Source organism: Thunnus maccoyii, chromosome 6, assembly GCF_910596095.1.
Source record: "Thunnus maccoyii chromosome 6, fThuMac1.1, whole genome shotgun sequence".
Classification (NCBI taxonomy): Eukaryota; Metazoa; Chordata; class Actinopteri; order Scombriformes; family Scombridae; genus Thunnus; species Thunnus maccoyii.
The window spans coordinates 21,513,258-21,657,436 of NC_056538.1; the positions used below are offsets into that span (position 1 = coordinate 21,513,258).

The window sequence follows — 144,179 nt, forward strand, 5'->3', positions numbered from 1 at the left end:
CAAAAATTATAGTGTACAGCATGTATTTGAAAATAGCAAAAACATAGACCTGTTTTGTGCTTGAGGAGCACCAATTTGCAAAAACATTGTTCCATCCTTTAACCTGTTCAGTTTATGCATGTTGCTGCTGTCTGTGTGGCTGTTTGTCTGTCTGTGTTTTAGACCAGCGTAGACTTGCAGCAGAGCCAGACAGCATAAAAAGGGAAGGTCGCTGGAATCAAAGTACTCCAAAGCTCCCACGCTTCTCCTCTAGTCAGGCTTTCTCTCTCGGATTAGACAGATCACATAAAACCATTTACCTCGGTGTCTCTGCACACCGGGGTAAACAATGAAACATGGTGTTTTCTTTAGAAATGTGGGGAGAGACACATTGTAAACCCCTGTGGCATAAATCCTCCACCCCCACTACATCTTGTGCCACAATGTCTGCTAACTGTCTAATGCGGTAACATGGATGAGGGCACAGCTGGAAGAGAAATGGGAAGAGACTTATAAAGAGAGGGGAGGTGAAGGACACAAGGCAGTTGGAAGCTGGTTAAATGGGACTGTTTTTGACTGTATTTGATGTTTTTCAGCCAAACGGTAACAAGCAGAGGGATGAAGTAAGAGACAGACACACAGGGACAGGGAGGGGAGGTTAAGAATAAAGAGATGGGCACAGGAACAAAAGCAACGGCATTTAATATGAAACAGAATTTCGGAGGTAGCCTACTAGCTTAGTCACCATGACAACAACACACTTAAACCAGCATTTAATTGGTGCTGTTTGCACTTGTCTGTTGTATCTCCATCCACTCCCTCTCTGTACAATATATAATTACACAGTGATTTGTGGGTATCATGTACCAGCACAAACCTGCCTACAATATGGTATATATTATTGTCTTTGGTTTGTAATGTAATACTGTAATATTGATTAATTTACTGAGACTTTCACATCAGATTAAACTCACCAAAATGATAACTAGCCCTTTATTGCAAAGGTCAGGGACATAGTGCCATGTACAATACAGTACACACTGAGTTACATATTTCCTTGACCAGAGAGAGTTAAAGGATTTGAGAATGCAAGGTGAGAGATTTTTGAAAGCAATTACAGTCTGTAGATGACTCAGTAGATGATAGGTGATATAATTCAGTTGCAAGCTCCTTGAAAAGACAAATAAGGCAGCTTGTCAGTAAAGATACTAAGGTTTTATAAGGATAGGGAGAGTATATGTTTGCACTAGCTTGTGCTTGCATGCATGAGTGTCTTATGTTCACCTCACATCCTATTTAACTCCTAAAAGCTGCTGTTAAAGTTTAGCGCTCTGCTTATTTTCTAGCAAATTTGAGTTCAGTGAAGACTTTGTTTGAATGTTTGGCCTACAGGCAACCTTTGCTTAGAGTTTCCTGTCTCTTGCGTCATACACATGCAATTTGCATATACTAGCAACAAGCAATTAAGATCTAAGCAATCAGGGAAGATTCTCTTGCAGGGTTTGCTTGTAGAGAAGGTGGTACGATGCACAGGTCTGGCTCGAGGCTTGTGCACAAAGTCCAACTCAGGCAAGCTTTAAACAGAAGAGGATGTTTTTGGTTTTTGACATTTTGCTTCAAGCATGTCTAGTCTTCAACCTCCGTCTAATCATCCTTTCTTCAGATTTCAGTGTCAGTATTTGGTGTAATAACTATTCCCAGGCATGCACACTCCAAAACATTTGGGAAAACCGAGGAGGAAAATTTAAGAGCAAGCTTCAGGCGATGGTACTGAGCTTGGCAAACAGCAATTTACTGTTTCTTAAGGTGCAACGTTCTGAATGTGTCTCTCAGGCTCCCCATGGGTTATTTGTCTATTTTCAGAGAACTGTAGGCGGTAAAGAGCAAGTATTCAAGCCAGGACAAGATGGAGATATTCTCTTAAGAATGTAACAGCTGCAGTGACAGAAAGGTACAAGCAGGATAGGACAATGAACGGCTAAGAATCACATTTTGACTGGACGGATAGAGTCAGCGGATAGATTGGTAGCTAATGTCTCTTATATAGCTTATATTCAATTGATAAATAAGTTCCGATATTAAATCCTCTGATGTTCTGACAGATAAAACAATATTATGCGTGTATTTTTGATTATATTGATAAGTTTTGTGTGCAGGTGAAAACCTAATTTTCCAATAGCATGGAGCTCAGCGGAGAAATGAGGAAAAATGAGGAGAAAGTTGCAACCGTTTATCAAAAACATACAGTAGGTGTTTTGATGTAAAAACACCCAGACTCAGCTGTGCATTCCTGTGAAGTGAATTCATTCCCCATGCCTCCTGGGGCACACACACACACACACGCACACACTGCACTGTTTTGTTGCTGTGTCTGAGCCTGCAGTTGATAAGATAGGGTTGGGTTACACGGCTTGCAGGCAGATACTATTGTAGCCGTTGACAGGAAACTGAAACGAGGTGGGATGGTGCGGCTCCAAAACCGCATGCCTGTTTGTGTCAATGTGTGTATGGTGCTTGTTTGAACGTTTGACCTCTCCCCTCCTGTCAAACATTGGCCAAATGGTTCCCCAAGTTCACTCTTGTCCCTTGATGAATGCTTCTTCTCACTCGTGCACTGAGTAGGCTTCTTGTGCTCTGTGTGAACGAGCGTGTTTGCCCCCAAAAAAAGAGTAAAGAGAGAAGAACCATACTGTAGTTCAGTCTGCATTCTGCCATTTGGCCACCAGACGGGACAGTGGGGCGACTGTACTAGCTGGCACTATTGTATTCTGGTGAATAAGGGCCCTGTCATGGACCCACAAACACACTGACCTAACTCTCTTTTCTAAGTCACAGGGTTCAAGTGCTGTGTTGTGTATTATTAATAATATAGGCACATGTGATTTTCAGATATTTCACATGTGAAACGTATAATTTAAGAAATAACATTTAGCATATTTTAAATCTGCTAAATTTGCATACAGGCACATGTCCTTTTTGGAAAAATGTGAATTGGGGCTTTCTTTGTGACAATTGCACTCAGTTTATTAGGTACCCTGTGCTAAAACTAATGCAGTCTAATGCAACAGCCCAGCAATAAATCCCACCGTCATGAAGATTTTAATCTTCACTTTTTTGTTGAAACTGTTTCAGAGGTGTGTTGATTAAACTTTATGGTCATTTTGTGGTGCTGTTGAATTTTATTGTGTTATACTGACAGGTGTTTATCTTTATAGATATAACATTATATAACATTATTATAATGTAACATTAGTTTTACTTACCTGTACCTAATAAAATTGCAACTGACAGTGTTATATAAATAGAGCACCCTAGGCTCTGGGGAATTATAATGAGTATTTTTTCATTATTTTATTATATAAAAATGATTGAGAAAATATCCAGCAGATTAATCTATAATGAATAATAGTTGCAGCCCTAGCAACCAGGACTGAAAAATGTGTGATAATCAAGTCCATAAAGTCCTCCTGTGAGACACAGAATTGCATTTCCTTTCTGTGGTAGCGAAAACAGCACATAAAATGAAATCATTTGTCTTATAATATGGCATGAATTCAAAGGTTTTGATCTGTGCTAACTGGAGGTTTCTCAGATATCCACTGTTAAAATATACAATGATTCGCAGTGAATAAAATCATCTTAAGCATGTGAATGTCAGAAGAACTGAGGAGAAGCCAGGTGTTTTTCAAAATATCCCAGAAATTTATAGCATAACATCAAATAATAGAGTGAAAATTAACCCCACCTTTGTCATGGTGTTATGACTAATCAGATTTAGACAAACCAAGTGCGGGACATTGGATACACTTAGAAACAAAGTTCTACTCTTTCTGCAGTCTTGACAAACCATGGAATGACACTGCCTAAAATGTTCAATCTAAAAGATATGAAGTTGCTAAGACTGATCCATGGTAGCTGTCAGATGAAGAACTGGGTGATTTGAATCCATCACCACCTGCATTTCAGGGGCATCAGTGGGCAAAATGGACCCTGCAGCCTGTTTTTTATACAGTTTTCTAATTCAGTTTGAGATGCGAAAGGGTGTCATGGTGAAGTGTTCCATTAGTCTGTCGGGGTCACAGTCAAATAGCTCGTCTAGGAGAGGAGGCTCTCCTCCAATGTGCCATCCTTAGAGAGAGAGAGAGATAAAGGAGGGGTTAGCTGAGTGTGGATAGATGACTCACAGTGTGTAGGAGCAGGAAAATAGATTAGAGTCCTCTGAACCCTCAGGCTTTTTATTTTATCTCCTGTTGCAAAAGAATGAAAGAAAAATACAAAAATAAGGATGAGGAAGACTGTTGCTTAGAGCACGTTAACATGACAGCAGAAAGCCATCTATCTATCTATCTATCTATCTATCTATCTATCTATCTATCTATCTATCTATCTATCTAGACTAAATATTTATTTTCTGGTTGCATTCCTCTGTCTCTCCGCTTCTGCGCGGGCGTGTAAAGTGTCAGTTAACAGAGCTGTTACATTGTTCTGAGATGAAGTGGAGGCATTTGTACAACTCATTATATGACTGACATAAAGCGAGATGAGGCATATGCAAGCACTTGGACAAATGGTATGATAAATATGATCATCAGTGATATTTTCATATAAATAAATGTTGGTTATGTTACTGTCAGATATAAAATAATGGTTTAAACAAAGGGGCGCTCCACTGATTTTACATGTCGAAGTCAATTTACCAGTTGCTGGGAGTACTGTTCAGCCTGTGAAAACAGTTGTATAATGTCTCCTGTGGCTCTGGAGGAGCTTATCAAGTGACATCAACTGGTTATATCTGCTTGTACTTGGAGACTACATATCTTAAGAAAGCCTGTTTCAAACTGGCAATGTGGAGTTCGAAAGATGTGGGCGTACCCTGCATCATCATATATTGGAAGTTAGAAGTTACAAATATTATGGACTATAAATGCATGAATATCTTGATGTATCGATTTTGACCATTCCACATCCAAGTCCAGTAACTTTATGGAAGTGCAGTGCTACTGTAAATTCAAGGATTACTATTTCAATTCTTGAAAGCTTTTAGATATCCTAACCTTTATGTTTAACATTGGTAGAGCTCCCCTTTAATCCTTGTCTTGCAACTCCCCCAGTGTTGTGGAAATGTAATTCTAATGGGATGGAGTACTCCTTTAACAGCACTCATCATGAAGGGCTTCTCCATGAAAATTTCTCTTGTAAAATGCATATGAAGTGATCATCTTGTGTGTGTGACTGCCCTATGTTTAGCATAAACAGAAGTAGAATTCCGTAGTTAACATGAGAGGTGATAGCCACCTTGGCTGAACAAACCAAAACCAATTGGCTGTGTGTTTTAGAGAACATATTTCCCCAGAAGAAGAGTCATATACTGTAGGGGACTGGTGTCAGTTGCACACTTGATTCCAAAGCATAATACAAAAACACTATAACTGTGTTTGACATCACTTCCTATTTGCTACCTAGTGCACTATATTTACTTTATGCCATTTTATTTTAGTCTCAGACTTCTCAGTTTCAATTTTATGCTCTACATAGCGCCCTCGAAAATGCCAACAATGAAATGAAAAATGTTTCTTTTAATACTCCAATAATATTTCAATGATCTAGCTTTGATAGGTACAAAAATTACAGTCATGCAACACTACACCTGTCTTTTGACCAAGAAGTTGCAAAAACAAAAAGAAATTCAGAATCCTATGGAGTACCGCTTTAATGGTTAAGACATGAGCTCACTTCTTTCAGCGATGAGCTCATGCTGCAGTGTCTTTGTTCAGTCATGGCCAAGATTGCTTCTTTTGAAAACCTCATTCTACCTGTTCCTCACCGTGCTGATTTAAAATTTTCGACCGTTCACCAATCTCACAGACATCCCTCTATTGCATTAGTCACACTGCAGTGGAGGGCGTAAATTTGTTAGTAATGTCAGTCTGTATGCCCTGGTGATATCATTGTTTTTGTGGAGGCAAGCCATCTTAAATCATTTAGCTATTGTAGATGTCTTCAGCACCCTGCAGACTTTGATTATGTGACAGTGACTTCATACAGTTTCAGAGTGTGTGCTGTGTCAATGCATCCCGCAGGGTATTTCCAGAAAATCACATTTGCAGAAGGACAGAGAAAATTTCCGCTGCGTTGCTTTTATAATGTGTCACAAGTGCTGGGAAGCACTAACATGGTGGTGAGTGTCATGTCTCTCCCCGAGCTGTTGTTTATGTGCATTTTTTTGTCACAAGGTTTATGTGCGTATATGTGACAAAACATGCATGAACTTTTGGCAGAAAAAACAAATAGAGACAGGAATTTAGCCTGAGAGGAAGATGATGTGAATAGATGAGAGAGGGAAGGGATGCTGCCAAATTTGTCAGCAGCAGACGTGGCATGTTGGACAGAACTGTCATTCAGCAGTATTCTGGGCCGCTCAGGAACACGGGATCTACGACGAGCTGAGAGGTGTGGGAGGGAAGACTGACAAGAGACAGAGAGGAAGGATCTATTCAGAGAGCCTCTCTGTGTTATGACTGACTGACAGGACAGTGAGATGTTTGAGATGGATGTATATTCGAGTGATTTAGAGGGATGGCAGTTTTGAGCGTGTTGTGTACTCATGTCAAGCGGATGAGAGTTGTCAAACTGGATGATTTTTTTTTTTTACCTCTCAATGAGAATGTGTGCACTGTGGTAGGACTGAAAAGAGCAATTTTGCCTCTCGACAAACAGCAGCACACATTCACAGCTTTTTCAACTGCAGCCACTTCTGTGAGTTCATATTGTTCTAGTGGCATGCATCAATAATAATCAACTTCAATTGACTTTGACTCACGACCTTGTCACTGAGCAGAAGAGAGAGAAAGAGGAAAAGAAGAAATACGGAGGAAAAAAACATGTAACTGCTATGAAGATGGCTGAGGAAACTGGGGTGGAAGAGGACTGAAATAGCCTTTGGCGCAGTATGACTAAGACTTTAATTGCAGAGGGACAGAGATGTGGCCCTTTACTGTGTGTGTATGTGTATGTGTGTTGTGTGCAAACTGTAGCTGTTTCCTTGTTTATGTCCAATACAAAGATAAAACTTATCATGCAGTTTTGAGAAAATTAGTTTAATGACTGTTTCCTCCCTGATTTACCTGTCAGCTGGTTCAAAGCTTGCGTTGGTGTGCTTTGTGAGAAACAGATTTTTGTTCACATCCTCTGAGGATAAATTGCTGTTGTTGTTTGTCAGCCTACCGTCCAAACACACACTTTACATTACACCTATGTTCCTGCTTCCTCTGTCTCTTTCACACTTTCTCCCAACACAAATAACATTTTTCTGGTGTGATTAGCACCAACACAGCGTCTTCCTATCTCCCTCCTTGCATCTCATGTCCTCTTTGCTTTGCTACATGAGACTTTCATCTACCAGATGATTCAAACTGAAGCTGCAGGGTAAATGGTAAGTCTGTTGTTGCATCCTGTGTGTGTACATGTGTATGTGTGTGTGTGTGTGTGAGTGAAAAGACAGAGAGGTGTGATCCTTGGGACTTGTGTGTTGGCTGTAGTGAATCCCAAGGGCACAATCCCTAAAGCGAAATATTGCTAATGGGTCTCAGTTGTTACAGCTATTTGCCTAAAATACAATCATGAATCAGTAGCTGCAGGGAGAACTCTGCTGAGGATTCATCAGTTAATCAGTTTTCACACTGAACCAATAAAAGAATACTTCACTTTACAGTTTTGGTGAAGCTCTATCACCTCAGTCCCTCCAGCAGAGTGAGGAAAATGCAGTAGGAAGTGAATGGGATTGTCAGCCACTCACACACAGACACACATTCACAATTTCTTTCCCACAGTGACACTCAACTGCAGACTCCACTCCATAGTTATCAGGGGGGAAGTGATGCTATCACCTCTTCCTGCTGGAGTGTTGGGTTTGTTTGGTGTGTCCGTATGTAGTGTATATATATATAGTATGTGTGTTCATGTGCTTATATGGGTGTGTCTCAGTGTGACATTTGAATGAAATCGTCTTTATTGTATATTGATGTAAATCAAGTTAAATCAATCAATCATTTGTGACATATTCGATCCAAGGGTTGGCTTTCATGGTCGTCCAACTGTTTCTCTTCTCAGCCTTTCTCTTGAGTTGTTCATATCTTCTTTCTCCACTCCATCTCTTTATGTCATCAAGCTACATTATGTGTTGTCTTCCCACTCCTTGTTTCCCTTCAATCATTCCTTCCAAAACCCTCCTCATCAACCTCCCACTGGACCCTCTCAGAATGTGCCCTGCAAACTCAAACCTTCTCTCTGCAATCTTCTTCATAAAATACCTGTTTTCTACAAGTTCCAGAAACTTATCATTTGAAATAAATCTTCTCCGGCTGGTCTTGAACATCCTCCTCCACCATATCTCAGATGCATTTATCCTTCTTTTTGCTTCCTCTGTCAATGTCCATGTCTCTGATCCATATGTAAGAACAGAAAAGTTATAGGTTTTGATGAACTTTTTCTTTACTGTGATGCTGATGTTGCCTCTCCAAAGTTCTTTATTCTCCAAGAAAGCTATTTTTGATTGTCCAATTCTGCATTTAATTTCCTCCAGAGATCTTCCATCTTCATACATCCAACTTCCCAAGTATTTGTATTTGTGAACTTGCTCTGATTCGGAATCCTCCAGTTTAATTTTGATCTTCTCAATTTTCCCACAATCATTGATTTGGTCTTTTTGCTGTTCAATGCCATTCCGTATCTCTTGCAAGCCTGATTCACAGCTTCTAACATTTCTTAGAGTTCCTGCTCATCTTCTGCCAGAAGAACTGTGTCATCAGCATACCTGGTGTGTGTCAAGCTCTCCCCGTTTATCTTTATCCCTCTCTTCTCTTGTAGTGCTTCTTTGATCATCCTATCTGTGTACAAATTAAAGAGAATTGGAGATAAGATGCATCCTTGTCTTATACCTCTCAAGATGTCTACTTCTGTTTCTCCATTTTCTGTAATGACAGCTGCTTTCTGGTTCCAATATAGATTTTCTATTACTCTTATTTCATGTGCCAGAATTCCTTCTTCTTTCAGTATCTCAATTAGTTGCTCATGGTTTACCCGATCGAAAGCCTTTTGATAGTCTAAGAATACCATGTCAACTTTTTTGTTCTTTTGTATCATCCTCTCTCCACTTGTTCTTAGTATGAAGATGCCATTTCTTGTTCCTTTTCCTTTTCTATAGCTCAGCTGGCATCAATGATCTTGATTATTCTGCTCTTGATTATAAGAGCAGAACAACCAACAGAAGTGAATATATATGGATTGATGCACAAAGGATAGATGGTAACTTCCCTCCTTTATCAGTTCTTAAAAAAAACATATATTCTCTTAATCCACGAATGAATGAACTCGGTAAAGGGAAGGGTTTCCAAGAACACATACAATCAAAAGTATGAAGTAAAACTTACTGCAATAGTAAGTAATATAACAAGACTAAGATTCTACAGCCATGCTAGTGACTCTGAGGCTGTACAGGCATAGCTGTGGTTTTAGCTGAATGCTAACTTGAACATGCTAACATGCTCACAATTACAATGCTAACATGCTTATGTGTACACACTACGTTGGATGGTTGGGAAGGATTAGAAAGATTTAGGAAGGTTGTATGATAACCTGAGTTGGTTGGTTTTCAGGCACTTCTGTATTTTCAAGTACCAAGTTGGATATATTGGAGCTTTCAGAAAAATTCCAGTTGCTTAGTCGTAATTACGACTTGAAGGTTGACATGAACACTCATGTTCATGGTAACTCTAATAGGACCTGAACATGGCATTAGCAAGTATAATGTTTACCATGTTCATCATCTTATATTAGCATGTTTGCGTGCTAACATTTGATATTTAGCACTTAATGTGGATATGAAGCAGTCAATGAAGTTAACATGATTAACTAAATGGATTTCCACTCTAATCAACAATTATATAACAAACATGATAAATATAAACATATAACCTAAAATAAAAAAGAAACCCTGTTATATCTTTTGTGGCAAGGGCACCACCATCTTGCAGTACTATAACCTGTGATATCACAGGGTTGGTTGGACTGGCTCAGTTCAACAGATACTACAGTAGAGACAGTGCATGATGGAGACTGAGGAGCCACAGGAACGAGGAAGACAAAAAGGAGGCCACTATTGTATTGCTTCTGGATGTACAAAGTTTTATTGGGTTAAAGCCAAGGAAAAAACAGTCCATAGTTCATAAACTGCTGCTGAAATGGAAAACACTACTGTTGAGTACTGAAGAGAGGGAGAGAGCCCTCCGATGGGCACTGACTCCAGGATTTGCAGTGAACATTTTTTGGAGGAAGATTACATAGAGAGGAAGACCTTTGAGTCGGGCAAGCTAGTGGTTCACCAGACCAACAGACTAAAGGCTGAAGTTGCTCCGTTTTCAATTTCACCGCCTATAATGTGTGCCCTACTGACCGCCCAACATACTCTGACAATAGTGGTACAGAGTCATTGAATACATCTCTCACTCCAAACAGTAGCATTCATGAACAGCTGTTGCCCCTTCCCCCCGACACACAGTCCAAACACACAATCAAACACATGTCCCCAAGCCTAAAAATTTCCAAAGCATTTCTGCAGCACAGGATTTATCTGATGGGGGTTTGGATATACAATAGAGCAGCCAAGAGCAGAAATTCAGTTTGAGGTGGCAAGGTGACCAAAATGGACCACAACCATTATAAACATCCAGGCCTGAAAGTATTCATCTAAAACTCATATTATTCCACAACAAACATCATTTGATTCCTCAGCCAGAGAGGGTCACAGCTGATGCAAACCTCCAAAGAAATATTTCTTACAGTGGCTCCACATTTTCCATAGCACTCAGTCAGGCTCACACTTTACACTTTAGAAACTCCAGACTTTAGACTTTAGATAATCCCCAGACGTTATCCCCAGTTCCATTATCTTCCTCACCATCGCCCAACTGCCGAAAAAGTTTAAAAACAAATTTTAAAAACTATCATAGCCATCCCAAACTAATGTAAGGCACAATAATTTGCTTTGACAAAGTAAGATATTGTTCCAAAAGTAAATTATTATGTAAGTATCTACATCAGAGATATACTTTCATGTTATTTTCCAGCCAGATCACTAAGGTCCTCCACCGCTTCTCTTTTAAATGTTCTTTATGTGTCCCATAAAAGTAGGTGAGGGTGCCTTCTATTTTTATTCCCCTAAACTGTGAAACACACTGCATCTGGATATTAGAATGGCAAGCTCTCTGTATTTTTAAAAGGATTTTAAGACCTATCTTTTTAATTTGGCTTTTAATTTGTAGTAATGTTATAGCCTTAGTTTTTAAGTTTTAATCATTGGTTTTATATATTTTTTCCTGGTATTTATTTTATTTTATTAATCTTCATTTGTGTATTTTTAACATTTTATTATTTTATTATCGTCATTTTTAATCTTGCAAATTTTCATTTATTGTTATTTATTTTTGTCTTTACTTTTTTTGTCTGTGTTGTTTTAATCTTGCTATGTGCAGCACTTTGGGCTGCATATTTGTATGAAAGGTGCTAAGTAAAGACCAGAATAGAAACTAATAAAAACATACAATGTGATTTCAAATGGAGCACAGAAATGCTTCACTGTCTCCATTCACCAACGGAACCAACCAACCATGTTACGTAGACAATTATGTCACTCCAAAATGGTGGCTCGCTAGCTAGATAGCTGGGTAGAAATTATGAAGATAAAGGTGTCATATCTGTGGTTTTAGCAACTTTTTAAAATCTGCTTTTAGGCAAGGTGTTTTTCTAATGCATTTGGGCACAATCAGTGCCAAAACACACATGTTTCATATCCCCTTTAACACAAAGAAAAACCGAAGCTCATTAGTTTTGCAGGTATTTGGTCATAACCAAAGTATTGGATAATTGAAATATTGACCTGATTATGGTGCTAGAGTAAAAGTTAAGGAATCACCAAAGTTTTTATAATTTATCTTGTATGGGACACGAGTATATGTATGACATTTCACGATAATCAATCCAATAGTTGTCAAGACATTTCACTCAAAGCTGCAAATGTTGACCTCATGGTGGCACTAGGGGAAAAGTCAAGAGATAACCAAAGTCATTAGGCTTCATCCTCAGGGCACCATGAACATCTGTACCAACTGTAATGGCATTCCATCTAATAGTTAGATATTTAAGTCTGGACCAAAGTAGTGGACTAATTGACTGACATTTCCATCCCTAGATCATCCAACAGATACTCATTGACTGACTGAATCTCACAGCTTACTGATGACGCCGTAGGCCCACAAACACACCTGGTGGCAGGGCTCTTATCTTCTGTTCTCACACCAGCTTATCCTTCTGTAAAATTTGGCCAGAGTCGCCCCGGGGTTCTGTGGTTCTGTCTTCTCCAGGTTTGGAGAAGGTTTGGGTCACTGCATCATGCAAGGGGAGATTTCAGTTTTATTTAATTAAAGGGTTCGTTAAGCAGCTTTGAGAAGAGTAATTAGTTGACTTGATGGGTTCACTGGAGCGGAGGGGGGAGGATGGAGGGGGGTCATGAGGAGTGGACTGGGGGGTTCAGGATGATTCAGCAGCAGCAGGAGGAGGGGTGACAGAGTGGTAGGGAGGCACATGGTGCGAAGACAACAGAAGGCCCTCTAAAAGAGAAGCTGGGGCAAGATGGCTTGCAGGGGACCAGACTGCACACTTCATGGACAGAACTGAAATCAAATCTTCTTAATGCATTTTTGTGTGTCGATTAAGGTATGGACATATTTATTTATTGCAATATGTTATGTCCTGTGTAGTGTGTTTCTGTGCCCTTTGTTCCTCATTCCAGGGAGTTTAACTTTACATCTAGAACCATTTAGCACAGAAATATGTCTCATTTCTCCTGCATGGAATTTTTTTTATTGTTTCTGCGAATTAAAATTGCTCAAAAATAATATTTCTATTTGACTCTGTGAGTACTGATGTTTATGCATCTGGGGTTATTGAGTTATTTTCTTTAGATTCCATAGAGTCCCATTATCATTTTTACTTTCAAAAGATATTTCAAATTGCAAAATCCATGGCAACATAATAAGCTCCAAAGGGACTTAATACCACTTTCAGATTATAATTCATGAAATACAGTGCAGTCAATGGACGAGTGCATCATTTGTATTTCTATCTTGTTCAGTTTTACAGCAAGTGCTTGGTTTTGTCTCATTTCTTTTGTTGATCACAGGGACAGAGCTGATCAGTAAGTGTAGTGCATTGATTTTAGGAGGAGAGAAATACATAGGGGAGCTCCAGTGTGGATAATTGTGTGTACCGAATGCCTTACACATGTTACACTAGGACTTACATGGGCTGAAAAATGCAAAATGTTTGAAGTTTTTTCCAAATGGTGAAAACATATTTGTTATTTTATCCTACGGTATGCTGAGACAGGAATATATTCTGAGAAATGGCTCATTCAAAAGGGAAAAATAACAAGTTTGAAACATCATAAAATGTGAATTTAAGGATCTGCATGTGTGTTTCTGTCACTAACGTCTCCTTCTCTTTTCTCCCTCTGAATATGCCCTCTACTGGTTTAAATGGGTAGTATATCAGTTGGATGGGTAATATTTCTTAACCATCCTGCACAACTATTAGAAAATCTGATCCAAACAAAAAGCTGCCATAACAGGCCTGTGACAACCATGCTCACTTTGGTCCTTACACTTACACCGCCATGAATCTAAAGCTCATGTGAATTATCTCTAAACAATCGCAGCCGCCACCTCCAGCTTTGATCTAATTCTGTTTTCTCGATGCATGCCCAGTAGTGCATGTCTCAATGCCATATCTACTGAAACATGCCACACATGATGACATCATCATCCTGGGGCAAAGCGCCAATGAGAACCCACGGGGGGGAGTCAATCACGGGTCATTGCAATAATGTCAACCAATCAGCGCAAGCAGAAAAGGGACGTAACCATGGTGATTAGCCTGGGTTCAAATAGTGTATGTGTGGCAGATGCCCCCTGTGTTGGCTCCATATACACTTGTTCATACATAGACTGGCCCGCTGCATTAATCCTATACTGTGAGTGTGTGCATGAAGGAACATAGAACTCTTATCAGCATGGGACACTGAGGTGAACTCACTCACACCACCACATACGCAATAATTAGCTGTCCTAGTTCTGTAACACATAATGTGATCCATGCATGTGTCAGCTATGCCTTTTCTCCAGCTTCTAATGTATTTTCTGTTTAGTAAACAGCTTTTTTTTTTTTTTCTCAGCCGTTGTAACTTAGCTATGGTAATTACGGTCGTTAGGTCTCTTCTGCATTGTTCTCCGAGTGGATGGATGAGGAGACGTGTGGGTGGCAGTGAAGGGTGAGGGGAGGGGAGGCAAGGACACCGAGCAAACGGCAGTGCTGAGTAGGAGAAGTACAATGGGCTGTGAGTCAGAGGAAAAATAGGAGAGAGGAGCGAGAGAGAGGTTTGCTGAGAAAAGGTCAGTGTGTGGAGGGCTTTTTTTACAGTAAAATGCCTGAAGACTGAAAACGCACAGGAATGTTGTACTCATGCTATCTCTCTGTTTTAAGGCTTTAATGTTCATAGCTGATTAGGTGGGACACGAGCAGGTGACTCATGATGCACAGAGGAGAGGAGCTCAACATGAAAATGTAATAAATGACTGTTTCTATATCCAGAATACGTTTAAATAGCTTGTGTTTGACATGTAATAGGTATTTTAATGCAAAGTGTTTCTCTTCACAGTTTGCTCCGACAAAACTTTTTGACTTCTTGTCCTTCCTGCTTCTTCATTCACTAATTTTTAGTGTTTTTTTAGTGTTCATCATGATCAGGAATCATCTGACCCCTGCATTCCCAACTCCTGAGACTGCACACACCATTGTTATCCCATTGTCTGTGACTGAATTATCTCAATTATATGCTACACTACTTTGCACACCCAGCACCAAAACAGACACCACAGTCATCCAAGCTATTCACAGCTTGGACTTCTTTCCCATTACCTCTTCTCTCCTTTTATCAAGCACAGGCAGTCCAGCACCATATCTGTTTACAGTCCAGGTCATACACCCTCATGATTAGATACATCTGCCTTTATCTAGAGCTTTGCTAATGTATTTTGCATGAATTTTTTTGGTCTCTATACTGTACTTTCTAGGAGGAAAGACAGTTCAGTCTTAAGTGTTGAGATATTTAATCATGCACATAGTTCCAGTTTAATTTGTCCAAGTTCTTGAGATAAACATCTCTGAGATTTCTGCCTCCACCTTTATATGGTGATGAATGCAATCTAAATTGTGGTTCTCACAGTATTGGAAAATTATATTTTCAACAAAAATTCAAAAAAATTCAACAGTGTACCTGTTACTCTGGATGATCCACAAACCTCATTTGTGGACAGTTGCCATCTGAACTATTTTTTAAATCAAAGAAATACTCCTTATGAAACTTGTTGAAAGTGTGTTCTTCAGATTATAGAGGACACCATTACTGCTGTTAATTTTTATATTTTTTAAATACTGTGAGCACTGCAAATGTAATTCCAATCACTCTCATTCTACTGGGGAAGAAGCAGAAACAAATATCTAGATACTTCCCTGGATACCACCAGAGGTTAGTGAGAAAATGTATGTAATTTGAGTGAAATGACCCTTTAACAGTCCTTAAACAAGTGAAACCTCCCACTTGGACTGAAACAAATGCACCTGTTCACACTGAGTACTGTGTCTTCACTCAAGATACAAGTTTACAGTACTTTCATTGAAAACAAGTAACCTTAACTGAAGGTATTTCAAACTTTCAACTGATTTTTCCTTGTATCTAAAATAAGATTTCAAAACTTTAGACTTGCAGCAAACCACCACAGGGATGTCTTTATAGCAGAGTGTGACAATGTTTAATCCAAATGCACACAACAGCAGCGAACACTAAAACAAAAGAAGGAAGACTTGGTATAATATACTTCCTGTAATATACACTACATTTATAGCATAAACCATATTAAAGCATTTGGCATGAGAGTTTCTTCCTTTTTTTTTTTTTTTTTTTTTTAAACTTTTTTGAACATTTAGATGTTAATTTGTTTCTTTCAGTGGGGATCTGAATCAGGATCTGCTGCTATCTGACTTGATTATTTGCAGCACATTATGAGAGGAATATTATATCTTCTGGGATGAACTAAGTGGCTGTGGGCAGTGGAGTAGAGCTGTCTTAGAAAGGAAACCAACCTTAAGGGAACACTGGACTGCATTTTCATTAAAGTTTATTCATGTAAGGTCAGCAGGGCAGCTAGTTTATAGTCCACCTGCAGCCAATAGCTGAGATGAATCAATTGAGCTTTGAAAATAAACTATAGACCCCTTGAATTAGTATGAAGAATGCCAGGGATCACAATGCAAGCTTATCCTCTCTCTTCTCTGTGTGTTTTTCTCCAGAAATATCACTTCACCAGATAAACTGGTTCACCTGCCTTGGCCGCAGAGGTTTAACTCTATGGGAATATGTCTGCTTTCAGAGCAGCTCATCCCGTCAGCAAATGTTTGCTTTAACTAAAAATCCAAATCCATGACAGTGTAGAAAGTGATGCCATTAAAGCCCATATGTCAATAATTCTCCCTCCAACTACCCTCCACAAACTCTACCTCAGTCACTTACCTGTTTGATGAGGACATTTTGGTTCTTAAGTACAAATAATAAGTTTAAAACACAAAATACAGTCAGCAATCAGATATTCCCCTATGGATTTTCTAAAATCTTGGTTTCTGGTCTATTTATATCAATCTCATCAGTTTTTTTTCCATGATATACCATTGGGATGTCAAGTCGTCACTTCTGCTACCTTGAACTTAACTTTGCCGGTCTAAATTGTTTTGGAGCAGTCTTTGTTCAGGCAGGCAAAAGTCAGTACAGGCAGACAAACCCAGTGCTCATGTCTTATCAATCTTTGATGTGTGGCAGAATAAAGACAGATAAAGATATCTAGAGAACCTGGAGGGATAAGTTCAGTCTATAAGAGCTTATAGCCTGCCTCCTCTGTAGCAGGGATTTAAAGTTTTTCTTGTTCTAAAACTCCAAACAAGAAGAAACCCATGATTGCTCCGTACATTCTCTACCTTTTGTCCCTCTCTTCCTTTTTTTTTTGTTCTACTCCACTGGTCCGTTGAGAGAGTTTGTTTTTTGTTGCCTCACAAAGAGCCAGAGTTAGTGTCAGTAACAGAAAAGCTTGGAGATTCATTGTCTCCTCATCAGGGCGGATGCTTGTGGTCACAGGGGGCTTAATTCTGGGCCTTCCAGACGGAGGTGACTGTCTTGTCTGAGGGCAGTTTTTAAACCAAACAACATGAGGAAACATATAGCTCTTTTAAACAATACAACAGGATAGACTGCTGCACTTCCTCTATAGAACATAATGAGGATAGTGATATACAATACAATACAATACAAACAACTTTATTAATCCCGCTAGGGGCAATTTGCTTGGAGCAGCTTGTTCTACAAAAAAAACAGTAACATACAAAAAAAACAAATAAAATACACAATATACAGCAAAAAAATGAATATATAGGCTATATATAAAAAAAAGCCCACCAGGGAGCTAAATGTGGAATGAATCTATGAATAATATTGATAAATAGACTTGATATACACAATAGAAAGATCCGATAAAACATTCACCAACAATGACAATGGTAAAAAAAAATCTACAGAGCATTTAGTAGTCAAATTGCAATGAACAATTTAGAATAGCGGTTAGTTTTACAAGCAGGTAAAACATAACGACACCCTGATGGTAACAGAGAAAATTCACTAGCAAGAACATTTCCAGAAGAAGCCAAAATACTCGCTGCATTCTGGAGGATTTGTTGGCTGCAAAAAGAATTCAGATCTCTTTGTTTCACTCCAGTGGTCTTTGAAAAACAACGCTGTTGTTAAAATCTTTCTTTCTGTTTCTGTCTTTTACTGTGAGGCTGTGAAACCAGCAGATAAAAGAAAAAATCAGGAGACTCTCAATAAAACATTGATTAAAAACGACAGAGGATGACGGCTCTGACAGAAAAGGAATTTGATGATATTGTAATTATGATAATGATGTTCATTTGAATTATCATAATGATAATTATGATAATGATGGTCATTTGACTTTTCTTGATAAATGCATTGGTGTTAATGCTGCAAGTGGTTTAATATTGCTGTAAACATGTGTGGGATTAGTTTGGTAAGTGTTTGATAAGTGATATACATCAAGAAGGAAGAAGACCATGTTTGTAATATATTTACAAGTGAAAGAAACACAGAATAAATTAATGATGACGCACATTAAAAAGTCTATTCCTAACCGGTGTTTTATTCACCCTCCCCATTACATATGTACATACAGTATATATTTTTTGTCTGTCCATGTCATTGTGTCTGTAATGTATGTTTGTGCTGCGGATGACATTTGTTTAGTCCTATAAACTTTACTCAGCTGATCCTCCTACTTAAAACACCTTGTCCGCCTGCTGTCTGCCTAAAAAGCGTGGTGCTACAGTACTCACCACAATATTTCATTTCTGTTTCTATAACAACTGGATGTCTCACAATTACTCTGCAACATGTCAGGCTGATGAAAATGGAAATAATGAAGCTATATTAGTGTCTGTTTTTGGACTGCAATCATAGAAAACAACTGTATAATTTGCACTTCAGTTGAACATAATACCAAATTTGTAGGATGATTTTCCCAAAGCCATCATCAATACTTTCATATAACCAGTAGTGATGGTATGTTGGTAATCATAGCAATCACGCCCCTCAGTGGTCAAATAAGTGAAATACTGGCGCACGAAGGCCACATGGTGGCGCACCATCCATACGACATGTATCACACACACACACACACACACACACACACACACACACACACACACACACACACTACATTACAGCCTTCAGTCAGATACAGTAAGCACCCGTAAAATCCATTGTAAACATCCAGTTTTGAGTTTTCGTGTGGGTGGTTAATCTGAGTCATATGTTTTGGATATTGAAACAAGGTTATTATATAATTTAATGAGAACATTTTGTCACACATGGTATTTCACAATCTTAAATTTTCAGTGATGCATGAAATTACCGATGCCACAAGTTGCACAACACAGATTCTTATTGGAGTAGGAATGAAAAAACTATAAATCCCTCAAGATCCAACACCTACTCAACATTTTTTAGAAGCATCAACAAATGTCACTGTAAAACAGTTTAAACAGACAAGTGAGATATATGGATACCATTCCATAGGAGCTTAAAGTATTAGGAAGGATGTCGAATGTAAAAGACATGACTGGACACACCAAAAGCCTGTGTAGAAATAGGCTATTTTGGGAATATAGTTGGAAGTGCGATAATTTCCTGCCAATTCACTCTAACTTACATGCAGCACACTCACATGTACCGCACGGCATTTTGTGAAATCAGTAACTATATTTGCTTTTTAGTTTATGGTGTGTGCCTGTTGCAATTGCACCACAAAAACACACGATGGCGAACAACAGCAACAGGTCCATTTAGAAGCCTAATATTAATGCTGTATTTATGCAAATGAGAGTACAGCATACTTTATGTAGGAATGTTTTAAATTTTCAATTTCTGGCGGCATACAGTAAAAAGCGTAAACTCCCTATGGCAAATAATAATATGATATTATAAGACAATTTGTAGATCTCACGTCATCCAGGACAGGAACAGTCAAAATGAACCTCATGTGCAACCTGTGAAATCCAGTTGGGTCGCTTGGACTCTTTGTCCTGTGTTGTTTCCCTCTCCTTTCTGCTCCTGCTCCCCTCCTCCTCCCTCCTGCTCATAGAAACTCCTCAGCTCAGTCAGCAGTGCTTCAGACGCGCTCACTGGCGCACACACGGGTTTCCTGTCGGGCACAGTTTACTCTGCGGCTCCAACTCTGGCTTCACAAAATTTATTTGGCTTCGATACCATGCTGGATTAAGCTCATTAACTTTTGTTGAAGTTTATTTTCCAACGGCGCAGGTATAATGACCGCATTCTGCAACAGATCGACTGATTAGAGGTAAGTTCAAAACAGCTAAAAACAAGTTTCTTCTTCAGTTAAAAACAAGTTTCTTCTTCAGCTGAATCATAAACTATTTTCTCTGTTGTGAAGAAAGTTAGAACTAATTGTGAAGGCTAGTGAATTTGCATGGACACAAAGAGACATCAAAGAAAAAATGATTCATTTAAAAACAATACTGCTGTGGCAGTGGACCCATTGTTTCCCTTTTGGAATATTTCAGTGATTAGTCAATACAACTATCTTGTCAGCTTTGTGCTTGTAATTAGGGCATTTCACCGCACTGAACATACACAAAAGGATTATCAGCTGTTTTCACTGTTCTGTGTAAATGAGCAACTTTTCCTCCTTATGTGTTTAGTCTTTCTTAAATTTAGCTGCCAATTTCTGCACCAAATCCCTGTTAATGAGTAAACTTTGGGAATTTGGATACAGCACTGAGCTCTGTGATACTGATTGGTACTTCTCTCGCTCTCTGTTTACCCATAGGGGTGAGATCAGTTTTCAGCAGGGCAGCAGTGTTTGCACTGTGACTTGTAGGTTGTGACACAGATAGTGAAGAGGACACAGACACTTGAGGACCATGGATTTTGGCAATGATGTGGATCTGTCCAACAATAACATCACTCCTTTGTGGAAACGCCGCACAGACTCAAACAAACCCAAATCACGACCCCTCAGCTACCACACAAATGGGGTCATGACAACGGACTTCCCCGTGGAGGACAATAAGGGCTCTTTTACCTTGAGCCAACCTGCTGAAAGACTGGTGGTCACACCTCCGTGTTCGGGCAAGAACACTGCGGTGTTAAAACATGTTTTACACAAACCATCTAGGAAATCCCGAGTTGTTCGAAGCATCAGCATTGGGCACCTCTCCAATGGACGCTTCTCCCTGCCCAAATTTAGGTCTGAAGACAAATCAGCCTCACTGGACAACAGAGTGTGTAATGGTGAATGTGACAGGGGTAAAACCAGTAATGGAGTGACAGTTTGGCCTGACAAGTGTGCCCAGGATCCCCAAAAAGTCATGTCCAGTCCCTTCAGTCTGAGCTTGCAGAAAGACAAGATAGCTTTGGGGTCATCCACACCTGAAGCTGCTTCTCTTCACAATTCCTCTCCTGTTCTGTGTCCTCCACACACCCCAAATAACAACAGCTATAACAACAGCCACCATGAACTATCCTCCCTTTCATCTACATCCAGCCCGTCTCCCCCTGCCCGCCGTACCCCTACCCCCTCCCATAGCTCCACCTCAAGCATCCCCTCCCTCTCATCCCTCACCTCCTCAGACCCCCCGACCCCGCGCTCCCCGTCGCCAGCAGACAGTAGGCAGACTCTCGTCAGACAGTCCTCATCCTCGTCTGCCTCCTCACAAGAAACCAGGCATGCCTCTTCCCCCTCCTCCATGTCCTGCACCTCACCCTCACCCTCTCTTTCCCCATCAATCTCTCCCTCTCCTTCCATCGTCCTCAGCACCCACAGCCCGGCTGCCCTGAAGATGGGCACCAATCAACTTATTCCCAAGGGCTTAGCGTCAGATATTCGGCAGAGCAAGGCACCTACTTCTGGGCCACAAGGTCATGGTTTGGCAGGGTTGCTGGGGCTCGATACTTCCAAGCGAGCATTGAAAACTCTTAGCATGGTGGACACAGGAAGCTACTTTGGTACTGGAGGGGGGCATGGGGAGGGGACTGATGCGGAAAGTGAGAGCCCAGGGACACTAAGGAGAGGACTGAGGAGTACATCCTATAGGAGGGCTGTTGTGAGCGGAGTGGATATTGAGGTCCCATCCATATGTCCCGAGGCTCACCAGCTGTCCCAGCCTGTCATCAAAGGACTAGAAGGGAATAATCTGGATTCACCAGATAGCCCAGGCAGTTCTGGGACTGCAAAGCCTGCCAGCCCTAGCACACCCAAACTCTCCAGCCCTGGGACACCCAGACTCTCCAGCCCTGGAACACCCAGACTCTCCAGCCCTGGAACACCCAAACTCTCCAGCCCTGGAACACCCAAACTCTCCAGCCCTGGAACACCCAAACTCTCCAGCCCTGGGACACCCAAACTTTCCAGCCCTAGGACAGAAAAACCAGCAAGCCCTCAGACAGAAAAGCCTACCAACACTGGGAAAAACAAGGTGGGTAAACCTGCTGTGCTCAAAAGATCCTCTCAAGAAACAAACACTGGTCCTCTAGTGTTATAAATACAATTTAAACAATTAAAAAATGACCAGTTTCAGCCTGAACCCTAACGTGTAAAGGTGTTTGCTTTGTTTTGTACATGTTTGTGTGGACTTGCCAATTGACTTGAGGATTCATCTGAAGACCAAATCCCTAGTTAATTAACGCCTGTTGTTGAACTCGGCAACAAATGTGAATGGACGGCACTGTAAATATTTGTGAATTTAGGCATTACATTTTCTTTTTCTTTGCTGTATCAGAGTTAGATTTTTCAACTCACTTATTCATAATCCATCAAATGGGTTTATATTTAATCATGTGTGTGCACAAAGATTGCTTCGACATGGATTTTCGGCATGGGAGGGGGTTAAAGTTCACATTGTAAAGTTAAAACACAGGCGGAGTATTGTGGAACAAACTTCACAGCAGCAGGAGTAAGGACAAGACCTTACTAGGAAACAATTAATGTGGTTGTTGGGAGACATTATGTAATGCGACTCCATGCCTACACACACTCACACAAACACACAATGGCTCTGAAATTAGACAGGAGTCAGTGAAGGAGGTCACCAGAAAGGGCAGGGATAGGTCATGGACAGGTGACAGAGGCACACACGCCTGTTTCATTTGAAGTGTGTGTATGTGTGTGTCTGCCTGTCCCTCAGGGTTTGTCATTACAAGTCATTATATTTGTGATGTTTTTTTTTTTTTTCAGAGTCCAGATAAGAAAAATGTTTTGACCACCCAGCGAACCTTTGACAGTGAGGGTGAGAAAAACCTTTCTGTATTATTTTTATCACACTTATCCCTTCATTTTACTCTTTAAGTGGTCTCTGTCTCTTTCTCAAACACTGTTTCTTCTTTTTTGCCTATAAAAACTTCAGAATTATGAATCTATTTGTCAAAAAACTGTGTGTTTCAGAGGAGGAGCTGTACCAGAACTACCAGGAGAAGGCCTTACATAATGATTCAGATGAGGATGCTGATTCCAGAGAACCCAAACCTGATAACGGCATCGTGGTGCAGTACAGACCCATACGCACCTCCTGGAGCCAGCTTAGTGTGGTGTGTGTTCAGACATTACACACACACACACACACACACACACAGTGATATCTTTCTCTGCTCCCTCTCTACATCCAGTACACAGACAAATATACAATAAACTCTGCTGTGGAGGTTTGGAATGCTAGTGCTCTAAAGAATGCTGTCATATCCAGTTTGGCTGCAGTCCATACCCATCCTCCCTCTGTTTCTGCCTTCCTCTGCCCCTCACTCTGTTTAGCAGGGAGTACAGGAGCATTTCGTCAAAGACAGGGGTGGCCAGGGAGGCAGACAGTCAGCTAGACCTGCAGGAAGTCTTGGAAGCACTGCTGGGCCTTATGCCAGTGTGTTGGCAAACTTCACAGATTTGTCAGCCTTAAAATATGCTTAAAATGCTGCCTCCAGAGAGAAGTGCAGTGGCTCTGCATTACATAATAGGGATTGGATGGAGGGATAGAGGGATATAGAGGAAGGGAATGAGCTAACTTAGTTTTCTACTTAGGCATTCCCATCTGTTTGTTTACTTGTCGAGGAGGGAAAGCGAAGGAGCAAAAACAGGCGAGAGGATAGATGGAGGCAATCAGGATTGATTCTTAAATTGCTGGGCAGAGAATGATATGCACACAGACTCTAATAAACTGGAAATTAGATTGAACCTGGAGAACATTCAAAGTGTTTCTTTTATCCTTTTTGTTATTGGGTGTGTCAGCAAAACACAGAGCTGAATTGAGCAAGAATTTGACAGTCAGGCTGACCAGGACAATCCCAGAGTTGGCTCCCTTTTTCTCAATTGTGACTGTTTTGCCAGACAGTACACAATGTAACACTGCAGGATTCATCTGTAACTTTCAAATTACGGATGAAGTGATGGCATGATGCTGTCAATGTCCTGGTCTGACAGTAAATAAACATAGTTCCAGTGAAGCCAAAAACCAGATATGCAAGTTGTCATAATGTTAGTCCAAATTTCATCTCACAGCTCCTCCCTTTTACTGCAGTCCCTGTAGCACCTTGCGTCTTTTAGGATTTGGTGTCAAGCTACATCTCAAAGTCCTCATATTTCCAGGAATTATTGCCTGTAGTTTCAAAAAGTGGAGCTACTGAACTTCCTCACATGGTGCTAAAGTTTGCCTGAAGTTTTGTTTGTTTTGTTGTGCTTAAAACAAGGAAACAAGAACCCAAGCTTAAAAAAAGGAATGGATAAATTGCTATTGAATAACGATACTTAAGTGATTGTGTTTCAGTTACACCCAGTGATACTGCAAGGCAGGGTAAAGTTCAGTTGGCTGCTCTAACAATAAAAACAGTCTTTTAGTGATAGCTGATCTTGCTGATATCGTGGATAAATGGTTTGGAAAAAGGGAAAGTAGGAGCAAGAAATAATCAAACAGATTTATGTGTGAGAGGAATGGAAAGGATGAACCACAAGAGATGTTTGGTCTGCTGCAGGTTTGTTTGTTCTCGGTGTTTGACAAGGGCTGCAGGGCTGATACTAGAGAGAAGGAAGGCTCCTTCAGGAGCAGTATCACTTCTCTGTGTCTTTATACCAAAACAGGGTGAGAAGGAAGTGGAAGTAGGGAAAGATGATCTTCTCCCTGCATGTATGATCTGAATGTGCCCCAGGTCAAATTAGTTATATTTTGTGAAACATAAGATGGAGGCATACTTCTTATTCAACCGTACCTTCACTCTGTCAAAGCCAAAGCCTGATTAATTTAATAGCACTCCACACCCAGTCAATTCCAGAAAATTGCTTTGTTTCAATTGTCAAACATCTCCGGATGAAATCAGACCAGCCACATACATACCAACACGAGCATACACTTTCTGTATGCTTTCAGCCAAATTACACTTTCACAGTGAGCACAAGAGCTGCCAATTTTACCTTTAGAGTTCTGTGGATAAGTTCCAATTTCTACTCTCGCCATGTGCCTCTTTATTCAATGAGGGTCTTTCTTTTCCTGTTTTCTACAACTTCATTGGCCTCCTATTCAGTGTGGTATGCAAAGTGCTCCTGTCATTGTGTGTCAGCACAACAGTCGTCACAAACACACACACACACACACCCACCCGTGCTATAAATGCAAATGGCCCCTGACCTGAGAAAACCTAAAAGTAGTCAAACAAGTGTGACGTTTCATTTGAAATCTTTTTGTAAGGACTCTTAAAATCGTGCTTTTCAAACTTTTTTTTTCACAAATTGTTTTTTTTCTGTTTAGGTAAAGAAAAGTGGCCTGTCTAACCGGATGAGTCAGGAAGAACGCAAAAGACAGGAGGTATGAATTATATGTTACGCTTAATTTGGTTCACAGCGGTTTGGCCCTCATGAGTATAATCAAATTTTGGGACACATAGATGCTATGTTAAGAGTTACCAAGCTTTGGGGGAGTATAGCTGTCCATTTGGTTTCTGTAAACTCCACTAGACCAATAAAAAACCCATTAAAGGAGTACAGCAGGAAACATGCTTTACAGTCGATTTTATCTTAAAAGTAAATGCACCGTAAAGGGGAGGAGAAGCACAATTATTCACCTGCGTCATATTAAGAATGAAGAGACTGATGACGAGAATCTCTAAATTGATTGACAGGTTTATGTAACTTTCTGTATTGTATTATTTAATAGCGTTCCAAAAATAGTAGAGAACAGGCAGCAGAGAGTGAGTCAGAACCCAGTGGGGTAACTTAATAACACAAAGTCACAAATTGACTGAACGAATTGTAGATTGTAAACAAAACACAAACATGAAGAATCCCCTCATTTCTATCCCCTACATCTTCACTCTCTTCTTTTCTCCTGTCTCTCTCTCTCTCTCTCGCCCTTCATTAGGCCATATTTGAGGTGATTTCTTCAGAGCACTCCTACCTCCACAGTCTGGAGATCCTGATTCGCATGTTCAAGAACTCGGCAGAGCTCAGCGAGGCTATGACCAAGACTGAACACCACCACCTTTTCTCAAACATCACTGATGTCTGTGAGGCTAGCAAAAAGTAAGTGTGACATTATGGTATTATAGTTTGTTTATAGGACTTTTTTTGGTGTTAGCAGAATGGTAAAAAGAGCTTGCTTTTGCATGCTGGTTGGTATTTTGAGACTTGGCCTACATGTTCCCCAATAATGTGTCAGTGTTTGTGGTATTTGGTTTTAGCTAATGAGGTGGATAATTCCTCACTTAACTGCACTTAACAGTTGGTAGACCGCACTCCTTCCATGTGAGGTGTATCTGTAAACAGCCTTTACTCATTCTTTCAGCCTGACGTTCTACCCTCAGTCAGAGTTGTTTGGATTGCGGGAAGGCAGCTGTTTTCTGGTTGTATGTGTGGTCACGTGTCAATTGACAGAAAACAGAACCTGGGAAGAAGCGATGGGCAATGAAAGAACAAAAGAACAATTTAGCCTGATTACAGTTGCATTGTCAACGTGAACATTCCTCACTGCCTGAGAGAACTCAACGGCAGGCTGGATGTGTCTGTATTGTTTGTTTTTTATAAGTGTCTTGACGTAAATGTGATTGTCTCTATGACCCCTCCGAGTTTTTGTGTCCATCATGATTTATTGTGTATGCATGTGGACTGTTTAATGACATTCATGACCAGGTAACTATGAACTTTTAAGAATCATTTCAACTGATGGAAACTCTGATGCATGCATTAAAGGCCTTGCCAGTTGAGACTGGTTGAAACTGTGCTGCCTCAGTGATTACTGTGTTGGACCAGGCTCCATTATTTCTACAAATAATTGACAGGAGAAATTTCTGACCTTAGTATGCTCTTTCTCTGGTTTAACTATTATATCATGTTTTTTGTTTAATGATATTACTATTCATTATGATAATGGCCTCTGGTGAAACTATGATGTAATTGAGAATATTCTCAGGTTCTTCTTAAAGGTCAGTTTTCATTATGATAATGGCCTCAGGTCCTGCTCTGAAATCACTGTTTACTGTGGCTTTCAGTCTCATGTCCTTCTGTGAAATTGTCGCTTCTATAAGACTCCACAGTTAGTCCAAGGTTCACATTCTTTTCACACTTTCACCCTCCCATAGCTCCAGTTTGGCTGAACCTACTCTGCCAACAAGTTGTTACCAATTTTTTGGGGTTATTCTGAAAGAAAAACAGAGTTGATATTACAACCAAGACAGAGTAACATTTTGATATACAATAGATAATTGTGAGGTGCAGCAGTGTAGCCAAGTTGAATCCAGTGAGTGGTCTGAATATATTAACCCTGCTCTCTTATTTTAAAATGTGGCCCCTTAATCAAGGGGTGTGCTGGAAACTCGAAGTTCAATAAATCTAAGCATGAAATGAGGTTAAACTAGCCTTTGTCTTTCTGTTGCCAAGGGTTTAAGTTTACACAGGGCTAAAAAATGTAAGAATGAAAAGAATTTTTAAGACCATTTAAAGAGATTTCATTTTATCATTGCTGTCCCAGAGAAGATGTGTGTGTGTGTGTGTGTGTGTGTGTGTGTGTGTGTGTGTGTGTGTGTGTGTGTGTGTGTGTGTGTGTGTGTGTGTGTGTGTGTGTGTGTGTGTGTGTGTGTGTGTGTGTGTGTGTGTGTGTGTGTGTGTGCATACATGCAGAGCTTTCACAGCTTCCCTTGTGCAACTGTTCATGACATTTGCTCAAGGATTCCATGTCAGGATGGCAGCCCCGTTGTTGACCCCCCTTGATTTCACCCCTTGTATACAGTATGTGATGTGACATCTATATGACTTAACTCCATTAACAGGAGGGAAATTTTACTCCTCATTTTCATAGCTTATTAGCTAGATGTGGATTGACAAATTGTAGATTGTGTCTACACATTCATTTCACGGCTTATTTCCACTTTGCTTGAATGTGGCTATGTGTAAATTCCTCCCTGTGTTCAGACATGCTGTAGCCCCTCTTTCTACTCATTCCTATTCACAGGCCACACACATTAATACAATACTTTCCCCTCTCCATCTAAATACTTAGCCCCGCATAGCTCCAGGGAGGAGAGTGGACGACAGAGAGATGTAGGGAAAGCAGATCGTAGGATATATAAAATGGCCTGTAGCTCTGGTTAAACAAGATGTTTTACTTGAAACAGATAGTCAAGCTTTGAGTTTACCCTCTTCAGGAAAATAGCAGAAATATCACTACACCTGCAGGCTTCTGTGTTTGATAGTGAGTGGGAGGTCTGCTGAGTATTTCACATGCAGGTATGTTACTGATTGTATTTCACTAGCAGCCTCAGGATATGACATACCTCATTTACTACCATAACATACATTATAACTGCAACAACACACTGTAATTGAGAGGTATACTGCAACACAGAGTGCATATCCCTGAAGGAGCATGCATTTTGTTTTTTACAACCCTGTCACCCCTGATTTAACTCCTCTCCCTCGACCTCCTCCCATGATAGCATGCTGTTATCGGGGTCAGCGAGTTTTCCCCCAGGAGGGAGCACAGCCTGTACTTGAGCATCCTTGACCTGTTAAAGCCCCGAATTAGGATATAGACCAGAGGACAGGGCAACATGTGTGTGTGTGTTTTCTGTTATCCTGCGCGCTCATGTCCTCACTAGGAGGGTTACAGTTCAGAGATCACTGGGTCAGGTATGGACACAAAAAGCATTGTTTCCCATAGATAGTCACAGCACAGTGTGTGTGTGTGCAGTGTAGGGCGGGGTGGGGTGGTTTTGGGGGTACTAGAGGTGCTTTTGCAGATCAGCTCAAACTCCATCCAATCGGTCAAGGTCAGCGTCCTGTGTCTGTGTGACACCTTCCTGTTTGTCACCTTGGATCACACACGCAAAAACACTTACTCGCTTGAAGTTGGCCATGTGGCGTGCCGTTAACCCAGCCATCTGGTGGTGCTCAGGAAGAGGAAAACCCTCTGTGTTATGGTTAATGGTAGGCTATGTCTATTTTAAGAGGCGTGGAATTCCTCTTTTGTGATCTTACAGCGGCTTTAGAAGAAAGGTGTTGGCAGCGCTTCCTTCCCTGCTGACTCGGTATATGTCATTGTATCCTATATTCTCCCCGGTGTGGGTTGACTCATGATTTGATGTGTCTGACTAAAGCTGTTGCCATGAATGGCATGAATCGCTTGACATGCTAACCCTTATTCATTTACTGCCACTCCTGTGTTTAGGTTTTTTAAGGAACTGGAGGAAAAACACCAACAGAACATTGTGATCGACGACATCAGCGACATCTTTTGCAAGCATGCGCAGTCCAACTTTGATCCTTATGTCACATACTGCTCCAATGAGGTGTACCAGCAGAGAACCCTGCAGAGGCTTGTGTGAGTGACTTCTCAAACACGCACAAACAGATGTTCTTATCATATCTTTTCTGGATTTGATCCAACATGACTGTTCTGACACTTTGAACAAGGGAGTTTGCTCTTCCTCCCGCTCATTTTTTCTTCTTTCTTTCTGTGTATCATCAAGTTACTCCTCTCTCCAATTGCCCATGCCCCCTCTCTCTTCTCGCCTTGCAGGTCCAAGAATCCAGCATTCAAGGAGGTGCTGACCAGAATAGAGGGCCACCCAGACTGCAGGAACCTCCCCATGATCTCCTTCCTCATCCTGCCTATGCAGAGGATCACTCGCCTGCCCCTGCTTATGGATGTGAGCGCATTTAAGTCATACAGTAGCATGAGCTTTAGAATAACAAGACTTTGACTCTTGCACAATAGTTTGTTTATTCATACTGGCCTAACTAACTATACACAGGGCGTGTTCTCTTTCTGCCTTTCAGCTTACTAACCTCAGAGATGTTGGTGTGACCTTACATCATTCCTTCATTTTCTTAACTGATTTAACTTCTCTTTCTTCCTTTTTAATGGTTTTTCTCCTTTAGTTTCATGCTTCTTTTGGCACCACATTATTCTGTCCCCACTGTGCCTCCCTCTCTTCCTCTCTCTTGCTCTACTTTCATCCCCCTCTCTCTCCCATCTTCCGTGTCTCTCAAGGGACTCTGGGGTTTATGCTTGTACACTTGGAGGCTTTTGGATCCTGAGAAAGTTTGGTTTCAATTCATTTCTTCCCACAGCTTCCTTTTAGGCATAAATATTGTATTAGGCTTTTCTAGAGTGTAGTGTAGTTTGAATTGACGCCTGCATCGGTGCAATGAATTGTTGTGGGTCTTTGTGCATTAATACATTTTAAGTGGGTTGTTTTTTTTTTAAGATATAAATCAGTGTGACTGATTTGTGCCCTGACCTCGTCTTTTGCAGACAATTTGTCAGAAGACACCGAAAGACTCTGCACAATATGAAGAATGTAAGAAGGCTTTACAAGCAGTCAGCAAGGTCAGTGGATTTACGGAGTTACAATGTCATATGTTGGTGAGGTATTTGGGCCAAAAACAGCTGATTTCTTGCCTCTCTTGTTCTTGTTAAATTTGAGCGAATCAATCACTGACAGTATCTGTGTGTGTATGTGTGTGTTTGAGCAGGTGGTAAGAAAGTGTAATGAAGGAGCTCGCACAATGGAGAGAACAGAGATGATGTACACTATCAACTCTCAGCTGGACTTCAAGATCAAGGTATGGATGACATGAAATACATCAAAGTGATACACACTTGCGTTCTGGTTATATGTTTTTAATAAAACATACATCTGGTTAAAAACTGAACATGTAAGTAACAACCATGTAAAGCATGACCTAATGCAGTCATGCAATGACATGTTCACACATGCAGATGCTGTAATACAACATAGTGTACACACCACCGAGTATCTGTACACATAATGCACACAAAGCTTGGCAGGCTTAAGTGTTTCTTAGTGTGGGAAATAGCTGTTGGTACATTTGGGATTAACAGATGTCTTCCAAACATATTCTCTTGTCTGCATAGCCAGCTGTTCACACATGCGCACACACACACACAATTGTGATTTTAGCATTTATTGACAGCACCAACATTACAGACATTTCAAAATGCTTTACTTTAATCAATGTTTTCTTTCTTTTTGTGTCCCTCCAGCCTTTCCCCCTGGTCTCATCATCCAGGTGGATGGTGAAGAGAGGGGAGCTGACAGCCTTTGTGGAGGACAACGGTATCTTCCTCAAGCGGACGTCACGGCAACAGGTCTATTTCTTCCTCTTCAACGACGTCCTCATTGTCACTAGAAAGAAGAGGTAAGCCTATCCAAAATTTCAGCAAACTGTCGGACAGGGCAGGCAGACTATGTTTTGATTTAGCTGATGTGAGTGTGGCCTTGGGGTGCAGGCTTTGAACATAACTCACCTGTTCTGACATGTTGAGGGTTAAAGTGCAACCATGAGCCCTTAGTTTTCAATGTATGTGAGTGTATGAACCGCAAAGGCCAAGATCCTAAGAATAGGGTGAGTGATATCATCTTCTCTATTTGAACTTGTCTTGGGATATGAGCCTGTTCAGTTGAAAAACAATTGAAATATTAGAAATGAAATCAATAGAAACAAGGCTCACAGTAACCGTGTGAGGTCATTATCAGCAGGGCTGATAAGATTTTAGAAAGCTGAGAGGGACCGGCACCCGCAGATACACTGTGCAATCAGACTGATCTCCCACAATGCCCTCCCTCAGCTTCCACCCTGCCCCACCCTCTGGGTGTGTTTATTAAGCTGAACAGGTGCAGTTACCTGAACCTGCTGCGACTTGGCATTATGAATCTGAGCCTGTTTTTCTGAATGTTGTCAAGGTTTCAACATGTCCCAGTGCCATGAATCATCGAAAGCTAGCAGAACCGCTCATTGTCAACCCTGTCAGTGGGTCGCCTTTGCACCCCCGCCCCCCTTCACCCTCCCCTGTTTCCTCTAGTTTTAGGCAACAGCATGAAGCAAGCCATAAAGAGGACTTCCTTGAAATGATGTGGTTTTCATTTATGTGTGTTTAGTGTGAATGTGCACATACAACTGTGTCTATTTTTTCCAAAAAAATCTCTTCCCGTTCATCTCCCACTCTGTCTGGAACTGATTGTCCCATGACTCGCAGACTCAGAATTCCTAAGAATCATGAAAAAAAAGAAAGAAAAGAAACATTCCATAAGATATTTTTCTGGGAATCTGATCCGGGACAGCAGACTCCAGCAGTGTGTGGTGTCAGGCCTGTGTTTGGAAGAGTGATTTGGGAAAGGGAGTTCTACGGAATCAGAGTGTGTATCCATGCGTGTGTTTGAATGAGAGAAGCTGTTATAATATTGGTTTGTACTGCGGGGAGTGCTGGAGCACTGCTGTGGCACGCTACTCTACTGCACTCCATCTGCAGTAATCAAAACAAAAACACACCAGGGGTACACAGGGCTAGCCAGGCACCGCCAGGTCACCAACCTCCTAGACATAATGGTATAATAGCTCTTACCCTTGTCATTATGACTGGGATAGTGTGGGGTAGATGGCGTACAATCACCACGCTTTGTTGCCAAATGCAATAATCTTGTGGGTCTGAATCCCTTCAGTTTCTTTTTGTCTCATTTTTCATTAACGTCAAGGAATACATTCAAAACCAGAAGGAAGGGGTGAAAAGGTCAAAGAAACAGCACTTACGCAGAGGAGGAAAAAACATACCTATGACCTTAGAATATTTTCTGTTTTATAGGCCTATATTTCACAAATGTGTATGCTATTGTGGATCCTACAAGGTTAGTAGGCTGTCTGTGGTTGGGGTTCAATAGCATTTCATTGAATCTGAATCTAGTATTGTATCTGCGCATCTAATCTGAATTTTTTACAATCCAACTCAGAAAAAGTTGGGATTGTATGGAAAATACAAATAAAAAAAGAAAGCAGTGATTTCTAAATTTACTTTGACTTGTTTTTCATTGCAGACAGTATGAACACAAAATATTCCATGTTTTGTCTGGTCAACTTCATTTCATGTGTAAATGTATATCCATTCCTGCCATTCAGGCCTGCAACACATTCCAAAAAAAATTGGGACGGGGGTAGTTTGGGACTAGTGATGGGGTAAAATAATTAAATAACTATGGGATTTGAAACAGGTGATGTCAACTGGTGATTGTAATCATGATTTGGTACAAAAGCAGCATCCAGGAAAGGCCTAGTCCTTTAGGAGCAAAGATGGGCCGAGGATCGCCAGTTTGCCAACATATGCTTGAGAAAATTATTGAAATGTTTAAAAACAATGTTCCTCAAAGAAAGGTAGGAATGAATTTGGATATTTCAACTTCTATGGTGTATAACATAATTAAAAGATTCAAGGAAATCTGGAGGAATTTCAGTGCGTAAAGGGCAAGGACACAAGCCTAAGCTGAATAACCATGATCTCCGATCCCTCAGATGGCACTGCATCAAGAACTGTCATTCATCTATAAACAATATAACCACATGGGCTCAGGATTACTTTGGCAAACCTTTATCAATCACTACAATATGTAGTTACATCCACAAATGCCAGTTAAAACTTTACTTTGCCAAAAGGAAGCCTTATGTTAACCGTGTCCATTGACTTCTCTGGGCTCAGAGGCATCTGAGATGGACCATCACACAGTGGAAACGTGTATTGTGGTCAGACGAATCAGTGTTTCAGAACTTTTTTGGAAGAAATGGACGCCATGTGCTCTGTACCGAAGAAGAAAAGGACCATCCACATCCAGACTATTACCAGCAACAAGTCCAAAAGCCAGGGTCTGTCATGGTATGGGGTTGAGTCAGTGCCCTTGGCGAAGGTAACTTACACTTCTGTGATGGCACCATTAATGCTGGAAGTACATAGAGACTTTGGAGCCTTCAAGACGACATCTTTTCCAGGGACACCCATGCATATTTCAACAAGACAATGCAGAACCACATTCTGCAAATTACAAAGGCATGGCTGCGGAAGAAGCGGGTGCGGGTGCTGGACTGGCCTGCCTGCAGTCGGGAACTCTCCCCAATAGAGAATGTGTGGCACATTTTGAAACGCAAAATGTGACAACGAAGATCTTATACCATTGCACACCTTAAGACTTGCAGGAAGAATGGGACAAAATTACACCTGAAACGCTTCAGTATTTAGTGTCTTCAGTCCCTTAATGTCTTTCAAGTGTTGTGAAAAGGATTGGCAACGTCACAAAGTGGTAAATGCTTTACTGTCCCAACTTTTTTTGAAATATGATGTAAGAATCAAAATTGAAATAAGTGTTTATTTTGAAAAAACAATCAAATTGATGAGGTAAAACATCAAATAATGTGCTGTTGTATTGTTTTCAATGTAATACAGGTCAAAGATGATTTACAAATCACTGTTTTCAGTTTTAATTTTAATTTAACATATCGTCCCAACTTTTTCTGATTTGGGGTTGTTTATTGATTGACAGAAAATTAAACGGCAACTATTTTGATAATCATTTAAGTCATTTTTAAGCAAAAATGCCAAACATTCACTGGTCTCAGCTTCTCAAATATGAATATTTGCTGTTGGTAAATTGAATATCTTTGGATTTGGACTGTTGGTCAGACAAAACAAGACATTTGAAGATGTCCCCTTGGACTCTGGGAAACTGTGATGACATTTAATAGACTGGGTAACTAATCAAGTATTCAAGAAAAAAATCATCAGATTAATTGACATGGAAAATAATAAAAAGTTTGACATTCAAAGGTCTAAACCTCAGTTTTTGTCAGTACATTGCCCTTTGCTAATTATAAAGAGGAGAGAAGATAAATTATTCAATAAGAGATTTGTTAGACCCTGAGGATAACAAATTTGCTTATTTTGTTAACTTTGAACTAGATCCAAAATGGAGCTGGTTATTGGAAACTAAACCCATGTCAGACTGTGCTATTGTCACGCAGTGGGAAAGTGTTGAGCTGCTGCACTCTGGTTCACAGGAACACTTACATAACACTCCACAGTCCACACCAGCTGGCTCCTCTCTCATCTTCACCCCCCCCACCCCCCCTCCCTCTTTTTCCTGTGTGATGCTGGGCATCATCTAAACATTCAGTATTGTTGAGGTTTTCATCTCTGTCTTCTCTCTTTGTTTTTTTCTCCCTGTGCTTTCCCTTTTCTTTTTGGTAGTCATATCTCAGCGGGTTTTTTGTCAGTCATTGTGTATGCGTGCAAGTCTATAATTCTAACACTTTTTTTCCTCCCTCTGTTTGTTTGACTATGCCACAGTCTCAACACTTTGCACCAGGACATTTTTCTCTAACCCTGTGTGTGCGCATGTCTTGACTCCATGCTTGACTTGGAGTCCTATCTCGGTATCTTCTAATCTGATGATTTGTGTTAGTTCTGCCTGCGTGCTGTAGAACTGGTTGTACACTGGTTGGATGGCAGCTGGCACAGATGTGATGACGTGTGGTAGATGCCTGTGCTATCTCTAACAGCGGTGTTATTTTCATTCCAGACAGTTTGTGTGTTTGTTTCAGTGTAAGAAGCTGGTGATCAGGCCTCACTAGATGGGGTTTCTTTCAGCCATTATTTCAGTTTTTAATGGCTGTCTCCCATATTCTGACATAGGACATACCAGCTATTTCCTACTTTCACTCCTCTATTTAATAATAATCCAACACTGTATACTCATCCACTTATATATGCAAGAACTCACCCCACAAGCATGCAGATTCCACACCCATCCCATCTCATTCCCCAGTGTCATGTAAATGGCATTCCAGGCATTTTACCTGTAGGGCTGTCAGGAACAAAATTCGGCAAGCATTCTTGTGGTACAAATAGACTTCAAGACTTTTACTCCCATGTAAGCTTTGCTCAGGAACTGTGATAAATCTATAGTTTAGTAAAGCTGATTGAAAATAAGTTAAAGGAGTAGTTCGACATTTGGGAAAATACACTTTTTTGTCGAGAATTAGATGAGAAGATCTATACTTTGCTTCTGCGTTCAATATGAAGCTGGAGTCAGCAGATGGTTAGCTTGTAGCTTAGCATGAAGACTGAAAACAGGGTGAAACGGCTAGCCTGGCTCTGTCCCAAGGTATATCTCTCCATTTCAGTTGTACAAAAACCATAGTACAAAAATGACACTTTGTGGTTTTAAAGGGGGACACTAGAGCCTGTCTAGTTGTTTGCACCCGTTTCCACATTTTAGGCTAAGCTAAACTAACCGGTTCCTGGCTCCACCTTCATATTTGATGCAGAGAGCAGTTTGTGGTTACAATTGGATGCAGCTTTAGCACATACCGTTTCACTTTCTTGCATTTTCTATTTGTTTCAGTCTGCTCTTTCTTTCCTCTCAACTCCCTCAGCCTTTATCTGTACTTTCTGTCTCCTCCATCAAGTCTAATTGGTTGTGGCCAATAGGCTTAACTTGATTGATTGGTGGACAATAGGTGGCTGATGGGTAACAGTTGAACCTTGTTGAGAACCTCCCAACCGTGACTGGATTCTTCAACTAGTCATGACCCCAAAGTCCAGAGTCTGTGTGTGTGAGTGAAAGGAAGAGACAGTAAGACATGGACAGTTACACTGTTCTCTCTTGTTTGTTTAAGTGCTACCTTTGTCCCTGCTTGTGTGTGTGTGTACAGCATGTATGCGTATTCTAATGGACATGTTGGCTTACAAGAAGCTAGTTCCAGTAGCTTCTCAGCTTGGCTGCTGTTTCAGTTTCAGGCTGATAAAACACATGTGGGCAGGACTTAAGCTTCTGTTCTTCGGAGCACTATGAAAACACACACACATTCCTTTTCTCCTAGTTTATGCTGCATTAAAAGTCCCATGTTTCACAATTGGCTCCAGATGTTTCTAACTAACTGTGTGTACTGTTAGGCATGGATGGGGTCATGCTCAGGTAAAGGTACTCATGGGAAATGTAGGCATGTACTAAAGAAACCAGGTGGCAGCATGTGATTTAGCATAAGGCTATGTAGACAGCTTAATGTTTTTGACTTTTGACTGGCACAGAGTCTGAGACATAATGTGACAGCTGATTTATTAATTCAGGTGAATTTGATTAAGCACATGATCTTTAGCCTCTCAGGGGTTTAAGTGCTGAGGGACCAAGAAACTAGAGCTCTCCTGAAAACAGTAACTTTAAATTTGTGAGTGAGTGGATGGATGGATGGTGTAGTGTGTACAAAATAACAAGCATATGTATTTCATATTCAGTTTCAACTTTGGCAAATTTTCCAAATAAATATTTGAGGATTTGTTCTGAATTAATTAGCAATAAGAAAAAAAATCCTGAGACACATGACCAATAATTAATGTTGTCATGGCAGATATGAGTTTCTTTAAACATTTTAATCATCATATAAACATTTTGATTGAATATAATACTATGCAAACAACAACATAGTATATTTTTATTAAAGCCCCAGTTGTTTAGTGGTGTGCCATGTCCATGTCAGCGCAGTAACAGGAATGCAGACTGTAGTTGGGTTGGATGGATGCATTACACCAGTTGTTGATTGGGGCTTTCTACAAACCATAACTATTACAACCACAAATAAACCATTACAGTGCTTAAAAATGGGTAAACCTTTGATTAAATCATTCTGTTTGTAAAACTGTTTGGACAAAGGTTTCTGAATTTGAATCCACAGTTATTTTATGTCTGAATAAAAACCTGCCTAATATTTGGACCAGACTTACAGAATATTTATACTTGAAATTACAATGTTAAAAGACATAGTCTAGTTTGTTTTTTTTCCATCTGTGTTGGCTGGTGGTACAGTTCGAGGAGCAGTGTTTTTGTTCATTTGACTGCCACATTCAGTTTTCCACTGAAGCGACAGTATGAGTGTTTGTGTAGAGATAACATTCAGTCTGTATCTTACAGCATACAGTAACTACACAGATGTAGCTATACAGCTCTGTATGCGTGTGTTGCAATAGGAGAACTGTTATTTTCTCTCAATATGTATCTGAATGCTCTTGCAGTTAATGTCACCTTAGGATGTGAAAATATTTTTTCTTCCCTAATTAAACCACAACAAAGATTCACTTGTCTCATATCAGGGCCTCCATCACCAAAAATGTCCATGACAATAAATCTGACTTGATTTGAATTGGTCGAAGGCCATTAATTATGAGCAGTGATGCCATCTTAAACACATGAGGTGAATTTTCATGAAAGTTTTCTCTCCCTGTGTGTCTTTCAGTGAGGAGAGTTACTCTGTGATAGACTACGCTCTCAGGGACCAGATCTGGGTGGGTTCCTGCCAGCCCGAGGATCTCAACCTGTCACCGGTCAGAAGCACCACCAGCATGCTGAGCTCACGGCAGACCGGCGCCAACCATCTCTTCCGACTGCGTTTCCGTAGCAACCACTCTGGTGAAAAGGTGACCATGATCCTGGGGACAGAGTTGCTGTGAGTACTTTATTCTGTAACCTTTTGTCCCTCCTATAGGTACTTTTTATGTTTCACTTACATTATAGTTACAGATTTATGAGATCTGCTGTGAAGTATCAGGTTAATCATTTCTTCCTCCTACACAACCTTTATCTTTTTACATACATATTTATAGGCAAGGGCACTCATAACATATGTTTCCAGTCCAGCAATGTCCTTTCTAGTCTAATAGAAGACAGCAGAGTGAGTCTCAGTATTTCTGTCTGATTGCTTGTCTCTGTAAGAAATAGCTCAGGTCTCTCTCTGTTCCCTGAAACAGATTCCTACTCCCTTATCTTCCCTGTATGCGCTCTAATATGCTTTCTAACATGAAGTAAGAAAATCCCTTTACCCCACTTTCCTTAGCTCTTATTTCTTTGTCTCATTACAGGTCACAGGGATATGTTGTTACATCTATTCTCAAAGAATGGCCTTAGTCTCACCGCTTGTTTTTAATGTCACCTAGGAAATGCAGTTTATTAGTCCGTTGTACAGTCATTGCGTCTGCAGTCTTACTGTAATGTAGATCGACTGTTCCAGAGATGATTGTTTTGTTGACTGAGCGTCTTCCAACCCAGTGATCTATTCTGAGGAAAGCAACTTCCTTTGTTTGAAGTCAAACTGGTTGTAAATATAATATGATGCATGTGCAGCGTAAATGATTACTCACACATCAGACCTATAAATAGAGTCAGATGTTTTGAAGTTTCTTGATTCTGATTCATGCCTTTGGCTATGTTGGTAAAGCTCAAACCAAACCTCCAATCCAATCTCTCGTTGTACGGTAAATAGACTGAAAAGCTGTGTTGTTTAGATAGATTATATAACCCACACAAACAAAGAGGACCTGTCATATATTGGGCTACATAGAGGGTTTATTTGTTCTGGTTAGCAATTGTTAATGAACTTGTGCACACACATACACAAATATGTACACACTGCTTTCACTGTAATTATTTGCTGTGGTTCAAGGCTTTGTTATGGAGTATTTTCATATGCAGAGAGCCTGTTCCTCCTCATTCCTCTGTAGTTTTAGATCCTCCCTTTGCATTCTCATTACAGAAGCTGCGGTTTTCAACTTCACTGTACAAAACACAGAATAAATGGCTCTTAAGTCCTTTCTATCTTTTTTCTAGTCTTCCTAGGAAAAGCCCAATGATTCTTAAGTACATACTGTTATTTTGCCACACATCACTAGGGGTGTAATGATTTAATCCCGAAGAGTTTCAGCTTTCATTTTACTTAAAAAATTATTAGAGCTTTACAATGTAAATTCTTAATACAGGGGAGTCAGTCAATGATAATTAAACGTGTTAACCTTAGGTACTTTTTTAAAGAATAATAGTTATTTTCAAAGCAGAACAAAGTAAACCACATAACCGCTGAACAGGAACAGAAATATATCAGTGACGAGTAGCATCAGTAGCCTTTTAATGAAATGAAACACCTTAATGTGGTAACTTAAAAAACTGATGCAGGTTTCAAACTTCAAATCCAGACAAGATACTCTTACACATCACCTACCTTTCTAGCCTATATGATCCATTTTTAGCCCCACATAAAAGGTTGCATGTCTATAAGTTGCAAACAATAGTTGAAGCATCTTTTTTTTTCATCTCAAACTGTGAATATCTTTTAGAGGCCTGAATATGGAAAATCATATAGAATTTCACAAGAAAAAAGCAAAGATGAGAGAAAAGTCAGTCCTTAGATTCATGCTTTGACCCTTGTTGGGGGTCCTGGCTCCCAGTTTGGTAAACGCTCACTTGCTGTACATCTTTTATTCACAATTGTGTGGGTTTGCCCCATAGCTATTAAAAAAAATAATAGTTTTTTGATAGCTAAAGTAATAAGACCACTGACATTGGTTTAGCTATTGACAAAGTGACTGAGGTAATAGTGTTAAGTGTGACTGCACTGGGCCTGTGTAGGAGGTGTTCAGAGTGACATGACTTCAAAGTGCTGCCTGCTGAGCCTTTAGTTTTGTCCATGTATACATGAGGGAGTCTCTTCTAACCGCCCCTTCTGTCTAGTGTGTGTGTGTGTTGTTCTGGAAAGCCCCTAGACTCCCTCCTTTGATAGCTTGGGTTTGGGGCCCTCGGCTGAGATGTAATGATGTGTGTGTGTGTGTGTGTGTGTGTGTGTGTGTGTAGTGCTCCACTCACTGTAGTACTGAATGAGCTGAGGAGAGGACACTCTGGCAACTGTCCATTGTTACAGTAGTTGCTAGGCATTGTTTGAGCAGTTGCCTAGCAGCGGCCCATTGTTAATCCGGCTGTTTCCCACGACTATCCCTCCCCCTCCGCCCGTTACTTCACTCTCCCGGACCCTTCTTCATAATGCCGCGTCTCATCTTTTAGATGGCAGCCAGTGTCTGCTCTTTGTTTTCAATGACCAGAGAATAACTTCCTCTTCCTCCGTCCATTCATCCCAATTTAGTGATCTAAACCAACATGAGACATGGAACTGGTGATACATTAGCCAGCCTAGTTTGGCCCTCTATAAAAGTTAACTGAAGTAGAGCGGACAAATAAGGAGTATTTAGGCTTTCTCAGAAATTGCTAAAAGGGTGGAAAGTAAGCTGCAAGTAATGGTTTTCATTATTAATTAAACTACTGATTATATTTGATTACTTAATTGTGATGTAAAATCCCAGAGCCCCAGGTGCTGTCTTCAGATTGCTTCTTTTGATGGAACAGTCCATTAGTATTGTTTTCATTATCGACCAATCTGTTGATTATTTTTTTCCATTAATCAATTAATTGTTTAGTAAAAAAAAAAAAAGCCAGAAAATTGTGAGAAATGCCCATCAGTTTTCCAGAGATATTTGAGATTCTTACAAAGATAGAAAACAGAGAAAGTGAATCCTCACATTTATGAAGCTGGAATCAGCAAATGTTTGACTTTTTCACTTGATAAATGACTTAAACAATTAATCGATCACAATCACTGATTCATTTTCTGTTGAGGAACTAATCAGTTAATTAACCAATCATTTTATCAGAGTTGGTGATTAGTAGTGGTGTAGTAACTAAGAAATGTGTTTACTATGATTACCATGTGTTGTTTTCTGACATATTGTGTATTACTACAAAACATAAAGTTAGAATTTCATCAAACAAGGTGATATGTTACACACTTCATATGAAGATACTCATACAGTGTGGGAATGGACACGGGATAGGAAAGGAGAGTCAGCTGATTTCTTTTTGCCGTCAAACCTCAGAAAGCGAAGATGTATGCCTACTTCGTACATGATTTCCCTGTAAATAAGTACGGGAGCAGCATGTGCATCAGTGGTCCTGGTGAATAATATACTCTACCAGAAAAAAAAAACTGGATGTATTGCACACACTTGCCTATATTGTCCTCTATACCACTGAATTTAAGAGCAGCTCAAGTTGGGTTCCAACGTGAAATTCCACACATTCTGTAAGAAGGCGGGTCTGTGTTTTTTTTTTTTGTGGAAATGAAACTGTAGAAATGGGCTTTTTCTCATGGTGGTCAGTGTGGATGTGTCTGCTTTCAGTTCCATTTGTTCTCTACCTGCTGACCCTTTAAACTGGTGGTTTACCTGTGCCTATGTGCCACTGTGTTGAGCCCTGAGAAATAAACAGCTATAGTAGACTGATCTTTGACCGAAGCAGTGACATGATAAGTCAGGAATTCAGACAGACAACTGGATTGGGGTTGGCACAAGGACGCCTGTGTGACTGGTGTCTCTCTCTTCTTTTTCTGTGTCTGTCTTCTTACTTTTCTGTGTATCCTTTTGTTTGGCGCGCGCATGTCAGCACGTCTTCCCCATGACCCTGATGTTGTGTCCTGTCCAGCGAGTCAGTGAATAGTGCTTCTCTATTAGTGGAACAGAGCGCCTACAGAAGTCTGCAGCAAAACAGTTCTGTTAGTCAGATATGCAGCTATAACACAAAGCAGCACTGGTTACGTAACTGGCCCAAATGGAGGAGGGAGCCTGTACCTCTGCTGCACACTTTGGCATTGCGTCTGACATTTTTTCACTCTGTCTGCTTTCGTTTATCTGATTGTTTTTTATTCTCTTACTAGTTCTGCTTTTGTTTATAAGATAACGGGAAGCTTGCTGATGGGAATCGTTCCCTCTGCCTGGGAGTTTCCCTGACTGGAGTAGGAATTGTACCCGAATACTACTCTGACCTGTGATTAAGTGAAAACAAGGGAGGGATTCGGTTTAGCGTAAACAAACTGATAGGAGGGAACAGACAGTTTGGAGGAAAGGAGGGGATGAAACTGAAAAAGATGAAAAACAGTGATCTGGTGATGATTTTAAGTTGGCATAGGAGGGAAGGTTAGAAAAAGGCTGTCATCGCTCTTTATCTGTGTGTGTGAGAGAAGCTTTACAGTGCAGCGAGGCCTCTCTTCTTTTCAGAGGTGAAACAAGAACCTCTGACAATGGATTTATGATGCTTAGCATTCACTTGCTCTTCGGGATGAATGGTTAAAGGCAGAAAGAGCTTTACTATCATGGGCAGACTGATCCTGCACAGGCTTGTAGTCCTCTATAGGGTAAGGGGGTGAGCACCTGCCGTTTGTGCATACGCAGTACTCACATGCTTCGTTGTAAACACATTCTCGCAGTTTGAAGGCTGTTTTTTTTTTTTTAACCTGAACTTCTTTTGGTATGTGCCTTCCATTCCACAGATAACCATTAAGTGCTTCTCAAACACATGCGGTCGCCTGTTTTTGTGAGCTTGATAAATGGAATGACTGTGCATTCATAGTTTCGATAAAGTATTTCAGCTGTTTTTAGAGTAAGAGGGCGAGCTGTCATGATGGTGTGTTTTGCATTTGCGCATGTGTGTCCAGCTGTTAAGAGCAGCGACTATCAGCTGCCTTTCCCACAGAGCAGCTCAGATGATTGCAAAACTTAAAACACTCAACACAGATAAGTAGCCTATCAGAGAGCATTATTTCTCCTACATTTGTCTATTTCTTCACTTGATTATCATTTATCGTATATAAGTTTATTTTCATAGATGTCCAGTCTCTTAGTGACCACACTTTCAGCCTGTAAGGTGGGCAGAAAGCTTGGATTCATCAGCGGTAACAGTTAGAGCTGCAACGAATAGTCGATTAATTGTTTAGTTACCAACTATTAAATTAATCGCCAACTATTTTGATAGTCAATTAATCATTTGGAGTCATTCTTAAAGAAAAAAAAAGTCAATTCTCTGATTCCAGCTTTTCAAATGTGAATATTTTCTGATTTATTTAGTCTTCTATGAATATCCTTGGATTGCAGACTGTTGCTCAGGACAAAAGTAGACATTTGAGGACATCACCTTGGGCTTTGGGATCAGTTATTGACATTTTTCACCATTTTCTGGCATTTTATAGACAGAGCAACTTATCGATCAATCGAGAAAATAATCAACAGATTAATCGATAATGAAAGTAATTGTTAGTTGTAGCCCTAGTCACAGTTGCGGGTGCATCCCCAAACTGATCAGTGACTTTATCTGTTTCATGCAAAATGTTGTGATAGAGTACGACCTCCTGGCAGACTTTATTATAGAGACTGAAAATGTATGTTTTTAATTAAAATAAACAGTGGTGGCATGTAAATAAGTACCTTACTCAAGTTAAGTTTTCAGGATATTTGCACTTTACTTGAGTGTTTCCATTTTATGCTACTTTGTACTTCTACTCCATTATATTTTAGGGGTAAATATTGTACTTGTTACTCTACTACATTTATGTAACAGCTATAGTTTGGTCTCATCTTGATCTGGAGCATGTGCAGATTAAATCCATACCCAATATGTTATGATCCACTAAAGTTAGGCATGATACGAGATGAATAAAAAAAAAATCCCTGTCTTTGTTATCGCCAGAATCTTGACTGTACACACCTGGTGGAGATCTGCATTCTACTGAGTATGTTGTGCGTAAATTAATCAGTTTATATAAAATATTAAATTAAAATTAAAATGCTGCATACATGTACTGTATACATCAGTGAATAAATATGAATATTCTAAGACGATAAATAGAATGAATATTTACCTCCGCCACCACCTAACCTCTACGCCTTTTTTGTTGCATACTTTTCCATTCATGCAATTATAAGCTTAATGTGCAGAACTACATAAAACTTGCTGCCCTTCCTTGTCAGGGACTAATATGGATATGATTGTGCCTGCCAAGAATGTTATATTTTCTTTCCTTCATTTTTAAGCTGCGCTAAGGATGTCTAATTGTGATAATTGCCAAATGTTGGCATGCATACATGCTAAACTAAAATGGTGAATATGGTAACCATTCTACCTGGTTACCATAATAAAAAAAAAATTGCTGATGTCACTTGACAAGTGAGTGATTATTTCTTTTCTGAACTATGACCCATTATTAATGACAGGTGATGTTGAGCACATCAAAAGGGACTGAAGAGAAGTGACTGGTCTGTAAAATTCAACTCCAAAGGTCATTCAATACCAGTCATAACATTCCCTTGTGGGTACAAGTTGATGAAGTTAATGATTTCATTCAAAGTAACGGTTATATATGTTTATGGTGATTTTATAACATACGTTGGTTGTTAATGGATAACTTGACACAGTAATTAACAGCTTTTATGTGCTGAAAAGGATCACAGCAGAAAGTGTACAATAGGGACATGATAATGAGGTCTGACTCATGGGACTTGCCCGGTTGCAGTGCATGTGAGGCCCTTGTGAAGAGACTCCGCACAAATGCCACTCACAGTCTGTGAATGTCTTTGCATGTTGTGCCCATCTACATGATGCAGGCCACCGGTGCTGAGTCACTGAGGGCCTCAATAACCCCCTCTGGTTCATTTCCTGAACCCCCTTTATCTCTCCGTCTCTGGCTCTTTCTAAATCCTTACCTCTCTTCAATCCTAGCTGAGAACAGGTGAAATGAGAGATAGAGTTTCGTGGAATCTGACCTGTGTGACTCCACCCACTGTTTTTTTTTTTTCTCATGAAACGCACACAAGAGTAAAAGAAAGCAAAAGCATGTCTGTCCCCTCCTGAGAATCAGCCTTTGTGCTTGTTCCCCTCAGTTCTCTCTGACTGAAAACACACCTCTGTTCTCTCATTGACAGGGGACAGAAAGGGTTGGGGCAGAAGGCAAAACTTGCCGGGCAACTAAATTATCCATTTGCCTCAGTAGCCTGTTAAATATTTTGTGCATGCAAGCCCCTTATCTTTATTGGTCTAGTTTGATATATCTGAATGTCCTCTGTGATTGTGTATGTTCACAAAAACTGTGACAAAGCATTTTCCACACCTGTGGCACAAAATCAAAAATAATTAAGCTCCTTCAAGTGATTTATGAGGCAAACAATTCCCACAGCTTGTCCACTTAAGACTTTTGTTTGTATTTAGAATTCCTTCAGTGCCAGAAAAGTTTACCAAATTGTTCATGTACTTTTGTGTGTTTTCTTAGGAATGAGCGTGCTCGATGGATCAGTGCTCTGGGCCAGAATGTCAACAATAAGAGGAGTCAGGACAGAACCAGTGAGTTGTACACCAACACATTCACACACCCGCTCTTCTCCCTCCCTCTCTTTTAAGCCTATTGCACCCCCTTGTGGTTGTTAGATAAAACTTTTTTTTTTTGCTCAGATTGATTTCTCAAGAACTCGCTTCTTAACTCAGATATACTTAAATATGACCAGTTCAACTTATCTGAAGTGATTTATGGATTTGTGTCTGTGTTGTTTTAGACGCCATGCAGATGGAGGTGATCAGAACTTACACAGCCAAGCAGCCAGATGAGCTGTCCCTACAGGTGGCTGATGTGGTGTTAGTCTCGCAGACTGTAGAAGACGGTACGTCACCTCTCAGAGCCTCTCTTGCCTTTATCGCTCAGTCTTGTTCTCTTTCTACAGCTTCAGCTTTTCCACCTTCCTGTTTCAACCGTGTCCTTTCATCATGCACTTTTATACACTCTCCGTCTCCTTTTTCAGTACCTATCTTTCTCAACTAATGGGCCGTGATACCTGTTTCAAAGATGGGGTTTTAAACCTTAATGAAAACACAAACACACAGAGGCGAAAGGTCATTTCCCTCTCGGTGATCATGGCAACAGACAGCACTGAGCATCAAAAGCAAGGAGACCATGATAGTGACATAACACATGCCTCAGTTTTCATGCATCAATACAATTTCTCCTTTTAGGCTGGTATGAGGGAGAACGACTGCGTGACGGAGAGAGGGGATGGTTCCTCGCAGAGTGTGCCGAACCAATCACATGCCAGGCCACCATTGAGCGCAACATGCAGAGGATGGACCGCCTGCAGGGGCTGGAGACTAATGTGTGAGCCGGATGAGCTGGGCTACTTCAACCACGGAGGGGTTTTTTTTTTCGGCCGTTAGTGACTCCTTGACACACCAGTGACCTGACTTTCTAAGCAGTGAGCCCAGACAAATGAGTTCAGTAACAGCATCAGTGACCTGCCTTCAGGGACCGAGTTGGCCAGTATGGGAGCTGCGTGGCTGCTTGGCTCACTCTTTTCAGCAGGATACAGATGGAGCCGTAATTCAGACTTCTGTTTGGCGTCCATTAAATAGCAGGCATGCTGTTTCAAAGCAACGGCTGCGTTCAGAACAATCACAGTGAGAAGAACAGAGAGATTTCCTTAATTACTGATCAGTCCCCTCTGTGGGCGGGATAGCGACAGTGGCATCTGTCACATTCATTAATTCCCCGGTTGGTTGGAAAAACTTCACACCCACTGCCAAAGTCATACATAAGTACATAACAACTGGTGGTATGAAATTTGTAAATTTTGTAATTTTTTGCAAACATGTTTTTTTTTTTTTGGCGTGTAAGTATGTGCAATGTAATAAGTGAGACTACAGTACCACTATAGGAGGTATAGTGTGAAATCGTCAGCAGCCAGCTCTGTTAATAAGCGTCAGGTCATATGATTAGAAGCTTTTGTCAATAACTGTTAGGATGTTGATTGTAAAAGTGATAATAAGCCAAGATGGTGGGATTGGCAGCTTCTGTACAGTGTGTGGGTGTGTAGTGTAGCATCTGATGGCAAATGAAACTATTACAAAGATATTTACAGGAAAATACAATATGTTGTATGTTTAGCCGCAGAAGGAAAAAAAAAAAGGTGCCATTTGTCTGAAGCCTAAGGCACTTTTTGTAAATAGAATAAATCATAAGTAATTGGATAATATTACAGATTACAGTCATCTGAGAGTTATAACCTCATATGTCATCCCTGGGTTAAGCAGAGGGGCCAAGTATCTGTTTTCTACCTCGCTGTTTGTCACCAGTTAATGTCACTGTCATGAATCAGACTCTACATTTATGTCACATATGCCATTATTCTCTCCATCCACTCAATGATTTGGACAGCCTGAAATATGACACACACTTGATTCCAGCCAGAGGTGTATATATAAATACCCCCCCATAGGATTTATATGTGTGATGTTAGAGAGGCAAGCTAAAATTAATTTGTGTGTGCTGATGGTGAGTCCAGGAGAGACAAGCGGCCCTGCCCGGCCCTGCTTTTAACGTGATTGTCCAGTGTGAGTCATCTTTTTAGTGTTGCCCAGCCTAAGGAAATGAATAGCTTGGTCAGTGTGGTGATAACACCATCTATCAAGCCCACTGCTCTGGCTCTGGCCCAAATGACAACCACATACTGTTGAGTTACATAGAGCGAGGTGTGACGGTAGGGAGCAGAAGAGCACCCTGCAGGATGGACATGTCTGTTCAGACTCTCAAGAGACGAGGCTTTGCATTTGCACTCAGGGAAAATTAGCTATGTGATACCACACATCTAAGCATGAACTGAACTTTATTTCAATCATTTCTTCTTTTTGTAACTATTGTAAATCACCTGTGTACATGTAAATATGTAAAACAGTCAGAGAACACACAGAATTGTGACATGTATGTTTTCCTAAATACAGATTTATATGCAGAAACTTGCTTATTCAACCATATATATTTTAATCAGACACTATCAATAAAAGCTTAATTGCTTGGGGTCTATCATGTGTTCTGAATGATTAATATGACATCTCTTTTCCCTGAGGACCACTGCCAGATAGACCAAGGAAAATGACTACTTTTATTCCTTCAGTAATATTTGGAACAATAAATCAGCCTTGCACTCTCCAGACATTTGCTACAGATTAATCAGAAATATGTGTGTATATCCTGTGGCCAGACACACTTTTTCAGAGATATTTATGGAGATATTGGCGGTTCAGTCTGGGGGTATGCAACTGTGTGCTGCTGAAGGTTAATATCTACGCAGGTCTTCATTCCAACCAAATATTACCCAGGTGATTTTAGTGATTGGTCTCTCAAAGCACAGAATAAATGGTGTTCTTCCGTCAAAAGAACAGATGATGGTCTCCCATCATAACGCCAGCAGTATTTCAAGGTAACGGTTTTCACTCTGTTTTTGAATTGCTTGATTTCAGCCAAACCAGAAATCTATAAACTAAACAATAAACAAAACAGCTAGTGGGTGTTTTGCAACATGGATTGGTCCTTGCAAAAATGACCAAATGGGCAAAAAAAAAAAAGAATAATAGGAGTCATTCAAGTGCATTACATCTTCCAGTCCTTTTGCACTTTGTGTTTGGCCTTCAGGGGCATCCAGGGAGCACTAAATTTTCAGCCAAGCAGCTGGTTATCATAAATATCCCAACTAACCTCCTGTGTCCTCCTCAAAGGATGTAGTCAGTCATTTCAGAGGCTCCTCTGTTCCTATCTGGCCAAAAACCTGGCCACGTCTAATCGTCGTCATCATCATCATCGTCATTGAAGTAAACGTGTTGTCCTCTAGGGGCAGACGCCCACGTTCTGCCATAGCCTTTAGTGCTGCCTGCGGGCTTCTCCTGGGTGGTGATGAGGTCTATGATGGCTGTGATGACAGCACAGTCTTTGGACTGACGGTTTTGCCAGTCCACAGGAGCAGGGTTACGGATTTTCTCCTCCAGCAGAGAATCCAGCTCTCTCTTTAGACTCTGGAAAAGAAAATGAGGCTTTTTGTGAAGCAAAAAAAATCATAAAATTGCACTTGACTGAGCTTTGTTGATATGGGTCCATCCTGATTTACCTTGACAAGGTGAGCGATGCGTGCCGGTGATCTGAAGACGATCCACTGGTCCACCGCAATGGTCTCCTGGTCCTCGTCTTTCTGGATGGTGATGTCGCCTCCGAAGAACAGCAGGGAGAACGGGGACACCTCAGTGCAATCGTACAGGAAAATCTGAGGACACACACAGAAAGATGTTGCTAACGCACATCAACAGAAGTATTAACAACAAACACGCTGACACACTCTGCATCAGGGAGCGGCATCATTATGACACACCGTGCCCGATAGCTATGCTGTGGTGTGGGCTGAAAGTGTCCCATTAGTGACGAGAAGCTGTGTGAGTTTGAAATGTGTTTTAGTGCTTCCAGTGCCGGGAGAAATGTCATCTTGCCCCATCTGCAAATCTCACTATTGTGTTACACTCTTCTCCATCAATTTTCCTCCCTGTGCTAAACTGACAGCTGCTTATGTAGAGTAGTTTGACTATTGATACTCAAAATACTCACTGCAGACCGGAAATAGCAGTAATAATCTATATAATGCACTGATCTATATGCAAGCACTAAAACAAATATATAAATAAAAAGACAACATAAGCAGCAGACTCAGGTCAAATTAAACCCATTTCGTCTTTGAAGGTAACAGACAGAAGTGTTGAAAATCAGCGTCAGAGCGAGGTAGTGAAAAGTGAAGGCAATGGGTAGGCGACATGGGGGAAAAAAAAGAAACAAGGAGAGAGCGGGGACAACTTCTTCTGCCCCATGAATGTGTAATGTAATGGACCACCAGGGGCAAGTGCGTCAGAGGAGATAAAGTTTAACGTCATCCCTCTCTTTCTTTCCTTTTTTTCCCCCCCTTTCCACAGCCCTGGTCGTCTGCTTCTGTCTCTCTCAGCAAACAAATGACCTTGACAATCTTGCACTCAGAATACCTTCCTTTTATAATAAACACAAACTGCATAGCATTGTGCACAAAACCGCACTACAAGAGAGAAAAAAAAAAAAATGAACGGTGGCAATAATGATGGTCGAAATCTAGCAAACACTTTTCTTCATAAAGACAAAGGCAGCAAAGTGAGAGACAAAGGCGCAGGCAGCAATCAGAGAGGACATGAAAGGTGTTTTTCTGCAGAATGGTAACATTCACAAAGAGAGAGAGCACAGAAAGAACAAAGACAGATAGATGGAAGGGAGGGAGAGGAAATTGGGAGTGTGAAGAGGGGCAAAAAAAAAAGAGAAAAACATAGGAAGCGAGAGAAAAGAGAGGGTGGCAGTCAGGGAGCCGCATTGACCGTTTTGCCGCCCCCTCCCCTCCACCTCTTATATTGTGTCTGGAAGCTTTGAAGCACAAGAGCCTTTGAGATAGAGTTGAAAGGCAGCGTTTTAATCAAATATTCATTCAGTGTAAAGCTGGTGTGGCACCGCTGCCAACCTTTAACCACTGGTCCTTTCTACTCACATGCGCCCTTCAGATGGACACAGCAACATGCACTCAATTGTAAAAACACAAAACATTTATAAAGCACAACATAAATGTGACTGGCGCATGTGTTTTATTGTGTTTCCATCTAGATTACTCACACTGCTCGTTCTCATCTTTAGGTGATAGATGAGCCACGTGTAGTTGAACTCGGTCTCTTCATAATTGACAGATTTCGGGTGGATACACACCTTCCCGTCAGCCTGGGTGTACACCTTAACCCTGAGAAAGATAAGATGTTAGAGTATGTGTGTCTGTGTGATGGTAGGACTGAGTATATTGGTAAAAATCACATTCCTGACACTTCAAAGTAAAAATATGAGTTTTATTACCATCATGATCTCAATAACTGACACAAGAACACCAAGAGGAAACTTTATGACAGTTTTTGACAATTTTATGATACTACAGTTTCATAAAAAGGTGCTTTAGAATCTGTGGAAAGTAGACCTGAAACAATCAACTGATTAACTGATTAGTGGATAGACAGAAAATTTATCTGCAACAATTTTGATAATCAATTAATTCTTTAACTAATTTATCAAGAAAAATACCAAATGTCAACTTCAGACTGCTGTCACCTTGGGTTCCAAAAAATATGTGCAGGGCGTTTTTCACTCTTTTCTGACATTTTATGGACTAATTTATGGACTGATTAAAAAAAATCAATTAATGTAGATTAATCAATAGTGAAAATAATCGTTAGTTGCTACCATAGTTGAAAAAAATATTTATAGTGGCAGCTGAAAGCAGAATGTCAACAAGCTGTAACAACATTCCCATCACTGCCACCACGCAGTATTATGCTGAAGCTTTCTAGTTATTAAGATGTGTTTCAACATGCTACAGAAATGTTATTGTATTGTAGAATTTCTATCAGTATGTGTGTTTGTATGCACGTGTTGTCACCCAAATTCTGTGGAAATTCATTATCACCAGAATAAATTTTGTTAAATCTCTTTAAAAAGAACTCATCAGATGCTTTTGGCTTCATCCAAAGCTGTTAATATGATGCACAAAGACCGCCTCATGCCACTTTGGCATGGAGGGTATCAAAGAAAAATTGTGATGCTGTTAGAAAACCATCTCTTACATGAAAGTAACACTGTATTCCAAACTCCTGCGTGTCGGGCAAACGACACCGACTGCTTGACTGCAGGGAACAAGCTGCTTGTACCAGACAGCTGTCTGATTTGGCAGCAAAACAAACAAAAAGTGCTTAATCGAGCAACAAATTCATTAAATACTGCAAAGAAAACTCACAACTGGCTTAGCATCACAACTGCTGAGAATTACTTATGCAAAGGAAATGACCCTGGCAATTTCACTGTGCAACTGGGTCTAAAGCTGTCATGGAGACAGACAAATAAAAGTGACAGCCTTAATGTGAGTGAGTGTGTGTTTGTGTGTGTGTGTGTCTCCCTGTTGCGTGCGTCTGTCTTTTGCACACAGGTCACAGCCGCTGCCTATGACAGCTGCCTGAGGGCAGTTTTATGATGACTGCATTGATCTTCAGCTGCAAAAGCGCCTCTGTTTTCGACAGTTTTCCTAACATGGTCTTTGCACTGCTTCAGGTAATTGTCACAGTATCGTTCCAGAACTCTTACCCGAGATGATGAGATATTGTAGTTTGAAGGCCATTTTTCTGTGTAGAGATCAATAAGAATGATTGTGCACTTCTCTATCTTGTGGTCTTCAGCCTTTTTCCCCTGTCAGTCATTGCTTAACTCTCTCTTTGAATTGGTGAGACTCACCCGGGCCTCTTTTTGCTGTGAGATGGTCTGATCATGGCCACCTTTGGGTACAGACCGGCTACAATCACTGCCTTGATTAACTTCTCGTTGTCTGAGGAAAGACGTTAGAAAAAGAACAAATCATACTTTAGCACAGTTCCATAGCCTGACTGTTTTCTTGTCAGATAGCTGAATTGCACTTAAACAACTCATCTTAATTACCCGAGTTGACGTTAGATTTGGGGTCTTTGGGGTCTCTGCTGCTGACAAAGCCTGCATTCATTAAATGTTCAGTAAACTGACCCTTCATGTTGTGCAGCATCTGAAAGATAACGGCTAAATTACTTAGAAAAAAAGACAAAAGACACAAGTCAAACTCCAAACGTAATCATGGACAACCCTGGGTTTTATTTTCAAAGCACATCGGTGTATAGCTCAGCACAGCACTTGCAATCAGCCCGGCTCACCTGGAGTGTATTGGCAGACAGGAAGTTGTCCCAGCAGTACTCCCTCTCATACCTGGAACCACGCTGTTTCGCTTCCTCCCAGCCCTAACGAATCAATGGGTGATAAATGAAGACAGGATCAATTCATGCAGCAGACAGAGATGAAAGCAAACTGACAGATGTGAGCTGTTTTACCTGGAAAGCATTAACAATAGTGAGGTGGTCACTCTTGGAGTTTCTAGACAGGGTCCTTCTCCTCATGTCTGCCATCTTCTCTTTACCCTGAGAAAGGTTCAGATGCATAAAAGAAAATGTATTTAAGATCGACATTGCAACAAAAAAGTCAGAAGGTACAGTCGAGTGCAGCAATGTGTGTTGCAGATGACATAAGCTTTCATGTTTGTGAACTCACTGCCCTACCAGGGGTATGAAGAAAGGGTCTTTGAAGCTGAGTGAAGCAGCAATTGTGAGAACAGGGTCGAGGCAGCCCAACAGAGCCCCAAACAAGATGAGTTTTCCGATGTGAGGCTCCACAGGCAGACGAGCCAGGTGGAAACCCAGCGCTGTGAGGTTCTCTGAACGGTCCAAGGCGTTCTAACACACAACGTAGTCACGAAACAAAGAAAATGCACACACGTTTAGTCATCTTATGCTCGACACAAGGTGTTTTAACCATATTAACAAGGAAGGGAATTAATGTCCACTGCTTCGTTAAGAGCAAAAAATTTTAAAAAAGCCTTTACCAACACAGCAACAGGTTAATAAAGGCAAGGTTATTAAAAGACTTGTGTTGGTCTTCTTTTTAATCATGTTATCATTTTTAAGACTTTCAGGAGCAGCTGCTTTGAGTTTCATTTTTGTCAGAATCAAGCACCTCTTCCTCCATTGATTTTTATTGTGTTTTTATCCATATCATTAAAAAAAACACTCATGTTTTATCTTCCTAAACCCTCTAATAGGCTAAGTACTGATTTCTCTGTTGGCCCTAGGTTTTTTTTATAATCTCTCTCCTCTAGAAGGAGATCCTTCACATCCTTCAAGCTAGTACATTTGTTGTCTTGCCCAAAACATCTGCAAGGATAACGCTTGCTGACAGGAGACCTTGAATTAACGTGCTCAGGTCGAAGGATAGTCTCTCTACCAAAAATACTTGCTGGAACTTTAGATTTTTATAAAAACAGTTCATTACTATTATTGGTTTGTGTCCTTAACATGTTTTTAAATGGTTTTGATTGCTCTTTATTCTTTCTTACCAGGTCTATCAGGTTCTTGATGGCTAGATTGACGGCCTTTTCAGTGGGAGGGTCCAGAGCTTTTTCCAGGAATCGAGCTATAAACCCAAGCTTCAATATCTGGATAGAAAGTATCACATTACATTACACCAGTCATTGATAAACAGCATTTTAGCACTAATTGCCACTCCCTTTGTCTAAGTGCTTGTCATTTGTGGCCAGTCGAATTGTGGTTAACCCAAGAAGCCCATGGATATAGTCAGCTACACTGCAATATTTATCCCTCAAACATACTGTACACACTGTATGACGTTTAATCATATCATTGTTGACAAAATGTATGTTGACAAACAACCTGCACTGTGTAGAGTTAACCACATTAACATGCTTCCCTTAGAGCTACTCTGACCACAGATTGATAAGACCTGATACTATGAATATCTACATTCTCTAAATATGTATTCACTCTCACATCAAAAACAGGATTTTTAAACAACTCAAACATCTACCTGTTGCAAACTGAAGAGTAAGAAAGCGACCACGTTTTTATGTCTGACTAATAGGGTGGTGTTGAAGTGTTTGTGCATTAGAGAATATGCTCTGGGTTAGCATGTTGTCAGTGTTTCTCACACTTTAAGGACAGACTGATGCATTAGTCCGCCTCTCACCCACTAGCTTCAAAAAGCCACATTACACACACACATACTCAAATACATCCAGCTGAGGCTAGTGGAAGAAACACACTCAACAAACATATCCTGTAAAGTCACCGGTGAGAACAATCATTGCAAACACTAGATCTGAGTGAACTTTGGCTTAATATTCCATTAGCATGTGTTGAAATATGTGTGAGTGGAGTATGAGGATTTAAAAAGAGAAAGCTAAAAGAGTAGGGAGAAAAAAAAATTGTGAGCAATCAAAGAAGAAAGCGACTGTTCATGTAATAGAACGAGACCTTGAAGAGGAGCAATTTTGTTGTCTGTGGAAGGAAAAAAAAAAGAGAGAGAGAGAAAGGGATGGAGCAAGGGGGCATGAGTCAGCCGAGGATATTCAACCCTAGTTCTCATTAAGCAGGAGAGCCTGTAATTCAACGAAAGACCAAAAACAGCAGCGCTGTCCTCGTTTGTCCCCGCACTCACAAAACTCATTCATAGCAACGTTGTCCTCATCTCAACCTCTCAAGTCGACACTTTTTGCCACAATTTGTCTCTCTCTGTCAGACCGTCTGCGTCTTTCTCTCCATATACACAACCTTGATCTGCAAGCAGAGCTCCTCCAGCGGTGTCCTCATGATTTCGGGTAATTGATAGGCATCCAGCAGGCTGGCCCTGAGACCGTTGTACAGATGATAGCATTTCCCTGGACACACTCTATATAAATGCAGAGAAGAAGAGAGTGGGGGTGAGAGGGAAAAAAAAGGTTATGTGTTATATCAGTCCTGTGAAAAGGGCTTAATTCAAAATCAATGGGATGAAACTGCACTCAGTAAGCAGCCTCCTGCTAATTGGGCCTTGCTCCATTTTGATGGCGGAGCTGGATAAAGAGCAGACGTCTCGAGTCACAGACTGGAAATAATCTGAGAGAGACTACACTTTGCCTTCCTCTATGTTTACACTTGAGAAGGCAGGAAGGAGTGAGTTGATGGGGAAGACTGACGGAGAGCTTAGATGACAAAAAGGAAGGCAAAATAATCCTCCCAGAATAGTATTGCATACCCAGAGGTGCTAATATACAGCATGCCCTCATAAAAATATCCACAAATAACCCCACGTGTAAACAAACACAAATACACACCTGCCAGCACGTCCTTTCCTCTGTTTGGCATTGGCTAGGCTAACCCACTCGGCTGTCATAGTACTGATGTTGTTGTTGGTGTCGAAGTTGGTTTCCTTAATCTTCCCTCCATCTATCACATACACAACGTCATCTATGGTGATGCTGTGAGGAAGAGTTTAGAGAGAGAGAGAGAGAGAGAGGTGGGAGGGAGGAAGAGAAAGAAAACAGCGATGGAATAAAGACCAAATCAGAGAGAAAAACACTTCAAAGCAGTCTGTCAAAAATGCTTATCCAGGACTCATGCACACAATCATTCAGAGGTAAAAATAAAATTGAGCTTTTTGGTAGGTTTAGAGTCTATATTTAGTGGAGTGATGTGAGGAGAGTGCAGACAGCTTCTTAATTTGCTGAGTTGTGTGTGTGTGTGTGTGTGTGTGAGGCTCTGTGAAAACATTAAGAAATTGCCTGTCACAGAGTCAGTGTGCTCCATCCAAGCCAATATGACAGTATTTATAATCAATTTACGAAATGTATGCTAATTAGTCCCATATCCACTGTTTCCATAAATGACTGAGATCTGCTGCATTGCAAGTGTACACAAAAACACACTCATACACGACTGAAAATAAAATGTCATTACATTTTTTTTGCATTTTTCCCTCAACTTACAAGGGAACAGAACAGAACTTTCACAGGAACAGAACAGCCAAAAATAAAATTTCAAAGGCAGTAAATACAAATGCTGGACAACCCAAACACACACACACACACACATACCTGGTCTCAGCTATGTTGGTAGCAATCACAATCTTTCTTACACCAGGAGGAGGCCTTTTGAACACCTGAGAAGAGTGAAGAAGAAAGATGAGATTGGACTTTTCTGATATTGAGAAGGGAATAAAGCAGGACATTTGTTGGAGACACAGAAAAAGGCACAGTCAGAGAGACAAAGAGAGAGGCAGAAAATGCTGACCTGCGTCTGATTAACAGTCGGCATGAGGGAGTGCAAAGGGATGATAACGAACCGGTCTGAAACACAACAGGGCACAGAAGAAAAACTCAAACAAAGCATCGTTTGCAGACGTAAGATACAACTCCAAGTGTGTAGAGCTGCCTGATGTCTAAAAATATAACCATGAAATTTCTATAAATGTACAGAAAACTCACTTTTACATGTCACTTTATAAACACATTTATACTGCATGTAAAGGTTGTGATTGTAACAGCCTAGTTAATCAAAGTGTGCTCAAAAGAAATGATTATGATTGGTCTGAATTCACCTGTGTGTGAGTGTCTGAGTCGATACACAAGAGCAATCATTCCTCTCATAAAGCATAAAAATCACACCCAATTACATGTAATTAATTGTGGACGACAAAATAATTATCACCATAGTTATAAAATAATTTAACTAGTAGTGTGTTTGCGGGGGTTTAAAGCCGGAACTGACGACTAAAAAACATTCATGATCACATTTTTTTTATCCAGATAAATTTAAAGGCACAAAAACAACACAACTCAAATGAAATCAAATTGTATTAACCTGTAAGTCACTGGCGTATACTCGCATCCACACGGTGTATGTGTGTTACTATGTGTGAATACCTGATCGGAACATCTGCTGAGCCATGAGCAGGTCATTAAGACTGCTGATGTTGTCCCAGCCGGGCAGGAAGACCAAGATTGCTCCTTCCTGTCAGACAAAGAACATGACACAACACTTAAGACGCTGACAGACAAACAAAAACCAGCAGGACTTCAGCAGAAACAACCGCAACAAGAAACAAACTGCTGACAGGAGCAAACAGTCATTAGTCGGAGGAGCCTCAGCAACAACTGAGCCAAGAGAACGAGGTTCCCGTGTCCTCGGAGGAGCTGAGGCGAGGCAAATGAAGATGACTTGCCCTGGGCTCCGAACCTCTACGTTCAGCCACACAATAGGCCCTGACATCACCTGCCAACATCTTCATTGCAACATGTTCCCGCTACAGAACAGGGCCTGCTTCACATTACCACAGGGATGCACTTAATTCTCGCGGTCAGCGGAAAAAAAAAGGAAAACCAATTAGTCACCTTGAAAATATATAAACACAAAAACACAAGCTGAGAAAACATCATCGGGATAACAGATGATTCTGACTAATAGAGTTGGAGGTATTCCAGCATGAGCTGATCTCTGCACATTCAGCTGTCTGACAATGCATTATGAAGGTAAACCTACATTAAGTGTCCCTAGAGAGTAAGAATATCTCTTATGAACAGGATACAGATAAAATATAAAATGAAGAGATAAAGATTCAGATTACAGACATAGTTTCTAATATTCTAACTGAAACTATTTTCACCATGTGAACTAAACTGAATATTTAAGTGATTTACAGGTCAGCAGATTACAGTTTACAGATGTGCAAATAAAGACAAATGCCATCCATGTTACCAGATATACAGAACAGATGTTCAAATTATTAGCTACTAACAAAGCAACGGGACATCTAGGAAGCTGTAAAGAATTATGTGAGATGATATTTTACACATAAATATGAATGCTACAGTTCACGGCATACACACACAGAACCAATCCGATTCACTGGATCTGCATCTTCAAAGATACCGACCTTGTTAAGCGAATCAGGTATCTGCCATGACATGACGAATCAACGTTGAGGACGGTTTCTTTGTTAATGTTATTATATAATTCAAGTTTCCACACGTAGTGGAAACACTGAATTTTATAATAACATCAGTCATGGCAGGCCGTCCACTCAAGTTTGTTTTGGCCACATTAATCTGAGGCCTGATGTAATCTTACATAAAGATGATCCCAATGAGTTCCATACGGTGTGGTATACAGATTTTACATTAAAATGAGAGCATTACTATCTGGTCAGTAGTTGGTATTAGCAAATACGCTGAAGTGAGATTTTGCAATGAGGAAAGAAGAAGTTGGATCGGTGCATCTCTACCTCATTTGTCCTGTCAATAATCTTTTAATAAGCATTGATATCAACTAAAGATAATAATTTGAAAAACTGCGAACTCTGAAAACCTGAGTAAAATCCAAGCTTTATGTTTGGTTTCAATTATCACCAGTGCAGTAAAGGTTCTGTCAATGCTATTTCACCACATCAAAGTACTAAATTTAAATGAAAAATTGTTCTCAGGAAAATATTAAGCTGGTTTAAAATAACCCACTCTTTAAAAAGGACTAATTTCCGGAGAGGAATGAAGGGGAGATGAAGAACAGACATAAAAAGGTAGCTTCTGGGCCCTGAGCACCCCTGCCTTTTAATTAGAGTTAATTATTATTACCAGAGCTCAACCACTGACACCCACGTGGGACTACATGTGTGTGTGTGTGTGTGTGTTAACGTCTGTGCATATGCATGTGTGTGAAAGTGACAGCAGGGAGGGAGAGATGCAGGCAGTGCGCCTAGTTACAATCTAACAGAGACACATGTTCACACACATGCAGTACAGAGAGAGGCTCTAATTAATTCCAACTAAAAACCAAGTAGCAGTACAGTTAGCTATGTAATGCTGGCTTACTATTTAGCGCACACACATAGCCAACCAAACACGCAAAGTTGCACCCAGCAGGTGTTCATTAATGCCTACATGTCATCGCTCTAGGTGTCTAATCATAGACCCCTGCGACATAATTAACCAATCATCACAGTAGAAAGCCTGGCAGACGGCTGTATCCTCGGCTCAGAATGCAGTCACAGCAAATCAGCCTGTTCCCTCTCGGCTGTTTGACAATGCCACAGCGAATCAGCTGGTCTACTGGCTCAGGGTTGCCATGACCGATAGAGATACGACTTCATATGGAAAGGGATAATTATTCTGTCTCTCTGCGTTAGTCACTCCTCATTCTGGGCCTCTCTCTCTCTCTCTCTCTCTCTCTCTCTCTCTCTCTTCGGTTCCTCTCTCTTCTATATGTTTTTCACAAACGCAGCCACAAGTCAAACCAAAATAAATAAGTCGAACTATTTCCACTTCTCTTTGGGAAAATAAAGGAAAAGTGAGCGTGTCTTTTTTTTCCCCTTTCTTCTATTCTAGCACCTTGATTTCCTCGCAGGTTCTCCTCACCCATATTTATTCTCCTCCTCACAAGACTTACAAAAACACAATCATTGTGGGTTTACTAGTGACAAAAGGCTACAACGAATGTGATATTCTGTTTTATTGTGCAGCTCCATCCTTGCGCACGTTGGCCGTGGCCTATGTGACTCTGTTAATCGAAACGGCAAAATACAACAGAGGGATCATACTGCACATTCTAATCTCAACAGAAAGTTTTTTGCCTAGAAGGATTCTGCCTTTGAGCTTCAATTTGTCTTCACCAACAACTCCTGATGTGGATGTAGTCAGGTTTTGATTAATTAGGTCTACTGAAAAAGTAAAACATACAAGAGCACTTTCATTTGAATTCGTTGACATACTCCACATTACTAAAGTCTTGAACTGAGCACTGAAATGACGCAGACATTAAAAACGAGGAAATTTAACAAGAACTGGAAAGAGAAAAAAGGGAATGGATGTGCGTCGGGAGAGCATCTGTTCGATCACTCATTAGCACAGATCTGCTGCCAGGATCGGTGTTATTTCCTCTGATCTAATGTCGCTGTGTTTGGAAGCTAGCCCTCCTGTTCCTTCCATCTGCTCTACCTAGGAATGCACTATACTTCTCTCCTTTTGTCACTTTCTGTGTCTGTGTCAACTATTCACATTTATTTGATCTGATCACCGCTGTTTCTCTCTCTCTAAGATCAAAAATGTCTGAAGATTTTCAAGTCCAAGAACACAGATCTTAAAATCTACAAGACAAGTTTTAATGATACAATCATAGGCTACCTGGAAGCATCTTTGCAGACAAATGTACTTCATTGAAAAACAGATTTAGGATACTAGAACATTGCAACTTTCAGATAACCAGGCATACCAGAAGAAACTCACCTCCTCCTTGAGTACAATGTGGCGGATCAGTGCCATGATCAGCTCCAGGTCGATCTTTTCATCACCGTCCAATATCTCCAGTGCCTCAATGGTCTTGTCAGAGTATCTGTAAAACATGGGACACAATAAACATGGGTTACATTACAACACGGTAGTATAAATGTCCCCTTCTTGCTCTAGCTGTCACACCTGGATAATGAAAGCAAGAGGTTTATATATTTTCAGACAGAGGTTTTTATCCTGGTGTTGTATAATGCGTCCATGAAAAAAATTGATTTACTCATGCTTGACACATATTTTGATTGACACAACAGTTATTTGCTGTAAAACTCTAATGCCTCAGCAACTGGAAGCAACTAAATTTGTATCACTTGTAATGATGCTTTTTCCATCAGCCATTAGAAACAACAGTTCACTACTTTGCCACAGATTCTTTAGTTTAAATTTATTATCTTTATTTCCCTTTTCAAATGCTCAGTGATGAACATCTGTGAATTGTTTTGTTACACACAAAAAAAGTTTTCAAATGAGGAATACTCCTCTTCCCTGGGCATTGTCTTTGATGTGTGATTGACAAGTTATTAATGAGCTGATAAGACTTGAGAGAAGGGCGACTAGTAAAGGTCCCTGCATTGTCACAATAAAAATTCTAGGCAACTTATTCCAAGATATTTATACACCATGGGCATTTCATCAAAGACTCTATTGAATCATTATGGTGTATATGAAGCATAAGTTGGTGTCTTTTTTCAGGTATTGATATTCAGTCAGCACGAATATACCTTCCATTTGGTTACATGCCGGGCTGAATGTATCGCAGCTGCTCAGAAGCATTTTCAGTTGTGGTCCTTAAAACGTCATCTGCCTCAAAAAGTTTATATAATTTATGGCTGTGCGATTCCTCTGTTACCTTCACTGCTGGTTCATGTATTTCCATAGTGACCTTGGCCGAATGGATTTATTGTTGTGTGCATTAAAAAGTCTGAATTATCTATGTTTTATTTCTCAAGTTAGTAAATGCTTTGCACGGTACTTGAAATACTGTATATAAAAAGGCACTAAAAAAGACGATAAATAACAATATATAAAACTTTTATAGCTTCATACAGATAAAAGGTTCCAAGTAGGGATGCAATATATCGGCTGGCTAACAGCATAAGATTGTGTATTACTTCATATAATAGTCTGATTAGCAATAGAATAAATCAGAAACTGGTGAAGTGAGGGAGAACAGTGTTGAATGGAAATTGTTGAGGTTAAGTTGGTCGTGTTGCTAGCTTGCATACAGCAAACTGTCAGTATGTAGAACTCACACTGATAAAGCATATTTAAGCACACTTAAAGAGTTCCTACTGTACTGGATGTAGTCCTACTTTGCTAGTAAACTAGTTTAAGTCATATTTGATTTCACATTTGTTAGTGAAGCCTGAATTTCACTTGGGCATCAAGGAGTTACTCCACCTGCATAAAGCGTAGGAAGGCAGTGTGGGCAAATACAGCGTGGGAAGTGATCTATAGCTCTGCCAAGAGCTCTCCCCATCAACTGTTGTAGTGCTTTCATTTAACAAGATTGTGGTGTTGTGTACTCAGGTAGTGTTGAGCCTGAATGCATTTACAGAGCAGTAATAACTATGGCAAAGAAGAGAGGGACTGTACTGCAAATATCTGTGCTTAATGAAGGAGAGCATTATTGAAAAGAGGATGACATCTCAAGATGAGCTGGTCTCCTTGAAAATGCTTAGGCACTTACTGACAGGAAAGCAACACTACAAAGTTTTGTGGAGTTAAAAGGGGCAAAAGCAGATCTTACAGTGTTTGTGTAGCCTGTATAACCTCTATCTATAGATATATTTTTGAAGAGGAGCACATACGCTACAATTTTGTCTTTTACATATGTGAGGAGACACTGCAGCCACCTATGCTGTAGGTGCAACACTTAAATGCAGATGTATAAATCAGTGTTTAAGAGACAACTATCAAAGGGTAAGGTGTTCACAACCAATCACCCTGCTCCGTAAACTGCTAGCGGATCAGAGTATACAGCTTTTAACATGCTCTGGTTTCAACTTAAAGTTCAAATCCACATAGAAAAGGCAGTTTTCTTCTTTTTATGACATTGTCAAACAGCCAAAACATCCCACCTAAACAACACATCTATCAACCTGGCAATTACTCTGCCAATTTTACTATCCTGCTGTTTTTTCCAACTCACCTGCCCTGTAGTGTGCGTGCATAACAAGGCCAGCTCTCCTTGTATTCAGCCTCTTTCTCCTCCTTCTCAGGTCTGGAGTTACGTCCCTGCCAAAAGCCTCTTTTCCAGGAGGGGCGACGGTCCTGATTCTGGGGACAATACCTAGCAGAAAGACATCAACCAGCTTATATAATACCCCAGAGTAGGATGGTATAGGTTCCATCTGAATTAGTGTATATTTATGTGTATTGGGAGCAGTGCTGTTCTACCTGGTCATCTCCACAACATCCTCAAGCAGGAACTCTTGCACTGGGAAAGTCAAGCCGGGGATGTGGATCATTGGACACTTGTCTAAAGGATTTTGACACAACGGAGGGGGTTGGGAATAAGGAGAAAAACAATTAATCCAACAGGAATAACATATTCACTAAGAAAAATTTGGCTTGTCATTACTAAGGTGTATACCAAAATATTTAGAGAACTTCTCTGCGTTGAGTGTGGCACTCATGAGGACGACTTTGAGGTCGTCTCGGCGGTTGAGCAGGTCCTTCACAATGACGAGCAAAACATCAGATTGCAGGCTTCTCTCGTGGATCTCATCTAAAACCAAATGGCTGACACTGGACAGCAATCTGATGGGGAGACAGAGCATAAGACAAAGTTAACAAGACAGAACATGCATACAGAGAGTACAGCAAACAATGTTATAGCTATATCTTGTCTGGCTTAAAACTGGAGCAACAAGAAATGCTGTTATTTGTTTATTTTGTATACACATTCCCTTGTAGTTAAGTCTGTTATCAATGGCATTTCAACTTGAATTTAACACTAAATTTTGTGCTCATCTGAGCAGCACTGGTCTTTAATAATAAATGAGTTAACTGGGTTTCCGGCCTGAATGGGTTAATGCATTACTAATGTGATGGCTGGACAGAGCAGTCATACGTAAACTGACATAGATGGCATAGACATACTGTAGCTGCAGTCCATACAGACTGTCATCTTGTAAGCCAGCTGCTGTGTAAACATAAGTTAATGCCAAAAAGTTGCAGCATTTTGTCAGTCTACCGTAGTCCTAAAATGACTCACTAGTCGTGCCAATTCTGGATGAGTATGAAGCCAGACAACAAGAAAAGCTGGCACTCTCACTTAGCCTCCGTGGTTTTTCTGAAGACACTCAGAATGCAAGGATGAGCATGCAGGGATGAGTCAACAGAAGCTGCGTGTGTGTGTGTCTTGATTTTCTCTGCCTATGAGAATGGGGACCCATACTAATGCTTCTTCTACAGACAGTAGAGTCAACCACAAATCAATGGGGATAAAGCGGAGTGACACAGAGGGAATAAGAGAGTAGAGGAAGGACAGCTGGAGCAGACACACAGAGAGGAAAAGCAGAAGAAGAAAACACTGGAAGAAGATGTGATGAGGATGAAGATGAGGAAGCAGGGAGGGGGGGGGGGGGCTCACGGGTCTGAGCGAAGCCACTGAAGAATTATGCCTGTTGTACAGTACAGGACCGAACCTTGTCTCCGTGGTAACCGGCTGAAAAGTAAGGGGAGAAAAAAAAAAAAAAGAAAGAGACTTTACATTTCCCAAATGACACAAATTAAGACGGAGTATAAAGTCAAGGGAACGGTTGCCATAATGAGGCTCTGGTTTCTCTGTTAATTTTCCTACATATATGTATGTGATTGTAACAGCCTCCATTGTCTTTTTTGTATTTCTGTCCTGTATCTCCACTCTCCTTTTCCATTTCTGTATTCCAGTCATTTTCTTCTTTTTAAGTTGACTGCACAAACAAACATTATTTCATAGCAGCAAGATCTTGATGCTCACCCTGTACAAAGATACGCACATAAAGCTAAGACGGATGCTGCTATAAAATGTTGCTTATACAGAAAATGCCATCCAATAAGTACTGTATTTTGTCGTAATAGGCACTTGTGTCTACACTGGCTTTACATCATACTTTGCATAAGTATTAGTCAGTTCTGAAAAGTTTATCAAATGATCAGTAATTGTGAGATAACTTCTCATTTCAAGCCTCTTTTATGGTGCATCTGAAAAATGTATTTCACTGACTACTGAACCACATTAAAGGCTTTGTTGCATAACTGATGCAAGTGTGATATTTCCAACAACTCATTTCAGGCAAAAACAACACTAATAACAATGAAATAATGTTTTATGAAGCACTCATCAAAACATGGTTATAGAATACTTCACAACATGAAAAAACATAATTATAGAATCAAAACACGACACAGTAACACGTAAACTATGGACCTAATTAAGCCTCACTGATAAGCAGATTGCAGCTAAACGGCAGCAATGGTACAACAACATATACTGTAAATGAAAAAGATGACAATCAACAATAACAGAGTGATAAAAGCAATCAATCTTAAAACAAAAATGTGATTATGTTTATAATAGAATCAAAAGATATTACACAATAAATTAGTCAGTTTGTTCAACAGTAATGAGGCCACGCTGGAACATCACCTTGCAGCACGATTGCTGTGCAGTAGTTTGATTAAAAGGTTAAATAATTTTGGAATATGCAACACGTAGTCACAAAACAAAAATAATGAAGGGCTTAAAACTACATTTTCACACAGGGATCCTCTTCATGACAGGGGTCTCAAGGTCAGGTAATAAAGCACGACCGGTTCACAATTTTTCAAGCCTGTCTTTAACAACAGTCAGGTGCCCATATGAACACTGAAACAGGTTTTGCTCACTGTTATCATTCCTCCTGTTCATACTGACCAATAGAAGAACCCCTTCGAATGCACTTACAATGTAAGTGATGGGGGCCAAAATCCACAGTCCTCATTTTGAGCAAAAATGTATTTAAAAAATTATTTGAAGTTAAGATGAAGCTTCAACCGACCGAATGAGTCAAATCATGTCAATATCTTTCAATGTTACAGTCATTTTAGTAAACGTCTACTTTGTGTCTCAATGGACAGTGTTTTCCTGCTCATTCGCAAGGGAAGGATCATAACAAAAAGGAGAACTTTGGCACTAAAAACAGTAGCTTTGAAATAATATTGACTTGATTTGACTGATTTGGACAAGCCTCATATTAGCTTCAAATAAACTTTCAAATAGACTTTTGTGGAAGGAGGGCTGCGGATTTTGTACCTCATCACTTACATTTAAAGTGCATTATGAAGGGATCTCTTAATGACCAGTATGAACAAGAGGAATGATTAGAGCAAGAAAAAAATGTGTCACTGTTCATTTGGTCACATGACTATTGTTTTAAGACAGACTTGAAAAACTGTGAACTGTGATCTTTTAAGGCTCTTATCATGTCAGTTGATATTGTGTTTTAATGGTGCACATTTCCAAACAGGTTTCCAGTCGACACACAGAAAGCATGGAGTTGTTTTTCCAGCACAATATTAATCAGTGATCATCAATCAACTACATCAATTCTGAATTTCACTGGCAACCAGCTGAAATAGAGTTACTATCATCAAAAAGGTAACAGACGTTATCAGTCATCTCTGGTTGTTTCTGGCAGTTTTCAAATCTCATAGCTGAGAAAGATTATTATGAATCAGATTAATGTAATTTACTCCAAAACTGTTTTCTACTTTGTGTTTATTATAACCACTCATCATTTACACTTTAACAGCACCAGAGAGAAAACATTTAATTCAGTGCACTGACTGAGTTGTGAAGACTAATAAGACTGGTTCCCTACAAATGTAACGAATGAAGTAAGCAAAGACTAGATTAAATGTGTTCTAGCCAAAATGAATCCAGACTGTTTTAAAAGAAGTTGACTCCCCACTAAGAGACTGGAGGAAAAATAAAGAGTCGGAGCTCTGGTTTTTCAAGAGTGCAGTAGTGTGTACTTTTTTTTTTATTAGTTGCTATGTGGGGGTGCTGGAGCATCAATAGAAGCTGAACAAAGCTTGAGTTACAAATTGCCAGTTTTTGCATATACCCATGGTCTTTATCAGTGACAGTGACAGTGGGCACTGACAGCACCGCAGTATGAATAAAGCTCAAAAAGATGCCTTTCTAAATTGACTAGACTTTATTTAAGTTCTTTGAGGCAAACATAGGCTGTATATTGTTTTTCTCCCTTAATGAGAGCTATGACTCGAAACTTCAGCAAATTGCAACATGCAACTAAAGAAAAAATAGCACCAGATAAAAAGATATGTGGAATAAAATGTGGAAAATTTGATTTAAATTCACGGACTGGAAGACTGTTATTTGTCCCATTTCTTTGACAGTCAGTAATCATTTTCTTTGTCCATTTTTTTACTTCTGATCCTCTGTATCAGTCTCCCTTCATGTCATTTCTGAATTGCCTCTTTTCCCCCTATACTGCATCTATCTTATACTTTGTACTCTGCTGAATATAATTCACCTCTGATTGCTGAAGCTTTTCGTCTCCTGTAACTTTCCTCTCACTCAGTCCGCAAGTCTGCTCAAGGGATTTTTCCTTTAGCTTTGTCCGTGTCTTTCTGTGTGCATGGTCTCAGATGATTCCCATCTACTAATTCTAATATTTCTTGTCCATCAAAACAACTCATTTCCTGCGGTAATTATTCATTACATGTATTTCCCATATGCATCTCAATTAAGCCCATCCATCAAGAAAATGAAATAAGACTGTGCACAGTCTTAATATGTGGATCAGGTCTTTGTAGTTTGATGACGTGACTTCATGTGTATAAATACCCAAAAAGAGTACACATTAGGAGTTACAACTAGTTTTTTTCTGAAGACCAAGAATTTAACATAATCCTCAGAGATATCTGGACCAAGAAAATCTATAGGCTGCCAAATCAAGTTTAAAGCAGGACTTTGAGGGAATGAAACAGACTATTCATGCTTTTTGCTATGAAACATACACAGCACTTAAATCTGTCCGTATATGTCTTAGAGAGCTAGATAACATCACCAATGTCGCCATCCCACAAAGGCTCTGATTGGCTGAGTTGTTTATCCAAGCGCAGACAAAGCAACACAGGAAAGCAACGTCAGACCTTTATAAATGAGTAACAAAAATCTGAGACATTGGCAGCAATTCAGAGGTCTGGAACCAGTACAGTAGAGAGAGAGAATCATAAATCATCATCTTAAATAAAGATGCAATAAAGAATTGTCCTCATAACTGATTGATCTTCCATTTCTTCTTCAACTGATTAATCATTTGGTCTAATAAATGTCAGAAAATAGCAAAAAATGCCCATTGCAATTTCCTAAAGTCCAAGGTGATGCCATCAAATTAGGGCTGTGGGATATGACCAAAATCTCATATCCCGATATAGGTCATTTCATATCCCAATAATGATACATATCACAATATAGCACATTTTCTGTTCAATGAATTCAATGAATAAATAGTTTTACACCATTAATTGATTATCAAAATATCTGCAGACTGATTTTCTGACCATCGACTAATTAGCCTATTGTTTCAGCTATAGAGGGAAAAGAACCGAGCTGTGGAGAACCAGCAGCCCTTTCCTTTCACAAAAAAGAAGCCATGAGCAACCCAAAAACAATCGTGAATCAACTCTTCCGAAAGTCTCATGTTACCTTTTAAATTGCCAGTCATTCAAAATTGTAGGGTATTTATGTTAGTGCTTAAACATACAGTTCCTGCATTTTATGCATAAACATACGTTATGCATAAAAATACTTCCTTACCTCTGCAGGCGGATTTGGTAACCACAAGAATTTCCGTTCCCGACACTTTCTGCCCTCTCTGCTGCTACACGTTCTGCTACCTGTGAGGAGGCACACATATACAGGCATTTAAGAGCACAGTCAGCACCATGAAAAAATAGCCATCTAATCTACATGACTGGTGGACGAAAAGACAAACACATTGCATGTACACGATTTCAACTCCACATCCACCCTCAGTATGCACACACCCACACATACTCCAACACAGTCAGATCTAAAAAACTAGAGAGCACATACCGAGATGGCACTGATCCTACGAGGCTGCGTGCAAACCACTCGGCACATCGAGCCCATGCCACGGTTGATATGGTCGTCTAGGATGAACTGAGTAACCTGGGTGGTCTTTCCGCAGCCCGTCTCCCCGCTCACGACCAGGACACGGTTAGAGTTGATCAGCTGCACCAGTTCCTGAGGATGGAAGGATGGAACCAGATGTGGGACAGTGCAAGGATTATGGGAAAAAGGGGTGATGGCAGGGAAAATAAGGCTTCAAACTTGAACAAGAGTAATTAAGGAATTCAGACTTGTACATGACAAAATAAAGGCACAGCATGGAATTATAATAAGACATCATTTTTAGCAGAAATTTTGCAATTCATTTTGAGAAGGGCAGAATTTACATATGTGGGATCAAAAACGTACCTCTTTCTTCCCATAAGATGGTAATTTTTCCCTGAATTTCTGAAAACAAGAATGAACAAACAAAAGTTAACACTGAAAAAAAAAAAACATCAAAAGAGAATGTTCTTAATCTTAATAACTTGATAATGGGAACAGTTGCACACCCAAACAGCTCTTGTGAAATTCTAATAATCACAGATTCTGTGAAGTGGTTTGGCATTAATTAATTAAACCCATAATTTAGCACACACTCGCAGGAATCATAAGACATGATAATATTGCAATACTGTGACGTCACAGTGACAAAACTGCATATTAAAAGAATAGCATAATAGTCCTATGATTACCAAGATATTAATCCACCATATTACCCAGCATAATTCTGTAGTAGGGTGTTGTACTAAAACATAACTTTTCTTTACTTTTTATTTATTTAATGAGCAGGATTTAGACCATAGATATATGAAAGAGAAAAAACAAAAATGTAAATGTTAAAGTACAACAGATTGCTTGCACATTGTACTTCACGGAAGCTTGTGAATAAAATATTGTCATACCGAAGGCATGAGTAATTGTTTTGTGGCTGGTAGGAAAGGTGGAAGAAATCAGTTATTAATGAATTCCAGAAAAGGAGACCAAGACTTCTGAAATGAATTGTGGTTAGTTGTAATTTATGGAAAGTTTCTCCAGTTGAGAAGAATAACCTTTTTAGCTATTGTTAGGGATGTTAATGAAAGGTTTAAGGTGTGCAGAAATGTGGATGGAGAATTATTAGATCTGTAAAGGTAAACATTTTTTAACCTGTAAATGTCTGACCTTTTAATTACAGTATTGTTGTATTTTTATTAAAGCTGATATGTGTACACCTTAATGACCTCATTTTCAAACAGAGATTGCTATATTTTGATCATATCACCTTAATATAAAAAAATATCAGTAGGTAGAAAATCAAGGATGAGCATCTAGCCCAGTGAACATTTTGATACTAGCAGGCACATTATAAACTAACTTAATTCAACATAAACTGTCATAGCAATGCGACCAAGACACTACTTAAGCAAGCCCAGAAAACCTCCAGGATGCTCCCTTCAACAGCTTTTGCTGCTGACTGTGTCAAAATGGATGTCACTAATTATACTCACCAGCATTTCTTTGTACTTTGGATCTGATTTCATCCTCTGCTGATCTCTCTTTAAGCAGTCATCCAGTGAACTGTCTCTGACTACCTCCTGAAATAAGAACTCCAGATCCTTGTCTTTCGTTCTCAGTTTATCTTTCTCCTCCTCCTGCTCCTGCTCCTCATCTTCATCCCAATTGTCAGGGGTCTCATCTTTAGCCTGAGAGAAGTTACTAATAGAAAACAATAAAGGGGAAGATCAGTAAACAGTGTAAATATCCACAATGTAGTTGTTCACCAGACAATACTGGTTGTTCTGCGTTATTGGCATGGAGAAATATCCAAAGATTGTATTTTAGGAGCAGGTCAAGTTGGTTTTGGCATGCATCTGGTTTGCTGGCATAGTTACCGTTGTGATTTATGAGTTGCTTTCTTCTGCTCCGCATTAATATCTTCCTCTTCATCCTCAGATTTGATCTTGATCTTATGTTTCTCTTCTTCAGGCAGCTCCCCATCAAAGTAACTGTATACATGGACCATAGATGTATCCATTAATTAAGTCAAATGTGTGTCAGCAAACACATCTCTAGTGAAATAGACACTCTAAGCACTTTAATCCTATCTGGCTTTTCTTTATTGTACAGTAGAAATTACACAGTACACCAAGTTTTAAAAGGAAAAGCTATGCAAGCTCTTCTCACCAATGACCACTTCTGTTTGCAGCTGTGTGCCAGTTGTCAGATGTAGAGGCTCTTGAATCCCTGCCATCTCTCTCCGGACCAGGCTGGTCATTCTGGACAGAGTTAAGCAGCTTGGTAATCTGCTGCTCTCTGGCCTCATCCATCTGGACCACCGCTCGCTGCACAGAGATATGGAGTTTAGCTGCAACCTGATATTTAGCTCAAGTGCCTGACTTAATGTGATACCAAGGCTTGCTTTGAGGCAATGTCTCTAAATTTCATTTTATCCCACACATTGCTGCTGTCATCTGAAAATTTCATAAATCCAAGTTTGGTATTTTTTTTTGTATTTTAGTGACAGCTGAGGAATTACTTCCTTGACCACTTTGTAATTTCTGATTAGCTACATAAAGAAGTTTGCTTACTTTATGTTTTCTTATTTTTTATCAACAGAAAATGAATGGCCAACTATTTAGATAATCGATTAATCACTTTGAGTCATTTTAAAATTTTTCTGGTTCCATTATTCCTCTATGATTGTGAACTGAATATCTTTGGGTTGTAGACTGTTGGTGAGGACAAAACATGATATTTCAGTTTGCATGTTGGGCTTTGGTAAACAGTGATGGACATTTCTCACCATTTTCTGACATTTCATAGACCTTACTACCTCTACTTAACCATTTTGAGGGGGAAACATGCAATGCATGGCCAAGCAATCATGGAAGTTGTTTTCCCTGCTCCTGAAAAGGTTACCTTCGGTGATCATCAACACCTTTTATTAGAAGATGGGGAATTTCTTGCAGTGTATCCAGCATGATGATGAAGGTGCACTGCTCTGTACACAGCGTTGCTCACACAGTCTTTACACATGCGGAAAACTTTGCACTCTGAAACATTTCCATATTGAGGAAAATGCAACTATGGCCCAAACTTTGCAAAGTTTTTATTATAGCTAGCTGACCCCATGTCGGCTTGTAACTTCGGAAAGGGTTACAATACGCTTTCGGGTTGCGCTGCTCTGTTGCGACCCAAGCTGCCATGCTGCTGTCTCATTAGTGTTTTGTTTGTGCTAAATGGTTCAGCTTTTTTATACTTGACAAGTTTAACCTATTGAGGATGTGATGATGGTCTTTTTGAAAGAACTCGGGTGTGCTTCTATGCTACACCCGAGACCAGTCACCTGCTCCCCAACTACTGAGAAAACTGTGGGCTCTGACCTCAAGCAATTAGGTACAACCGAGGAAGAGAGGGAAGTGTGGAAGGGTGAGACAGCAACTATGTTGAAGAGCAAACAGACCACTTCCATGATTCTCTGCAATGTGCGCTCCCTGAAGAGCAAAGCTGATAAATTACGAGTCAACGCCAGAGTCCAACACAAGTATTGAGATTTGTGCCTGCTTGTATTCACTGACACCTGGCTACAGGGGGATGTGCACAACTCACCCGTTGCCCTGGAAGACTTCTCTATGGTGCACTCTGACAGGAGTGACACCTCAGGCAAGAGCAGGGGAGGAGGCATCTGTGTCTTTGTCAACCAAAAGTGGTGCTCCCAATTTACAATGAGGGAGTCCATTTGCACCTCCGACAATGAGCAAGCATTTCTAAGTCTCAGACCCTTTTATCTCCCCAATGAATTTGGGAATATTTTATTATGTTCTGTTTATATCCCACTGAGAGGAAACACTGCAAAGGCAGCCATCTTAATTAAGGACTGTGCACAGACAATTGCAATTCACTGCAGAAGCACCTTGTTTTATTGTTGGTGATTTTAACCTTCACAAGCTTGAAGCCACACTACCTGGATTTAAGCAATATGTGGGCTGTAAGACTCACAGAAACATAATTCTTGATAAATATTATGGCAACATTAAAGACACTTACACAGCCAAGGCTAAACCCCAACTCTGACCATAATGTTGTTCATTTAATTCCTGCTTAAAAGCAGTAAACCACAAGTAAAAACGGTACATGTCTGGGACAATGAGGCAATTGAAACTCTGAAAGGTTGCTTTTCTTCTTTCACCGACTGGAGTCTCTTTCACAGCTTGGACTTAGAGGAGGCAACAGACACCACTGCAGGCTATATTAAACTTTGCAGAGACAATGTCCTAACTCAGAAAAAAATAACCATGAACCAAAACAACAAACTCTATATTTCCAAAGAAATTAAAAAGTGCACAGTTCAGAAAAAAAATTCATTTAAGAGTGTGGACCTTGTGGAAATGGGGAATATTCAGAGAGAACTTAATCATAATTTAAGGAAGGCCAGGAGGAAAGTGAAGGAGAAATTTGAAACTCACTACTCTTCAATGAACAGCAAAAAATTGTGGGATTCTATGAAATCTATGACGAACGTGGTCCCAGCTAAAAAGTCTCTTGGTTTTTTAAACAAGGATGTTAAGGCCAATGAACTAAATGACTTTTATACAAGGTTTGAAACAGCTTATTTCTCGCGAGAGCAAAAAGTGGCTCTGGATATATGACCTGCATCTGACTGTCCAAAAATCATCATCGATCAGCATGCAGTAAAGAGACTGTTCTCACACACCTGCCCCAGGAAGGCCTCTGGCCCAGATGGCATCTCTGGGTTACTGCTGAATTCATACAGTGAAGAGATAGCACAGGTGGTGCCCCATTTACCAGAAGTCTTTAAATACTGTTCTTTCCATCTGGAAAATTTCTATTCCTGTTCCTAAAAAAGCATGCTGTAAGGAAAATAATGACTGTCGACCAGTTGCTTTGACTTCTGTAGTTATGAAACGTTTTGAGAAAATCATTATCATCATTAGTCAACTGTTCATTAGATCCTTCTCAGTTTGCTTACAGGTGTAACAGAGGTACAGATGATGCTGTCAAAACCATGGTGCATTTCATATCTAAGCACTAAAGGTATGTATGTGTACTTATGTATGTCTTTTATTTGTAGATTTTAGTTCAGCAGTTTAATACTGTACAGCCACATCTATTAGTTATGAAGCTAGATGAGCTGAATAACCACCCTCTCATTATTAGGCGGTACCACTCGTTTTTGACCAACTGTAAAAAACAGGTCAGTGTTAATGGTATTCTTTCAGTACCCTGAACCTTGAACACAGGGGCCCCCCAGGGTGTGTTAGTTCACCTGTCCTTTTTACTTTATACACTAATGAGTGTAGAAGCTGTAAGCCTAATAACTAAATCATTAAATTCTCAGATGATACTGCCATCTTTTAGGTTTAATGAGGAAGGACAGCAACTTTTCAGAGCCTGGTCTTGAATGTTAAAAAGACAGAAGAGATGGTCTTTGACCCTAGAGGAGTGGGTGAGCACAGGCCTGTGGTCATCCACGATGTAACCATCTCACAGGTCCCTCTCATACGTATATCTTGGTGTTTTTTATTGATAGATCGCTAACCTGGAGCACGCATATTGACGGTCTTTGTATCAGACTACGATAACGTCTGCACTTCTTGCAGCGACTCAGTTCGTGATGTTGATCAGAAGTTTTTGGTAGTCTTTTATCAGGCGGTCTTAAGAGCCTAATTAGATACGACATCACAGCTTGGTTTGGTAATCTCTCTGTGCAGCTAAAGTCCAAACAAGTCCAACTGCACGGAAGATAATAGGTGTAAGACAGCATCCATCCCTGCAGTATATCTATGTTCAGTTCTGAGGCAAGCCAACAAGACAAAAACCGACCCACCCATGTTCTAACGTTACACACTGAGTACCAGCTACTGCCAGTACCACACTGTCGATTGAATAGATTTAAAAACTCTTTTATCCCAACTTAAGTAAATGGCAGTAGATGAAATAAGGACGAAATCGATATAAAAACCAACAGATTTATTTTTACTTATATACTGATGATGGACTATTTTCCAGTTGTAGCACCCTTTTTTTATCTACTAAACACAAGTGCATGTTTTTTCTGTCTTTTTTACTGTATGTTTTATTATTATGTTCTTAGATATGTTTCTTGTTCCTTGTAGCTGTCCTACCCTGACTTTTATGTATGTGGAATGTTTTTTATGGATGCTGCATGGGTGGAAATTTTACTGATAAAGTGAATCTTGGCTTACTCGACTTAAAGGTGACGGTCACCTTACTTTGTGCATGCTGAAGGCTCTAAATAGTTTCTTATGCAGTCACAGACAGACTCGCAGACAACCTGCAGTCACAGACAGTCATGTGCAAGAGCATGAAAACATAACGGTGCTTACTGATCTCCGGTCAGCCTGTTTCCTCCTCACGGCTCCGTATTTTGCGTACCACAGACCAATCTCACGGCCCTTCAGGTGGGGCGGAGGACGGTCCCGTTGTCCACCACCTCCTTGGTCCTGGTCAAAGTTGGAGCTGTGTCCTCTCGACCCTCCTCCTCCTCTGTCCCATCTTTCTCTGCTACCATCTCTATACCCTCCTCGACCTCCTCTTCTGCCTCTTCTCCCACCTCCACCACCATATCCATAACTCATACCGCCGTCAGAAACAAGCGGCGGTAGCACGAAATTATACAATTATGTCAGAATATCTGTTTATCAGCAAATAACGATGTGTTGGAGTCTATTCGCTAAACGTTACTTTAGCTCGTAGCTGTTGGATGAATTTGTGGAGCAGAGACCGGAGTTAGCGCATATGACGCTACAGCTACGAAGTGAACGTTACCGACAGTTCAATACTCAACAACTACATGTACAATTGCAAATGCTGTCCCGATAATTCACCCGTAAAACAGCAACAACAATGAGATGCCGCTGTCAAGATGTAGGCTAACAGTTCTAATGCTCGTTTCCATCCGGCATGTCGCACAGTATAGATGTCAGCACTTTCAGTCTCTGGAAACTGACGTCATGGTCTGTGATTGGTTATTCACATTCAAGTCTCTACAATACACACATCCATGCCATGGGTGTGTAATAAGAGCTCTTATAATACATCGATGATCCATGCAATCCATACAACACAATAAATACACTCTTGATGTCATGTGAGAAACCTTAAAATCTTTTTAAGGATGTTGTTACAATGTTTAGAGAATACAGACTGTAATATTGTCAGTACATGTTGTGGTCTTTACATTGATGTTGATGTAAACAACCTATTACCATGGCAACAGGTAAATAAAAGGCAGAGCATCTATTTTAATCCAGTGGCTGTAGAGATATTAATGCATGTGTATGTGGACTGTGCACATGTGACAAGTGTCAATAAGTTAACACAATGAGGTTTTATTCAGTGTTGTCCATTAATTCATTATTTACCAAACTTACATTTCCTTAATGAGTGATAAAGCAGAATCTGACTGTGTATCAGGCTATAGCCTAGAGTACATTTCAAATATATTTGTTCAGCTTTAATCTGACAGGGGCAAAACACACAGGCAGCGACTGAAGATGAAAAATATAGTTAAAGATTTTAAAATATATAGAGAGAGATCAAACACATAGAGATATGACTGTAAGCTCACAGTCTGATCCAGTAACAATGTGTTTGGGTAACTGCACTTGAAAAGACATCTAGGTTAAAATAGCCTGCAGTAGATTTTAAAATTTCAGACATCTATTTGTATCTTGGCATAACAGGACTCAGCGATGCTGCTCGATCCAGCTCACTCAGAAATTTCAACATATAATCTCCAATATTATAGAAATTATGTTCCATCAGTGCGACCAATCACATCATGAATAATAGAGATAGTTATTCATTGATCCCACATGTCTAAAGCTTCATACCGACTTTTTAGATTTAAACTGAGATTGCATATTATGTGCAATTAATTTCAGTGCAGGAGCTGCTCTCACAGACTGACGGCTGTCTTGTGTGCACAGTGTTATAATGGAAGGACATGCAGAGGTTTTATTCTGAGTTGAGAGTGAATTCACGCTGTGAAATATTTGAATGTGAGAGCAATAACCGCTGTTCAAAGAAATGACTGATATGCATAAAAGCGGTAACTTTAGACAGTCCTTGATATCCACCCAGGATTTTGATTCTGACATAGCCTACAGTAACCCTGCGCTAATGAATGTGCTTTGATACGCGCTTTGATATTGACTGAATGAATGAGGAAATGAAACAGCGTGTCTGGCTCTGTAAGCGGGAGGAGACAGAGAGAAACTCAGGGTTTGATGAAGAAAACCTGCCAGCGAGCAGGTTAGATTCACAGAGTCAGTTACCATGGTAAATGACCCAGAGTTTAAGTTACTCTCTTTCTGAAACTGAAAACCCAGAGTTTCTCTCATCTCATGGTTAACAAACTCAGAGTTTTTATTAAATCCGTTTTCCGGAATACACCCCTGTGCTTGTTCCACAAAATGCATACATAACTATAGCCTTAATGACAGACAGTGCAATAAAAATGTCATTAGAGTGAGTTAGAAGTCATTTGTTGACCTTATTTTTTAAAAAGTCAGTTTTAAAAGCAGTAACAATATACCTCCTTAATAAGAGGTTTGATATTGAGCTTATAAACGTATATTTTCCAAAGCTGATTCTTTTTCTTTCAAAATATTAATTATTGTTGTGCCCAAAACCATAAAAATTAAAAAGTGACTCTGGAATAGTAATTTGCTTTTTTGACAAAAAATATTGAATATCTTGTAGACAATGTGGTGTTGCTTGCAAAATATTATTTACATAATGGAGATTTTACAAGTTACTTCCTGTGTTTGAAGTGAAACAAATTATGTTATGTATGTTACATAACATAACATAACATGACATGACATGACATGACATGTATGTATGTTATGCTGCTGTATTCTAGTGTCTGTTGGATTTCTGTACAAAGTTAATCAAACAGAAGAACCTCCAACTATTCATTCCCCAGACCCTACCCATGACATTACCCTTCAAACTCTAATCCTACTTATAATTAAAAGTCCGACTCTCGTCTTGACCTTGGAGACCTTTAGGAAGCAAGCATAGGAGAAATAAAAACAAACAAAAAAAACATGAACTTTTAAAAGTCCTCAGGCAAAACCTTCAGTTTGACAAACATATGCACAGAGACAGTCGGTGCTGTCAATGTAACTAGTTCATCCTGCTCACAGCTCCATGGAGCATCAGTGAATGACCTGTTGTCTGGTTGTCTGGGCCTTAAAGGTTACAGCTAAATGAAAAAGATCTACCCTGACTGCTATAGACCGTATCATCTCAAGGGCTTCTGGCTCTGCTGTATTATGGGCATTGTGGTGAATATCATCTATCAGCAGTTTCAAAGCAATTTCCTCACATTTATAAAAACTCTGCAGCTTTTTCTCTGTTGTAAAATGTGATACTAATTTATCTATCCATATACAGTTTGATGATTATAGTGATCTATCACCCTCTGAAAATTCATAAAACCATGATACCATGATGTATTAATGACAGTAACAATTAGACAATAACAACATGTCTGAAAACAACAAGTCAATGCTGAAGTTAGCGAGAAGCAATTAACAGTTAAGAGATCATTTTCAATCAATAATTGGTTCTGCTTTGTTCTTATTTGAGAATTTTGTGGTGGTTGGCAATTACAGTGTGCTCTCATTTCTTTTCTTTACCCTTCATTGACTCTGTTTGTTTTTGGATGTTCACATTTTCAGCAACATATCTAATTGGATTATACTCAACAGTCTCTAGTTTTAAATTAGCTGGAATATTAAATGAGTAAAAGATGTGTTCGTTGCATTTCTCTCTGTCTTCTACTCCCCTCTCTCCCTCTGTCTTTGTCTTACAAAATCAAAAAAAAAAACTACATACATGCAATTAGTGCCATGAAGCACATGGGAGAGAATAGAAAGAGAGATGAAAGGTGCGAATCAGTCATTCATGTGGTTTGTGCATGATGCTTATGATAGCTTGCAGAGTAGATCCATCCCTCCAAGCTCTGTGTCCCTGTCATGACCTATTATGCATCACCACTTTTAAATGAACTTCTTTTCATACCCTCTCCTGCTGTGTTGTCATCATGGCAATGATACAGATGAGAATATGATACGCCTCATTTTATAATCAGTGAAGTGAACAGTTGCACAGTGTGTCCATTTTCATAGCCTTATCCACATTTTGTAATTAAGGAAATCCAGCTTCACACACAGGCAACAACATAGATACAATGGAAGAAAATCATTTCCGGAGATCAGAAAATGTATTCATCTGGATAAATTGAATTATTTACTGTCCCTTTGTGTGAAAGATAATCTCTATTTATTTAATTTATGTGAAATTTTGTTTCAGTCAGTAATTTGTTTAAGAGTTTGTTTTCATCAGCTTTCTCACATCACGTCTGGCTTTGTTTTTAAAAAGGTAAAATTTTGACAGAAATATATTCAGTCTTGTCTTTGAGCAGGGCTCAGTATGAAAAATAAAAAGAAATCACCCATGATCAACTAAACTTTGTTTGCTTGCACTGTGGGTGACTCACAGCATTTCTCCTCAGCCACCAATACTTTCTTTTATCTGTGTCATTATTTTGAAATGTGTGATCACTATCAATATCTCACTCGGCTGCTCTGAGAGGAATGGGTGAAGAATTGAAAATGAATTGGAGCCAGACAGTAAGCAAAGCGGGAAAATAGTGGAGAAGGAAGAGAGGAAAATAAAAAGAAAAAAAGGCATAGAATTAAATTGATATGTGTGAGGTGGGAGAAAAATATGAGAGAGCCACTTGAGAGTTAGAGAGGTTGTGAAAACAAAAGGATATAAGGGGAGAGAGGACTGTTTCATATGTGCCCCCTCCCTTTATTCCTCTCAGCCGTGGTGCGGATTCTTCTGTACACCTTGTTGTCATAACCTCAGGGCTACCTGTGATGTAAACAAATAATCTCTGACTGTAATGAATCATTTAACCAAGATGAAAAACCTTAGAAGAAAAGGTACATATTTTAACATAGGTTGTTTTTTCTCCTCCTCTACCTTTGGCTTACATTATCAATAATGCATGCTGTACTCATTGAAGGTGCACATGTTGATCTAGAGGTCTCAAGCGGTGCCACTGATGCAGGCTTTACCTGCACCTTCTGATTATACTTCAGCATAATCAGAGGTTGTGAGTGGGAGGTGAAAGTCCTTGGATCAGAAAGAAATGATAAAACATCAGCAGAGGCCAGAACCTTTGATAATAACAGTTTTTATATTATTTTACTTTATTTTGTGTTTGATACCATATGCTCTTTATCTCCATTTTCTCTCCTGCTTTCCTACTATTTGCTTTTCTGTCTCTATCCCTCTACTCTCCCACCACAAAGACTGTATCTTTTAAATGTCACACAGAGAACATTTAATAAATTATTTGTAATGTAATGTAAGCAACCTAAAACACAAGAAAATTCAATGTCTTTACAGCTGATTCCGTCTCACTGTATGAACCGATAAGAGTACAATAAAAATATACAACTGCTGCATATCAGTCAAATCATCCTAGAAGCACAACATCCAATGATTGTTGCAAACTATGTAGGTCGGTCTTTTAAGTAGATAATTATTGCACTATGTCTGTGTGTTTTGTATCAGTCCAGATGGTTGACATGAATGAGTAAACATGCAAACACTTGTACAGCGGATGTGTAATCCCTAATTCTCACAAACAGGGCAAATGACAGTTCATTGATCAACGTGGTTTATGAGGACGTTTGACCAGAAGCTGAGCAGATCCTGTTTAAGAGTGAGAATAAGCAGATGATCGAGTTTCTTCCACTCTGTTAGGCTGCAGAGATGACACTCTGTTCAGCTGAAAACCTTTGGCACCATTAACAGCTGGAATGCTTTATGTTCATTTTATGAGCATGACATTGAATACAACTTTACATTCATTATGACTCATATGGCTGTACATTATTTTCTTATATATTTTTGCCCAGGAGCACTCAAAATAGAAATGCATTGCATTCTTGTTAGAGGCAATTTTCTTTAATGACAACATTCTTCAAGAGGATGAAACATGTTGCAGCTGATAAAGTGGGCTTGCTACAGAACAATTCAAAAGCCTGCAAATGAAGTCCACAAAGTGCCGCTGATGTGTTCAAGATCAACTGGGCAAACAACTGACATTTAAAAGACACCATCATAAAACAAATGTAAATGAATATATATCTTAAATTAGTCTATTATACCTATTTTACTATGTTTGTATACACAAACGTACATGTAAATGTGCATATAAGTAATGATGGATATACTGATATCTGTGAAAGAGAATAAAGATTTATATGCTTCTGACAGATGTTCACAGTCCATGTAAGCATTAAAAATGGTATTGAAATACACAATGCTATCTATGAAAATTTGATCCAGTCCTGAATTTATGCACCCATTAGATTGAAACTGAGAGGCTCTGGTGGCACACTGATTGGATGGGCAGTGAACTGAACGAGAGATGATCCCCCAAAGTGGCTCTGAAATGTACATTCATATGCTGCATACTGTAGTAAAATATGCACACTGTCACTCATTTAAATTGCACTGAATGTGCATGAAGCAGAAAACTGCTCTGCATAAGTATCCTCTCGACCTCATCTTCAATAATCACTTGCACTCTCCCACAAAGGCTTGCCTCTTGTTTCCTTCTCGGGTCGTTTTGCTCTCCTCCTGTTTTAGATTTCCAGCATGGATAGTGGTCTCTCTCTCTCTCTCTCTCTCTCTCTCTCTCTACGTCTTTTTTGATTGTAGCAACATTAATTGTATAATACATGATGGACACGCAGCAGCAGGTGAAAAGGAAAACACTCCACAATTCAAAGAAATATAAGCATAATAAACACATTCTTATAAGGGAAACATACAGTATGAACACTTTTGGCGGCTGACACCACAAACCATTACTCTCTCACATCAGTACCTTCATCCTTATAGGCAAGTCTACTTTAGTATGCAAAACACAACACACAACGACACACACAGGGATGAGTCAGACACATGGGTCAGATGACCCCTCCCCTCACAGCTGAGTCATCGGTGACGTAGTCTTGAGGAGCAGCTTCATGTCAGACATGTGGCTGAACCGTGGCCCCTCCTTTTCCACGTCTAAGTTAATTTTCTCTCTCGCTGTATCTGTTTTATGATGAGAGACTGCCATATGGTGAAAGTCTTGGCAGGAATACAGATGCTCTGCCGCAATACTGTTTCTCTCTCTCACTCTCCCCTTCCTTTGGCTCCGTTTCTCTCTCTCTCTCTCTCTCTCTCTCTCTCTCTCTCTCGTTTACCCCAATTTAATACTATCTTCATTTACAGCCTAATTTATCTCTATGTACTCTACAGACAGGTGATGTGTACATGTGTTCTCATGAAGCTATCTGAAGAGGAAGTACAAGAGTAGGCAAACAGACTATTATAACAGTCTCAAGCTAAGTCTCAATTTGGGTCACCCGTCTGTTCTATTAGAGTGTTGATCAGAAAGAAGTAAATTTGGAATGATTAGGAAATTTGTCTTCTATCCATTTCTGTTAGAGCTCTCTTAACTTCTGAGAGCCACTTTCTTGTCCTGTGCTGTCACTCTTCCATTTCCCCAGCTTGCTTTCTGTAAGCCTCATTGAGCAGCTGTATCTCCTCACGATATCCCGTGCCTCCCTGCGTCTGTCGCCGGCTGTTCTGCCGGTGGGCCTCCACAGTGTCTGGTATAGTGATGTTGATGGTCTCCGCTTCTGGGTTGCCGCTGCTGGGGATGAGCAGAGAGTAAGAAGCCGTCTCTCCAAGGTCACAAGAAACAAAGCGGTTTTCTCTTCGCGAGTAACGCAGCGACGGTGAGCGAGCGTGGGTGGAGGACTGGCTGATATTTGAGATGATGGAGACACTGTCCATGGCCTCCTCGTTGTCACAGATCTCCAGAACCTCCAGGTGGATTTTGACATTGGTGTCCCCCACACCAGCTCCGATGCCCATTCCGATTTCCATACCCATCCCTACGCTGCTGACATGCACATCTCCAGTCTGGCCTCCTGATCCTGGGTCGTCTGCACTGGGCTCGTGGCCAACTGATTTGGAGCGGTACACTTCCACCTTTAAGGCAGAGGGAGATTAATAATACAATTAAACATAAACAGTGTGGGGTCACAATAGAATTCGACTTTTTTTTTTTGTGAAACTAAAATATTCATTCAATAAACCCAATTTCACCATAGGGATCATTCATGTCTGATCTTAATCTGTCTTGATAGTTTACACATGTTTAATTTTAATGCCCCATGTCAAATCCTCCCACTGATTTGTCAATTTTTTTTGGCTTAGCATAAAGACTGTAAATGGGGAAACAGCTAGCCTAGCTCTGCCCAACGCTAACAAATCTGAAGCTCACTACTTAATTTAACATGTTATACCTTGTTTCTTTAATCCATACACAAACTGAGATGTAAAAACAACAGATTGTGGTTTTATGGCCAGGGAATAGTTATAGAATATAACTCCCTGTAAAACCACAATGCTTATTTGTGTATGGTTTAAGTCAGACTGGCTGTCTTCCGCTGTCTTTATGCTAAATTAAGCTAACGGGCTCCTGGCTCTAGCTTCATGGTTAATACACAGAGAGATATTTGAGTGGTGTTCTTTTCATCTAACTCTTAGCAAGATAGCATATTTCCCCAAAATGTTGAACTATTCCTTTAATGAATTGCTCAAAATGAACAAGAATTGAGCTCCTTGCTGAAAAAAACTGTCTTGAGTGCTGTTACCTTCTTGGCATTATTGGGGGAGATTTTGAGTCCATCGCTGCTGACCTCGTAGGTGGAGAGAGAGAGGGTTTTTCCTGTGGGTGCTTGCAGAGATACGGTACCCTGGAAGGCGCACAGGGGGATTGACAGACCTGATGACCGCTACATAGGAAAAACGAAAAAAATAAGCACACAAAATTACTATTATACGATATATTCCATCTTAGCTGCTCATCATGTTATTGACAAGAAGTACAAATTGTCCGATGCTTCACATCAACTACAAGGTCCTTTTGCATCTTGTTCACTCTGTTCAAACTAATTGATCTTAGATTGTGTCTGTGATGTCAAGGCCAGGGAGATGAATGTGTTGACCAACCATCTCCACCCCGAGAGTTAATGAGGCTTACATGTGAGAAAGCTGTCAACAGCAGTTTGCTGGTAAAATGAGATGTTAGGGCTCAGTGGGTTTAGCTGCTAGCTGAGACTTTTCAGGTTCACAGTAAAAGATGTTGTTATTATGGGATGATCTATACAACAATTTAGCTGTTATCAGAATTTTTTAAAATTAATCTGAATAATATCATTTCAGTGTGTAAAACATTAATCAAACTTCTTCAGTGTTTTCCTATTAGTTTGGCATCTTTTTAGAGATAATTTATATCAGTCATCTTCTCATCATATTTCATATTTTCTAATGATATTTTATATTTTTTTCATAGTACAAGCAATATGCATATTAGAAAATGCATATTGCTGGCAGAGGAAAGGAGGATCATCCTGTGGTGCGACAGCAGGGAGACCGTGGCAGGTCTCATTAAGCCCTCTAAATTATTTAGATTAGTTCAATGTAATGATCTGATTGTGACTATGACGCACAATAGAAACAAAGAGGATGTCAATCTCTTGTCCTCCATGACTCTGTCTGTTTTCCTGTCATTGTCTTTGCATCATTGTTGATGATAGAGAGAGAGAGAGAGAGAGAGAGAGAGAGAGAGAGAGAGAGAGAGACTCCGACTTGTAGCTGAAAACACATTGTCAAGTAAATCAAATAATCCTTAGAACCCATCAACATGGGGAGTGCATTGATGGATGTGTGTGTGTGTGTGTGTGTGTATTTGTGCGTGTATGTGTGTTCTGGGTATTTTCTGTTTTGCGTAATATTACAAATGCTGCAGCTCTCATAAAGGCACCAGACATGTTTTAAGATATATAAAAAATACTCTGTCATGAATAATAATATGTGTCTATTTTGTTTTTCCTCAAAAAAGCACAAATACCTCATTAAAAACCTTAAAATTCCAACTATTCCTTCTCCCTAATTAAAATATCCAGAATCGATGAATATGCAAAAATTTTTCATTTCAAAAGTTTAACTGCTCAATAGAAAATGTTTCCTCCTTCACTGAAAAGTCCATTCTCAGTGTATGTGCACTGGAGGCTTCACGTTTCCACATAACACTTGTATAAGTTGCATACTAGACCACAATTGGCCTCCAAAGTAGTTGTGATGTCACAAATCATGCTCATAGGTATATGCCTTAAATTTTCAATGAGCACAGAAAAACTTTCCTTCTTCAACAGATTAATGTGAAAACAGCCTCCTACTGTCAAACTCTGCACATACATCATTCTGTACAGTGAAGCTCAAACATCAAAGTCAAGTGACACAATAAGAAAAAAACATTGATTTCTCATGTATTTTCCATCATGTATTTAAAATATATTAATGTATTATCTTTAGATATATGTAATGCAGATGCATTTTTTGTGACTACATTGCAGAAGTAAACTGTTTGTGTTGACCTTTTGCTTCACAGTATGAGTCTCACATGACTGTCTTTTAGAAGTTGGAAGACAATCAGTGTATAGGGGAAACTCCTGCATATACTAGGCGGGTGGAAGCACGGGTCTTGGGGCCTCTCAGATTTTCCTGTCTGATGTATCTACTGACAGCACTCATGATCATGTTGTTGTTAAACCTACAGTGTGGAACTTTTACATATAAATGAACGTCTGTTACATTCAAGCCTTTGCCAAATGAGCTAAACACAATGCTGATTAAGCCTATCACCGCCAGATAAATCTCTCTGTATTTCACAGTCTACCAATCTGGTGTCAGGTTTAACATTCCTGCGCTGGCCGGATGAATGTATACTGCACAAGCTCTATGGGCAGAGCGGTTAGCAGTTCTGGTTAGCTCTCTGCTAACTTGAATGTGGATAATATAATTTAATTGCGCGGCTCCTCTAGACTTTCCGAATGCTATCAGACCGAATGGATTAAATTCTGTGAAACGAGTCATTTTGCAGGGGTTGTGTGATGCACAAAACAATTTATCCATCGTTTTACAGCCACGACAGTAGCAACGGAGTAGGCTATGGTGGAAACACGTGTCGACAGTGGTTTTGTAATTACTCTCATTGCCAGAAGGGGCAGACAAAAAGTCCTGCACTCCAGCTTTAAATATGAATAGATGTATTCTTATATATCTATACAATGTTTGAGATGTTGTGATATGATGTATGTCTACAACAATGGAAGATGTATCTAAGGAGGATCATGTGTGTTACAAGGCAGATGTTGTTATGTATGACGAATAAGAATGTCTTGAGAAAGAAAGGTCAAATAGTGCCTCAAGCTAACATGCTATCCCAATGGTTAAACTACAGCTGATGTATTATCTAAAATACTATAAGAGAGAATTTCCGACCCTGCTCGGGGTCCATTCAGCTCACACAGGCTGATGTTTTACTTTATGCACAACGTGAGAATTAAACCCTTGAAAGAAATATCTCTAGTGTGAAGTCAATTTTATTACAGAATTACCATGACAAAGGGGACTTTAAACTAAGAGGGAGAACCTGGTAAACATTATACCTGCTAAACATCATGCTAGTGTTGTCATTATGAGCATGTTAGCACACCAAAGCAGCTGCTGTAAACTCTTTTTGTACTCATAATGCAAGAATGAAAGTGACAACATAAACCACCTATTTTATATGAGCAGCAGCACTAGCTGTAAGTATGCATTATTGATGCCTACAGATTCTGGCGTGCGGTATTGATTCTGGTTTTGTAATTTTTCTCTCTATTCAAAATCAATTGCTGTTTCATTTTCCACCTTGCAGCCTTATTTGTGAGAGAGCCATCTATTTACATTTGCAGATGTATTCTAAGAAGGGTAAACGGGTTTCAGTTCCTTACATCTGAATGCACATTAAATCTCCATTTCCCCTTAGGGAGAGCGCTTGTGAGCACGCCTCCAGCTCTGTGCTTGCTAACAGAGAGTATGAAGTCACAGAGAGGGTAAAGATGTCTTTAAGCTCTAATTCCACCTCTCCCTGTGGATGCTGAAGGCCAGAAGGGCTGACAGTAAGGAGGAAAGACGCTGCGTAATGACATCTAGCCTGCTAACGAGGAACAAAACACAGCAAAGAAACACTATAAATCAAAAACTATTTAGATGTCATCTGTTGTGTTATACAGTGTGTGTGTGTGTCTTATGTGTGCTTTTATGCCCATGGGGAGAGGGGGAGGTTGCTGTATGTGTCTTGCTTAATGTTTGTATTTTTCGTCTTTTCTGTTTTGTTGTGTGTATATATGTGTGTGTATGTGTGTTTGTATATCCAGTGTCTGTCTTCATATACTGTAAATGTGTATCTGCTGACCCCAGTCAATGACTAAGGCCTACAGGAACATACAGTAATATACAGAGTTTGCTACTAAGAAACTGGCAAGTAGGACACACACACACACACACACACACACACGCACAAGCCAGCAGTGAGCATCTTCAGCTTATACATGATGCAAAGTGAGTGCCAAAGCCAAGCAGTAGATGCATGCTCCATGGATTTTCCACCCTCTGGTGATTTTCAACCCAAAACATTTCAGACTTATGAGTAGAGCAGAGACAGAGAGGAAGAGAGACAGAGTGTGTGCATGTGTTTGTGTGTGTGCACATGTATATATGCATTTTAAACATCTGTTAATGTCCTTGTTTGTTTTGTGAGTTTATGAGCTCATAGTGTTATTGTTCTGAAAACTTACAATTACACTGCTGTCAGTTTCAGAGGTAATGCCTGTGGCTGCACTGCTGTTTCTCTGGAACAGAGCGAGGCTGTTCCTTCATCTATGTCTGGTATCTCCAATGCCCGGATACATTAATCATTAAGCCTTTGCTGTTTTGTCCTTGTTTAACAATTCAATTGGATCCAGCGAAACATAGAGAGATTTAAGCTTCTGGTATTACAAGAGCACAGGATGTCAACTACAAAGAAAGAAATGGATTAAATATGGATTAGGGGATAGTGACTCATGTGCTCTTAACAAACTGCCTTGAGCCGAGTTGTTAACCGGTAGTACTCTTTGGCTTTGCATCAGTTGGATAGAGCAACTATTGAGTGATTGAGAAAATCATAAATTTATGAGCATAACTTTGGGTTTTGACAGACAGAAATAACAACACTGGGCACAAAATATGTGTGTTAATATGTGGATACGGTAGCTGTGTTTGATGGAGTGTGAGTGGGTTGTTTAAAACATGGATTCTATTTAATTTTCATCCAGTTGTCATTCCAAATCACATGTGTGCACAAAGAACATTGACAAACACATAGGGGGGCTAGCCTTCAGTGGATAAATGTCAATTAATACTGCTTAAACGCCAAAATACCACAAGACTAATTCAATGAATAGAGCTCTGGTGAGCTGGTCTTAGAGTGTCTGTGGAGCAGCAATGAATGAATATTTGGTTTTGAAAGACTGGCTGACATTTGTTACTAAAAAGGTAGGCTGCTGATAGTATCTTGATCAATTGCTCCTATTAGTCAGAATCCATTGAGGCTTAACACAGATAAAGATATGCAGAGAAAGGAGAGGAGAGGAGAGGAGAGGAGAGCAGAGGAGAGGAGAGGAGAGGAGAGAAGAGGAGAGGAGAGGAGAGGAGAGGAGAGGAGAGGAGAGGGGCTAAGGGAGAGAGGATTTTAGCAATTTCATCTATATCACATGCACAGCTCTCAGTCTGTCAGCTTGATTATAAAGAGGCATATTCACAGATGCGGAAAACCCCATAGAGAGACAAACCAACAAAGTCAGACAGGCATTCAGACAGAAAACAAATGCACAAATATGCCCGCACTTCTAGTTGTGTGTATACTTGTCTATACCTCTGGCCTACCACAACAGATTACAGGTGCACTGCAATAAAAAAGCATTTAATTTCCTTTTGAACAAAATGTAAACACAGTAAGGAAGATTGAAAATCCATCTACTTTATGGTCCTGAGTCGCTAATTGTTTATAAACAATCACCTCAAGAGTACATCACCATATGTTGCATGCTAATGCAGTAGTTATTTGACTAGTTTAGAAAGCAACAGGGCTGAGTGTGGGTGTGGAAAAATCAATTAATGCCAGCCATAAACCACAAAATGACAGATACAAATGACTTCATTTAATGGTTCAACATCAGACTAATCAACTGACTGCTCTGGATCGTGGTGTACCTGTCTTGGTGTTCTCTCGGATTTACTCCTGCACCATTCCCAGTCTGTCAGCTCGATTTTGCGACACTCCTCGTGCGACAGCCTCCTCTCTGACCCCTCGAACACCGATGACGTGTCAGTGAGATTGTGATCCTGCTCCCGGTGATGAGAGGGCATGGAAGGGACACAGCGGAAGTCATCATCATCTCCATGGTTCTCATGTGGGAGTGGGGGACAATCAGCCAGCGCCTCTCCTCCACCGGCCACAGCTTCCAATAGGAGGTCTGCATGGGAGGAGCTGTCCACCGGGCATGTGGTGCTGAAATCAAAATTGGGCCCCAAGCTCGAGAGGCCACCACTCTCTAGTGCATCGAGGCGGGTGTTAGGGAAGTCACAGTTAAAGAGGCTGTGATAGGCCGGCGTCTCAATGGGCGCACTATGATGAGACATGGTGGCATTGGATAACTTATACACTCCATAGCCTTGTTGGAAGGAAAGGTTGAACTCAAATTTTCTTTTCATCACTGTGAAGAAAGTAATTGAAAACAAATAAATTACACCCTCAATTTAAAAACAGAAGTAGGCTGCATATCACATTTGGAAATTGGTTTAGAGCTTCTTTAAGTAAAAAACATGCTTGATTGCTCATTGTTAGTAAATTTGGAGCATGCCTGGATACCTGAGGGTTCCTGTGTTGGATCCCGTTTGCAGTTAATGAAGCAGCCACATGGCATGTGAATCCAGCGTTCAGACAGCACGAACAACGGCGTGACCGCAGGGGCAAGCAAAGTGAGAAAGAAGCTCAGAGTCTCAAGGGGCGAGCTGCGTGCATTCACTGTGTGGCGCACCAGCACCAAAGTCTGTGAATGAAAGGGAAGGGGAAATTAATTCACTGAGGTGTCAGTGATTCAGTATGCATGAGGATGTGGGGGTAGGGAAACTCATGAATGGAAACAAATTACACAGATCCTTCATCCATACTGGGCTTTTTTTGCTTTTGCTTTTTATTTTTCTGTGTTGTCGTTGAGTCAAAATGCAAAATGATTGGACTGTTGCACTACTGTACAGTGCACGGGTGTACTAAAATTGAATAAATATAAAAATAAATGTGTACATTTCTATAATGAAAGTATTCCTTTATAACTAATGTTTATATGACCCAGTCATTGTGCCCCAGCAACAGGTGCATCATCGTTCTGGTATTGACCTCCAAAGCTTTCTAGAAAAATGTTATACCTGTAAATGCAAACACAGACACAAAGACAGAAATCTAAAAGTAAACCTTCTTGGGCAAGACATGTTTGTTTAGGCTTGTGTCTTAAAAAAACAATAAAATTATTCACATCTACCAAAGGAAAGCTCATTATGAATTGTTCAGTTGCATTTATTGTGTTCCTGAGCAACTTGGACATTTACTGCATTAATCATGGCCAGAGCTTTTCTCATTTTCAGAGTTACAAGTTTGAAATGCCAATTCTGTTTGCCCATCATTGTCTGCTGGCTGAACAGCTTTTATCACCCCAAATTCTTTTTTTTGTTTGAGCAGAACAAACACTGTTTGGCAATCATATCAATCAAAATATTTCACAATACAATATATGCTGCTCTTAAGGTTTTACAGGAAAGCCATCCTACTGAGGGCCTTCAGGGAAGGTTGATTTAATGGGACACTGGCTGTAACCAAACTTAACTAACTAAACTAAAATTTTAAGAGAACTTTCAATGAAACAGCAAATCGCGATGAGATGTCTTAATGGTTTCAAGACATGAACAAAAAGTGTCAGATTATTAATTAATTATCCCACAAAATACACAAGTTGCTGAAAGGATTTTAAAAGAGTAATACATTTATATTCTGATTTACAGACTTTTTGTTTACTTTCTGTTACTTTATCCAAAGCTTAAACTTACAGGTCATAGCCACAAAAACAGCAACCGAAATGGTGGCCTAATATCTGATTTGGGTATGACAATGTTTAGCAATGTCGGGGTACATTAAAGGCCGAAACATTTATTTTCAGGTGGCTGCAGACTCTTTTCTCAGGTTACTCTGAGTTTTTATAGAAGGCACATCTCTTTGTTGCACCTGTCTTTTGGCTAAAATACAGACCCAAAAAATTTGTAGCATAGTTCTACTCATCTTTGATATCAGAAGCTCAGATTGGCCCAAATAACAAAAATGAACAAGGATAGTTGAACAGGGGGTTCTGTCTGAGGATCCAGTTTTTCTTGAAAGAAAGTGAAAAGTTATTCCAATATGATCAGACACTTCTTCTGGTTTGTAATGTACTTTTAGGAATTTTCGAAAAACAAATGTCAGCGAAAGATTTAATAAGATAAGACATTTAAACCAAAACATTTAAAAAATCTTGAGACAAGTAGATTTCCAATGGGAATATGTATAAACATAACTCAACTAGTAGATGTCAGCTGTCAGCTTATTAGATTAAACGGTTTGGGTGTATCGAAATGGACCAGCTATTTATAAAAGTTATGAGGCTGTTGCTTTTGATGTAGCATGCGCTTTTGTCACGCTGCTTACCATCATTGGCATCCATAAAATAACTCGAACAACCGCCAGTATCATGGAGAAGCGCTTTTGTGCAAACACCACTGGTGTGTCCCCGACAGCTGCTGCCCTCTGCCCGCTGACAGACACTGAGGACAGACCGCTGTTCTCCTTCCCCCTGAGCTCCGACACTGTCCCACATGAGCTTGGGCTCAGCTCGTTGTAGGCACCGAAACTTTTATTCAGACTGTCCCGGGAGAAGGACTGGAGATCACAGAGGGGAGCGGATCCACTTAGTCCCCTCGCCATCTCCAAATAGCTCGGGTACAGTAAAGTCCTCTGGGGTTCTCTGGAGCACAGCAGCTGGTAGGTGAGGGGGATAAAGAAAAACAACAAGCCGCAGAAACACAGGGAATATAAAGAGAAAAGCAGCAGAATGTACAAACTGTCGCTCTCTGGGAAACACCCAAGAGAGGCCGGCGTAAAGCTGCCCCATCCGCACAAAGGTAACACACTGACGGCCAAGCTGACCGCCCACACAGCGGCTATGGCCCACATCACTCTCAAGGGCCGGCGGACAGACTGGAGCACTCCAAATCTCTTTGTGACATAAAAAGTGTAGGCTGCTATCAGGCAGGCCTTCATATTGCTTGAAACACCCTGGAACACGTACAGAAGTCCGGATAAAGTGCACAGACTGCTCGATCCTCCACCTCCATCGCTCTCCCACTGTAGGAGCATGAACATGGAGAGAGGGACCACACTGAGCAGGTCGTCCACCGACATGGAAGCCACAATGAGACACAGGGAGGTTTTCCTCCTCATCCGGAGGAGAGAGAGGAGCGAATACACCCCTCCGACAAAGGTAGCAGCCGCGATGGTTACGCACAAGCCGAAAAGCAGCAGGCGAATTTGCCTCTCCACCTCCGAGGGGTCTGTCTGCTCGTAGGTGGTCGTGGAAAGGTAGCTCTGGTTGGGCGCCGGGGAGCTTAGGTGCGTCGTGGACATTTTCAGTGAATGAACTTTGTCTTCTCTGTCCCTTTTGGCACTTTTAATTGGTCAAATCTGGCTCATTCGCCTGTAAAGTTTACCGCGCTGCAAAGATGTGAGGATGGCACAACATGCGCCGCATCTCTAAAAAAAATTTGACAACAGAGATGAGAGAGAGACATAGCGCAACATCCTTCTCCGATCCAACAGGAAACGCACGCGTAACCAAAGCTTTCCGGTCCTTTGGATGTGGAGCCTCCGGGTACAGTGCTGGCAGGCACTTCTGTTCACCGTTCAAACCGCGCAACCAGGGCACCTCTTGTTTCCAGCTGCTGATGTACGCGCTGTCGTCATCACCGTTTCCTCTCGCGGCAGTCATTTGGGGTTGGGCCAAACGCAGCCAACTACTACAGTGTCTGTGTGGAACTGGTCCGATACATCAGGCTGCTTTTTCATTTGTGCCTTGGCCCGACGCTGACCACAGGTCATGCCAAATACTCCCGTTGCCCCCCACCGTTAGTGGGGGGCAACGGGAGTATTTGTTGTTAAATGTCCCTCTGAATGAGGGAATACAAATGAGAAAAAGAAGCTATTATGTATTATGTGTTTTTTCTTGCGGGTGCAGATTTGTGTTTGTGTGTAAGAAGCCCATCAGTTTGAGGTTAATTCCATCTGGAAACCAAAATAATCATCCACACGACCAGGCAGTGTCTGTGCCAGTCGTTTTCAGCAGATTGGCTTTCATTGTTCCATTTTCAAAGCCTTTCTAGCGTAATAGAGTCAGGAAACTAAATGCCAAACCGAAAATAATAAGGATAACATAAATTAGATAAGGTCTGAGTGGTATCTTGTGACCAGACTGAAAACAATCAGGCCTGTTTACTGTACACGTGTGTTTGTGTGTCTGTTTGTCCTGTGTTTCACATCTGTCAGGGTGCAGCAGCCCTCATGAGGCAGGAGGACAAAGGACACATTGAAGGCAACGAAGTGCTTTAAAAGAAAAGTTATCCTTGCTTGACTCATCTGAGTGGACATTGTCTTAACATATTAATGTTATTTGTCACCAGAGACACATGTTTTAAATTATGATTTAATGAATGATTAAGTTGTAATTAAAACAGTCTGATGGTTTTATGAGATACAACACTAAAGCAGGTTATGGGGATAACAATGGGAAATGCAACCAACTAAGGAAGAGCCCCAATTAAACGGTATGTGACCCTGTGGCTGGTCAAAGGCAGATTAGTTTGTGTGAGCAAGTGTGGCGCAAGTGTGGCACACGTGTGTGTGTGTGTTTAAATCCTATACCCTGGTGTGGAAGTGGCCTTGTCTCATCCTCTCCTGTGGTTTTCAAGGATTTTCAGGCTGAAGGACTTCCCAGTTTGTTTAGATGGTTCATGGGTGTTCATTTATCCTCACAGCACTCCGATGATAGAAATAATACTCAATGTGTAATGCTCAGTTTAGCTAAATTTATCACTGGTGATTGATTTCTGGACTGGTGCCCTTTATGTAAATGCATGGATCTGCATGATGACAGTCCATGTTTATTTATTTACACTCCTCCATTATTTCACTCACTCTGTGATATCATTACACAGTATCTGTGGATGCAAACATGGCTGTGAGTGCATCTGACTTCAGGGCTTGTAATTAAATTAGAGTTTGGGCTAAGTGACTTACAGCCAGTCTAATGACTAGACTCTCTCTGGGGCCATGGGGACACAATGAGGAACATAAGAGGACAATACACAATCCACAAGGGTGTACACACACACACACACACAAACACACAGAGTCACACCAGCTGAGCTCAGCATCACACATCAAGGTGACCTACTTTGTGTGTGTAAATGTGCATTTGTGCATACGCCGTGCAATAGTTTGTTCATGTGTGCATGTGAGATGGAACAAGGTGAGAGTGCAGCTGTATACTTTTTTCCTCTTGGCACAAGTGCATAAGTGTAATGAAACATTATCTGAAGATGAAAAGCTATCTTTCTGTCAAAACATGTCCCATCATCTTTTCATGGAGGAAACACTGAAAATACATTTTATGTCAAGGTAGATGAAGAGATGGAAAAATCACAGAAAAAATATTTGCCATATAAAAAATAAAACACGAGCTGTGTGCAGTTTTAAATAATTCATTAAAGTCCTTATATATGCAGAAAGTGTCAGTGTCGATGTGCATCGTAAAAACAAAACAGGCCATCTTATTAAATATTTTAAAATAAATATTAGTCATACATTAAGTCATTCTGTCAAAACACATCCCACATGATCATCCATAATACATACATGCATTATAGATGTATAATGAGCTAAACTAAATCTGGAGAAGATGCAAAGAAGAACATTTCCCAATGTTTCCCATATCACAAATGGTAAAGCAGATTTAATATTGCCTCTTATAAAAAAAAACACACTGAGACTATCACATAAAACATACACTTTATTTGGTTACAGTTATGACAAATTTAAGAGTTCTCCATTGCTGTATTCTTAATCCAAAATAAAATAAAACATAAGTCTAGATCGTCATTAGACCTGTCCCATTTAAATGGTAAAAATTTAGTGAGTTATCAACAGTAGAATCAAAAACAGAGACACTGCAGCACAATGTTCTCTAGCTGTGAGATCCAAATAAAATTAGATCAGAAGAAATATATTTCTCCATCTGCAGACTGACACACATCCAGATGTTCCTGCCTGCTGCCACTGCTGCATGATGCTCCAATGATAAACAGAGTTTACCCTGTGCGGACTAGTTTGGTAAACATCAGCAGAATTCCCCATTCCTTTTAGATTGTGGAGTCCTTTGTAGAGTGTTATGCCACATTAAATATGGGAAATGAGGCCTGTTATGAGCGATATTGTTCCTGTGTTGACACAGAAAAGGTGTCTGCTAAAACCTGACATTTTCATTACAGTGTCTACTTTCATTACTTCAGTAAACATTTGATGAAGGCTCATGAAGTCAAACGAAATTACATTAAAACTAATGAAGCAAGAGTTTTATTTGAGAATTGCAACCATCTTGCAACATCTAATAAATCATTCATTCATAATATTGTCTGGAAATGAAAATGAAACCATGGGAATGCTATGAAATAAAACCTCATTGTGTCTCTATACTGCAATTCATCTGGACCATGAAATGGAAGCAGCTAATCAAAGATAGATGAGTGTAATATGCTGTATAAATTCCCCCCTAGTTCATTAATAATGTACTGTGTAACACATATGGGCATACATTTTTGCACAAATCACACCACCATTACCCTGTTGCTTGCTGGCCTCTGGTGGCGCATCCTAAATCCAACAGAGCACAGTTAGTAACTTTAAATTGTAGAACTGATGTTGAAGTGCCACCCCCCAACCCCCTCACTCTCTCTCTCTCCCCCCAAACACGAATCCACCCACACCTGCACGCACACGCACGCATGCGGTTTAAGTGTGTAATTATCCTAAGTCACATCAAATATTAATAAAGCAGCACTTGACACACAGATACAGACACAGAAACAGAATGGAAGATTATATTTGCATAAAGGAGAGAAATAAAATTGAATGAGAAAAAGGAGGATGAATAGTCAGTGCCATGAATTCATAATGACTCAATCTTAACTCTCTGCTGAAGTGCTCCTAGGGCTGCAGCATGCTAAGTATAGAAAGTACATATTGGGGTTGTTTAAGTGCTGTTCTGAGAATTAGATTGACTTTGAGAACCAAAATCTATTTGATGTAGTAGAAAAAGAGCCGACAGATTTAAGTGCAGTACAAGTGAACACATGCACAGACAACAGGTCAAGCCTGAATTATTCAATATTATTTGTAGTGATTTTGTATGAAATGACTGTGTGTCATGAGAGAGGGGTCACCTCTAATGCAGAAATCACAGAAAACTTTCACCCATCTCTGCCCACAGAGCTATTTTTGCTCAGTATTTTGGTTTAACATTTACTTAAAGTCTCATCACCTTTCTGCTCTCATCAAAAGCTCTGATAAACCCACTGTACACTACCTGCTCAGCATGAAACATTGCTGGAGCAGAGGTGAGTATCTTGCCAAATCTAGCTGGACCAAAGCTTATTTTGTTATGAGTTGGCAGACACCAAAAAATGAGCTCAAAGGAGAGTGAATATTGGACGTCTATTCATGGTATTCATCATGTTCCTCCGTGTCTGCTTGCTGTGAAAGCAGCTAACTGCTTGCTAATACATTAGCCATAACAATTTTAGTCTATAAGCCAAGGATTTGACGTTGATGGTGTGTTTGTCTGCTTATTGCAAAAAGCAAGCACAACCTGCCATCCAAGACAACTAGCCAGCTGCCAACATATGAAAGGCTGCAGCACCAGGCCAGTTATCAACCAAAGCTCTAGCAGATTAGGTGTGAATTTCCTGATAACCTCTGCAATTGTCTGCAAAACAGATGTATGGTACTTTTCTGGGAAGTTTGCCTTCCACACAACATAGATCCTCCTTTTCCGCATAGATCTGAAGAAAGTGAGATTCTGCCTTAGTATAACAATCCCACATTTTTCAGGATTCACTTCTTTTCATGCGGTGTATTTTTCAGCCCTTGACTGGCCAAAACTTGATTCATGATGCTTTAAAATACTATAATCTCTTAACACAGTGTTCAACTGACACTTCAAGTCAGTGTTATGTTTTATATTGGCTGTTAAAGAAAGAAGAGTCTTAGAATATTAATGGGAACTGGTTATACAATTTTCTTTTAGAAAGAGATCATTCTCTTAAAAATAGACTGCAGTGTATCAAACACTTTGTTTCTTAAAGACACTTTCACAACACCGCGAAATAACTCTAAATCACTTGTGTAAAAGTGAATTTGATATAAACTTGAACAGAAAAAAAAATAGTATACACACGTGAACACACTAAACGCTAAACAAGCAGACAGTTGGGAGTTGAAGATTGATCTCTCAGTGATTATGCAACAGGAAAAATGGCACAACTCTTTCTTCATACAATAGCTGTGCCAGTAACCAAATGAATCTGAACTATGTGTTTTGAATTTGACTGAAACCAAGGGATTTCAGTGAATCACTGAAACCAGATGTTGATCAGATTTTTACAAAAAGAGAAATTTGTATTATTATCATTAATTCAGATTTGCATTTGACTGCAAACAATAAGACTGAAGTTGATATTGCAATTTAATGAGTGCTTCTATTAAGTATTAAGTAAGAACTTCTAGTATTTCTAACAAGACATGACAATTATTTTTTAAATTAAGCAGCATTTTGAATACTTTAATTTCAGATCAATCATAATGAAAAAATGTATGTAAAAATGTAATTTCTAAAGTTAAAATATAAATTAACTTTCAATTCATATGAATTCATTTCACTATATACAAATTCAGAATGCACAATTAAAAATTCACAGATATTCTTAATTTAACCATAAATACAAAATTTAATTCAGAAGAAAAGATTAAATATTCAGATTTTCATTTGGCCACTGGCAGAACTCTTATACCACATTTGGGCTTGAATACTTATTTGCACAGTTGTGTACAGTATGTCTACACAAGTGTGTGTGCACCTGTAGGCTTAGTAACGGATGATATCTGTGAAAGTGTGTGAGTGTCTGTGTCTGTGCACATGCGAGTGCACACGCATCTGTGTGCACATCCAGAGCTGTCATCCATAATACATGAGGTAATGTGTTTGAAGACCACATCTTTGAGCATCTTTCCATTACTTATTGATGAATTTATCATATAAGAATACAAACCAGCGGCACAGAAAAAGTTAACAAAATGATGTTGAGTAAGAAATACAGAGAAAGAATTTGTTTGCGTGGTGTGTGCATGCCATTCCAAGCCAAGCCAGAACGACCGTCAGAAAGTCATGTCAGACCACATATAATTCATAGCACCTGTTTCCAGGGAAACATTGGCTGGAGTTCATGGTCATACACAAACACCTTTTCTCTCCCTTCTCTCTCTCTATCTCTTTCTCCCTCTTTCTCTCACTCTCACACACGCAACACACGCATACCAACACCCAGTTTGCTAACAGCTAATTGACAGAGTTTGAATATTTATTTTGTACTTTTCCAAAAGGGTTGCAAAAGTTGCTAATGGTATATACTCTTAGAAGGTAGTGAGAGGGCGGTATCCTCCTCAGTAACCTAAACTGCATCACACATCAACCACAATGATTTTTAGGTGAAATGAGTAGGGGGATATCCAGCAGTAACAGTACCCATAGAAACATTCACTGCTTACCTATGACATACACTTGAAAAGATTTATTCAAATTCAACTGAGACAAAGCTATAACAGCTAACACTTTAGCAAGAAAAAACATCCCTTTGAGCTTTTCAAAGTTTTTAAAAGCAATTTAGTTCAGAGCTGAGTTAGGCTGATTTGCATTGGCAGAAGAGCTGGAATAAACTGACATGATGCAGCTGTTAGAAAGGAAGCTGGTGAAAACAAGGACAGGGTCAACATGGCATTTGTGAGCCACTGAACCTTTCTCCCAACAAAATGGTTTTACTTTTGGAAAGGAGGCTTTTGTTTTTTTAACTAATCAAAAAGTAAAAAAATATTCAGTCTCAACCCAGTTGAAAACATATGGGAGATGATGCAGCAAAGTGTTAGACAGTACCATCAAAATACCATTTAAGGTGGAAAAAATTAGCCTTTAAGTATGAGCTAATAGTATCCCATCACCTTTACTGTATGTTTGTTTTTCATTTAGTTTGTCACACATCTGCATATTACAATAATCAACTATACTGTCAGCTAGTTATCCAGTGTGACTGTGTTTGCTAATGATATTGCTATGGCTGTGAATATCAATGTAAATATGAGATGAATATGAGGAAAAAAATACTTTTTTTTTTAGAGTTCTGCTTTCTCTGCCAGGTGTTATTCATGACCTAAAGATACGTTTCAGCTAAAACCCAAAGCAGGTTGTCAGTTGTGTCAGTTACTTTAAAAAAGAAAAAGAAAAAAGTAATGATTCATTTTTAGTAACAAATAACTCATTATATGCACCACTTTACGTAAAGGGGCACAAAAATATGAAATACTGTATGTATGTAAAAAGGAAATAATGATGCTTCTGTAACATATATCACCTGATTTAAATGTTATCATTATTCAGAGACTACTATTAAATTACAAATCAGTTATTTCTTGATTTGTTCCTGTCCACTTCCTGAAAATCTGAGATTTTGTGTATCTTGGTTTGCAACCTATGGGTTGGGTCCCCCAAAAGGTGTTACTGAAGGGTTGCAAGTTTTTTTTCTGGATATGAAATCGGAGAAAAAAAATATCCTCAAAATTACGTTAATTCTTTCCTTTTTTCTTACGAGTTACTGGCCAAATCGAGGTGTTTCTAGTTTTAATCAAAAAAACTGAAGAAAAAAAAAATCACTATTTGTTTGAATTTGTCACAAGACATGCATTGACTATGGGGGGGTCGCATGAAGGCATTGTTTTGTTTTAAGGGGTCATAAGTCAAAAAGGTTGGGAATTACTGCCTTGAAATGTCACCCATTCACACAAAGTTTCTAATTTGTCCACCAGATGGACCTATTGCACTGAGGAAATGCTGGCCTGTGCGAGAGACCAGCTGTGGCCAGTCAAATATAGCCCCGGGTAATGGATCACTCAGGAGGAAGCAGGTGTCCAACATATATTGCCTAAAATCAGTATAAGCTGCACTAAACCAGAGCTAGACAACAATATAATGTCTCCAAAGACCCATATCTATTTTAATGAGTCTTGTAGCTATGCTATAGGCATACTGGGACATGGGTGTTGCTCTGCAAGACCTGAAGGCAGAGGATCTGGTGAGGCTTCAAGTGGGTCACTGCTATGGTTCTATGGGGAGAGCAAATCAACGAGGAATCTGACTGTGAAGAAATGTGGCAAATTAGTTCTTTTTTGCCATCTCCCTCTATGGTCTCCAAACCTCTATCCCAACAACCTGCACCACACTAATCAGCATAACGAATTCCTCCAGCATGCCTGGCTTAATGGAATCAATTACTTGTGGAAGACAAGAAACCTGGCAAGAAAACAACCAGCCAAGAGTAATTTACCTGGATGGTTACAGAGAGGACATTAAGGTAAAATATGCCTATGTAGCTTGCCTGAGTGTTTATGCAGAGAAACTGATGATGACAAACTATCATTTGTTTGGTTTGTTATTAGAATGAAAGACAGCATTAAGTGACAGAAGAGAGAGGCGATAAAAGGAGAGCATAAAAAGGAGGTGATGTGACAAACCCATCTGTTTTTCTGTGTGTTTGTGTGTGTGTGTGTGCTTGTGTGCGTTTGCATATTAGTGTCTATTTTCCCTTCCATGCTCATGTGCATGGTGTGTGTATATTTCTACATTAATGAGCAGACTGGAGATTTTCATTAAGGCCCCCATTAGTACCTTTTTTCCCTCTGGGCTCCATCTCACTGCTCCACTCTCATTCATTCCTCTGATGCAATAACCAAAGAGAGGTAGACAGAGAATGGCAACAGTCACTGTCGCAGGAATTCAGTAAACTGCAATATATCTGGCACCACTTTCAGAATAAACTGGCTCTTTTGAACTCAATCATCAAATTGGGGTTTTCAGAAAAAGACATCAGCTTGAAATGAAGCAGAAAGGCAAAGTGTTTTAGAAGTAAATTATGAAATATGATTGTTCATTAATTTGTGCATCAAGCATTTTAAATTAAGAGCTAAATGTCTGAATTATCCAAAACAAATATGGGACTGATGTCTGGTCGAAAGATTTCCTTGACTGATATTTGTGCACTAGCTTGGCTGTCATCCACACACTGCTGACAAGCATGGCTAGGCAAACTCCTAAAAACCCTTCAAGCAGACATGCTATCAAACCAGAGCACTCTTAAAAACACAGTGGAAGTGTAACAACTCCCCAACAAGTCAACTGACAGCAGATTTTATCTTGGGAAGTATGTTTTCAATCTTGGTCTTTCCTATCCAGTGCGCATCTCAGACAGAGATGAGCAGTTTGAGAAATTTGGCTGGTGTTAAAAATCTTTTGAACATGACTAAAAATAACAAGTGTGTTTCACCACAGGGGGTTACAACTAAGAGAGGATGTTGCTGTGCTTTCATTACAGAACATTAGAGGGCAGTGGCTTTACATAAAGCACCAAAGTGGCCTCCAGATCAACCAGAACCTTTTAAAATAGATTGGAGTGGTAGAAAGGACTCAATGATTAGAGTTAACCAGTCTCTCTGAACAGCCTGCTGTGTTTTTCACCTTCATGCTGCCTTGACTTTATTTGCTGCATACATTTCTGTGCTATTATATGCTCACTTAATGCTGAAACTTTGAGAGACAGGGAAAATACAAACATACTAATAGTATTCTTGTGTATAAAGGGTGGAAGAGAAAACGAAAGATGGACAATTTGCCCAAGTCTGTGCTGACTGTTCAAAGTCAGGTTGAGTAAAATGTTTCCTGTCAGAGAATTTAGGACAGAGGGGAATACAGGAGAGGAGGAGGAGGAGAAAATGGAGGGTGTAAACCTAAATAGAAATGTAGGAATGTCAGCGGTGGTTGACAGATCATGTTAGTGTGTTAAGACAAATATTGCTTGAAATGGTAAGATGGTAGAAAACAGAACACCACACAAAGGTGACCACATGAGCCTGTGCTGTTGTTCTCGAGGACGTTTGTCACCAAGTATGGTAGTTAGTCACACAACCCAAACCGAAATATCACCACATTAACTCGAGGAATCTTGATGGTTCTCTGTGGACAAAAAACTGTGTCGGTAATTAGTCTAGACATGTCTTACATTTACATCAGTGGCTGCTTTCAGTCACCTCCATCAGCAGCGTAAAGGATTAGAGTGAATCCCACTATTGCACCTGCATTATGCGCCCATATTACGCCATGCCCTGATTTCTTGCTAAAACATGTTGTGATGACAGAACAAATATAAAAGGTGCAAAAGAATAGAGTGGATATTAAGTCATTTTTACCCTAAAGAACTGCATGTGTGTAGTCGAGTGTCAGGGAAAACCTTCTCTTATTGCAGTAATTGAATAGATTTTTCACATACCTGTTCTGAAAACAGGAACCTAGCTTTCACTCAGGTATACTTTCCAAATATTGGTCTCAGCGACTCTTGACAAATGACAAACATTACAGTGTAGCCTATATTTACTCACACTGTCATGTCTAAATCATAATGTTATTGCATTTCAACTTTTTTTTGCTGTCTTTTCCTTGTCAGGATGTGTCATCAGCCCTTTCGCAATGCCTGTATGCACTGGAAGCTACTTTGGCACCACTTCCTAATAAATCACCCGTTATAAAGGGTTTTAAAGTAGAAACTACTGCCTTTATAAATAGTTAATTTAAAATTGACTAATGCTTTAGAGATCAGTTATATACCATTAATAATGAATGGCTGGTGTTTTTTTATTCTCTACTTGGTAATAATACCGTCTTAAATATTGGTAATTCATGAATAAATGCTCAATATAGGTTTTTTTTTAAAAATTCAAGACGCTCTGCAGCCCTTTTTTGAAAGTTGCCTGATATCAGGCAGCTTTTGATTAATGACTTAAAGCAGATCTACAAAACCTTAATTTGTATTAACTGAGCATTAATTGAGTCTGTACTTCCACATAATTAGGATAGTCTAGTACTCTCTCCTTTGCTGCTTGTAATACATTTCCACAGACATTGAGATGCAGGCAAAGTCACTCACACGTACACCAACCTCTGTCAGGTCATTTGTGCACTAAGACAAATTGTACAGTAGTGGGACACAGTTGAGTGTTTTATCAGTCTTTGAGAGTCTGGCACTGAGGTGCCAGAGGGTAAGAGAGCACACTCAGGAAAAGGCATGCTAAGTGGCCATGACAGATGAGAGCTATCTGAGAGCATTCTTCTGGGTCTCGTTCAGACCAATTCAGAAAAGCTTACACATGCATGAGCAAAACAGCACACATAAAGCTATACACACTGACAAATAAAAACTCATTTGTGAAATAATGCATATTAAGTTGTTTAAATTGTCTTATGGAAAACAATTATGAGCAGGAGAGCTGTTCAGAAGGTTTCAGGCTTCAGCTCAAGGATGGCAGGGCTACATTTGAGCAGTCTAGTGCTTGGTACAGCATGGAACCCGTGGCAATGCAAAAAGAACAAAATGCACTGTACTGGCCTCTGAAAACCAATAGAACCCAGTCCAAAACAAATTATCTCACTAAGTCTGAGATCAAAGGTACTGTAGCAGCAATCAACTTGACCTGCTCGACCTCCAGCTGTCAATGTGTGAGAGTCTTTGGAGGGACAGGGGTATGTGTCTAAGAGTGCGTGTGGATGTTTGTGGATTTGTGTATGCACATGTGTGTGTGTGTAAGATAGAGACTGAATCTACGGTCACTGATGTGAGGCACCTGCCCAATTTATATCATCCAAAATCAGAGCAGCAATTCTGGATCTGAAATTTTGTTCTTACCTGCACCACCTATTGGCAACAAAATTAACTGCAGCAGTAGTAGTTTGGAAGTGCAGGTTGTCAGACTGTAGGGTACAGTATGTGGAACTAGACTGACAACTACATTCATATGCTGAATGCAGACAAGGACATTTGTGAGTGAATTATAAGCCAGGTCCATGAGTTACATAATTCTGATGGAATAAGTTTTTGTTTGTTGAAAAAATTGATAATCCAGGTGAAAATTGGTTCAGTCTTAATGTTGCTTTCAGGCCATTCTTCTATATGCTGTGGTTGGATCCCAGGGTTGCAGAGGTGGAACAAGGTGAAAACACAATATGGACATATTGTCACCTTATAAAGTTGTTATGTTGAGCGTATTGGCAAGAACTTGCCTATTTACAACAGACATGGAGCAATGTTATCATTCATTTGGAGTCATGTTTCTGGCCATGTTATGAATGTAACTCCAATATTAACTCTCCACCAACTGCTGAGAAAAATATTTAGCTCTTTAGCTGCTAAATGCTCCACTATTTTCACAAGCTAGTAGTTAGCTATGTCTGTCCAATGTTTGGTGCTACTGTAGGCAGGTACTGTAGGTGGGTTTATGAGAGCTTTTTCACTGAAAACATCATCCTGCTGTGTCTGGAAATCATGCTGATGAGAGTGATGAAAGTGAACCATGAACACTAAAGTGGCAGGCCTTGAAAGATGCTAAAATGCTCTGTAGAGCTGAGTGGGTGATCATTCTTTGTGGGTTCCTCTACTATGAACAACCCTTTTCACATTACATAGTCATGTGATTCATTGTTAATATAATACATCCATCAGTACAAATGAATAAATAAACCTCTTATAAAATATAAAACATTTTAGGCGCAACTGCAAAATATGACTGCATTTGCTGTTTGGATACACGAGACATAAAAACTTTATACTGCATGAAAAAAAAAGTATTTTGTCTTGGGAATCTGAATGAATTCAGCATGTACTGGCATGCAAGACAAAAGGGTGGAGGTAGTGGAGAGGACTGTCTGGCGTAACAAAGAGACATAGAGAGGAAAATGTACACACTACAATGAGCATGATGAGGGCATTTATTTGTTTAGTGTGTTGGAAATTTTCCATCATGAGTACATCTCAAAGGAGAATCTTTGTATTATGACTTCATCTGATCCACTTGTGAGACTGTAAGCTACCTGTCATTCCTTTCCATGTCTTCAGATTCCTATAGATACCAACTCACCATGGCAAAGCAAGTGCGGGCAAGTGAAGAGGCTAGTAACTGATGAAAGGAAATGTGTCTTGAATTGTGACTTTGCTCATGACAGCGACTAGACTGATAATGATGCAGGTGAACACACAGGATGCAGGAGATGTAATGCACATATACACCAGAAAGAAGAAAGAAAGGAGACATTTCACATGGAACTGGAGATAATATTGAGAATTTTATCACAAACAATCTCTGCACAACTTATGAAAAATTACATATATACTGTTTTTGTGTGAGTGTGTATGGACTTGTATTAATCACCTTCTGGGGACTAAAATCAATCAGCCACATTACAGGGACACACCTCTCATTTGGTGACAAAAATCTGGTCCCCACAAAGTATAAACCATTAATGTTTTAGGGTTTTTTGGTTCAGGTTATGGTTAAGATTAGACAAATAGTACTAACTGTTAAGATAAGCTTCCAAGGAATAAATATAAGTAAATGCAATGTCCTCCCAAGTGACAAAAACAAGATTGTGTGTGTGTGTGTGTGTGTAAAAAGAGAACTTTTGATCATTCCTTGCTTCAATATTGCAACCGCTTCCCATGTGTGCGCTTACCTAATATTTTATCACACATTGTACTTCATACTGTGTCACATAAATCACTGAGGAGACTGAAAAGAGCAGTAATACCAGTGTCATGGAGTGCTGAAGTACAACAAAGAACCTTTGCTATTATATTGGAATTTTTTAGGACACACTCAAAACATTATTTCCCTCCATCCAATTTCTCATTGATAACAGCAGTAAATAAATAAAAAAAAAATCCCAAACGGTCTGTGCCAGTCTGGAAATATTAGGTAAGTCGACACTTTTAACCATTTTCCTTTCGTATCTCTCTTTCTGTCTGCTCCGTTCCTCTTCTTGCTGCTTTATGACCGGCACAAACCTCAGTCTGAAAGCCCCTCTCCCTGAGTGACAGCAGTGATGTTATTAATGTGTGTGTGTAGTATATGTGAGCCCTTGTCTGTGTGAGTGTGTTTGTATGGTTCTGCACTTTGGTGCTAGATTGTGTGTGTGTGTGTGTTTTTATGTGCACTGACTGTAGACTTTAAGCAGAACTGGACAGCCCTGCTGTTGCTGATAGGAGACTTACTCTCCTGACAGGTCCTGAAGGGAGGTGCTGATAGAACAATCCATCTGAGTGACCTTGATCCAACCAAAGAGCCTTCATATCTCGCTTCTTCTGAAGACACACATCTATTATTGAGTTTGTGGTCTGATAAAAATGATTTCTTGTAATTGTGACTAACCTGCTGTTCTGCAATGACTTTGTGTGAGTCATGGTCATACTGTAAGTGGACGAAATATGGAACGGTTTTTTAGTCATAGTTGCCTCTATGTATTACCAGTTTTCTGGAACACAATTGTGCAAATCTTGTAAAGTGGTGGTAACATTCAATACTAATTGGTACCAAAAACCACAAGGATGTGAATCATGTCTAATGTAAGAGTAAGAAAAATAAATAAATTCCACAACCGTACAATTAACACCACATCTTTCAAGCCAGAGAGGAATGGTTTGTGTTTACTTCACACTGTCACAATGCGTATGTTGCTACTTAAAGTGTCTGTGCATCTGTATAACAGTGTTTGGCACTGGTTAAATTCATTGAGAATTATTACAAGCCCTGAGGACCAATGTCAAGTGCATCTGTGTATTTATATCTGGTTTTGTGTTGATACACAAAGTGACTATTTTTGCAACAAAAGATGGTTTAATACCTGTGTCACCACAGGTACAGCGCATTTAAAATCCAATACTCTCCAGGAGTCCATAACATGCTGGGTTTACTGACAGCGAACAGAGCTCAAATGGCCAACAGAGAAGGGGCGAAGGGTTTTATTTGAAGAGCACAGCAACAAAATGATGGAAAAAATGATCACAGAGGTTTCACTGCAGGCAAATGTGAACATCTTTCAGATGCACTGACAGACAGCTACTGTGAAAACTGCTGTCAGTTCAGCTCCACAGATATTCAAAAGAAGTACACACAGATCGAAATTCCTCAGAGTGGAATTATGCGTTTCATTATCAGAAGCATTGAAACATCAATGGTATGAGGGGGTGACACTAAAGTAGGCTTGCATACACATTTATCTTTTAAGTTAGAGTACATAATTGACAATGGAGCCATGATGAGAACACATGCTGAGATGAAGTCTAAGGGCCAGATGAAATGGTTTTGGTGGCCTAAAAGAGAGAGGGAGAAAAAAAGAGGAAACAACTGTCTTCCAATTATTACATAACTGTCATGAAATACAGCTCATCTTTTACCACATTAGTACTTCACCTCTGATGCAACATAACTACATGGTAAAATGCTCTGTACCTAAATATATAAATACACATCAGCGACCACAGCTTGACAGAGGGCGCATGATTATGATCATACAGACGCTGATGATGACGACAGCAAGTAATTTCATCCGGTATACTCTCTTGCTTCCACTGAAATGAGGTTATTTATTCTCTGCAGTTCCACTAAATGTCACTGCAGTTTGATGCTAACTTTCACTTTCAGACGAAACATCTTCATGTGTTTGCAGAGTTAATTGCTCCGACAGAAATGACCCTTTGGTGAACTTTGGTGTCCAATGGTAAAGAGAGCAGGAGCAAAAGGGCACGTGTAACTAAACAGTGACAAAACAGAGCGAGTGCATCAAAGTAAAAGTTTTTTTTTTATGTGAGTCATTTCACTATACTGTTCAAATGTACATAGTCTAACGAACCACGAATGCTACTTTAGAGTTGCACATCACAGAGCAAGCAGACTTTTACTGTAAATAGGCTGACATTATATGATGCTGGTGATGGCCCTAATTTATCTGTGTAAAAGTGCAGAAAGGAAACTGCCTTGGTTCAAAGCCTGTTGTAAATGACAAGAATTAACTTGAGGATGATTTAGATGATGCTTCCATTTATGCGGTGCCTCAGTGGTTGATATGTATTGCTGTGCAAGGACAGCGTGTACAACATTAAAGGAATCCATAAGCATGGTGAATTTCAGGTCCATAAAAGCCAAAGTAATGTGGTGCTGAAGCTTTATTTGGTGTTTAGGTTATAACCACTTTTCGAACAGCATTTCAATGACTATATTCCAGCGTACACATCAAAATGTTCCTGAAAAAGAGTTATTTGATAACTATGTCTGCCAGATTAAGCCTATAGCTCCAACTTTTACACCTACAGTATTTGTCTTTTGACCTGCAAAGCACAGTATACATGTTACTGACTCCCACACTGACCGTATTTTAGCACATTTTCAAAGTGTAGCCTGAATTAAAGAGATGATATTTTTAACCTTCTGAACCATGGTTACAGTAAGATGGACATTTACGCTTAATAAATTGAGTCATACCCTAGCTAGTTTTTTTTATCACATGTATTTGGCAATTCAAACACCCAGGCCTTCCTTGCATCAGCATACTTCTTGTAAATCAACTTGATTTAAACAGGCACAGACAAATAAGTCAATTAAGGGGTTTACGTTGTTTTGTTTTAAATGCTTTAAGAATGGTCTCCCAGAGGGGCTGCAGGGACCTTCGTGGGACCTCACTACAAAAATTAAGACATTGTGTTGACCATAAATACCCTGACCCTAGGATATATAATAATAGCTGTTGAACACACCACATTGCACTTTAAGTAAATATAACATGGATTTTACTGTATACATTTTCATATCTAATCACCAAGTGTTTAGGATAAACATATATTTTTTATCACACTGTTCACCTGAATCTGCGCCCTGGAGCTATTTAGGCGCCACTGGCAGCAAGTGCCGCTGACAGGGTCACTTCTAAACGCCGCCCTGACGGAGGAGGTAGCGACTCGGTTAACGGGGAACTTCAGAAGGCTACTTCACCGCCTCACTACAGTATATGTCATAGGCTGTATAAATATGGGCTCTCCCCCCTCTGTGGATCACACACTTGACCAGTTGCGCCGCGCAAGAGTCTGATGGATCATTTGAATTCAGCGATCCTTACTGGGTATATGGTACAGTACAGTAGGCAGTTGTAGTGAAGGGTCTGTGCGTAAGTGTGCGTGTGTGTACATGTGTGTGTGTGCGTGCGTGCGTGTGTGTGTGAATGTGCACTCCTAGAATAGAAAGCCAAAGCAAGAAGGAGACGAAGAGAGGCGGGATCGGCTTGTGCCTTGTTGAAATCCAGGGTGAAGCAAATAGATCGTCTGTAACAGATCGATCAGCAGTTCGCGCTCCCTTTGTGGATTTGATGGATGTTTGATCAGTGGATGTGATGCCCATATATATCATCGACCGAAAATTTCCCGACACATCTGGTAAGTCGTTCACGCACCCTGAGCGCCTCTCATAACGTGGTGCCATCTGTGTGCGTATCTGTCGTTGTGTATGTGTGCATTGTTTTTTGCATGTGCGTGTGCGCGCGTGCCGGCTGGGTGATACGGGGCAGCTTGCACCAGTTGGTCATGCCACCCCCCTCGGAGTTCCCGACGTGCAACAGGAGATGAAGAGCTGGCACGCATTAAGCTGCGTCTTGCTCGGTTGCGAATGTGTGCTGCAGCTGAATATTTTTATCGCTGGAGTTTTAACACCTTGTTGCATTTGGTTCAACCAGAAAACAATAAAATCTAATGTCATAGAATTCCTACTAGATATACTATTAACTTACTTTGCAGTATTGGCTCACTGTATTTGAGTCCCTGGTGAGGTTGCTGTAACTTTGGTGTTATATCCCGTTTAAAGTTATTTTCCTTATTCCATTCATACTGCTATCAGAAAAAGCAGTAGGAAAGCAATTTAAAAAATGGACTTCATTTCACCTAGATCACAGCACCTCTGGGAATCAAGTCTCCTCTCACAAAATGATTTTAAAGCGATTTAGTCTTCAGTGTGCAGCTATAGGCTCTGTGCTGAAATCCATATCCCAGTGAAGGTGTTATTTTAAGTTAAAGTAGGCCACATTACAGTACTTGTTCAAGCTCAATTTGATACATGTTCATGACTGACATGGATGTAGGTTGTAAAAAAGTGACTTCATGGAAGTAGTCAATAGTGACTTATGTGTGCAGACGCATGGGTGTTTTCAGGTGTCTCGGTGAATGATGGGTTTAATTTTGAAGGGGTTTGTGAGGTCTCCAATGACATAGGGACTGTTTATGTTTTCGATATATCATGAAAGACCGACAGAGAGAGGAGACAGAGAGAAAGAGAGAGTTTTGAATTTTGGGTACTCCTTTCATAAACCATTATCTTACAAATGCAGACACAGGCTGCATATACCTTCTGAAAAACACAAAAGAAAAACATCAGAGCCACATTATAAAAAGTAAAAAAAAGAGTGGCAGCGCACTGCTAGCAGGGGAACATCATGAGCAGAAATGACAGCTCACATAACAAATAAGTTACACACATATTCCTCTCTCACAGAGCAAACGTCTTCCAAGGCATCAGTGTAATGCACATACTGGCTAATAGTTAGAGGTTCCTTAATCGGCACAGAAGCAGTGTACAAGAGTTATCTGACTTTAAACGTGCATGTGTACAAATCCAAATCTCAACTCAATCATGTATTTAAAAACGGCAGTAAGCAGTATGAATGAGTGATAGTGCATGAGAGACACATACAGTAATTGCTCCTTAAGATTCATACCTAACATGCCTCAGCACACTGCGAGGGAGTCACTTAAACATGATTTACTACCTCTCAGTGTCCCACTCCATCTTTACACCTTTCTTTCCCTCCTCTGTGCTCGTGTTCCTTTTTGCACATTCCTTCACTTAGTCTTTATGTCCCTTTTCCTTTCTGATACGTTTCATTTCTTGGCATGCAACGTGACAGGATTAGAGCAAATAATATACACCCTCTGCAACACTGACATGCACACATGGTTTTATTAGAGCAGTGGGACTGCTGTCACAGTGATGTGTTTGCTTGCAGACAAAAAGAAAAGAAAAGAGCAAAGTCGACTTTAAGTTTCTGCCCCTTCCTGCAGCCTGAGAAAGACTGTCAGGAAGTTCTGATTAATATATAATCTGACCTCCTCTTTTAATGCATCAATCACTTATTTTCCTCCCCGTTCTCTTCCCCTTGTGTCTTGCATATACTGTGCTAGAATCACATCTTTCAAACACAAACACTGCAAAAGGAAAGGTATCCATTACATGTAGGGCCACCACTCTCCTGTAGTAAATCTTATGACCCACAGTGAAGTCATGCATACTGGAGTGCTAGTGTGGAGGGGGGGGGGCAGCCTGTAGGGAGCTGTGGTTGGTGTATACAATAATGGCAGATTACCAGGCTGGATAATGACTAACCAGGGGAGTTTACTTTACATTGCTCTATTGTTTTGTCATGAAGAGGAATGAAAGGGGATTTGAGATCTAGCAGGACTGTGACTGTGTTTGATGCATGTGGATGTGTGAGAGTAGGTGATGTTGTGTGTCTGTGGCTTTCTACTCGTTCAAAGGACGCTAAGAGACTTTGTCCTTTGGTTGTGCGGTGCTCTCATCTCAGCCAGCACGTAGAGAAACCCGCCCATCTGCACAGGCGCCTCATGACACCAGCCTGTAAAAGTGTGTGTGAGAGCATGGCTGTGGACGTGTGTGTGTGTGTATGCTTGTGTGCAGTGATTGCATGAGTGTATGTGTGTGCAGCGGCGGTAAGGGATCAAGGATTAATTGCCTTCAGAGATAGACTTAACTGCTTGTTACATGAACTTTGTAAAGTTCTCACTTGGCCCCAGAGAGGAGAACAACACTGTATAGTGAGGAGCAGAGGGAAGGTCTATATTATTTTCTGTTCTTCAGAAGTGTTTGTTTCTTTTTTTGTCTGGAGTGTACTGCCACTAGAGGGTAAGAACTTCCATTGTTCTCACCTTTTGCTCCAGGACTGGTTAAAAACTGTTTGTCTTTATTTTTTGATTACTGCCATGTGTCTTTTCCTTTTTAAGCCTGTGCCTGTCTGGAGACTTAGATCTTTTTGATTAAAATACAAGTTTTAAACAATTATGAATTAAAATAGTGTGTTGCCAAAAGTGTGAAAATACTTATATTGATCTGTAAATGTTGCTGACAGTAACAAATATGTTGAAAATGTATGTCCAGGATTCAAAACATTGTGAACAAATGTTGAATGTAACAATTCTTTAGTTCATTTTTAGTTAATATGTGACTTATACCTTTTATTTATTTATTTTTATTCATATGTTATCTAAATCTCCCTCAGGCTCCCTTTTTGTCTATTTATAAAATGTCAGAAAACAGTAAAAAAAAAAATACATCATATTCTCAGTCTTCAAATCGCTTGTTTGGTCCAACCAACAGTTTAGAATCCCAAAATATTTGATATAAACCAGAGAAAAGCAGGAAATTCTCAGATTTGTTGGCATTTTTGCCCAGTTAACTACTTAAATTATAAGTCAATTATCAAAATTGTTTCAAATTCATTTCCTGTCAATTGATTAATCCTTTTCGCTGTCCTTCTTTTGTTCTTCTCCTCTCAGGTGAGTTGATTCAGCCGGCAGCTGAAGGAGGAGACCTGAGAATGACAGAGACCAACCCCCCCAAGTCGGCTAAGAAGCCCCGCTGGACCTCCCTGGAGATCGGCCTCATTACAATCGTCTCCTTGCTCTTCATCGTCATTGTCGCTCTTATCATCCTCTTTGCTACACAGAAGACTGGTGAGTGCTAAATTTAAGGGTAGAGGGCTCTGCTGGACCGCTGATAGTGAAAAGTAAGAAATATCTGCAACACTGAGTGCCTGTTAGAAAAGATTTTTCTCAAAACTGTCTTCAGATTCACATTGATAAAAGTTTGATAAACCTGAGTGTGATAAAAAGAAGTTCATCATGTAATTGAAAAATATTTCTGGGAGCCACTGAGCATTGAGGACACTCTTTATTTTTTTCTGAGAGCAAACCTTTTAGAACTTTTGAAGATTGCCTTCCTGAAACTGTGTCTATGCCTGACTGTTACTTCAAACTGAGTTCATGGTTAATGGTAAACATGAAGGAGTTCACTGGAGAACAGCATTTTGTTCAGGTGAATAAAGGACTCTTGAGCTGTGTGCTTTTAAAGTGTAGTGCAAAAGTACAACCACTGAGCCTGAAAGAAGAATGCAGCGTGCAACCATCCTTTTTAGAGTTGCCTTTGTGTTGTCAGGAATTTTTACAAGACATTTACTATGCACCTTAAAATGCTGTGAGATTTCATATTTCAGACTTCTGTGTAAATTATAAAGAATTGTGTAACTTATATCTTGCTAAATTTCATCAATTCATTTATGACAAATGAAACCAACCGCCAGCTACTCGTCATCAGAAAACAATAGAATCTGATTGAGATCAATGACACAGTATAAGTATAACATGGAGGGAACCTATTATGCTTTTCATTATTTTCAGTCATATATATAATGTTACAATGTCAAATGTTCATATTAAACGTGGCCAAAGTGTCATATATATATGTAAAAGTAATCCCTGTGAGCAAAAAGCACCAGCTTCAGACTGCTTGGTTTCCAACGTTTTTTTTTGTACTTTCAGCCTGAGCCGATGTCACCTCGTGACGGATTTCTTTATACGGTCATCGGCTCCACGCACAGTGCACTAGTTCACCGCTCTGCTCTGCTAACATTATGGCATTTTAACATTGTTTTGGGGGTAGTCACACAGAGCCATGACTCCAGTTGAGCTGACACGCTGTGAGTGTTTTTCCATTACACAGCACAGCAAAGTAGAATAAGTTGTTTACCTGTTGGAGGTGTGCTGGTCGTCTGCAGCTCGTCATCAAACATCTCACTATGAGTGTTTCTGCTCGTACTATTCCTCCCTGCATTGTTTCTAACTGATCCGCTGAACAAATAGCTCCAAATATCTCCATATCTTGTTGTGTCGACTGGATTTTAAAAACCCTCCTAATTCAGTGAGGAACAAGTTTAATTTCCTGTAAAGTCTCCCATTATTTAGTCATTTAAAAGCTTTTAATATGAAGCAGTAAAGTGGTAAAAGTTGGGTTTACATCAGCAATAACTTAACACGACCCTGACAGACCCTGGAGAGCTGGCGAATCAGAACAGAGTGAGCTCATTGGGAGGGGGTCCTTAAAGAGCCAGGAGCTAAGACTGCCTGTTAAGAAACAGCAGCTGAACTGAGGAGCTGCATAAAGGACCAGTATAAGATAAATAAGGAGTTTTTTTGAACTATGAATCATGCAAAACTACTCTAGTGGAGTCTCAGAATAAAAATATAGAGCTGGAAATGAGCATAATAGGTCCCCTTTGATATCCTGACTGATGCTTACTTGCTTGCTTTCAGAGATAACGTAAGTGTTATGAAACATGATAAGAAGTTTTATTACGTCAAATGATGACTGATGACTGTGCTGTGGTAAAAGAAAAGCTATCTACTAGTATTTCATTAACATGAATAAACAGCTTATTTATAGATTTATAGATTAATTATTGACAAAATGGAACAAGTTTGAAGTTCAGCGAGAAAAGAACACTGACTCCTTACAGATAAGTCAATCTAATTACATTTAATGATACATAAAACCGTCTGGGTTGGCATATGTACAGTAGTAGTTTGTGTTGAGCTAATATTATCTTTGGCAGTCTTGTGCTTGATAAATGTGTAAACTGCCATGTCAGGAAAATGAGAAAGTTTAAAGTCCCCCTGCCCTCAAAAATGTGTTTTTCTTCTTGTTACTACAGCTGGATGTTTGAGCTTCACAGTGTAGAATGATGCATGTGCACAGATTGACACTGGAAGGCAGTTTTCACATTCATCTGCTGAAAGCAAAAAGTTTCTCTGTGCTCACTGAAAATCTGATTTTGTGACTTCACAAATAGTTTTGAAGCCGATTCTGGACCAATACCCAACTTACACAAGTGTGATGTGGAAACTTGAAGCCTCCAGTGTACATACACTGAGAATTGACTTTTCAGTGAAGTAGGAAACTTTCTGGTTTTTTAATGATGTAGAAGGATTAGTTGCCATTTATTGTCCCAAGCAGTTTTTTTGTATGTCTAGAGAGGATCTTTAATGACTTTGTCTCTGTTTATATCTGTGTGTCCACTCACCTGTGTGTACATCATGCATTCACACATAACACATGAAGTTCACATGACAATTGTGTAACCACGTGTGTGCTTGTGTTAGCACGTGTCAGATTTACTTTGATTTACAGTTACAGTACACCTAAATTATTCCTGATAGAGTGAAATAAATATTTCTAAGTAGTTGTAATCTTGAGAAGGATGAGACGGAAAGAAATATAGGAAGAAGGAAACAGGAGGGAGATAATGTGTATTTGACATAATAAATTATGACTGCAAAAATCCCACTGAGTGATGATTTGTTTTGCATTTTCCTGTAGATGGAATCTGTACCACGGCTGACTGCACACAGTCAGGTAAGCATTGTGTGTGTGTTTGTTTGTACGTTCGCTTTAATGTCTCCTTCTGAGGGCTTTGATTTTTTCTCAGAGGAGGACAGAATAGGAAAATTTAAAATGCAGCAAAAGCCCAGAGACTTCAACTGTGAATATGTTGCCTCTGAGTCAAAGCAGTGTTCAAATCAGAAACAGTCCTGATCAGTAGAAACATGTTGCAGAGGGTTATTGTCCTTGGATCACCTCTGAACAACTGTAGGCCCACAAGAGAAGTTGAACAAATTGTAATGGCTAAGTAAGTGTATTCACAGCTTGAGCAAACTCATTAAGACACAAATTAACAAAAATTAAATATGCATAGCTCTACCTCTAGATTCTAGCAACAGATGCCAATTCATTTCTGATTCATTTTTAGGGAACCAATGTCCCAATTCATTCATACTTGACAACCTTGTCAGAAGACATCTCTCGGCTGCCTCATGTAATTTAATTGCAGCTCCAGAAAGTTAACACATTTCCAGTATTGGTGCCCATTAGAATCCAATTACTGCTATTATACGGTTTTACTTATGCAAATGGGTGCATATCAAGATTTTTGTCAAGATTAAGACTTTTCATAGGCCTATGTTTTATTTTTTAATGAACCATTAACTAAAAAGAACTGTTTCTAAGAAAAAAAATTCGATTTCTGTTACTCTCTACTATTAGTATATAGCATGAAACATTTTGGCGTGCACCCAAGGGTGAAGATGATCCACAATTTCAGCTGCTCTTTCCTCCATTATTTCCAACATCATGTAAAAGTTTTCTTGAGAATTCTTCCTCAATTATGTTCAGTGCACATCTTTGTAAAAGAATAGTTTGACAATTTGGGGAAGTTTCTTGCTGAGAGTCAGATGAGGTCAATACCTCTCTTATATCTGTCTGTTCACAAAAGGTTCCTGCCAGCAGCTGGTTAGCTTAGCTTAGCATAGAGACTGGAAACAGGGGGGAACAGCTAGCCTGGCTCTTTCCAAAGGTAACAAAACCAGCACCTCTTAAGCTGAGTAATTAACACGTTAAATCTGTTAATGTCTAATTTTGCTATGAAAGTAAGTTTTCTATATGATTTGTGTCTCCTGACTACTATATCCATCAGTATATTAGTCTTTGGGTGAGTATTTCCATTTGCTTCACTTCTCAGAGCTTGTTTCCTCTTTGTTGTGCAGCGTCCCGTCTCATTGAGAACATGGATGCTAGCGTGGATCCTTGCGATAACTTCTACCAGTATGCCTGTGGAGGCTGGCTTAAAAAGAACATCATCCCAGAGACCAGCTCTAGATACAGCACCTTTGACATCTTACGAGACGAACTGGAGGTCATCCTCAAAGGTCAGACACCTACACACACGCACCCACACAAACAAACAAAGATCTGCATACAGAAAGACCACAAGACTGACAGACAGACTGACCAATTTATGAAAGATGTGGAGACCTGCGCTGCTTGTTTTCATTAGAGTGATAATTCTGTATTTAGTCCATGATTAAGATGATGATGATGATTAAAACCTAAAACAGTAAGTCTTTTTCAGTCCACTTGCTTTTAAAGAGGAGTGAGAACAGCTTGAATCAGTTGCTCGAGTATATGAGCTAAAGAGGACTGTCCTTCAGGGATTGCAGCTCTATAGATATCACAGATGCCAGGGGAGTTTGGCTTCAGCGCTGCCTACCATGTGAGCTCAGCGTTTGTCAACAGAGCTGGCATTATCAGAGTGTGTGTGTGTGTGTGTGTGGACATTGCGTTCAGGCTGTGCTAAAAGATGTCAACACATGGTAGTGAGAAATTAATTGTAAGTTTGTACTGTATGCATGTGTCTCACGTGTTTTTCCAGCTTTTTAGCATGCATTAGAGTCTTAGTAGTGTCCTTGTGGCATGGTTGATACAGCAAGGGTCAAATTACACTGCAAATGTGTGGGCGCGTGTGGATTTGTGTGGCTCCATACTTCACCTCAAGATGTCTGTGAGAAGGCCAGTCGAGTCTTGAGGAGCGGGTGCTCAATCTTTAAGGGGGACAAACTTTTTCACGGACAACCAAAACTCTTAAGCTACCATAAATTTACAATTTATCTGCCAGTCCCTTCCACTACAATACAGACAGTGCGGATTGCCTGCAGGGCAGGAGAAACAGAGTGATTCAGAGGGGTGAGAAAGATTGATCCTTAGTGAGAAAGGAAAACCAGAGTTTAAAGTGCAGCCTGTCTCGTGGACTCATAATTTGCACCAGCTTCGAGTACTTTATCTGTCCAATCTCTATGGAGAAACATGCAGCCTCGTGTCTTGGGGCACTGTTTCTTTTTTCTTTTGCTATCTGTCCTTGTGTCAGCCAGTGATGACATGCAGATTATTTTTTCTAAACACAAACCTGAATATGGGTGGTAACAGATAGGCTTGTTAATTAAATCCAAATTCAAACAGTCATTCACAATAATTGCTCACAACACATTATGCTTGAAAAGATAGGGAACCTACTGGAAGTCTTAAGACAGGTAAATTATAAGTTTTCTAGAGAGGAGTGTTTCATGATTGTTTTGGAAACAAATGTCTTGTTCTTTCTGAACTGACAGCTCTCACTGGCCTTGCTTTCCCTTTACTTCTCGATAAATATCTTTTTACAGATCAATATAACATTCATTAGCTTTTAGAGTTGATAATGTAGTCATTATAATCTCATTAAGTCATTTATTTTTTATACCTTCATCCGAGGGTGCTTGTAGTGTTAAAAGTGCATCTTCATTCATTCTGTGTCGTGTAATTATAAAAGTGTGTTATTAAAATTCGGAGTCCTGCTTCTTCACAATGATTTGCTTAAAGTAAAGCCTACATTTGATTATATGCCCTTTGTTCTGTACTGTTCTGTCCTGTCCTCTCCTCTCCATGGCAGTCTTAACAGCCATAAAAATCACACATAGGGGGGAAAAAGCAAAATAAACATTGCCCAACAAGGGCTCATTCTAGGCATTTTGTTACCGTATGCGCATTTACGTACATAGCATGTCTCTGTGTAAGTGTGTGGTGTTATTTCACACTTTGTTGTATTTTTACTGCATTTACCAGACGGTGATGTTTACTGCCTGTCTGAAAACAGAGAGAGAGAGAAAGAGAGAGAGAGAGAGAGTGACAGAGAGAGAGAGAGAGACAACGAGAGAGAGAGAGAGAGAGAGAGAGAGAGAGGGAGGAAAAAAATGGAGAAATGCATTTCTGATCTAATGTGGAAAGACTGGGCAAAGTGCAAAGGTTGATGTTTTAGAATCATTGACTTTATTGCTCTACAAATTGCATTTACCACAAAAAGGAACGGAGCGACTAAAAGAACTGGTCCTAATCATTCAACAGCTCAAATCTCCACCAATCGTCAGCGTTGTGCTCATTCCTTCAGGCTTACCAGTCAGAGAAAGAATGTCTCAGACTGTATTGTATACACACATGTTCAGGTTTACTTTTTGTGTGTATCTATGTGTAGATCTGTGTGTGTGTGAGAGAGAGAGAACGCTGTGTATTTAAGATTATACTTGATAGTCAAAACCGAGGCATGTGTGCAGTCTTGAATACTTACAGTAGCAACCTCTAGCTGTCAGGGTAAAAATTTTTCTTAATGACTAATGTACGCTGAAGTAAAAGCCCCGGCCAGTGTGAGGCCTCAACAGAGTTGTGACCTCTACTCTGCGATGTGACATCAAACATGTGACCTCTGATCCTGGGGCTGACTGCTGCCGCCTGCTTGGATACCACCGCCTGCTGATGGACAGATCCTTTTCCTGTCAACAGCTGCAGGGGCCTGGAAACACCTGGACACTGCGGCGCTTGAGGCTGCATGACAGCAATAAAAAGGCTGTATGCATGTGTATGTGTGTGAATAGTAGATTTGTGGTTGCTTGTAAATGCCTTAGATTGTTCTCTGCTGCTGTAAAAGGTCATAAATGATTCGTAATGAGGATCTGCACTCTGATTGTGACCACAACAGTGTGTGTGCTTGTGTGAGTTTTTTTTCCACCTCCGCCTACTCAGGTGTGGCATACTGTGCAATAATTTGCCCAATTGACTGTGAGCATTTTAATTACAAGCTAGCTTGTCAGGAAGAAGAGGGAGGGATGTACAGCAGGCAGAAACAGGATGAAAGAAAGAATTTTCATCGAAACTAATAAAAACGGCAAAGACCGAGGTGAAATAAAAGACAAAAGGAGAGTAATAGAGGAAGAGATAGGTGGTGAGATACACACAAAAGCGGGGGGCTTTGAGGTGAAGTGGAGGAGGTCTGTAGCCAGAGGATGATGGTATACTGAGAGAAGCTTTGAGGATAAGTCAAGAAATGTGAAACAGCATGTGGTAGTCATCTCCAAGCTAAGCCCTACGTGCGTACGTCCATTCGTGCATGCACACGTGCATGTGCCTGTGTGAGTGTGAGCACACTGCTGCTCTTACATGAAGTGCTTCTTGAATGACTCCAGGTCTAAATTTCACTGTACAGAGTCAATTCTAGCTATCGGCATGCAATACATGAACTAGCTTATGTTTCCTGCCTTGCTGAACGTCTCTGAGGTAGCTGTGACGTCCAGAAAAGTGTTCACATGCGAGATGTTGATCTAACAGTTGATGATATAACAAAGAGACAAAATGTCTATGTTTTTCCTGTGGTAACAATAGGATAAAAAAACAAAACAAAAACAAACAAAAGCGTCCGTCTGTACTTACTACAAACGACTTTTGAGATAAATGGTTTGTTCACATGACCTGCCTGATATCAAAATTCCATTCAGAACCATTGCACAACACCATAAATACTGCATTTCTCATAAACATATCAAATAAAGATAGCAGACCACAGGTTTGTGGCCAAGTAAAATAATATGAATATTAATGCAGTTATGCTTAGCCAACAAAAATATACTGAATAAAAATCCTGAATCTAATATGTTTTTGCCAGCCAGGACGCTTATGAATAACAGGACAGAGTTTGGTAGAGCACAGACCTCCACCAAGGTAATAATCTCCCCTGTTAGTTGTATCACAGCCAACACTGTACTGGGTACATGACAGAACATTTGTACACACTAAGACCGGCCAATGGGCGTTACTTTCGTACTGAGTACATGACAGAAAATGACATGACAGATACTCTGGATTCCCATTTTTAAGTCTTCTTTCAATGATGTCTTCAATGTTCTTCCACATGAAAACACATCAATTAATGATACTATATGTTTATGTTATGGTCAAAAGCTTTAATTTTCCGTGCTTAGGGTTCTAAGAAATTATGTTTTTTACACCACTTTGGTATGGCTCTAAAAGACTATACCCATGAGCCTCAGCTGCTGCAGCTATAAAGCAGAGACCAGTCAGAGCAAATTCAGACTGCTTCAGAGTTCCCATCAGGAAAATAAACACTGCACTATAATTGCAGAATTCATTCAAAATTGACCCAGAATCTGAAAGAATGTTTTATTTTGTAAGTACAAAACCTAACCTGTAGCTTACACGTGGCACTAGCGGTGCATGTAACAGCATTTTAAGCTCATCGATTGGATTTTCCCTACAGAAATGCACCTTGGTAAGTTATACTTCCCTGCTTTTCACTACACGTACTGTTTGACAGCACACTCTAAGAAGCATCTCAAAGAAAAATTAACACTTGTCTTTCAAACAAAAATAGGACTAAACTTTGTAAATTATTTACACCTTCTTTAAGGAAATTAAAGTTTTAATGGTCTATTCTGCTGGTTTGTATGACATTTTAAAGGTCTTTTATGTTTTTATACTGCAAGAAGAACAGTAAACAACTCTATTGTCGCTGACTGAGACTCATCACTCTCAAACAGTGTCATCTTATTTCAGTTTCAATTGCATTTACAGCTTCTGCCTGCAGTATAATATGAATTTGTTCCATTATGATAAATTGGAAGCAAAACTCTGAATGGCAACACTGAAATACTGAGGGTGAAATGCCTTGTGGAAAGAGAAACAGTCAAGGATAAAACATCAATGCAGAGAGGATAAACTCAAAATTCGGATTCCGGATCATGCTGAATGGTTTCGTCGAAACTGACATGATGTCTCAAGCAAACATCAGGTGGCACAAAATCCATTCTCAGATACATCCAAACTTGCACACGGGGAGAGTGTGTGTGTGTATGTAAGAGAGAGTGAGAGGGTAAGCCTTTGCTGTGGTTAAACATTAGCACCAGGCTGTCAGTAATCCAATCACACACACATGATCTGTGCCCTTTTGCAGGAAGCGCCCTGTGAAGGGTCCTTATCTCAGGACTTCATTAAGATTAAATGAGCACATAAATAGTGTACACATGGTAATGAGAAAATGGGAGCATTAGAAAAATGAAAGGGTAGAAAGAGACTGAAGTGAAATGCAGCCATGCAAGTAGTGAAACAAGTAGAAAGAAGGGAAAGAAATGAAGCACTAAGAAAATGAAAATTGAAAAAAGATTATGATGAAAATAATTGAATTCAATTTAGAATATTTTGGGGCTGCTAAATTAATTGACCGAAGGGTGGATTTTCATTGAGTTATGCAGCAACAGAACAGGTGTATTTAAAGCTGGAGTATGGTACTTTTGTCTCCCCCTTCTGGCAGTGAGAGTAAAAGGGGGCACTTGGCTGTGATTGCCTGACAAAGGGATGTAGCTTGTTCTCATGTACACCCCGAATGACAGGCACACAGAGAGGGCCAGTAAAAACGGATATGTTTTGACAGTCCACCGGCCCAAAAACGTATTTTTGACAGTTCACCAGGATTTGTCTCAATTTGCCGGATGGCCAGTACACCACTGGCCATAACCCACTGTTGTGGCTGTGAAATGGTCGACAAATTGTTTTGAGTGTCACACAACCCTGGCAAAATAACTTGTCAGAATATGATCAGAATCAGAATTTGATCCATTTGGTCCCGTTAACATTTGGAAAGTCTAGAAGAGCCGCATGTTAATTGGCCAAAATGGGAATGTAGAGTCCGACATGAGATTTAAAAACTCTGTATACTGTTATATACAGAGAGATTTATCTGGTGGTGATAGGTTTAATCAGCATTGTGTGAACTTGTTTGGCAAGGGCTTGGATGTAATGGACATTCATTTATATGTAAAAGCTCTGCACTGCATGTTTAAGAAACAATGAGCTGATATGACATTAAATGAAATTAGTGATTAAAGATAGAGATAAACTTTGTTTTAAATATGGCTAGCCTTTTCATCTACCTGTCTTTATTCTGACTGGTCTGTCAGTTAATCCCCAAAATTGCAAAGAAAAAAAAAAAAAAAATCTCATTTTCTTCAACTTTCCTCTGATCCTTTTGATCCCAACTCACTGTGACATGAGTGATGTCTTGTTGGACTCAGGGGAGAGTTTCCTGTCAGTTGGCTGAGTAATTTAAGATCCATCCTCTTTCTTGTATTGATCCTGAGGTTGCATTGAAATGTGCAGTATGACGGTTGATACCAATGCAACATTTATGAGAGATCACTTTATAAGTGACAAGCAATCCTGAAGCCATGTTAAGATGTGTGATGGCTTGTCAAAGTATCAAGATTGTTCTCCATCCAGTACATGATACCCCTTTCAAGGGTTTCCTTTTAATTTGTAATATTATTGAAGCCCAACGAGCTAGATTTTCATTCAGAAATACTGTTTTGATGATGTGAACATGTGTTTTTCTTACATTCCGATGAAGTGTTGAGAAACTACAACCGGTAAATTGTATTGCAAAAGAGGTATGATTAGTTTCAGGAATGTTGGATTAGTTTATTTATCTCATGGTTTGTCTGGCAAGCTAAAAGCCATACACAAACTTCCCTTAAGCCCAGTTTTTGCATTTTTTTAAATACAGGAGGAGCTTGAGCGCATGATACAGTCATTGTGACTGATAAAGGCTTTGTACTGTGGCACACATTGTTTGTACAGCTTGACTTGGCTAGCTCACTTGACTTGGAGGATATCAATAAGTGGCATATTTGTGAAAGCAGAGAAGAGAGGCACATTCTTAAACGCTAAACTAGCTTATACTGGTGATTTATAGCATTTTAAAACTTCAAAAACTCTCCCCTGAGGGAAGTTGTATTGAGAACAGACAGACAGTGATGTTACAGCTACAAATTCATTGCCCTTTCAACATCTTCTCCAAGGTGACTGGTTTGACCCCATGCTGATCATCCTTGGCACTACAGAGACACTGAACACATTATGGGTGCCTCAAAGACAATTCATTGGCTATGGCCTTATACCAGCGAAGAAAGTTCTGCTCCAGCATTGGAAAACACACAAACCCCACTTCAATATGAGAGTGGTTAAATGCTTTGTCAGGTACTCTCCACCTTGAAAGGATCAGTTTTGCTCTAAAGGACAAACTAGATAACTTTGGGAAAGAACTGGAGTCCTGTTCTTCATATGTTGTCTTCATACTTTGGTTTTGCTACTCTTTATACTTTTCACTGTGTTCTTGAGGGTTTATATGTTCTGTGTTCGGTTTATTGGAAAATGAAGCTGCCAAAGTGCATGATTTCAAGATTCTGAAAATGCTTCAATAAAATACATATGCTACAAATTATTTCTATTATCTAATTGCATCATGAGAATTGTGTGCAGTGTGGGCACATGCATGTCATGTAAACACATAAGTCATACAAATGCATTACTCTGAACTGGTCAAAATAAACATATCATAAATACTTCATAACACATGTTGCACATACATACAAATGTGCAATATAAATGTAAATACACATGGATTTCTCTAATGACATACATTTTTTTCCACGTGAAATCCATAAAGGCTGCTGACTGAATTTCATGCCACAGTGTTTTAACAATTCTGCTGAACTGCGTCAGCCTATTTATGTCTTTCTTCTAAATTACCATATACAATAGCGATAGCAACCATGAGCTCAACCATTTCCATACATTTTGCATGTACAGGAAGTTTATCACAGGCGCTTAGAGTTGAAAGAGTTTTGCATCGTTCATTATTCATGATGCAGTCATTATAAAGCAAATACACACACATCAGAAATCCTATGCACTCTACATAATAATCCACAGGCCTTTGGAAAATCAACTCATATATATTCATATATGTTTAGATGGAACAAAAGTGTTGAGCCCAAAAGCAGAAAAAATGATTGACGAAACAATCTCTTTCAAGAATGAACTGTCATCCTCAAAGAACAAAGTAATGGAGCTGGCATAAAGTTATCTAAATAGTTATGGTCTTTTGTTTTACAGAAGACATTTTGACTTTAGTGTAACCGAGAAGTGCTGTGCCACTTAACCATCACCAGATGTCGGATTCCTAGGGATTGCATCAAAGCCCCCCTAAATCTCTCAATACTTTAAAAAAATAATGTGCTGTAAATCATGATAGCTGGAAGAACCAACTTGTTGAAGTGAATCAGGCAGGATTTAAACTCTGGATCTCTGACAGGACAAGTCACTTTTAAAAAAGAACACATTTCTTCAAAAAGGGGATTTGTGCCACCCAGGAGCCCATGCATAAACTACAATAAAATCAGTGATGTGAGAGTCAGGCTTGGGTCTTAGATAAACCCTGCAATGGTGCAGGCACAGTTAAGATATTTCACTTCATGCTAGGTACTGAGTGACAGAGCATCAGATAGTTTAGCAGAAGTCAAGGTGAAGTTTAAAATACCTGTTGAGTGGGTGTTTTCTTTTTGTGAAGGACATATGGTCACACACTACCAATTTATCACAACACTACTTGCATTCATCAAGGTGGTTTTCAGCAAATACCAAAATTACCATGTGGATGTTGGATTGAACCCTGATGATCTGAACATATATTTAAGCTCACCCTCTCTGTCCATGCTGCTGAAAAGTGACAGCAGTTCTTGAAGGAATGGTTACACTTTAAATCTACGATATGCAACTCAGTGCCTTGAGGCAGTACAGGGAAGTGTATTGTTAGTCCCGTTCTCCTCCCCCTCAGTCGAGCAAGTTTACACCCCAACACTTATCACTCATTTTGATTAGCTGTCTACCTAGAAACACTATCTAGCCTGGGGCTGAGCTAACTGGCGTCCATATGCCCACAACAGGTGTTGAAGAGGCAGTGAATGCAGGTTATAACTCAAGCAATGGTGTTTACTCTTTCAAATTACCATTTTCTGCCACACCTTCAGCTTTGCTCTTCTTTGAATTCTTTCCAGTTTTATTCACTATGACTTTCCTGCCCTGAGGTCACTAGCCTCATCATGATTACTAGTCTTCTGAGAAGCAAGTAAACAAAGATTAAAAAATGTGCATGCAGATTGCCACTAAATTGTGGTTTATATGACAGCATTGACCTCTACAACAAATGACCCAAATCCTCTAAATCACCTAAATGAAAATATTAACTGCACCGCAATAGTAAATAGTTCATGTTTAATTATTTATTCAATCATTCAAGCAAAGACCTGACATTCCCCTGGGAATTGTAATGGGGAGTTTGCAATGGTTTATTTTGTAAAGGGGACATATTATGCTTTTTGTGTTTTTCTGTTATTTTTAGCATGGCCATGCACTCCAGAATGACACATGGGAGCTTTTTCTAATATGGGGCCTCTATCTGCAGTAATTGGCAGGACAACATTTGTTTGTGCTTTCCAAAACTGTTGCAAATCACTGTTAACAAATAATTATGTTTTTGACAACGCTATGGTTAAGGTCTGGTTAGGGTTAGGGAAAGATGATGGTTCTGGTTAAAATGATCACTTTGTTAAGGTTAAAGGAACATGTGGTGTGGGTTAAAGTTACCACTTCCTTAAAGTTAGGTGACCTTCGTCGTCATGGGAACAATAAACACCATGGGGTTAAAGTTAGGGGATGATTAAGTTACATTTTTTAAAAAACAGTTAGAAATGTGACACCTGTGTTTGGAAATGGAAACGAACAACAGTCTCTTGCAGCAAAGTCCACTTTTTGCAAGTATGGGTTAATCCATCCACCCAACACACCACCTCCGAATGAGTAAATTTGTCAATTTATGTAGATGTCATCTAAACTGCACCACTTTTCTTGGTCATAATTTCTAGATGGCATCTGTCACTCTGACATTGTGGTGATTGACATTGCGACCTGTTGTGTCATTTTTCTTGGGAGGACAGGTTCAAAAATGCTCCCTGCAAGTACAAAGCCTTGAGTGCTGCAATGTTACCTCTACTTTCTCCTTGTGATGATATCAGATTGTTCGCACACGTCCACAAATGGCTGTTTGTTCCATAGTCTTTGTTGCTAGGGTTGTTGCTAAGGTTGTTCCATGGGTTGTTCATGATATCATCTTGATATCATGTCACAGACTTGCCAGAAATGTGGAAAGTGACTTTAAGATTGCTCTGTAAGGCAGAGTCAACATTATGGCTTTATTTGTTATCTGCAGTACTCTCATAAGAATATTACATGCTGGACTGTTTTGTCATTATATACAAACTTAATAACATTTTTTTCAGGAAGTAGCATATTATAAAAGATTAGTATTAACATGAGAAGAATTGTCACGTGTTTCAGCTCTAAAGTATTTTTTCGTGCATGGCAGCTTTGAAGTCGATTTTTCCTTTAAAAACAATCATATCATGTTTTTTATTATCTTTTTTTTTCTTTGGATAATGTCATTTCTGTTTTGTGACTGGTTGCTATGTATCCCCATGTTTTGAAGCCATCACTTTATTTTTGTTAGCGCTCTCTGACACAGGGACAGACAACATGCCTTGGTTAAAATGATTAAATGCATCTGGACAACAGCTGGATTCTATTTCCAATCCACAATGATGAAAAACTCTACATTGTACCTGAGGTTATTTACATCCCTCTCTCTTTCCCCTTCCCTCTGTTGACATGTAGACCTCCTCCTCCTTCTCCTTTATCTTTCTGTTTTTATCTGTGTTTCTTTCCTTCACGCTTGCTCTGTTTCTCTGCTCTATTTGTAGGTGTCCTTGAAAAAACAGTGGAGGGGGAAGCCACTGCTCTCACCAAGGCTAAGACCCTCTACAAGTCATGTACCAATGAGAGTGAGTCAGCAACCATCACATATCATCATGGACTTTTTTTAATTTGCTAATGTCCTAAAAATTTTTCCTACTGTCATCAAACGTTATGTGTTACTCATTGGATTTTCCTTCATTGCTCATAATCTCTCTTTATCAACCATTAGCTTTTAAATGCAAAAATTACTGTCTTTCAGTTTTACAGTATTACATAATGCAAATAAATGCTTTCTTCAAAAGCATTGTGGCTTAGAAGTCACAATGAACTCCTCACATGTGCCCACATTAGCATAGATTAATGATGCTAGAAGATAGGAAGTTCAATGTATGATTAATAACAAGGTTTACTTTCTTTTTTAATTAGTTCTCTGAATGTTGATTTGTATAAAATAAATGTATACTTTATATATATAAATAATGCCTACTTATTAACAAAAAAGATTTTTGCTTGTTTGTATCTATGCTTCATTTAAGGTTTAATTGAACAAAGAGGAGGGGCTCCTTTGCTCGACATGCTGCCTGATATTTTTGAGTGGCCCATAGCTCTGGATGACTGGGAGACCAACTATGGTAAAGTATCCTTTATGATATGGTTGCATGCAGCAAATATCACCTACAGGCATTTCTTCCCTAGTATTCTTCTCTTCTCTTTCCTCTCCTTCCTCTTTTTTCAGGTAAAAAATGGAGGTTTGAGGACGTAGTTGCTAAGCTGAATGAGAAATATGGAACTCAACTCTTGGTTAACTTTTTTGTCGGCACTGACGACAGGGACTCCAATTCGCACATCATTCATGTAGGTGTGCAACAGTAGCAAGCTCTCCTCTTTTTTTTTCTCTGTCTCTCTTTCATGTACCCACATACATACTTGCACTCACACATCATATCCCATCCAGCTTGCAAATAACCACCCACCAATTTCTACAAATCTGATTGCTTTGGCTTATATAAATACGTGTGGTTTCTTCGTCCTCTTCTTTGCCAGTTTGACCAGCAGACCAGCCTTGGCCTTTTGTCCAGAGATTACTACGCCTGTACCGGACCCTACGCAGAGGTGGGCTTAAAGTTCACATGCACACACACACACACACACACACACACACACACACACACACACCACATGCACATGCACACAAGCTTGTAATATAATTAAGACTTTCAACTGATGCATGACGAAAACAACTCCATGTGTTCATTTGGGCCACTGCCACTGAGTCTGGGTTTCATGTCCCCTGGAGTCTGTTCCTGGAAACGTGATGCCCAACAAATGACGAGGGCATTAGTCGAAACATCAGTACCTGAATCAACTTTATGCGTTTATCTGTGTGTCTCATAGTACATGGATTTGCAAGCATGTGTGTGTATATGACAAATGCATTCCGAGGCAGTTAAGTGATGATTAAAATAAAAGAGGCAAAACAGAACAAATTTGGTTGTGTCTCAATCCAGACCAGATGTGTGTGATTGGAGCAGACATCCTCTGCTCTGGTTTTACTTTACAGTTTACCATAGACTCTTGATTGATATGCAGAAAGAAGCACTTAACCGCACTCAGCTTGAGGCGAGCTGTGTGCACGTGTGTGTACGTATCTGTTAGTAAATGCACACTGTTGCCTCTGATTTTTGGTCACTGGTTAAATCCAAACCTTTTTTCCTTCCTGTTGAAGTAAAGTCAAGATATGAATATCATGAATGTGCATGTATTTGACAGGCATGTCGAGCCTACGAGCAGTTCATGATTGATCTGGCTAAGCTTATCCGCACTGACCGGAGACTGGCCATCAATGAGACCCGCATCAGAGAGGAGGTGACACGAGTTATGGACCTGGAGAGGGACATCGCCAATGTAAGCACACATTCACACTTTGCTTTTTCCCAACAGGATCCAACATAGTTACACATATCCAAGTACGGCCTTTATTACTGTTTATCTGCTCTTTGAGAAGCTGAGGAAAAAAGAGACCTTGTTTTCCAGCAACAGTGCATACCTTATATTCTCTCTCAGCTTCACACAACAGGAGGATTTTGTGAGCAAACAAGTTCTGACAGTATGACCTTCCACTCCTCCATTTGTAGCCCAAACGTCTCTCCTCTCTGTGTGTTTGTAGCTCCGGTCTAGAGCAGCTGCTGTGTAAAACAAGCTGTTAACCAGCCTGATCCCAACACAACAACTTTTCTCAGACATCAACAGGTTTCCACAGTCTGCCATGCTTCACTTCCCCTCCACTTCGCTCTTGGCTTTTATAAGGCAGTCACAGCACTCTAGCTCTGACATTTACAAACCTGAAGTCTCCTGGGTCTCCAAATATGTTTGTTGCTGCTGGACCTGCACCACAGTGGTACACATGTATCAGGAGACAGGAGGTGTATGTTGTGATAGCATTCTTGATTTCTAACCTTGCTGTCTTTCTTTCTCCAAGGCTACTGATACTCTAGAGGATCGTAACAACCCAGTCTTACTTTACAACAAGATGGAATTGGGTGATCTGAAAGCCAACTTCACCCTTGAGGTTGAATCACAGGTAAAAATAACTGTTTATCTGTCAGCATTTATTGTTTCTTTTTCATGTTCCATCCTTTTTCTAATGTTTTTTTTAATTTCTCCATGTCTGTGCTTTTGGGCTTGGCCTGAAGCCATTTGACTGGAGTTACTTCACAGCTAAGATAATGGATACAGTCAACATCAGTGTTCCTGACACAGAGAAGGTCATAAACTACTCTCCCAACTATTACAGAAGACTCAACCTTATCTTGGCCAGATACACCAAGAGGTTTGTGGGTTTGTATGAGCCTGTAGCCGTGTTTGTGTATGCAAACGTGTAGGCATGCTTGTGTTTGTTACATAGCCCAATTGTGAGTGTGTTTGTGGGGGCGGGAGTGCACAGCGTGCAATGAAAACAGCTGCTCACCCATTATTGATATATTGTAGCTTTGAATGAGTAAGAGAGTTTCTTTGAACATCCTTCCTCTCCTTGCAGGGATCTGCAGAACTACATGGTGTGGCGCTTTGCTATGAACATGGTGGTGGGCCTGAGCAAAGCATACAGAGAGACCAGGAAAGCCTTCCGCAAGGTACACTGCCAGGGCCCTGACACTGAACTTGCCTGAGGATAAACACAAGAGCCCAACTGATACTGGATCTTTGAGGCGAATACCAATATCCAGTTTTAAAAAAAACAATAGCAATATAGGGGGCAGTATATAATTTTAACAGATAAGAGAGCCATTTTTGATGAGGATCCCCTAAATTTTAAAGAATTGTGACCAAGATACATAAAGTGCGAGACATTTTATAGTAAAGGCTACTGCTAACATGGCAACATGCTCACAATGACAAAGCTAAAATGCTTATGTTTATGTCACTCTAATGCTTACCATGCTCATTGTCTTAACGTAGAGTGGTACATTTTGCTAATTAGTGCTAAACACAAAGTACAGCTGAGGCTGACAGGAATTAGTTCTGCAGGTATTTGGTCATAACTACATGACATTTTGAGCCAATCTATCTAGTAGATATTGAGACATTGTATTTTTCAAGATAACTGATTTGCTGGTGGTGCTAGAGGAAAGTTTGAAAATCACCAAAGTCATTAGGATTTGTCCACTTGGTGCAATGGCTATCTGTACAAAATTTCATGGCAAACCATCTAAAAGTTGTTGAGATATTTCAGTTTTGTGTTACTTAATCGGCCAACATTAAATTCTAATAATACTAGATGTACACATTCAGCCCCATTCATATTCTTTCCTCACATTTATAATTCTTTAATCTTAACTTTCTTCCTTATCTAACCATTTCCCCACTACCCAATTTCTTATAGCCATTAATGCATAATGGAGGTGCAAATAAAAAATTGCCATGAGCCTCTTTAACCAATATGCTGAGTGGTTTATCCTCCATCTCTAATTGATCTGTGCCTTGTTACTTTCCCTGTAGGCTCTGTCTGGTACAACGTCAGAGGCAGCAGTGTGGCGACAGTGTGCACTTTACGTCAACAGCAACATGGACAATGCTGTAGGGCGACTGTATGTGCAGGAGGCCTTCTCTGAAAAGAGCAAAGAACTGGTCAGTAGGGGATGGATTATACTTTATATCATTTGGTTAGATTACATTAAATGCAGGATAAAAAGGTATTACAGGAATCAGTTAGTCTACCTTTTATCCCATAATTGTATCATACAAAAGGGGAATCATTTAGACACAGTACATACTGTGTTATATATATTTAAATATGGTGTTTTAGTGTTTATTGTTCCTTGGGACTGGTTTTCAATTGCAGAAATGAATCTCAGGGCATGCATTTCCATAGCCACAGTGTGAGAGTGTTTATGTATTCTGTTATTCAGAAATACAGTATGAGAACATGTGTTTTAGTCACATCCCACTGAATTTATTTTTGCCTCTTATTCACCTGTGTTTTTGTCACCTTTGTGTCTTGTGTCTCCACCACTGTACTGTATTTTTTTTTGCCTGCACCCATTGAAAGCAGCTGAAAAAGGTGTCCTTGTTGTCATGCCCACACCACCCACACTGTAAATCTTGACTTGTGTGTGTGTGTGTGTGTGTGTGTGTGTGTGTGTGTTTTTGTGTGTGCATGCTTTAGTGTACAACTGTGTATATGTGAGTCAGATTGAGTGCATCTCCGTGACTGTGTACTGCTGTCGTAATGCTGAGTGTCTCACACACCATAAATCTCTGTCATCTTCTGAACCTTTGCCTACTCTAGCATGTGGATCTCACATTGCATCCTGTGTAAATGTGATGTGAGTGCATGTGTGTGTGTGAGAGAGAGAAGTGACACACAACTCCTTTGACCGTGCAGGTACATATCAACACCCCTTTCCCCAAATACATTGCCATACATATACTGTATATGTGGAAGTCTGCTGAGTTGACCTCGGCTGGCACACATGCTGCACTCCTCACTTACCAACTTTCATTCAGCCTGAGAGGTATATTTGACATCTGATCAGTGGTGGAAAGTATCTAGGTACATTTACAGTAGTACCACTGAGTATAATTAAGAGGTACTTGTTCTTTCTTGAGCACTTCCATTTTATGCTAGTTTATCCTAGTACTTCACTACATTTTACAGGAAAAAACTGTACTTTTTACTGTACTACATTTATTTAACTGCTCACTAGTGACTTTGTTCGTATAAATTTCACATACAGATATGATCATCTTATAAAATATGATAAGTCTTGTTTTGGATTAAACTTTGCAGCACTTAAGTAAATAAATCAATTAAAATCCGCTCCACCTTGACCAGCTACAACAGTAAAGTGCAACTTACACATTTAAGGGAACCTATTATGCTTTTCCTTATTTTCAGTCATATATATAATGTTACAGTTTCGAATTTTCATATTAAATGTTGCCAAAGTGTCAAATAATGAGGTTAACATATGTAGCAGTTATCTCTGTGAGCAAAAATTACTGGTTTCAGATTGCTCTGAACACTTGGTTTCCACTGTTTTTTTCCACTTTTAGCCTGAGCTGATGTCGGCTTGTGACAGATTTCTTTATATGGTCATCTGTTCACTGCTCTGCTCCACTAACATTATAGCATTTTTCCATTGTTTTGGGGGTCATCACATCGACCCATGACTTGAGTTGAGCTGGCACGCTGTGAGTGTTTTTCCATTACACAGCACAGCAAAGTAAAATAAGTTGTTTACTTGTTGGAGATGTGCTGGTTGCCTGCAGCTCTCCATCAAACATCTCACTATGAGTGTTTCTGCTTGTACTATTCCTCCCTGCATTATTTCGAACTGATCCACTGAAGAAATAGCTCCAAAGATCTCCATATGGTGTTGTTTCGACTGTTTTTTAGTACCGCTAACAAAGCTCTGGTAATTTGGTGAGGAACATGTTTGGTTTCCTGTAAATTCTTAACAATAAAAGTCTCCCATTATTTAGTAATTTAAAAGCTTTTAATATAAAGCAGTAAAGCAGGAAATGTTGGGTTTTCATTGGCTGTAACTCAACACGACTCTGGTACGGCTGCCCTTCAGCAGGCTTCCAGAAAGCTGGCCAATCAGAACAGAGTGGGCTCATCAGAAGGGGGGTCTTAAAGAGACAGGAGCTAAGACTGCCTATTAAGAGACAGAGGCTGAACTGAGGGGCTGGATAAAGGGCCGGTATAAGATAAATAAAGAGTTTTTTGAACATGCAAAGCTACTGTAATGGTTTCTCACAATAAAAATATAGAGCTGGAAATGAGCATAATAGTTCCCCTTTAATGGAAATATGATAATAATCCAAAAATGAAATATATATTAATATGACACACACAAGTGTCATTTTTCTGCATAATGAGTACTTTTAAGTTTGATTCTTGAACTGTATTTTTTACGGTGATAATTCACCAATTTTATTAAATGATTTGGTATGTAAGACCTTTACTTGTAGACTGTTATTACTTTGTTGTATTAAGTATTTTTAAACCCTGTTTTAGCCATTGGTTTTAATTCAAAGTAACAGTTAAACACACAAAGGAGACGTATCATGTACATTTCCAGGACTTTTTTTAAAAATCTGGGGCTGGGATATCTGGGATATCTTTGCATGATTTACAGTTGAAAGAAAACTCCTTATTTAGTTTATACAGAAACTACAGGGTGTCTGAAAGAGAGAGGAGCTAAAACAGCCTGTATCAGACAGAGGCTAAAGTGAGGGGCTGTATAAAGTGTCATAAGACAAATAAGGAGTTTTCTTTTAACTGTAAATCATGCAAAGATATCCCATATCCAAAGATTTATAACTATTTTAAAATTGCTTTAATATAACCCAAAAATTAAATTAAATAGACATTATTGTGTTTTATTTGGAGTCAGAGTAAATTAAATCAAATTGAATAGCAGTGGATCAGAGCCTTAAATGGAAAACCATTGCATATCTTAAAGCAAACTATCATGATACATACAGATTTAGGAGATTTACTTATATAAACCCTGCATTTGACCACTGTAAATTACATTGTTTGATTTGACATGAAAACAGACACACATACATACAGCCACAAACATCACTACATGCACACAACCCAATCTCACATCCAAATGCACACAGGCTGTATGCTAAAAGGTTTTTGGAAAAGCCTCATCGGTATGGTCCCTGCCGATTTGTGGCAAACCACAGTGACTTGTACGAGTGGTCATGCAGCGTGTTAGCAAGGGGTCTGCTGATGTGATGAGACACTGGAATGCCTCTGTCAGCTTGCTGCGGTCTCAGAGTACAACTGTGGTTAGAGGGATCTGGGAAGGTGACCTTCGCTGTCACCTCAGTTTTTGATTTTTCTCTTCCTATTTTACTTTTATTCTTTTTTGTTTTTGCCACGAATCTTTAGTCAGTTTTTGTTTAGTTTTTTAACATAAAATCCTTGGCTGTTTTTGTCATTCAGTGTCTGATGACCATGGCATACAGCACAGCATTATGCCATCCTGGTAGCGTCAGTCAGTCTGTCTGTCTCTCTGTGTGCAGGCTCATTCTTGTAAATACTGTAACTCAAGAGCAATACATTATAGAAACATTAAACTTACACCACAGGTTTGATGTGGATTTTGGAGCACCTTGCTGTGTGAATCAGCATATAAAAATAGAAAATCTCATTATCTTGAGACTACTATAGTTCTGCCAGTGTTTTATGTGAAGTCAAATATGCTGACATAGAAATATTTGTGCAGTTATACACATTTATTTGCCTAATAAGAATAGCATAACTTGTTTATTTAATATATCACAGTGATGGTGAAACATTAAGCTCAAGTACCTCTTCTGTGATTTGAAGAGAATTTTAACAAAAGCCTTCTGTAAATAAGCAGAAATGTCTCCAAACCTTTTTGTGCTTTTGCACACTATGTACTTTTAAATGTCACTAAAAGTGATGTAATTCTGGTTGTGATTGCCTAACTCCCTTTTATTAACGCATAAAAATAGTTCATTATATTTTTGTTATGATTCCATCTGTCATATTAATCACACAAACATCATTACACTACTGGTAATACTACCCAAGGTCACCAGACTCCTCCACAGAGGGAGTGTAACCCCGTGTGCTTCTACATTGATATGTGACTGTGTAATGATGAGGCCTAATTCAGGGAGGTGTATTTTTATGACTTTGTTGCACAATGTGTTGCAGAATTTGGAACTAGCGTTCCACTGTTTACTCTCCAATGAGGAAATACTCCCACACCATGGACAATGTTAAAGACATTTATTGTATTGGACTGACAGTCAATTAGTGTTGAATTTTTTTTAATGTTAGAAATACAGTATAGAGTGACATATTTGTGATTGTTGTCTTTTTCTTTCTTTGTGTGTGTGTGGGGGAATCAGATGGAAGAGATGATTAAAGATATCCGAGAAGTGTTCATTAGTAACCTCGATGACCTGGCCTGGATGGATGCAGAGACCAAGAAAGCAGCTGAGGAGAAGGTATCGGTTATATTTACTGTCTGTTGCATTGTATTGAATTATATTCTTTAGGATATGTGATAACTGAGACATGTGTTTGTCAAATCTTCTCCTCTCTGTTTCTTTAGGCCCGAGCTATTCGGGAACGAATCGGCTATTCTGACAACATCATGGATGATAAATACCTTCACAATGAGTACAAAGATGTGAGTGTTTTAAAAGATGCGATTATGAATATTTCTCTTCTTTCACTAAGTGAATATAACAGAATACAGAGTGGGTTCATTGTAGCTGCATATCAGTTCTATGAAAACATCTCGGTGAATTCTGGGCTTTTATTAGCTTTGAGAATATATGACTGGGTGTTGATAGCTCTCAATGAGACTAATCCCCCTGTTTCTCTTGCTGTGTGTTGGTGTTAGCTGAGCTACAGTGCAGAGGAGTACTTTGAAAACATCCTACAGAACCTGGAATATGTGCAGAAGAAACGCCTGCGGAAACTCAGAGTCAAAGTCAACAAAGAGGAGTAAGATTTCCCGTGGGGGCAGAATTAAATTTATGCTCAGCAAACAGGCTTATTTCAGATGTGAAATAGTTTAAAGTTTCAATGTTAAGTATTTAAACAGCTGATAATAAATGACTTATTATCTTATGGTACTTGTAGTGTGACACACAGTCTTGCATTTAGCATAGTGCATTCACATTCTCCCACATGAACTCCTACTCACAGACACAGTTCAGCCTTTCACTAAGCACAGCAGGACTGCTAATTTTAGCAGGGTTATTATTAACCACAGGTTAATTTTAATATCTTTCACTGAATTTGAATTATGCTGTGCTATAGGACTCATTAATGTACTGTACTTTAATTCCACCCTCCTTGTCTTCTGCAGGTGGGTAACTGGAGCTGCTGTTGTCAACGCTTTTTACTCATCCAGCAAAAACCAAATAGGTATTTCATATGTGCACATGCAAACACATTCAGTTGTTAACACTGATATCATATATATTTTTAACATTCGGTAAAGTTTTGTAAAGATAAATATTTTTTTTCCCCCTGGTGTCAGTGTTCCCTGCAGGTATCCTCCAGCCTCCATTCTTCAGTAAAGGCCAGGCTAAATCTCTCAACTATGGTGGCATTGGCATGGTAATCGGTCACGAGATCACACATGGCTTTGATGACAACGGTATGATTTTCTGCACTTTTTCTGTTCCTCTCATGTGCTATTTTGGCAGATTATATTGGTCTTTAGGGTAGATACAACCCCCCCTCCCCTGTAACTGGTACCACTTTACAAAAAAGTGCTTTCAAATGCTTCACCGCACTAATTTTCATCGGGTTATGTGAAGTAATTATGTTCGATTTCAAGAAGACAGGATGCTTCTATACTGATATCCACAATTGTAAGCCATCCAGAAACCCAATAGAAACAAATGAAATGGAATGGAAACATAGAGTATTGTCACAAACATTTCTTTTTCTTTTTTTCTCTATTTTGTAGGTCGTAACTATGATAAGGATGGTGACCTGAAGGACTGGTGGACACCAGACTCCACTCAGAGGTTCCTGGAGCTCTCAAAGTGTATTGTGGATCAGTATGGCAACTTCTCCTGGGACCTGGCCAATGGACTTCATGTATGTCCTGGTAGACGATCTCTCTCTTTCTTCTTCGCTAATTTTTCAAAGAGTTTATTGAATTTACAGCAGTATTTTCTCAAATATGATCCCAAACCTTGTTTTGTCTCATTTATTTGCTTTCCTGTCATCTTTGCCAGCAGATCCATTTTACATTTTTCTATCTTTCCCCCAGTTTTGCAGCCTCATCTCTTCTCTGCTTCAGGTGTCTTTAATATTTTGTGTTGACATATTAATCCTTCTCCCTCTATTTATCTTGCTTCGTCGGTCCTATTGCTTTGAACAATACTTCTTTTGTCCCCTGGGAAAATGATTTCTTGTATCCCAAAGAGTGATATCTGTGGTTTGCTGAAATACACAGGAAAAATTACAGTCTCCCTCTTTGCCCTTTTCAATCTTTGTGTTCTCTCTCCTTATGTCCCCCCCTCTAGTTAAATGGTAACAACACCCTCGGGGAGAACATTGCTGACAATGGAGGGATACGGCAGGCATATCAGGTAAAGAGCCTGAAAACAGTGAGGAAACTTGATTTAAGAGCCCAGGTTTACAGATGACGGAATTTAGTCTGTGGTTATTGTCGTCTGCTCGCTAACATTAATAGATGTGTCATTTTGCCAGGTCACTGATTTGGCTCATTAACTTTGTAAACAATGAAGGAAATGATGTTGCCGCTGTTTTTCATCAGTTTTGACCCAAGGTGAACAAAAAAGGGGCCCAGACAGATTTGAATGCAATAAAAAAATACAAATATCCTCATTTCAGATAAACCATGATGTCATACAAGTATTTCTTCTACAAAACATTTACATTGTAAATTTTGTTCTTCTTTTGACAGGAAAAGAATACAGGAAATGTGACTGTATATATACATATATAGTTTTTCCGTCCATAAAGACGATGTGACATGGATGTAATTTTAACTGTTGATTTAAATGCTGAAAATATAGTTAAAATAAGTCTGTACTGCAAAGTTTTTTGCAATAAGCTCAAAGACCAGACTGTTTCCAATTCATAACAACGCAGTTGTAGATTTGGCATGCACGCTTCACCAAATAGCTCAACTCATGAAATCTCCCAATGCATCAGAGTTTCCAGAGTTTACAGGCAATATCCTTGGAAATTAAACATTATGTTGAAGACAACAAAATAAAACCAAACAGGAAGAAGAGGCATTTTAATTTGATATTGAATATGCTCACTTTATTGCTTATTTTCCGAATTAACCATTGGATGGTAATGATTCAGGAAAGATATTATGAGGTACATAAAGTCATTTAATAAAGTATAATATGGGATGTTTTTTGGCAGGGCTTTTATTGTCAGCAAAAATTTGAAGTAAGATAATGTAAGAACATTGGTCTTGTGCTATTATTGTAGGCCTATAGGAACTATGTGAAGGAGCATGGAGAAGAGCCACCACTGCCTGGAATTGACCTTTCCCATGATCAACTCTTCTTCCTCAACTTTGCTCAGGTAGTGAATGGAAGGATGAATGGATGACCAGATTGATGACTTGATGATTGGATTATTGAGTTGATAATTGATGGATATATGGATGGATGGATAGATGGATAGATGGATGGATGGATGATTGAAAGATTGGGTGGATGGATGGTTTGAGAATTTGGTAGATAGATTGATAGATGGGTGATTGAAAGATCGGATGCATGATTAGATGAATGTAGGATTTGCTGATATAATAAATTTAATTGTCTAATGTAGAAAATCTTAATCTGTCTTTTCCAGGTATGGTGTGGTACACACCGACCAGAACAAGCTGTTAATTCCATCAAAGTAGACGTACACAGTCCAGGGAAATTCAGGTAAATTCACACTGACAACTTTTCCTTTATATCAGTAATCCATTTGCTTGTTGCAAAGGGAAGGAAACAAAATAGATGACATTTTAAAACCTTGACAAAAAACATGCATATAAATTTCAATTTCAAGTAATGTGCAGCAACTTTACCCCCAACCAACAATTCCCTCTGTGTGTTTCACAGGGTTCTGGGTTCCCTTCAGAATTTCCCAGAATTTGCCAAAGCATTCAGCTGCAACAAGAGCAACTACATGGTCCCTGACAACATCTGCCGTGTGTGGTGATCCACAGACTTCTGGGATGGGGACTGTGCCGAAGTGGGTCGTCCCTGTCCCCTACAGTACCTCTCCCCCCTGACTATTGGAGCACTCCTGGGGGGCTACAGGGAAGTGGAAGCTCCCCTTAGCTCTTTACTGGATGGACCAGGGCTGGTGGACTGACACTGCAGTATGCATTTCCTCTGAGAACAGCAGTGGACTGTACCCTCACGGACAGACGGAGCACTGTCTCTCCGACTCTGATACTGTAGTTCATTCAATCAGCCTGAATATTCTGCTTCTCACTGGATACAATCACTCCTTGTGTTTTTATTTTTTTCTCAATTTTCATCTTGTTTTACTCATCATTTGTGAGTCTGCCAATGTGTATATGTGAGTGTGTGTGTGTGTGTGTTTCAGTCGAAATACTGTACAAGTTGTTGGCAAATGAGGGGCAGACAGACAAATGTGCTTAAACTCACTGGCATATGAATACACCACACACCCACTCACACTCATACACATGTAACAGGGCTGAACCACTGTACTGTATGTGGGACTGAGCTGTATGCCTCTCATAAAACCTCAGCTGGTTTCAGCCTTCATCTACATGCTGATACACTCTACAATGTACTCGTAATGTACTCTTTGTTAATACATATTACTAGATTAGGTAAATTATTACAGAAAATCAGATTTTATTTTGTTGAATAGACCAGTAAGTATTTAACCGTGATCATGTATTACACAATACTGTTCTATATTTAATGTTAATGACTTAACTGCAGTTGACAGGCGGCTGCTGATCATTAGCAGTATGTCAAATAAACCAAAATGAAGTTTTTGCCTTTAAGATGACAACTGGTCATGAATCATTAAGCTGACAATCGACAGACACCAGACCCTTTTATACGTTCACTGAGCCTCCTGTGTGTTTCTGTGTGGATGTATGCTGCCTACATTTGTCAAGCAAATCAGTATGCCTTACATGATTTGTTGTGCTACTATGTGTGAGAGTGTGTACGTGTATGCACAAGAGAACAAAGAATAATAAAATTTAACATTAGGGAATAGTTCTACATTTTTGGGAAATGCACTTTCTTGCCGAGAGTTAGACCAGAAGTGCAACACCACTCTGTATGGAAAATATGAAGCTAAAGCCAAGAAACGTCAGCTTTGCTAAGCACAAAGACTGGAAACAGGGGAAAACAGCTATCCTGGCTCTATCCAAAGGTTAAAAAACTCTGCCTATACCAGCACCTCTGAAGCTCACTAATTAACACATTGTATCTTTGTTTAATGTGTAGAAAACCAAGGTGCTAAATTGACAGTTTTGGCTAGGCACATTAACTTTGTCTCTACTGGTTGTAAAGTTTTTGTACAGCAAACAAATGATATATAATGTGTTAATTAGTGCGCTTTAGAGGTTCTGGTAGGTGGATTTTGTTACCTTTGGACTGAGCCAGGCTATTTCCCCATGTTTCTATTCTTAATGCTAAGCTAAGCTAATTGGCAGCTGACTGTAGCTTAATATTTAAGAGATAGATATGTGAGTGGTATTGAGTTTAGTTCAGTTTGATCGCCATATTACCATCCCTTTTTTAATGATTACTTTACACACTGAAGCAAAAGTCAAATGACACATTATAATATCATAATTATGCTTTTGAAGGAATGTTTATCTTAATTATTTTAAATTGAAAGCTGAGTCTTTACTGGAACCTAATGAACTTTTCATAGTGCATGCATTTCTCTGAATGCAGTATTTGAAGGTTGTATCAAGTCAGTGGATCCTAGTTTAGGATTCATCGTTTTGTATGGCTTTATTTTCTACATTAAAATGTAACTGAGGCTGTGATACAAGGTAATTAATTGTGAAAAAATTGCCTTTGCCTTTTATATAAAAATTAGTGCAATGAATGATGCGCCATGATCATGTAGACCACTTCTTCAGATTGTACAACACTCTCCATGTCTTACCTGTAGACATTGTTGTTTCCCTGTTTTTTGTTTTCATCATTGTTCGTGCAAGCTTCATGTCTCTCTGTCACTGTCACTCTCTCCCTCAGGCTTTCTTTCTTTCTGCCTCTCTCTCTCACACACTCCACCTGTAGAAAGACAGATATACCTCAGTTGCCTGTATTTCGATACTTTATAAAAATGACTGATAATCATCTTGAGGAGCATTTTTTTCTTTCAAAATAAATCTTTAAATAACACTCTGAGTCTGCCGGCGAGTGGCCCTACACTGTATGTGTGGGCTTTTGTGTGGTTTTTTAACATCCGAACTAGGCTTCCTCATAAATGCAAGCTCTTAAATATGATACAAAGGATTGTATCATTGCATCCCAAGGGTTGGTAAAAGTTGGTTTTGGCAAAGAGTCACAAAATAAGAAAAAAAACAACAACAAAAAAAACATTATTCAACATTGGACTCACTCCAAATCTTTTTGTCTTTTATGAACTTTTTCAGAAAAAGAAGGTTGAAATATAAAAATATTTCTACATTCACATTCACTCATACAGAGTTGTTGACTTGAGGGAAGATTTGGGAATGTGTGGATTTAGTTTAATTTGGTATTTTCCACAGAGAGAGAGAATAAAACAATAAGATAATTTAAAAAGCAGCATTAGCCCAAACTCTTTCCCCACTAATTGGACCCATAAGCATGTGGGGAATAGGGGCTAATATGTGAAATTAGTCAAAGGCACGCGATGCAAACAAATGAATGTGCAATATCTTTATGACTGCTCCCAAGCTGCTGGCTGGTGATCCAGTGAACCACCAAGCACATTTCCTGGCACCGGGATAGCTTCTACCCAACTGGAAACTGAAACTGGAGAGGCAAACAGTCAGGGATGTACAAAAACACTTCAAAAGGTTCAGAGTTTAAAAAAAGAGAGAATTATAACACAGAGAATGTATAGGACAGGGGTGCCAAGTAGGAGCACCAGAAATATTGCTTAACTTTGAAGCCAAGTTTAAAAAATATCTAGAGGAGTGGAGAAGTGAAGAAGTGGAGCCAACACACTTGTGCAAATACACAAGTAAAAGTTGGGAAGTTCATGACTTATATTTTATAACTCTAATGTGAATACACTACTTTTGATTGGTGGAGCTGACCAACAACATTTTTTGGGGTTTTACTCCACATTCCTCAAAATGTCACCAGCATGGTGGAGTCAAATAGGTTGGCTTTAAAAATCAAAGACAGTTTGCATTTCTTAAACCCTTTCCAAAATGTTCCTTTGATACTTATTACTTATACTTTATTCCATTTACAATGAAGGTGTAAAAACAGCCTGATTGTGTGATTGTATGCAAAAGCATTTCCACCTCTTTGATAATCATTCCAGTATTGTTTTCAGCTGAACATCAGTTGCAATTGCTTATTTACTGCCTGGCTTCGCCTTTTACTCTCGCTGACTGGTAACACTATGGCAGATAACTGAGGGTTCACACCACCCACTTTCCTCGTGCTCTCACCCTCCCTGTCATTAGCAGATATGCTAGCTAACATAACAGCTAACATTACAACACCTCAGCATGTTCCAGGGAGGCTGAACAGTGTTTGCACTTTGAACACTATAAACTGCTGACGTTTTATCCTGAAGTAACACCAAGAAAGGGGGATGTTTGGAGCTTTCAGAAGAAGTTAAACTCAATAAGAATAAGAAATGTGACTTGATTGGAGAAAACATAAGTCAGT

The 144,179-nt window shown here is 39.7% G+C and overlaps 4 protein-coding genes and 1 long non-coding RNA gene across 7 annotated transcripts; 3 read left to right on the top strand and 2 right to left on the bottom strand.

The window, feature by feature from the left end:
* The first annotated feature begins 19,801 nt into the window (after positions 1 to 19,801).
* On the top strand, positions 19,802 to 48,569 carry LOC121898416 (rho guanine nucleotide exchange factor 26-like). Its single transcript, XM_042413465.1, has 15 exons — positions 19,802 to 20,066; positions 20,556 to 22,203; positions 22,962 to 23,013; positions 23,169 to 23,311; positions 25,510 to 25,566; positions 26,119 to 26,279; positions 29,419 to 29,571; positions 29,770 to 29,899; positions 30,508 to 30,582; positions 30,729 to 30,818; positions 31,261 to 31,415; positions 38,322 to 38,531; positions 45,996 to 46,066; positions 46,276 to 46,380; positions 46,730 to 48,569. The coding sequence occupies exons 2-15, from the start codon at positions 20,650 to 20,652 to the stop codon at positions 46,870 to 46,872; spliced, it is 3,099 nt and encodes a 1,032-aa protein (XP_042269399.1). The 5' UTR covers positions 19,802 to 20,066; positions 20,556 to 20,649; the 3' UTR covers positions 46,873 to 48,569.
* dhx36 (DEAH (Asp-Glu-Ala-His) box polypeptide 36) lies at positions 48,356 to 76,386 on the bottom strand. The gene is made up of 26 exons (XM_042413463.1): positions 75,793 to 76,386; positions 71,609 to 71,766; positions 71,317 to 71,430; positions 70,933 to 71,140; positions 69,812 to 69,850; positions 69,407 to 69,577; positions 69,128 to 69,207; positions 64,910 to 64,984; positions 63,908 to 64,074; positions 63,712 to 63,793; positions 63,464 to 63,604; positions 61,252 to 61,357; positions 57,901 to 57,988; positions 57,269 to 57,324; positions 57,073 to 57,137; positions 56,314 to 56,457; positions 55,772 to 55,889; positions 54,541 to 54,639; positions 53,708 to 53,881; positions 53,483 to 53,569; positions 53,309 to 53,392; positions 53,064 to 53,163; positions 52,863 to 52,953; positions 51,210 to 51,330; positions 49,648 to 49,800; positions 48,356 to 49,555 (listed from the first exon to the last, which is right to left on the bottom strand). The coding sequence occupies exons 1-26, from the start codon at positions 76,042 to 76,044 to the stop codon at positions 49,322 to 49,324; spliced, it is 3,207 nt and encodes a 1,068-aa protein (XP_042269397.1). The 5' UTR covers positions 76,045 to 76,386; the 3' UTR covers positions 48,356 to 49,321.
* Positions 76,387 to 81,460: 5,074 nt separating this feature from the next.
* On the bottom strand, positions 81,461 to 93,543 carry LOC121899068 (probable G-protein coupled receptor 149). Its single transcript, XM_042414650.1, has 5 exons — positions 92,226 to 93,543; positions 90,363 to 90,543; positions 89,705 to 90,207; positions 84,217 to 84,357; positions 81,461 to 83,548 (listed from the first exon to the last, which is right to left on the bottom strand). The coding sequence occupies exons 1-5, from the start codon at positions 93,198 to 93,200 to the stop codon at positions 83,042 to 83,044; spliced, it is 2,307 nt and encodes a 768-aa protein (XP_042270584.1). The 5' UTR covers positions 93,201 to 93,543; the 3' UTR covers positions 81,461 to 83,041.
* A 7,361-nt stretch (positions 93,544 to 100,904) lies between these two features.
* Positions 100,905 to 107,472, top strand: LOC121899492. The gene is made up of 3 exons (XR_006096728.1): positions 100,905 to 101,299; positions 101,385 to 101,445; positions 107,047 to 107,472. It is a non-coding gene; the product is annotated as an uncharacterized LOC121899492 (long non-coding RNA).
* A 2,297-nt stretch (positions 107,473 to 109,769) lies between these two features.
* On the top strand, positions 109,770 to 142,688 carry LOC121898191 (neprilysin-like). Of its 3 annotated transcripts, none has more exons than XM_042413093.1 (23): positions 109,775 to 110,245; positions 113,429 to 113,605; positions 116,304 to 116,339; positions 117,527 to 117,688; positions 128,282 to 128,362; positions 128,813 to 128,908; positions 129,013 to 129,131; positions 129,321 to 129,389; positions 130,047 to 130,181; positions 130,756 to 130,857; positions 130,970 to 131,106; positions 131,314 to 131,407; positions 132,273 to 132,401; positions 136,680 to 136,778; positions 136,886 to 136,963; positions 137,180 to 137,283; positions 137,651 to 137,709; positions 137,825 to 137,944; positions 138,260 to 138,393; positions 138,825 to 138,890; positions 139,771 to 139,866; positions 140,140 to 140,216; positions 140,397 to 142,688. In XM_042413093.1, exons 1-23 carry the CDS (start codon positions 110,203 to 110,205, stop codon positions 140,494 to 140,496), a joined length of 2,313 nt encoding a protein of 770 aa, XP_042269027.1. In that variant the 5' UTR covers positions 109,775 to 110,202; the 3' UTR covers positions 140,497 to 142,688. The 3 variants fall into 3 exon arrangements, with proteins under 3 accessions (XP_042269029.1, XP_042269027.1, XP_042269028.1); XM_042413094.1 differs by lacking the exon at positions 109,775 to 110,245 and adding an exon at positions 112,543 to 112,778; XM_042413095.1 differs by lacking the exons at positions 138,825 to 138,890; positions 139,771 to 139,866; positions 140,140 to 140,216; positions 140,397 to 142,688 and adding an exon at positions 138,537 to 138,793 and having other exon boundaries at positions 109,770 to 110,245; positions 138,260 to 138,403.
* Positions 142,689 to 144,179: the final 1,491 nt, after the last annotated feature.

Bases quoted from the DNA above. Each gene is read 5' to 3' on its own strand.
- LOC121898416 (XM_042413465.1), top strand. From the start codon at position 20,650: ATGGATTTTGGCAATGATGTGGATCTGTCCAACAATAACATCACTCCT. The intron at 23,312-25,509 runs GTGTGTGTTCAG...TTTTCTGTTTAG, and splicing joins CCTGGAGCCAGCTTAGTGTG to GTAAAGAAAAGTGGCCTGTC. The intron at 31,416-38,321 runs GTAAGCCTATCC...TGTGTCTTTCAG, and splicing joins ATTGTCACTAGAAAGAAGAG to TGAGGAGAGTTACTCTGTGA.
- dhx36 (XM_042413463.1), bottom strand. From the start codon at position 76,044: ATGAGTTATGGATATGGTGGTGGAGGTGGGAGAAGAGGCAGAAGAGGA. The intron at 64,985-69,127 runs GTAAGGAAGTAT...CTTACTTTTCAG, and splicing joins TACCAAATCCGCCTGCAGAG to CCGGTTACCACGGAGACAAG. The intron at 53,164-53,308 runs GTGAGCCGGGCT...GTTATCTTTCAG, and splicing joins TGTCTGCCAATACACTCCAG to ATGCTGCACAACATGAAGGG.
- LOC121899068 (XM_042414650.1), bottom strand. From the start codon at position 93,200: ATGTCCACGACGCACCTAAGCTCCCCGGCGCCCAACCAGAGCTACCTT. The intron at 90,544-92,225 runs GTAAGCAGCGTG...TTTCATTCACAG, and splicing joins TTTTATGGATGCCAATGATG to ACTTTGGTGCTGGTGCGCCA. The intron at 90,208-90,362 runs GTATCCAGGCAT...CTTTCTTCACAG, and splicing joins TCCAACACAGGAACCCTCAG to TGATGAAAAGAAAATTTGAG.
- LOC121898191 (XM_042413093.1), top strand. From the start codon at position 110,203: ATGCCCATATATATCATCGACCGAAAATTTCCCGACACATCTG. The intron at 131,107-131,313 runs GTTTGTGGGTTT...CTCTCCTTGCAG, and splicing joins TTGGCCAGATACACCAAGAG to GGATCTGCAGAACTACATGG. The intron at 132,402-136,679 runs GTCAGTAGGGGA...TGGGGGAATCAG, and splicing joins CTGAAAAGAGCAAAGAACTG to ATGGAAGAGATGATTAAAGA.